This window comes from Nilaparvata lugens, chromosome 5, assembly GCF_014356525.2.
Source record: "Nilaparvata lugens isolate BPH chromosome 5, ASM1435652v1, whole genome shotgun sequence".
NCBI lineage: Eukaryota > Metazoa > Arthropoda > Insecta > Hemiptera > Delphacidae > Nilaparvata > Nilaparvata lugens.
In genome coordinates, this window is record NC_052508.1 from 68,452,448 (window position 1) to 68,574,343 (window position 121,896).

The window sequence follows — 121,896 nt, forward strand, 5'->3', positions numbered from 1 at the left end:
AGTATTATTATACAAATTTAATCTTATTCCTGAACAAAAATAATCACCTTTTTACTCCTCGAACTGTTCCTTACAATATACGTTCCCCTGTAGTTAACACTTTCAATATAGATTTTACATCATTAACAACGTGCAAACGCCGGTTTGAGTACCAAAGAAGTAAGTTGATAAATAAAATCCTGGAAGACTTTATCACTACAAAAATAACAACAACTAAACTTAATTCAATAAAGGAATGGGTGAAAATAAATTATTACTTTAAAATTCCCAATTGATAAACAATAGTTATTTGTGCAACTAGTGCGCAAAGTGACAGTTTGCTGCACCGAAAGAAACGTTTACGCCCGAGCCGTAGGCGAGGGCGGAATGGTTTCTTGAGTGCAGCAGAGGAACTTTGCGCACGTATTTCACATTAAGTTTTTCCTACAGTTACCATTGAATATGAAAAGTGGGTAATTATGGGTAAAATTGCCTGAAATCCATCAAATGTTTTTCTGTGTAATTTTATTATTGATAAAACCTTAATTTATTGTCAAATTGAATAAAAATGTTGTCCTTGGTTATAATATATAATACTAATAATTAGCGCGTTGTGCTTCGTTGCACCTCTGCTCACTATAGCAGCCACAGCAGTCACTGTTACCAACTTCATTTTGATTTTGCTGCACTGTTGCTCCATATAACCTAGTAAGTATTTTGCGTTGCCATGTTGCAAATCTGGAGTGCAGAAAAATTTTTCCCGCACTAGAGCGGAAAAGTGATTCTTTGCGTTCTGTAATCAGTGCAGCAATGGCCACTTTTCAACGTAACTGTAGGAAAAATATATTTTTCAATTTTTCTTAAATATGTTTGATGTTATTAATATGTTTATCGAAGTATACAAAGGTCCACTAATCTGTTTTGAAATTCTAGTGCTATTTTAAATATTTGAAGTATCTTGGCTATATTATATGATTAACTATATTACATTGAGTATATGATTTTTTATTTTTATTTGTCTATCTGTATTGCACTGGTCTGGGATTCTATTATGAAGAGCTGTATTAATTCTAAAATCATGTTAAAATATAGGTAAGGAATGTTTTGAACTCGTGGCTAGAGCACAACATTTCTTTTTCTAGCCACGCCAATTATTTAACAACAAATTATTCATTTATTTTCAAATGTTGTTAATTGGTGAATAAATTTGATTTGAGTATATTTATAATACTGTAATAGTATTACAGTTTACTAAATGGTTACTTCAAGTCTATGGTAGAACATTGTATGCATCTATGGCATTTATTAATATAATTATTATATTTAATAGTATTACAGTAGTCTATTATATTTGATAGCATTATTTCAGTCATTTGTCAAGAACTCACAAGTTTCAGTATCAATATCAGTAAAAAGTGATTTTATTCTATATTTTGTGAATATTTGAAGTTTGGTTTTTGTTTTTTTTTTTTATCAATTTATCTAAATTTGAAATTCTTTGTTTTAATCTGATTCATAGTTTCAGATTGAAGATTTGGTGTTGAAATTGAAGTCAACATAACCTACATAATATTTGGACGATTTGTGACAAAATCAGGAAATTGAAGAAGTTTTGGGCAATAGCCTGTTTTTTTCTTTTCCGACTATTGTATCCTTCGCTCTATCTAATAAATAAATAAATAAATAAATATACTCCTTGTCTGCTGAAGGGTGGTGCTCGGAGCCCTGAGACACGTTCACTCAACAAGTAAATTGAGTTCAATTTTAAAAGTGCTTTCTTGTGAAAATAAAAGTAATAAATAAAAAAGGTCACCACAAAGTTCAGTTATCTTTATCACTTAATAATTGTTCATTCATCCTGAAATCTAAATTACTATAGTTTTTAGGTTTTATTTCGGTTTTCATGTTCCCTTTTTGGTTTAATTTGCAGTTGTCCCGGATCAGTGATGCTATTATTCCAGCTGCGGACTGGCCAGAACTATTTACATGTGGGAGATTTCAGAGCCAACACTGAAATGGAATCGTATCCCGAGTTGAAGCAACTGCGAATACATAAGCTGTTTCTTGATACCACGTAAGATTCATTCATTCATTCATTCATTCATTTATCAATATAATTACAAATCATTCAGGGCGTTTCAAAATGTTCTTCGGGGTTACAAAAATTCATTACAAAAAACTATTCCACTTACAATAATGAAAGAGCATTTCAAACATTTTTTTCCACGGGTACTGGACAGTTAAGGTGCATTTTCGTTTGTGCGTAAATTTCCGCAGTCGACGACCTCAAGCATTGTTGACATTCATATTGTCCAAATTTCATATGTGCTCAAACAACTTTTCATTATTTGTGTTTATTATTCAAGAATCAAACATTTCTAATAATTTCAACATTTTGCCTTTTAAAGGTATAAAAAAGTATGAAATTAAGATCCCCTATTAAAACATAATTGAACATAATCTTTTAGGTTATTTAGACAAATTGAAATCTACCCAATCTGAGACTGCATTTACGCACAAACGAAAACGCAGCTTTAGCTTACTGTTTGCCTGTTAGGTGTAGACAGTAGAGAAAATGGCTACAGGTGACAAGTCACCAATCAAATGAGTGTAACTCAGAATATGATGTATTATGACAATGAGTAAATAAATAAAATAATTGACAATAGATTCAAATATATAAATAAAAATAAAAATCCAAGTACCCTTTTTTAAAATTGTTTAGTCCCAACATGTTTCGGCTATATGATGCCATTATCAAATGATTGCAAAATAAATAATAAAAGTCAAAACCTGTTGTGAGTAAACAATTTTAAAAAGGGTTCTTAGATTTTTATTCATATTCAAGAGTAGCCCTAAAGAAAAAATACAATTCAAATATATAGCATTGTATATATATATATATATTATATATATATATATATATATATATATATATATACATTTTTTATATATATATATTCAATAGCATTGTTCTATAAATAGTTGATTCCCTCCCTTTTATACCCTCTATCAGTCTATCACATGGAAAACCATAGTTTGCTTGGTATTTTCATCCTTTAAATCTATTTAGCCCAAACCACCATAAATACTGTTTTTTTGTCTGAAACTTGTATTTTGTATTTAGATTTCCATTGTGAGTTTTGTATTGAATAAATTTGAATTTTGATTTGAAAATAACTATTTGTATAGTGTTAGATAATTGAAAAATGTTGTTCAAAATAGTCGTTTTCATAGTAACAACATTGATTTTTCATTTTGCTCAATTTTCAAAATGTCTAATAAGATCGTATTTTTCAATCTTGTTGCAGGTACTGTAAACCGGCATACACATTTCCATCTCAACAAAGTGTGATTGATGACGTATTAAAAATTGTGAAAACCGAATTCATGATGAATCCGAGGACGCTGATAGTTGTAGGCTCATACCTAATAGGTTAGTACTTACTCTCATCACAATCTTATCTAAATTTGGGAGAGGAATAGATAGCATAAGGTTCCCTTATTTTTTCTCTCCCTATCATTTTGATGATGTATTTATTGTATGAATCAATGAAGAATAAAGATTACTACACTCTTCTCTTATATTGGTGAGGTACCAGGTTCGATTCCCGGTACATTTATTTTGGACAGATTCAATCAACGAATTTTCTCCTGCTATTTAGTTCTTCGGCCAATGTCTGCAGGGTTTTAAATATATATCAATATGGGTTTTCATATTCGGTGTGTGGCTACCGCAAGGTGACATCACTATTTATGTATGAAAAAACATGCTGTCATTTAATGTGTATCGGTTTCAATAGATCTGCAGTATTGTTCTGTGTACGATAATGTTAGCATGTCGTTTTGATTATAGTGTGAGGTTCACGTTATAATGGCAGTGTTTTATTAGCAATGGCATTGCTATCCTTGTCTATCATTCAAAAAAGCGGATAGCGCTATCTCTTTCTCGCTTTGCTCTGTTGCCAGATCGTCTTTTAACAATGTAAAATTAATAATTAATTAACAAAATATTTCATCTCAATTATGAAAAATTTGTTGAAAAATATAATTCCTTGCTTAATAAAATATAATTGATTATTTTAAACGAGTGAACAGTTAATATTCTTTAAAAGGTCATCTATAAACCTTTTTCCTTTATGAAAAAGTTGTTGAAAATAGTTATTTGTGCAACTAGTGCGCAAAGTGACAGTTTGCTGCACCGAAAGAAACGTTTACGCCCGAGCCGTAGGCGAGGGCGGAATGGTTTCTTGAGTGCAGCAGAGGAACTTTGCGCACGTATTTCACATTAAGTTTTTCCTACAGTTACCATTGAATATGAAAAGTGGGTAATTATGGGTAAAATTGCCTGAAATGCATCAAATGTTTTTCTGTGTAATTTTATTATTGATAAAAACCTTAATTTATTATAAATTGAATAAACATGTTGTCCTTGGTTATAATATATAGGTACTTAATAATTTGCTCGTTGTGCTTCGTTGCACCTCTGCTCACTATAGCAGTCCAGTCACTGTTACCAACTTCATTTGGATTTTGCTGCACTGTTGCTCCATATAACCTACTAAGTATTTTGTGTTGCCATGTTGCAAATCTGGAGTGCAGAAAAATTTTTCCCGCACTAGAGCGGAAAAGTGATTCTTTGCGTTCTGTAATCAGTGCAGCAATGGCCACTTTTCAACGTAACTGTAGGAAAATATAATTCCTTGCTTAATAAAATATGATTGATTATTTTAAACGAGAATGAACAGTTAATATTACATAGATAAACCTGTATCAGCTACCGTGTATAGAAGGCATTGAAAAGACAGAGGTTCCGCAACGTTGCTATCCTATCTTTCTCCACTGCCATTCTAACGTGGACCCCACTATAGAACAACGAGTGTTCTTGAGAAAGTATTTCAAACGCCTCCAGGTTTTTTCCTGTAGTGTTATCTCAAAGGGTTCAATAAATAGCCATTATACTCTGAATAAACTGAAATCGAACATTACAACGAAGATAAGAAATATTTTTTTAGGGATATTTAATAAAAAAAGTTTTAACAAGTATGGTAGAACAACTTTTTTTGTAAAAAGTGTCCCTTTATAGGACTCTGGTATAATAATTTACCACTTTGTTTTTCATGGTATTCTCAAAGATAATAAAGATTTATAAAATATCTTATCATTTTGTTACATCATTATTACTGTACATTTCTATGTTTCGATGATAAGAAACAGATTTTCCTGTTATTGTACTAGTTTATGGATGAATAAATTTTTTCATTTCATTTCATTTCAATATATAAACAAGGCAGACTGGTTAAATACTGTACAAGAAGGAACACTCTTTGCTCTTAGCGAAACGCTCATGCTTACATTATCGTACAGAAAACAATGCTGCCGACCTGTTGTAACCGGTACACATTAAATGACTACGGCCCGGTTGCACAAAAGCCGGTTAAATTTTAACCGTGATTAATCCACAAGAACCAAGCAGAGAAGGAGTTTTTGAAAAGACGGATTCTCTTATTGGTTGTCGTGGAATTAATCACAGTTAAAAATTAACCGGCTTTTGTGCAACATGTTTTTTTATAAATAGGCCTACATAGTGATGCAAACTTGCGTTTAACCGGATTTTGTGCAACATTTTTTTCATAAACACATAGTGATGCAAACTTGCGGTAGCCACATACCGAATATAGAAAATCCCACTTTTAACAGACATACTTATTTTGATGTGCGCAACGTGATGATCGCACTGTATTTTATGGTATACTTAATGTATGTATGGGAATGAAATACTGTATGTAAAACACTTCTTACCAAGGGAAGAAATTCCATGGCTGCTGATTTTAAACTGAATTTCAAACCAGAAATATGTTTAGTATCCAGGAGTTGACAAATAATTCACTAATTAAAAGTTCAGGAGTTAAAAGTAGTTCAACTTATCTTGGGAGTTAAGTTCAGGAGTTTAATGAATTTCAAGCAAGAAATATTCTTATAATAAGGTGTACGTTATAATGACAGTGGAGAAAGTTAGGAGAACAACGTTGCCGATCCTCTGTCTTGTCAATGCTTTCTACAGACCGTACAGGTTCATTGATGTAATATTAACTGTTCATTCTCGTTTAAAATAATTATATTTTATTAAGCAAGAAATTATATTTTTCAATAATTTAATAATGCATTTTCATAACTAAGATGAAATACTTTGTCAATTAATTCTTAATTCTGCATTGTTGAAAGACGATCTGGCAACACAGCAAAGCGAAAAAGAGAAAGCACTATTAGCTTTGTTGAATGATAGACAAGGATAGCTATACCATTGCTAATCAAACAACATCATAATCAACATCATCAAACACTGATCTGGCAACACAGCAAAGCGAAAAAGAGAAAGCACTATTAGCTTTGTTGAATGATAGACAAGGATAGCTATACCATTGCTAATCAAATACTGCTATTATAACGTGGACCTCACTTTATACCATGGCGTTGTCATGCATGTATGCAGTAGTGTTCCTCCCTCAATATGAAGGGAAGCAATTTAGGTGTGAATATAAAACAATTTTTCTTTTCAATTCCAGTACTTACATTTTGAATTTGCACTTTCAGGCAAGGAGAAAGTATTCATGGCAATCGCAGAAGAATTCGATTGCCGCATATGGGCCGAGCCGAGTAAACTGAAGATATTCGATTGCATCGAAAGCAAGGAGCTGAAAAAACGCGTGACGTCAGAAGCCAGTCTGGCTCAGGTGCACGTGGTCTCCATGGCTCATTTGGAGATTCACAAGCTGAAGGATTATCTTCGACCGTTCATGAAGGTGTTCTCTAGAGTTGTCGCTTTCAGGCCGACTGGTTGGTGTCATAATAGTGGCAGTTCGTCGTCTGGCAGTTCGTCGTTTAAGCGACTAGAGTACGAGAACGTCGTGCTTTACGAGGTGCCTTACAGCGAACATTCGAGCTACACGGAGTTGCAGAGGTTTGTACAGTTTACGAAACCGGATAGCATTGTTCCCACGGTCAACGTTAATGAGAGCAGTTTGAAGGAAATGAACAAGCATTTCAAGAGTTGGCTGAATGAGACGAGTCAGTCTAGTATATTGGATTTCGTGAAGGGAGCTCGATGATAAGATGCAAATCCTTAAAGAATGCAGGCATCCAAGCTGCAAACTTATCTGCCTCTTTTTACCATAGAGAAATTATAGCATAAAAAGATATCACATGGTATAGGTTGTTTATGTTTCAAGTCTCATGCCGATTTTTGTTGACTGAAGCCGATTACTGTCGACTACTGTCTAATCTATTGGGCTTTTTGTGTAGTTAAGAAGTTGATATTGTGGTAATTATTCATATTGAATGAAAAATTGTCAAAAAACCACAGATTTATTGATACTTAGAAAGACCTGTTTCGGTTGTTACACCATTGTCAATCTCTGATAAACTAAATACAAGAGCAGCAGAATTTATACTAGTGGGCGAGTACTGCTATTGGTCAAAGGCATGAACGCCTGCCATTGGCCCAGCTAGACAGTCTCCTCCCACTCAACGGTGTGACAAAATGGCGGCTTAAGCAACAGAATTGCCATGATAACAAAATTTACTTTCAGTACAAAATAAGAACCAAGAAAACAAGTGTGAAAGATAATAAAACAAATATGTAAATGGAAAACTTACAAATTAAATAGAAAAACTTATAAAACGTTTATTTTGTTATCATGGCGATTATGTTGCCTAAGCCGCCATTTTGTCACACCGTTGAGTGGGAGGAGACTGTCTGGCTGGGCCAATGGCAGGCGTTCATGCCCTTTACCAATAGCAGTACTCGCCCACTAGTATAAATTCTGCTGCCCCACAGTCGAAGCCTGGTAAATTGTAACAGTACCAATTTGAAGGGCTCTCATTGGTAGATTGAATTGTGATCTGCTTGCTTCTCTGCGCATGCGCTGATAGCTTGTTTGTTTACCATAGCATAACTATAGAATACATAATCATTAAAATGATGTTTGATAACCATTTGTTAAATGATTTTTCTCTATAGAATATTTGAGAGTAATGGAGTGAAAGAAATGCACACTTTTCTAGACGGTAAGTTTGTAAAGCAGCCTTTGTTCATTTACGCAGCTAGTAAACGACACATTTTGGTGTAAATCAACTTCATAAGTGCGCGCCAAAAACTTGAACCAAAGATTTTTAAATGACATTCCATGGGAACATTGTGCACCAGTCATGTGATTGAACAATTCACCACTTTTTCGTGTTTCCAGACCATTTTGGTGTAAATCAACTTCATAAGTGCGCGCCAAAAACTTGAACCAAAGATTTTTAAATGGCGATCCATGGGAACATTTTGCACCATTCGTGATGAACATTTCACCACTTTTTCGTGTTCCCAGACCGTGCCCAGAATTACTGTTTTGGGCGGGTGAGAGTGTAAGAACGGCACATTATGAGAGACTACCATCGTCACATAGCTTCACGAAAAACAACTACTAGGACTATCGGCTTGAGTTAACATTGGAAATTTGAACATAAACGCCCTATGCCATGGGGTATTTTGTCTTATTCTACCTCTTCTCTATGGCTTACTCATACAGTTGAAAACCATCATATAACTGCATTTGTTTCCATTCCCCTGTTGCATACAGATGTATCTACCTCAATATCTCTAAGTTATAAGTGTCTTTTTAAAACGTACTTAAGACGTGTGATAATAAAAATTTTGCTCGTTCCGCTTGAACGAGGGCTGTCAACTTAATAATTAAACTTGATCAATTCTCATGGGAAGTGTGAGGAAGAATGTGTAGCTGTGGTATCTTTATTATTTAGCAAAACTGTTGTATTCTATTGTTTTATGTTTTTATATACATTAAAAATAGTAGTTTTTATGATAATAGAGTATATTAGGCCCTATATTATATCATATGATACAGTACAGTATTAGCATTAATGATACCAAAAGAAAATTGTTGATAGTATTTTATCTTGTATTGTGAGCTCATAATAATTAATGATAAAATCATTTTTTATAGTACCTAAATAGTTTCTTCTTACTAAAATTTCAACCTATTCCAACATTTTTACTGCTCATCTAATTCACTATCCATGACGATTTGCTAGTTGATAATTGTTTTTTAACTTTAGGACGGGTTTCCGAGCTCGTGATTCAGCCAAGTTCTAGACTTTAAACAGCTGTAGTCAGAAAATTGGCTTTCCGAAACGGGGAGTAGTCATAGTTTCTATGATAATCTTTATTTTCTCATTTCTATAATTGGAAACATTTTTCCTTGACGACATCGAACATTCCTAAATAATTCAAAATAGCTGAAACCATACACTATTTTCTCTTGATTTTATTTTGTGTTCAATTTTCTAGTTTTTCGAAATTTAATTTGAACGTGGACTGCGACTATGCCCCGTTTCGGATAGCCAATTTTCTGACTAGTTTTTAAAGTCTAAAACTTGGCTAAACCCCGAGCTCGGAAACTGGCCCATAATGTCGTCAAAAACAAATTTTTACTGCGCATACGATCCAAACAGAATAGGGAAATGAACTAAGAGATATTTCAGTTCCTCAATACTCGAATTGAATAAATGTTGAACATATTCTTGTTTATCATTCTCCAACATTGATTATCCACAGTTATTTATATTTAAAAAAATAACTATTCAAATCCATTCCAAGTAACATCATTTTATTCCAGTTTCTCAATACTCGAATTGAATAAATGTTGAACATATTCTTGTTTATCATTCTCCAACATTGATTATCCACAGTTATTTATATTTAAAAAGAACTATTCAAATCCATTCCAAGTAACATCATTTTTTCATCACAATAAACAAAGTGGCTCATTTCGAATGAATCGATTTATGTGGTAAGCAATTCTCTCAGGATAATCCAAATGCACATTATGAGTGCCCTCTACACTTAACCTTCTCATCCTGGTCCCCAACACATTCTCCAGCAGCCTGGTAGTTTCAAAGTTGCTCGGCTCTTTCTCAAGCAACCTTTCAGTTTCTTTGAAAGTTATCGCTAGAATTTCGGCTCGAATATGATTGATAACAGCTAGGTGAAGATCTAGTGATAAGATGGGTAACGGCAGTAGATCTCTTCTGCGATCGTTGCGGATTTTGATTGTTCCTTGGTTGGTTTTGGTGATCATTCTAGAGAGAAGTTTGGTGGCGGAGAGTTTGTTGATGGGTGAGAAGTGGTTGGTGAGGAATTTTTTTAGAGCTTCTGTTTCATCGGCGTAGCTACACTCGGACGATTCGAGTTGAAACGATTGTTCGAACAAATACCGTAGTCTGGTACAGATCTCTTCGTGATTCAATATCACAAAATACAGAAACATGTCTAGCAGTATCACTTTTTCAACTATTTCTGGATAGATGGCTGCAATGAAGAGGCAAATATGGCCGCCGGCGCTGTGCGACATCAGAGTACATCTGGTCCACTTTAAGTTGGTGATTAGTACTTGGCAAACGTCCCTGAGACATGAGAAGAAGTCGAGTGACACCCCGGCGGGGTAAGGGGAGGAGCGACCGTGGCCGGGCAAATCCAAGCAGACGAAGAAGGAGGAGGTGGAAAGAGAGGGGATGAGATGATCGAAAGTAGCTGCGTTGTCGTGGAAACCATGAATCGCTAGAACTGGCGTGTTTGACGGGTTTCCCCATGCTTTTCCTGTTTACAAAATTACAGAGGAATTTAAAATTAAATTATTATTTAATACAGAGTGGTTGAATGAGTTTCTAATACTTGGGCCTGGTTGCACAAACGTCTGTTAACTCTTAGTGCCGGTTTCCGAGCTCGGGATTTAGGTAAGTTCTAGACTTAAAACAGCTGGAGTTCGAAAATTAGCTTTCCGAAACGGGGCGTAGTCGTGGTCCACGTTTAAATTTTGAAAAACTAGAAAATTGAACACGAAAGGAAAAATAGTGTGAAATTTCAGCTATTTTGAATTATTTAGGAATGTTTAATTTTGTCAAGGAAAAACGTTTCCAATTATAGAAATGAGAAAATAAAGATAAAGATTATCATAAAAACTGCGAACTACACCCCGTTTCGGAAAGCCAATTTTCTGACTCCAGCTGTTTAAAGTCTAGAACTTAGCTAAATCCCGAGCTCGGCAACCAGCCCTAAGTCTTATTGTAGTTTGTTTTTGGCAAATAAATAAATTCGATTCAATCCCGATTGAATGCCACGAAAACCAATGAGAGAAGGCTTTTTTGAAAAGCAGGCTTCTCTGATTGGCTCTGGTGGCATGTAATCGGGATTAAGTTTTTGTGCAACCGGGTTTTATTGTTTTAAAATGAAATTACCATGCTAATTGTGTGTTTCAAAATAATCTTCAATTGTATTTGACGTTGTAAGGCCTATACAAAAATTGCTTTCTACAATGACAATAAATCACTGATTCGTGTTTCCTTGCTTTCTGAGTTCATTCTTCATTGTGTTTCTTTCATTCTTCAATGATTAGTCACCGAGTTATACATACAGAGTAGGATATTTCGTCCAAAATCCAGTACCTACCCAATGAACCTTGAGTAAAAGATTTGTTTGAATCCTGGGAGAAAGAATTGCTGAGAAAGGTTGATTCTCATGGTTATCGAATGTCTGAACTTTTTATTTTTATAAATATTCTTCCTTCTTTTCGGAAGTAGATACTTATTAGAATTTTTCTTGATAGTAACTATATAGCCTTCAATTATAACTGAGGAATGAATCTATAATTTTTTCTTTTCAAGTAAAAAATCTGGTGTGGCGCACTCACACAACTTTCTTTGCCGTTATGAAAATTGATCACGTGACGCTAGTGTTCACGCGCATCTCAATTCTACTATTCAAAGATCTGAGCCAACTGGTGACAGGACAATAACGCTGGAGACACACGAGGTCTGCTATCTCTTCATAATGAATGATTTAATAGAATCAACATTTGCCAACAGTTTTCAATTGAATAATCATATTTTCTCGAATTCCGAGCTTATTTTCAATTTTAGGTGAAAATGCTACTGAACATTAATTGTAGAGATTTTATGCTCAATCTTTTCCACTTAATTTTTGTTGTTTAAATTGTATCTGAAGCCTTATAATTGGGAATCTAAAATTAAACTTTGCATAGATGAGGCGGACCTCCTGAGATTTTTACAGATATGAGGCTTGTGGCAGTTGATAGAGCTCATCAATGACAATTTCAGGTATAAATTTGATCAAAATCGTTGGAGCCGTTTTTGAGAAAATCGCGAAAAACCCTGTTTTTGACAACATTTTAGCCGCCATCTTGAATTGCATTTGATCGAAATTGTTCTTGTCGGATCCTTATTTAGTAAGGACCTTAAGTTCCAAATTTCAAGTCATTCCGTTAATTGGGAGATGAGATATCGTGTACACAGGCATACATAATTACATACACACACACAAACACACACATACAGCAATACCCAAAAACCACTTTTTTGGACTAAGGGGACCTTTAAACGTATAGAAATTTAGAAATTGGGGTACCTTAATTTTTTTTCGGAAAACAATACTTTCCTCACCTATGGTAATAGGGCAAGGAAAGTAAAAATCTGTGTAGAAGTGGTTAGTGATGAAACATCATTTCAGAATTCTTTAATGTATTATTTTAAAATGTTTTACCTTGAATTTGCTTTGTGGATTGATGTAATAGTGCTGTAGCAGGAACATTGAAGATTGTGTAACTTTATTTGGGGTATGGTAGGGGAAAATTATTACTGCTAAATAAAAAGCATAACAGATCTATAATTTTTCACAAAAACTGAAATTTCAATACTCAGTAATGAGTACTGATTTTCATGTTTTTAAGTTCTTGAAACTTATTGCCGGTATGTGAATTTGAAAAACATGGAAAAAGGGAAAGTGGAGACACAACGCTATTTTGTTAGTAGAGTCCTACATAAATTAATATTTCCGAATTTATGACATTATTCTAGAGGCACCCTTCAGATTCATCTCATTACTCGAAAAAGTTTTTTCACTTTCCTTGCCCTATTACCATAGGTAAAGAAAGTATTGATTTCCAAAAAAAAATTAAAGTACCCCAATTTCTATACATTTCAAGGTCTCCTGAGTCCATAAAAGTGGTTTTTGGGTATTGGTCTGTATGAGTGTATGTGCGTCTGTGTACTCGATATCTGATCTCCCAATTAACGGAATGACTTGAAATTTGAAATTTAAGTTCCTTACACTATAAGGATCTGACCGAACAATTTCGATCAAATGCAATTCAAGATGGCGACTGAAATGATGCCAAAAACAGGGGTTTTCGCGATTTTTTCAAAACGGCTTCAACGATTTTGATCAAATCCAACCCTAAAATAATCACTGATAAGCTCTATCATCTGCCACAAGTCCCATATCTGTAAAAATTTCAGAAGCCCCGCCCCATCTATTCCAAGTTTGATTTTAGATTGTCAATTATCAGGCTTCAGCCGAAATTTTCATAATGGCAAGGAAAGTTGTACCGTATGATTGCGCCATACCGAATTGTAGAATTGTTGAATTTGTAGACATTATAGATCAGAACAACATTAATAAAATTAATAAAAACTATGACCTAAGTTAGGGTCGAAACTATAGTGAGGTCCACGTTATAATGGCAGTGGATAAAGATAAAAGAATAGCGATGCCGATTCTCTGTAATAATTAATTATATTTCTACACTGTCAAAAACATAATTGGCATCGTTGTGGACCTAGAAAATGATATTACCACCGGCTTTGTCAAATGATAGACAAGGATAGCAAAACCAAAGTTGATCAAATACTGTCATTATAACGTGGACCTCACTATAGTTGTTGAACTATTTTAAAGTTTTTAAAAAATAAAGGGTACTTCAAGATTTTTATATTGTTTTTATTAATTTGTTAAAAAGTAGCCCAAGTGAGTAAAGTGTTTCCAGAACAACATTTTATAGTTCATATTATAAACCTATATTATATTCACTATGAAATGAAATTATAACTGTAGCCTACCTGCTATTATACCCCAAGATGTTTTGAACTGTAGTTCAACGCTTTCCATTGATGCGATGGCTGCAAGTTGACTGGAAAGCTGAACGCTTCAAATGTTGCCGCTTGAGAAATATGCTTTTCTTCCTTTCTTCCTCCACCTCGGTCTTCCGTGACTGCGCAGGAAGTCAATGATGATTTCATCGTAATTCGATAATGCCGGCCTTTCAGGTTGCATGTTTTCACATATTTTCATTCTTTGTGATCTTTTCTCAGTGGGTCACTATATTACAATGACAATGCAAATATACTAAAATGATGGGACTTCAAAAAGTAATACTAGTTAAATTAATCTACTAATTGACTTTTGTACAATGCTACAAGAGCTCAATCTTGTTCAAGTTTATAAAGATTTCTTAGATTACTGGTTTTCCAGCTTGCAGGTGTATAACAGCACAGAAACCAGCTATAGAATACTATATTATAGAAGTTTTCTCTGATAACAGTTAATACAATAACAATGTAGAATTTAATATGATGTTATGATATGAATTTATATGATGAATTTAATATGATATTATAACAATAGAATTTAATATGATGTTTTAATATAATTTATTAAATATTTGTGTTTGGGAATTGGATCGAATTAAGCAGTTTACTATTTACTAGCCACAACCCTGATTTAAAGATCAACAATGATGAGCTGTAAATACAGAGTGTTTCAGAGAAACGGGAAATTTTAAAAGTTAAATAATTTCAAGAAAAACAAATCTTTAAATAAAGTTTTTAATATCATTCAATAGTATAAAAAATGCCATTTTAGAATAAATTATACCATAACATCTATTTTTTGAAGATGACATCTTGCAAGCATCTTCCTTTTCTACGCAAACATTCCTGTAGTCTCTTCATCTCATTGTCCATGCATGGTTTGATGTAACTGACAGAATCCAAGGGCAGGGCAGTGGACTGTGGATGATAGTTGGTATAAATACCTACAAACAAATCTTTGAATTCTGTGCATAAAAATACTGATAGCTTGAATTGGGGTAAGTACGCCAATAAAAGACTAAATGAATCAACAAGATAAGATTTAATAATAATAAGATAATAATAGGCAGATGGCCACATACAAAAACAATTGTGTCAAATATTTTGGGATCAATAAAATAATAATAGGCAGGTGGCCACATACAAACATTGAATCAAATATTTTGAGATCAATAAAATAATAATAGGCAGATGGCCACATACAAAGGCAATTGTCAAATCTTGGAAAAATTATAACATGTGAAATAATGTAGAGAACTACAAAATTTAAATGAAATTAGGTCAATGACATTAATGACCATTGAGGTCTGACAATAACTGCAAAGGTATTAATGATATTAAATTATTAATGATATTGGTATTAATGATATTGCAATAAATGCAAAGGTATTAATAATGATACCTGAAATGAATATAAATTGAGTGCAATAATGAAAGTTATTACTAAGGTACAATAATAATGATTAAAAAATGACAATAAGCTGTAAAAAATGCTCAGCAAATAACATACATAAAAAATATATGCGGCATAGGCCTTCAGTGATTTGAATGTCAAAATAGATTTCGACCTAACAATTAATAGGCGTTACTGGCCTTAAAAATATCACTTAAGAGCTAAGGGTAGCTAATAAATACAAATGAGGACAGTCCGGGTTGAATATAGGCGACATGGGCCTTCATTGAATTGAATGTCAAGACAGACATCAATTAGAACGAGTAATAGGCGACAGTGGCCTTCAATGAATCACTTGTAAAGCCAAGGGTAGCTGTCAAATCCAATAAATAGATAGGCGTCGATGGCCTCAGTGAAATGAATGTCAAGCTAGACATTAACTAAACAATAGGTAGGCGTCGGTAGCCTCAGTGAAAGAATGTCAAGATAGACATTAATAATAGGCGACAGTGGCCTTCAATGAATCACTTGTAAAGCCAAGGGTAGCTGTCAAATCCAATAAATAAATAGGCGTCGATGGCCTCAGTGAAATGAATGTCAAGCTAGACATTAACTAAACAATAGGTAGGCGTCGGTAGCCTCAGTGAAAGAATGTCAAGATAGACATTAATAATAGGCGACAGTGGCTTTCAATGAATCACTTGTAAAGCCAAGGGTAGCTGTCAAATCCAATAAATAAATAGGCGTCGATGGCCTCAGTGAAAGAATGTCAAGATAGACATTAATAAAATAATAAGTAGGCGTCAGTGGCCTCAGTGAGTTGAATGTCAAGATAGACATTAATAAAATAATAATTAGGCGTCAGTGGCCTCAGTGAGTTGAATGTCAAGATAGACATTAATAAAACAATAATGATGCATACGTAAATGAAAATTGAAAAGAACGATTTACATAACCTGAATAAAATTTTGAAGAGGAGATGCGGCCAGGCAGACAGGCAACGACTCCGCAATACCAACAGGAACAGGACATCAGCAAGCGATGAAGTGATTAGGCCATGCGATGACAAGCAAGGAAACGTCCATTACAGCAGGCGAATCCCCCAATGGAAAAGTAGGCTGGAGCGAGTAGAATTCCAAACGAATAATCCGATCTTCAAATTGTGGAATTTTTGGATTGATTTCCAAACAGTAGAGATGATGCACTTGAAAGTTTGAGGTTCACGAGGTGAAGCCAATTGTAGAAAAATGGCAACTGAAGCTTACACGAGGTTGCAATTTTAGACAAAGTTTATCCAATTTTAACAGAGTAATTGAGTGAAGAACTCGATGAATAATTGAATCACACTGAAGAATAGAACAAACGAATTAATTTGAAGAATAATTCACACTTTAAAAGGGTTTTGTAAGTCCGATGAATTCAGATGAAAGGTGTAGACCGAGCGCAGGAAAGACACTCGCCGACCTCCATGAATAGATAGACAGGAAAAGCTAAAAACGCTAGCAACAAAAACGAGAAGGCGGAAATGTAGCCACGTACGTGAAACGTCCACAAACGTTTGGTGAAAAGGTGGCAAATAACTAAAAGGTAAGATGCCAAAAGACAAGATTAAATTCTAAAAAATCGAATAGCACAAATATTAAAATTGCAACGGCAAACAATCCGACGAAAAAATATGAATAAAAGTATAGAAAACCAGCTGATAGAGCAGTGGCAAAAAACCGCGACTGAGACGTCACTGATCAGCGCAGACGCACAAAAGACACAGCGCGCAGACAGACAGACATGATGACGACATGAAGTCTACGTAGTAGCGGAACGAATAACAAGTGAAACCGTTCCAATAAATGCTTTGTCAGATTTTACATAAACTGGGCCCCTTGTGTCATACGGGCGTATGGCACAATAAGAAAAAGTAAGAAATATGTAAAATCTGGCAAGGCAATTGGAAATTGAAAACTGGGCCCCATGTGAGAACCAGGGGAAAAGAACAATGAAACCTGAAAATACAACATGAACCATAAGAGCAAGGGGATTAACTAGAATCCTCATCAATGGGAAGAGGTGCTAAACTCGAAATAGCCCTCTTAAAGGTGCCGGAGGGAGTGAGAACAGTGACAACTCGAACCTTGTCGTCCTTACCGGGATGAACTTCAGTAATGCGCGCCAGCTTCCAAGTGGACTGCGCGGAACCAGGATCCTTCAAGATGACAACCGTACCGACCTTCAAATTTTCATAATTGCTTAAACATTTGCTTTTTTTCTGCAGAGTGGTTAAATAAGAAGTACGAGATTTGGGGCTGCCTACACGAATGGGAATAGGACCGGCATAATCCGAACCACAATTGTAAAAGGGAACATTGGCCTGAACGCGGGCCGCTGGTAAACTACCCATGATTTGCTCAGAACGAAGAGCCGAAAAGCGAAAACACAATATGCAATGCCGCAATACACTTTTGATGGTGCGACGGGTGGAGGGAAACCAAAATCGTTGTCTTACACTGGCCATGGTGGCCTGCACCCCAGCATGACTTATACGACGATGGTGAGCAACAATCAATGCACGAGTGAATTTGTGATTGCTGGGCAACAATATTTGATGTTTATAATCAAATGAAGCATTTGCATTTTGCAAACGTCCACCAACTCTGAGCAGAGAATCTGAGTGAATGAATGGTGACAAGGCTTTAATAGAACTATTAGGCAATAGCTCCTGATTTTGACACAATGCTTTAAGTTCGGCAGAGAAAGCTTCTTCTTGAATAGATTTGAAGATACAATTTTCAGCTTCTGAAATTTCAGAGATAGCTAATTGACCAAAGCGCGGAGCGACTGAATTTTGTTTCCTACAATTATGAATGAACCGTAAAACATACGCCGTAGTACGAACAATTTTGTGATAAGTTGAGCAACTATTGATTATACCTGAGATAACATCATTATGAGAAGAAGTAGTAGCTGATACCTTGACTGATTGAGAACTGATTTCCTGAACTGATTTCTCTAACTGATGAGAGACATCATTTGAAGTTAGGACATTCGATGTGACCCTACGGGGAGCGGCCACAGGTGAAGCGGGGAGGCACGAACGAGGTGCTGCAATAGGACGAATAGCTTTACAAGAACCAAATATGATCCAACCTAGACTGGTTTTCTGAAGAATAGGAGCATTTTGAGCTAAATACAATTTACCAGGCTGAAGTATCGATGCAAATATGCCAGCACCAAGTAACAAATCTACAGGTTTAGATTGATCAAACAATGGATCCGCTAATTTGAGTTCAACGGGAATTGAAATTTGAGAAAGATCGATGTTCACCCTAGGAACATTAGATGATATGCTATCAACTACAATACAATTTTCTTCAACCGACCACGAACGATCAGATGAAGACAAGCAAACTGAATGAGAAATAGATGATTTGGTCTTATTCTCACCTACACTATGAATCAAAGTGTCAGAATACAAAGTAACAAGTGACAATTTTTCAGCCAACCTAGTTGACATCAAATTACAATCAGAGCAAGAGTCTAAAAGCGCGGTTGCTTTAATAAATTCCCCACTAGAAGTTTGAACCAAAACTTCAGCAGTAGGTAACAAGGCGACGGTTGATTGCTGTTGCAAACACAGTGACGAAGTAGAGCTCATCGTGACATGAGAGTTCTTCTGAGGCTGTTCAGCATGAGAAACAGCTTGCTTAGTTGTTTCCGCATTCTGAACCATGACGGAATTCAAAACAGCATTCTTACCCTTGGAGGAGCAAAAGATTGAGAATGAATAAGATTTGAAGTTACCTTATCCTTAGAAGTAGGCTGAGTGTCCCGTGATTGAGGATACGACCTGTGAAGAACAGTGTGGTGACTCTTGCCACAAAGTGTACACGATTTGTCCGAACAAACATGATTGGGTGCGAAAGGCTTGAGGCAATTATAACATAACCTTTTGTCACGGACAGCATTCCAACGATCAGTAACCTGTAACTTCAATAATTCATTACAACGATTTGGAAAATGACCAACAGAATTACAAAAACTACAAGGTGACATAGAAGAGGTAGTAACCTGCATCCTAGCTTGAACATTGATTGACTTTGATTGAACTTCGGCTTGCTATGAGCACCAACCGAGTTGGATGTACTTTGCTGTACATTTCCTTGATGATGGTTAGCTGAGCTTGAAGCAACAGCTTCCATGATTTTGCATTGTGATTCCAAAAAATTCCAGAATTTATCAATGGTGGGAATGTCGTGTATACCAACACTCTTTTCCCATTCTCGAACAGTAGCAGTATCCAACTGCAACAACATTTTGTGCATATACAACAAGTCCTTGATTTGGACTCCAAGTTGAAGCGCTTCAAGCGCGGTGATGTGGGACTTGCAAAAGTCAATGAATGCCCGTAATGATTGCGGACAGTTACGCTTTATGGTAGGCGGAGATTCAATTGCCGTGACGTGCCTGGCAGCAATTAATCTCTTGTTGTCATACCTCTCCCTTAAGAGGTTCCATGCAAGCTGAAAACCATTTTCGTCAGCTTCAATGTGTTCCACTCTAGCAAGAGCTTCACCACTGAGTGATTGACGAAGATAGAAAAATTTCAATGAATCATTAATGTTATCTTGATTACCAATAATATTAGTAAAAGCACTTGAGAATGCTTGCCATTTTGAAAGCTCCCCATTGAAGCGTGGAAGCGGTATCTGAGGCAACTGAAAATTTGCCAAAGGTGCGTTTTGAGATGTTGGCCGCTGGGAAGCACCAGCAGTGGCCTCATTGTTGCGTTGTCTGCTTTCAAAGGCAGTTAATGCAGCGTTTGCCTTAGAGGTAATGGAGATAAACTTATTGAGTATCTCAAAATGAATTGAAGTGTCCTGCACTTGCAACTCTGAATTCCATAGTTGTTGGTGTATCTTATTATACTTAATTCTAAGTGAACCTAGTTCGTTTTTTACAGTCAATAATTGATAATAAGTGGCTTCAGTGTCCACAACATAATCGTTATAGCTGGTTATGAACCAATCTATTTCCTGGTGTAAATTGTCTCTTGCATTGAAAAGAGCAGAAGGCTCAGGAAGTGAATCTTCCTCATGATCGGACATGCTTAAAAATTAACAGAAAAACCTGAGTGAATGACACAATAGTGCACTGCAGCAATGCGATTGCTGCGCCAATAAGCAACCTTGGGCGCTGGTCCAGTACGCAGAGAGGCACGCCTGTGGGTTTGAGGCAAGTTGTATCAAGCTTGCTGTGCGGCGAGTCAAGTAGCGAGCTCGCAAGGCGGTGTGGTATGCCGTGTGTTGTTTTCTCAATGCGCAATAGCCGTCTGTGACCAGTTCAGTGCGGTTCAGTCTCTCAGGGTACAAGATAGTTGATAGCTGGTGCATACACGTCGCAGCGTGCTTTGAGTTGCAGCCAGTACTGAAAATTTGAAACAAGTGTGTGAATGCTTAATATTAAACAATATAAACATACAAAGGTACAATGAAATAAAATATACACTAGAGTGGGACCTAATCATTGGCGTCAAGCTAGACTATTAGGCACACGGTCACTGAAACCCCAAGGTTCAATGGACCAAGAAATGGGTAATAAAAATTAACAATTATCCTAGGTAACACTGGGTCAAAAATGAACGGGCTGGAGGACAATTTTTACAATTGGTCCAATTAACAATCATCCTAGGCAAACTGGGTCAAAGATGACGGGCAGGAGGACCAATTTTTACAATTGGTCCTATTAACAATTATCCCAGGTAAACACTGGATCAAGAAATCTGGCCCGGATGAACCAATTTTTATGACAGAATCCAAGGGCAGGGCAGTGGACTGTGGATGATAGTTGGTATAAATACCTACAAACAAATCTTTGAATTCTGTGCATAAAAATACTGATAGCTTGAATTGGGGTAAGTACGCCAATAAAAGACTAAATGAATCAACAAGATAAGATTTAATAATAATAAGATAATAATAGGCAGATGGCCACATACAAAAACAATTGTGTCAAATATTTTGGGATCAATAAAATAATAATAGGCAGGTGGCCACATACAAACATTGAATCAATATTTTGAGATCAATAAAATAATAATAGGCAGATGGCCACATACAAAGGCAATTGTCAAATCTTGGGAAAATTATAACATGTGAAATAATGTAGAGAACTACAAAATTTAAATGAAATTAGGTCAATGACATTAATGACCATTGAGGTCTGACAATAACTGCAAAGGTATTAATGATATTAAATTATTAATGATATTGGTATTAATGATATTGCAATAAATGCAAAGGTATTAATAATGATACCTGAAATGAATATAAATTGAGTGCAATAATGAAAGTTATTACTAAGGTACAATAATAATGATTAAAAAATGACAATAAGCTGTAAAAAATGCTCAGCAAATAACATACATAAAAATATATGCAGCATAGGCCTTCAGTGATTTGAATGTCAAAATAGATTTCGACCTAACAATTAATAGGCGTTACTGGCCTTAAAAATATCACTTAAGAGCTAAGGGTAGCTAATAAATACAAATGAGGACAGTCCGGGTTGAATATAGGTGACATGGGCCTTCAATGAATTGAATGTCAAGACAGACATCAATTAGAACGAGTAATAGGCGACAGTGGCCTTCAATGAATCACTTGTAAAGCCAAGGGTAGCTGTCAAATCCAATAAATAAATAGGCGTCGATGGCCTCAGTGAAATGAATGTCAAGCTAGACATTAACTAAACAATAGGTAGGCGTCGGTAGCCTCAGTGAAAGAATGTCAAGATAGACATTAATAATAGGCGACAGTGGCCTTCAATGAATCACTTGTAAAGCCAAGGGTAGCTGTCAAATCCAATAAATAAATAGGCGTCGATGGCCTCAGTGAAATGAATGTCAAGCTAGACATTAACTAAACAATAGGTAGGAGTCGGTAGCCTCAGTGAAAGAATGTCAAGATAGACATTAATAATAGGCGACAGTGGCCTTCAATGAATCACTTGTAAAGCCAAGGGTAGCTGTCAAATCCAATAAATAAATAGGCGTCGATGGCCTCAGTGAAAGAATGTCAAGATAGACATTAATAAAATAATAAGTAGGCGTCAGTGGCCTCAGTGAGTTGAATGTCAAGATAGACATTAATAAAATAATAATTAGGCATCAGTGGCCTCAGTGAGTTGAATGTCAAGATAGACATTAATAAAACAATAATGATGCATACGTAAATGAAAATTGAAAAGAACGATTTACATAACCTGAATAAAATTTTGAAGAGGAGATGCGGCCAGGCAGACAGGCAACGACTCTGCAATACCAACAGGAACAGGACATCAGCAAGCGATGAAGTGATTAGGCCATGCGATGACAAGCATGGAAACGTCCATTACAGCAGGCGAATCCCCCAATGGAAAAGTAGGCTGGAGCGAGTAGAATTCCAAACGAATAATCCGATCTTCAAATTTTGGAATTTTTGGATTGATTTCCAAACAGTAGAGATGATGCACTTGAAAGTTTGAGGTTCACGAGGTGAAGCCAATTGTAGAAAAATGGCAACTGAAGCTTACACGAGGTTGCAATTTTAGACAAATTTTATCCAATTTTAACAGAGTAACTGAGTGAAGAACTCGATGAATAATTGAATCACACTGAAGAATGGAACAAACGAATTAATTTGAAGAATAATTCACACTTTAAAAGGGTTTTGTAAGTCCGATGAATTCAGATGAAAGGTGTAGACCGAGCGCAGGTAGCACACTCGCCGACCTCCATGAATAGATAGACAGGAAAAGCTAAAAACGCTAGCAACAAAAACGAGAAGGCGGAAATGTAGCCACGTATGTGAAACGTCCACAAACGTTTGGTGAAAAGGTGGCAAATAACTAAAAGGTAAGATGCCAAAAGACAAGATTAAATTCTAAAAAATCAAATAGCACAAATATTAAAATTGCAACGGCAAACAATCCGACGAAAAAATACGAATAAAAGTATAGAAAACCAGCTGATAGAGCAGTGGCAAAAAACCGCGACTGAGACGTCACTGATCAGCGCAGACGCACAAAAGACACAGCGCGCAGACAGACAGACATGATGATGACATGAAGTCTACGTAGTAGCAGAACGAATAACAAGTGAAACCGTTCCAATAAATGCTTTGTCAGATTTTACATAACATTACAACTAGAATTTGAAATCGCTTCTCGAATCGTGGCTTTCAATTCTGCAACAACGGAAGAATTGAAAGCCAAAATTCGAGAAGCCATTCTGCAACAACGGAAGAATATAATAGAGGTTAATTAAATGTTGTGCCATAATATGAGACGTTTCACTACAATACAGGATGATTTATTCACTGAAATATAAAATCTTACCACCAATCTCAGATCAGAAAAATCACTCATCTTCAAATGCTTACAACTCAAGAATAGGAATGAATTTCGCCAATGTGATGACATATTATTTGTTCCTCTCGTCAAGTAATATCATTCCTGACAGTTTGAGCGATTTAATTTTTTGCAAAAATCCATTATGTTTGAATGATGTTCATGAATTACATGAAAAATGCAAATTACCCAGATTTGGTTGATATTCGGGCTATGAATAGAGGTTTACTTAACAAATCCTATTATATTAAGCGAGCAATTTCTGTATATCGGTTTATATTTTTATTATCTGGTTATTCATGTTCAACGGATCTCGAAAACGGCTCTAACGATTTTTTACGAAATTTGGAACATAGTAGGTTTATGATATAAAAATTCGATTGCACTAGGTCTCATCCTTGGGAAAACTCGCTGAACGATATTAAAAGGATAATTCATCCTTGGCTGAAACAGCTGAGACTCTCGTCATCTGTGGATAGTAAAAAGTGAGCGAGTGATTCTGTGGAAAATCAAAATATCGCATCCCCAAAATTCATAAGCTGACTTATAGCCAGCTGTAGAATATAAACACGATCATTTGAGAGAATTGTATTCTGTTTATCAATAAATAAAAATAACGAGCGAAGCTCGGTATTGTGCTATAATATGAGACGTTTCGCTACAATACAGGGTGAGTTATTCACTGAAACATAAAATCTTACCTCAATTCTCAAATAAAAAAAAACTCATCATAGTCAATCAAGCAAAAAACATCATTGTAACGGACCTAAACGCTCCAACAGTTGTGTTCGAGATTATGAAAATTGTACAGAAAACGATTCAATTCATTGATTTGATTTCAAGCATTGTAATTTTTATGTAATTTGACACAAAGAATAAATGACAATGATAATCAATAATGAGGAGAATTATGTGGGACGGAGGGTGCAGGATTTGGATCTGGATGGCAGGAGGAGGCGGGGAAGGCCAAGGATGAGATGGAGAGACAGAGTGGAGGCTGATCTGCGGGAGAGGGGTTGGTGTCACGAGGAGGAGATGGACAGGATTTTGTGAAGGAGACGGCTGAAGGAGGAAAATTCCGACACCATATGATTGGGATAAGGCGTAGCCAAAGAAGAAGAAGAATAATCAATTCTACCAAAGCCAAATCAATTGATACAAAGCCAAAAATTATACAGAAATTGCAGCAGATGAAAGGGTGATTCAGTGGTGACAAAAACATAATATATCATCCGAATTATTCATTACATTTATTTGATAATATAACAATAGTTCTTTTTATTACATGGATAATTGAACAAGGGAATTTCAATGATTCCACAATACATTCAACAACCAAGCACTATGAAGTTGTATTCAGTTTATTGATTGATAATTTGACCGGACTCGCCCAGATGTTTGATAAGAGAGATGAGATCATAGGAAGCATCACATCACATTGTTCACACATAGCTTCATTTCTTCTTCCTCTTGAACTTTTGTCGATTATTTCTCTTCTTCTTCTTATGATTTAATGCAACTGCGACTGTACCTGAATCAAATTTTTCCCGAGAGATTGCAACTGAAAAAAGAAAGAAGGCGAATAAACTGACAATTCATAATATCTATGGAAAAGTGCTATCAACTTTACTTGCCATACAGCTTCGAGTTGTAAAGCCGTGTCTACACTGAACAAAATATGTTCGACAAACATGTTTGTTGAAACAGTTTGGGCAAATTTTATTATGTTTGACAAACAATGTTTGCCCGTAGCCACCAAACAAAATATTTGTAAGTGGCTAGAACAGGTTTTATGTTTTACAGCTGTCAACTCTGAAAATGTTTCGAAAAGCAGTAATGTTTTGTTTGACAAACAAAGATTGTCCAAACTTTTTAAAATGTTTGTCCCTGAGCTCCTCAACAAAAAAGTTTGCAGAACATGTATGTCGAATATTTGTTCAGAGTGGACACGGCTTAAGATAAAGCTTATATTACTTGGGCCCGGTTCCACAAAAGTCTGTTAAATTTGAACGGTGATTAATTCCACGAGGACCAATCAGAGAAGGCTTTCTTGAAAAGACGGCTTCTCTGATTGGTTCTCGTGGAATTAATCACGATTAAAATTTAACCGGCACTTAGAGTTAACGTCAGCATTGTTCAAGGTTCAAATAATGTCAAAGGTATAGTTGCTGCCATCTTTCATTCCAATCGATGGGGAGGGTCTCAGTTCGTCGAAATATCAGTTCATCAAGTGCCTATTTACCATTTGTTGAGATACTGAGACAATTGAGAAATTGAACCCACTAATTCGTCAAGGCTGACGGCATTAAGTTTTCATTCATTGCAGGATGATATACAGAGTGTTCTGAAAAAAGGTGCCCATAAGTCAGGGCGTGATTCCTCACATCAAAAGAAGAAAAAAGATGTAAAATAAGTCTATAATAGACAAACGCGACCTTTGAAAAAATAATCCTTAATATTAGATTTTTGTAGAGAACTTGACATATTTTGTTTTTTTTTTTCATGCGTTTTGTATGTAAGTAAGGATTATTTTTTCAAAGGTTGCGTTGTCTATTGGGCCTATAGACTTATTTTACATCTTTCTCTTCAAAATTAAATTTTCTACAAGTTCTGTAAAAAATATTTTGTGTTTAATGTACATTTAACCATAGAGAAACAATAGCGTAAGTAGATATCCCATGGTATAGGGAATGTATGTCGCAACTTTACTGTTATCTCAAGCCGATTACTGTCGATTATTGTGAATTTTTACTGTTTTGTTGGGGTGATAGTGTATGAACGGCACAATTTGAGACCAGCGTCACACAGCTGCATAGGAAAGAACTATGTGAACTATCGGCTTGGGATAACAGTAAAAGTTGCGACATAAACGCCCTATACCATGGGATATCTACTTATGCTATCGTTTCTCTATGATTTAACATAGTAACTCTGCTTCAAACCTTAAAGGAACTTGTTTTTCGGAACCAAGTTTCGCGTATTTCGTCCAATATCTTAAAAATTACTGTACCTACAGGCCTGGAAACTGTTTTATTCAATTTTCAGTTCATTTTACATAAAGTACGCTAAACTGTACATCCTAATTAACAGCCAACCTTAGGGTTCGTTTCAGCAGGGGAACTGAAATTCAGACGAAATCTTTAACTCTGTATAACTTGGTAACTAAGCATTTTCGGACCTATGTTAATTGGAACCGTTTTTCTTTTTTTGATGTGGGGAATCACGCCCTGACTTAAGGGCAACTTTTTACAGAACACCCTGTAAAGTCAATAAGAAAGTATGGCAGTACGTCGATAAGAAAGTAAAGTTCAGAACCCACCTCCAAGATCTTCAGTAATGACAGTTGAAGAAGCATTCGATTTTTGAGGTTTATCATTTGCTTTCACATCATCCAATCCTATCTCTCCAGGCCTTGAAAAGAAATAAAATAGCATGAAGTTATTCAGTAGTCTAATATTAATATTATTCAACGGAAATTATTTTTATTTATTTATTTATATTTTTACAAAGAAGCACTGACCGAGAGAGAAAAACTAAGGATACTCCTTGTAGCATAGGCTACTATTTCTCTCCCAAATTTAGATATCATTTTAAAAGTCCAAAATAGGGTTATAATTTCACTTTACTAAAATTTAGTCCATTTTCATTCAAAAACAACGAAAACTAAGATTTTCAAATTTTGACGGTTGAAATCAGAATAAAAAATAAAAATATCACACTTAAATCACCATTAATTGGAAAAATATTTAATTGGAAATAGACAATTAGGACAACTATTCACTTGTGAATAAACATCAACAAGTGAAAAAAATGTATTGCTATGAATAGGCTAGCAGCCGAAATATGCTACAGGATGAATTTTTATAGTATTTTTACCTATAGTAAGGTCCACGTTATAATGGCAGTGGAGAAAGATAGAAGAACAACGTTGCCGATCCTCTGTCTTGAATAGACGGTAGCTGATACAGGTTTTATTGATGTAATATTAACTGTTCATTCTCGTTTATAATAATCAATTATATTCTATTGAGCAAGAAATTATATTTTTCAATTATTTTATAATGAATTTTCATAATTAAAATGAAATATTAATTCTAAATTGTTGAAGGCGATCTGGCAACAGAGCAAAGCAAGAAAGAGATACTTAGCGTTATCTGCTTTGTTGAATGATATACAAGGATAGCAATACCATTGCTAATTAAACACTGTCATTACAACGTAGACCTCACTACAGTTAAACACACGTTGATTTTTGGACTGACGATTTTTTGCCGTCGTGATTAATTTTATTGGATTATGCTAATAACTTTAAGCGTTTCCCTCGCCCCACTCTGTGGCACAAAAGCCGGTTAAATTTTAACCGTGATCAACTTTACAATAACCAATAAGAGTAGAAGTTTTTCGAACTACGGCTTCTCTGATTGGTTCTCGTGGAATTAATCACGGTTGAAATTTTAACCGTGATTAACTTTACGAGAACCAATTAGAGAAGGCATTTTTGAAAAGACGGCTTCTATGATTGGTTCTCGTGAAATTAATCACGGTTAAAATTTTACCGGCTTTTGTGCAACCGGCACTGTATCATCTGAACTTTAATCACTGTGGCTGTTATTGGAAAACAGAAATAAATCAACTTATCATTTTAGTCAAGTACTGTTTGAACAGAATTCTAAAGGAAAGGCTACAGTTGGGAAAAGTATAATACTGTCTTACTTTTCCCTTTGAATGTAGGAAGGTTGACCAAGCCACTTTGCCAAATCATCAGGGAGGATATAGCTGTCTGGTAGCCATGGAGTCATGCTCGGCTGCAGTGTTGGCAGATACTTGACAATCAATCTATACCAGTTGCAGCTTTCTCTAACCAGTGCTTGAGAAATAGCCCTGCAACAAAAATCAGAAGTCGATTAAAGAATCATTTTCATAAGTAGGTACAGATATTGTACAATAATAGGCTATTGAATGCAGTGGCGGCGTGTCCATGAGAGCACAAGAGCACGTGAACCTCCTATGAAATTGCTACAATAAATTAAAGTTCAAATCAATAGAAAATTGATTGAAGTAATAGTAATACTCAAATTTCTTGTAATATTAAAACAATAAGGAGCGCACCAAGCAAGGTACACGCATTGAGATAACCTTTTGAATTACGCGCTACAGCAAGCAGGATCACTGCTCCAAGCGTTAGTATGGGTTCAAATGGTAGCTGGGCGAGTTCAATTCCCTCCCCGTGGGGGGTGGGAGACTATTTACATTAGCTTTACGGTGAGCTGCTTTCCAAGCAGCTCATAGCTGTGATAGTGTGCTTTGAATTGGCGCCATTGCCTTCTAGAGCCGTTTCCACTTATGAACTGTTCTAGCTGGCACTGGCTACTACTTTGTTTACTGTTTGCAGTTTCGCGTTCGCGCTACATGTGTTGTCGATTTTGAGGTTAATTCTTGTTTCTTCTTTCTTGTGTTTTGAAAAGTGAGAATGGAGGGTTCAAGAAAGGTTTCAGTTAGCTATTTAAAAGAGATAGTGTTCTCTAATTTATCAATCGAGGAAAAAATATCGATTAAGGAAAGTGGTAGGCCTACACCGACAATTCATATACATCAGACTTCTACATCGAAATCCAGGACATACAAGAGAGATTTCAAAGACCAACAATATGAAAAGACATCTTGGCTGTGTGGTTGTGAAGAAACTAACAAACTTTATTGTTTTCTGTGCTTGTTGTTTGCTCGCGAAAAAGGCGATCCAGCATGGATTAAGAACGGTGTGTGTGATTTAGCTCATTTGACTCAAAAAATTAAAAAGCATGAAAACTCACATGCGCATATTAGTGCTTCATTGGATTTCAATTTACTTGGTAAAATTGATGTTCGTCAACAGCTTGATAGTGCTTATCGTTTGAGCATCAGAAAACATAATGAGCAAGTCACCAAAAATAGGTATGTGCTTTCCAAACTTATAGACTGCATTAAATTTTGTGGTGCATTTGAGTTAGCTCTTAGGGGTCATCGAGAGGACGACAATGCTTTAAATCCGGGAATTTTCAAAGGCCTTGTGAATTTTACTGCAGAGCTTGATTCGGCTTTGAAAGAACATTTAAATAGTGCTACAGTTTTCAAAGGCACCTCCAAAGACATTCAAAATGAATTGCTGGACTGCATGCTTTCTGTGTGCCAAGAAAATATCAAACAGGAGATTAAAAATGCTCAATATGTTTCTCTAATAGCAGATGAGACAACTGACATTTCGTCTGCATTTCAGTTAGTTTTAGTTTTTCGGTATATTTTATCAAATGGTCAACCAGTAGAGAGATTTTGGAAGTTCGATAATCCTGAGGGTCATGATTCACAATCGATTGCAAAATGTATTTTTTCAAGTTTGGATACTGTCATAACAATTCCAGAAAAACTCATTTCTCAAAGTTATGATGGTGCGAATGTGATGAGTGGACAACATGCTGGTGTGCAGACAATTGTGCAACAAACCTATAAGCATGCTTTTTTGTGCATTGCTATGCACATCAACTCAATTTAATTGTAGCACAAGCAGCGAGTCAAAATCAAGATGTAAGAATTTTTTTCTCAGATTTGAGTGATATTACTAATTTTTTTTAAATTCTCCTCAAAGAATAGATGTTTTAGACAGAGTAGTCGGCAAACGTGTACCTAGGGCGTCAGCAACAAGGTGGAATTTTAAAAGTAGAACTGTGAATACAGTTTTTGAATATAGAGAAGAGCTAATCGAGTGTATGGAGGAGATTCAATCCACATCAAAACAACCTTCTAGTATTATAAAAGCAGGTGCTATTGCTCGTCTTCTCAAAGATAATAGATTCATTTTTTGGCTCTCGGTTTTTCACAGGCTAATGCCTCATGTTGACATTTTATATAATCAGCTGCAAACAGTTAAGACAGATGCTATGAAAATCAAATCAAATATTGAACATTTTATCAAAGCTGTTGAAGAGGAAAGAACTAAAATGAATGATTTGATGGAGATGGTAGCAGACTGTGCAGGAAGTGTGCCCAAACGTTCAAGGCGCGAAGAGGACTCCTACCTCAGTAGAACAGTGGCTGCCAAGGAAACCTGTGACATCATCACCACTCAAATCAAAACCCGGTTCTCATTCACAACATTCTATTCAGCAATCTGTTATTGGACTCACAAAAATTTGAACATTTCAATAAGGATTTCCCAGATACCTTGCTTGAAGATACTGTTAAGGTTTACTCATTTCTTGAGAAAAATCGCCTAAAAACAGAACTTGAAATAATTTTTAGAAGAGTAGACTTCAGAAATTTGCTTGGTGCTGTCAGTTTGCTACAATTTTTCATTGAAAATAACTTAACTTCGTCATTTTCCGAAACCTATAAACTTTTGTTGATAATTTCAACCATCCCAATGACAACAGCTGAAGCTGAGAGGTGTTTTTCTACACTAAAACGAATCAAGACGTTTTTGCGCTCCACAATGAACCAGGACAGGCTATCAGCATTAGCAATGCTGACTATTGAGAAGGAAATGATAGCAAATATCATTAACTTCAATGAGAAGGTGATCGATGTTTTCGCAGCAAGGAAGGAGAGGAGGATGGATTTTATTTTCAAAAAATGCTCTGTAAATGCCAACTAGAAGGAGGGTGAGTGTTAACAAAGTCTCTAAAAGCATGTTAATCCTTATTTCTTTGATTGGAAATTATCTTACATCGAGGAAAAATTATTGCTGTTTTCTGTATAATTTATGATTTGTACATGAATTATTCAATGGGAGTATGGGAGTACATCTTCTAGGTTGAGAATCCTGAGTATATCTAAATACTTATTATTATTAAACGAAAATCCAAATTATTATATAGGTACTTAATATAATACAACCCATTAGAATATTTTGTTACCTACGTAATAATATGATAGGCCTAGTACTCTTCTAGGAATAAAAAATTACATTCTACTACGTGAAATGAACAAAATTCAATTGAAACATGGGGTTTAACAAATTATTAAAGATCTAGATCTTGTTGCTCATGTTAAATGTGAACCCCCCATTAGTATTTGCACGAGCCGCCACTGATTGAATGTCTGGGGACCGCTGAATAGCTTACAGTTCAGACTTCAATTTTAATAGTGCCATTTCCCTCGCACTTTAAATTCAATTGTCAATAATTATTATTTAAGGCAAATGGATATGTCACATATCACACCAATATTGAATGTTCAAGGAAACAGTTGATCTATATAAGCACTAAAATATTGAACCTTATTCCGGACCACTTCCTCATAGACTCCAAGATTAGTAGAAAAACTAAACTAGAAATAAAAACCTGGACCTACAGTAACTTTTTCTTCCATATCGACGTATGAGTCACGATATTTCTGCTCCAACTACTGTTTGCAAGACCATTTATTTTAGATACATTTGTTGAAAGTGGACTCGCTTAAAATTTTTGCTCATATTTTTCTCTCTTTTTTCCTATACCTTCTTCTCTAAGGTGGGCTGTCCACTAGAACCGTTTTCGTCCAAACTAGCATCGGCCGAAAACTACCGAACTCGTCCGAACGATCTCCCAACAAAGAAAGCTATAGATGCTCGTCCATTGCAACAGGTTCGTTCATACGGCCGTGCACGGCCGTCTCCGGCCGATCAATTTTTCGATCCGGATTGAATGGGATTTTCCGGCTCTGTCTGGCCGAACTAACTAGTCAACAAAGTGTTCCTAACCTAAAACTGTTTCACAGTCATGTTTGTTTTTGAAGTTGTTCTGTTTTATAAAGTTGTAAATTTTCAAAGTGAGTTGTAAAGTTGCAAATCTTAAAACAATTCAATAAAGACGTGATAATTCCAACCAATAAACTTATTCCTCTGAAAAACTACTAAGGCCATCAGCCGAGACTGATTTCAATCCATATCGGCTGAATTATAGGGATGATTATGCCATTCACTCTAGGAAAAGTAATATAAATATCTTACATCAAAATGTACAGAGCTTATCAAATAAAATAGGGCTGCTGGAGGAGATTATTGTTAATTTTAAGTTGGACATTTTATGTGTATCGGAGCATTGGATGACTGATGCTGAGCTTGAAGTAAACTCTAATATTAAGCATCTACATTTAGTACCGGCTACTGTCGCTCAATACGAATTCATGGTGGTGTGGCCATATATTCAAATCATGATGCGTCCCAATACAAAGTATTAAACTATTTAAATAACATTTCGGTTGAGTTGGACTGTGAATTAGCAGGAGTTCATTTCTTGAATATTGATATCATGGTCATTACTGTTTATAGAAGTACTCAAGGTAATTTTGAAACGTTTTGCAGGGTTATGGAACTAGCTTTAAGTTATTTAAATAAGAAAAACCGGAAATCAATATTATGTGGTGACTTCAACCTGCATTTTAATAGAAATAGTAAGGATGCAGAACAAGAAATAGAAAAAAGTTATTACAGACTAATGATAAAAAAAGCAAAAAAAGAATCCAACAAAAATTTAATAGAGAATTCTGAAAATAAGTCGAAGACACTGTGGAAAATAGTAAACAAGGATAAATCAGAAAAAAAGAACTACTCAAGAACATTATATCTCCAGACAGTTTCAATAGTTTCTTTGCAAATATTGCTAATGAAATTAAGAAAAAGCTTGATAAAAATGATACAGTTACATCAGATAATCTACTAAAGAATAAGAATGTTCCTGAAAGTATTGAGATGTTTAGATTCAAGCCCATTACAGAGAATTGCGTTCTGGAAGTTGTTAAGCATATGTCACCAAGATAAGCAAAGATCACTATGGACTATCCAATGCCCTAATTAAACGAATCATAGATTGTATTGTTACCCCATTCACGGCACTTATTAATGAAGTGATCGCTAATGGAAAATTCCCCACTTCTCTTAAAATTACCAAAATTATACCAATTTACAAGAAGAGCAAGCATGATGATATTGCCAACTATAGACCTATTGCTTTGGTGAAGCAATATACTGTCTAAAATAAACGAAATTCTGCTCGCAATGCAATTTTGCAAATTTCTTGAAATTAATAACTAGCTCTGCAAAACACAGTTTGGCTTCCGAAAAGGCCTCTCAACCACACATGCTCTTATAAAACTGGTTGAAGAAATTCTTGACTGCTTTGAAGATAAATCCTCTGCCGCTGTCTCTTTCTGTGACCTCAGTCGTGCATTCGATTGTGTGTCACATGATATCCTCCTGGCGAAATTGAAACACCTTCATGTTGAGGGACCTGCTCTTGAGCTATTTTCTTCCTATTGCGAGGCAGAGTGCAGTACGTCTCCGTGAATGGTGACAACTCTTGCGTTTTGCCTGTGGAGTGTGGTGTGCCTCAGGGGTCTGTATTGGGTCCAGTGCTTTTTCTGATCATGATTGATGATCTTAGCATAAATGTCCCAACAAAAATCTTCATGTATGCCGATGATACCACAGTTCTTAATAAGCATAAAAATGATGCTCAAGCTGTTGCACTGTCGGAGAGGAATCTGGAGTCGGTGCAAACTTGGTTGAATGCCAACGAACAGTTCCTCAACAAAGCCAAAACCACAACAGTCACTTTTAGGCTCAAATAGGGATCAGCAACAAATGATACTGGTAAGGAGCAGAAATTCCTAGGAATAATTATTGACCCTACTCTAAGTTGGGCACAACACATTGCTGTTCTGAAAAGTAGGTTGAGCAGCGGTGTGTTTGCCCTTAAACGATTATGTGGGGAGCTGGACCAACATGGACTACGTCAGGCTTATTTTGGTATTTTTCATCCACACATTTCATATGGCCTTATAGTCTGGGGCTGTTCTTCACAAGCACAAGACATTTTCATAATGCAGAAAAGGGCTGTCAGAGTCATCGCCAGGGCGCGGAATCGGGAACATTGTAGAGATATTTATAAAGGTCTTCGAATTCTAACTCTATATTCATTATATATATTGCAATGCTTACTATTCCTGAAAGCAAACCAGAGAAGATGGAGTTGAGAAATTCAATTCATTCTTATAATACAAGATCCAATCAGACGCTCAATGTAACACGAAGCAGACTGCATAAAACTGATCAAAGTCCCTCGAATGTTGCAATTAAATTGATGAATAGGCTTCCTATTGAGGTGAGGCAACTTAATCACAGGAGGTTCAAAAAGATTTTAGAAATATTTCTCTTGAAAAACCCCTTTTACTCAGTTGAAGAGTTTATCGACATGAAAATGAATGTAGAAGATTTCAATATTTGGAATTTATTAATATTACTGTTATATGAATAGGATTAATATACATAGTTACATACATGTTTTTATTGTAATGTGACTTTGTATTGTTTTTTATTGACAGTATTTGTATTGACTGAGTGTTTTACTGTTATATTGACTGGCCTATATGTCAAATTGTGACATCCTGTTTTTTTGCTAATAAATTGAAAAAAAAAATAACTCAGGAACATGAAAAGTTGATAAGTTTGGTTCAAGAGCATGTTCCATTGTGGGATATACGAGACTAAAGATATCATTGTCGTGATGTTCATTATTTATTTTATGTATATTGTGTTGAATTGAATAAAATTATTGATTGAATTTCCTATAGAATATCAAAACAAACACTTTCACTGACCATATTCTACTCAAGATCCCGGTAGCAATTAAAGCATGGATCCAAACGTGGCCCGACTCAAATCTCCATCTCAGGTAAGAGACAGTTTCCTCGCAGCGCAGCTGAATGAAATCAAAGAGCTTAGCAAAGCCTTGCAGTCTGACCAGCAGCCATTCCAGAAGCTGCCGCGTCGGTCCGAACTCATCACAGATTTGTCTTTCCACAGTTTCAAATATTGTAACAATGTCCAGATTCAAGTATTGTAGTAGACCGCGGTTCACCTGTGAATGAACGCAAATAACTTTAAGCATAGTCAGAGAGCATATTAACTGGATTTCAAAAAATATTTATAAAACTGTAATGGTTATAATATTGAAATAGATTTATTGATTGGGTTCATTTGAAAAAGAGTAGAATTAGGACTTAACAATGATGAGACTTTAGTAATCTTGCAGTTAAATTTTCTGTGTGAATTTTTATCGTGAGAAATTTATTTTTTTCTTTCATTATTAATATTTTGCTAATTTGCTTCCGGGAAGACTCAAATTTTTTGCAGGGTTGAAGTATTCTCACGGAACTGTATTTCCAATTCCGATGGAAATACACGAGTAGCCTATTTGGGAATATTTCAAACTTGCATTATTTTCCTTTCCCAAGGAATTATGCTCGTCTGCACGTGGACCGTTGTCTCGTTGGTGGAAGGGGAACATAATTCACGTGGATAAGTTTAGTCTCAATGAAGCCGCGAATCGAAACAGATTAAAAATCCAGAGGTAGCCTCGGGCCTCGAAGGCTCAAAAAAATGCAATTTTGTTGAATATGTTTATTATTTAAATTTGCTTATGTGTATTATTTTCTCCGTATAATATGTTAAAGTAATTTGATGATTCTTTGAAGAGAATGTGTGAGTTTTGAAGATGAATATTAGTGAGAACATACTACTGTAGTGACAAGTTCAAATCAAAATGAGATTGATTATTAATTTCAGATAGTGAGTGCCATTAAATTTTCTAGCTCATGCTAAAAACCCTTGAATGACCAAGTCCATAGTATTTTAAATTCGCAATAGTAGAATGAGTCAAGTTCACGCTACCTTCATGAACAATTAGAATTCCAGATAAGCGGTTAGCAAAATCTTACAGTCAGTTTTATAGAATGTGCAATAAAACGATATAGATTATTTGTTGTCCAAATTTAAATTAGATTAATTAATTCAATAGAATTTATAGGTTTAATAGAACGCAAAAGTTTGTTGTTTGTCCAGTCCCATGACTCGCCCTTTATTGTTTTAGAGATCTCTTAATTCTAGCCCCATCTGGGGGCGGTTACGAAAAGATTAGTCACAGAAAGGCATAATCTGATAAGAACTCTATGAGGATTCAATTTCAGGTTCTCAGTACAGTTCGGTAATTATACACTTATTCTTCACCAATGCCAGCGGAGCCGAATAGGTTGTGTCAAAAAATAATAAGAATTAACTTTTCTTGAAGCTAGTCATGGCTATAAACTTGAGTTATCAAGATGGCATGGTCACTGTGACTTTGAAGAACTCATGTAGCCCATAGAAAGGGTTTTCTTTAAGCCAACACATTAACTTAGCCTTGAATTCCTGGGTACTCAAAGCTGGTAACTGTCTAGGCAGCTTATTAAAGATCTTTTTGTCATACTTACTCAATTGCAGCTGTTTTCCATGCATTAAATCAAGCCGGTAAACAGCTGTTTGCAGAACAAGAGAACATGTGATTTTCATTACAGCATACTATACTGTAAAGAGATCATAATTATGTTCTCTTTACAGTCGAGTATGTTAGGACTCTACTGAGTCCTAATAACATCTGAGTAATCAATATATTAACTCAAATAATTAAAGAACTCATTTAAGGAGTTTCAAGTTATAAGATCTAATCTGAAATATTATAATTTAGACCTTTATATTTTATTTGAGCTCAAAGGGTCTGTCTGTTATGAACTAGGCGCTACGGGCTAGTTCATGTTTATAGAATGCAGTAGCTCGAGCAGCAGCAGGTAATGGTTTCTGTTTCTCAGTAACATTATTCTTTCTCAGATAAGTATGACAAAAAATATTGTACGTAACTTGTACGGTAACGTATTTACCGCATTCGTATGATAATTCTGCACTCAACTACGTTTCGGGCAGAAACAGTCATACTTATGCGGTAAATTATCGTTACCGGACTTGTTACGTAAAGTACTATTAGAGCCACAGTAGGAAACGAGTCTCTTGCCCTACTCAGTCGACAATAAGACATGTCAATCATGCAACCATTTAATTTTTTATTTCAATTTTAATAAATTTCATTACATAACATCACTGTCTGGGAATATTCCAATTTGATTGAAAACTTATCAAATTGTTACCATTAATAATTAACCATTCCGAGTGTTATGACTGTAAATCTCTACTCAAGTTGTACTTGTCAAAATTTACCTTGACATGTAGGGCACTTGAATATAGCTTATATAATAATTAAATAATATTTACTGGATAGCTACTGGATTAATGACTATATTATAGTCATTAATCCAGTAGACTTGAATAATACTGGATTCTTGAATTATGTCACTAATCCGTCAAAAGATGAAATAACTGGTTGGTTTTGGAAAATCCTTCAGATTTTGTTCACGAAGTATGTAAGCGGCTAAGCTCCCATAACGATTTATTGCTTGAACTTAACTAACGAACAGGTTTTTTCAGCATTACATAATATTGAAAGAACAGATAGTTTGAGAAGAGAATACAGTTTTGATAACTTACTTTTTCCATTGATCTGAAACCTTTATCATTTCTCAATTTATTACTGAATTTATAAATCAATCTGGATAATAAGGCGGCTTCATCCTGTAGACAGCTTTGATTTTTGAGGACACTCAATGCTGTAGACAGATTCTTCTTCAGTTTCTTAGCAACATCCTCTGAAAAATAATAAATTTAGTAAAAATATCAATAAAATTAGTTTATTGAATCTAATTAATGACACTAGATACGACCATAGTGAGGTACCTAACAAATATTTACGTTTTAAAGAACTGGCTGTTCCTGGAAGATTTGCCAGTTTTTACTTAAATATTTTTTGCAGATTTCAACACCGCCCGTAATTATTCCATTTGTAATGTTCCGGAGCAGGGGCTGCTGTTGATTACCCATGGTCTTCCGAATGAATTTTTAAACATTGTATAAAGACTTTTTCTTTGATCCATGGTGTAATTGGGGTTTTTTAGAATATGTGGAAAGGAATATTGAGAGGTCGAAAGGAAGAGAAGTTTATTCAAGTTCACCCCAAATAAACAGAGCAGCGTAGAAATGAAAAAAAAATAAATTGTAATCATGAAAACCTAACCTAAAAATTTGGAAATCTCAATATCGCAGGTGAAAAAAATGATTATTGATATTCTTTCCTGTTCACCTGTACACACTAAAGCGGGTTTCTGATGGTATTTGAGTAGAAACTAAAACTTACCTGGGTTTTTACAAATTAACTTGTAAGAGAGAACCGGGGGGAGGATTGATAGTCAATCTATTGAAAAAAAACTCAAAGCTCATATTGAAAAACTACCAATATCATTTGGTAAGGAGATGTATGAAAGTTGAATTCAAAATTTATTTAAAAAATTATAAAATGGTTAAAAGTGAATAAATTATTACACAAGCAAGAAAATACTGATAAAATAAAGATAATATCACATCCTCGTGTGTTTTGTTGTTGTTGACGAATGACGCCATGTTTGTAGCTATGCCACAGAATATACAGAATGGAAACTTGTAATGAATCGCCTATCTAACCAATGCTTTTTACATGACCCCAATACTAAACACGTCACGTGACCTTGGGAAGTTCCAATCCTGGTCTTCTGATTGGCTCGTGGCAGTGAACGAGATCAATTGATCCGGATCATTGAAGTGATCCGAACCTACCATCAATACTATTACAATGCGGCGCTTCCTAACAAGATGGCGGATTTTGGCGTCAGGATATAGCCAAGTTTCCGTACTGTATGTATACTGTGGCTATGCTACCTTGATCACAGATTACTGTACCTTCTGATAATTTTTCTGAGCGCAACCACACTGAACGCATCACTTATTCAAAAGTTGATTCTACGTCGTAGAGGTTAGCCAATTAATAATGTCTCCGGAATTATATATCGTTTCACAGCACAAAGGGATGATTGCATGGTTGAAATCCTAAGAGATCCGTGACAGCAAGGCTCATCAAAGATGTTAGAGAATGAAGAGAGCGCTGATATGGTGAGATGGGCTTCTTCTTATGATCCAGCTCCTCACTGGTCATGGATACCGTTCATAACTAATTAACTACTGTTTATGTGCAAAGTCTCATTGCCTTAATGTGGGTGTTGAACGAGATGCTGCAAATCATAGCAGCATCAATCAGTTTCTCAGATCCAACACTTTTTGGAGGAGTGAGCAGGAATAAAAATACTGTTATGATGAACTATAAAAATAATGTAATAGATAAGATGCTGACTCCAATGAGATATGGTTTCCTCATTCATTGAAAAAGCATCCTGCATCAGAAAAAGCATCAGGGTTGCCTTATGGATCAATAATCAAGGTCGATCAGAATTGATTGTGAGAGAGAAGATTCGTCAATGACGAGTGCTTCTCAGAGTGAAGTAACGCAAAAATGACTCCACACTGGGATATGGCAGTTTGAAGTAGGTTTTTTGTGTGGTTGCAGAAAGCAATCCCACATTATCGATCAGAGATCCCATACTCTGGTATCCCATACCAATTAATTAGTTTCATCATTTTGTATGAATCTCCACTGATATTTTTCACTATGTATTGTATTTAAATTTAGAAGTGTTATTTTTTGTTTGTTTTGTTTAATTTTATAAATGTTTGCCATGGGTCATGTCAGACCTGGCAATGTAAGACAAATTGAATAAATATCAAATCTCTCCCTCTCCCTTTTTTTCTCTCTCTCTCTCTCCCTCTCTCACTCACTCTCTCTATCTCCCTCACGCTCTTTCACTCTCTCTGGCTCTTTATTCAAGGCTCTTTATTCAATTCTGGCTCTTTATTGAATAAAGGGAACAATTGAATTATCTCTCACTCTCGCTCTCTCTCCCCCTCTCTCCACCATTTGGTAGAGAGTTAATGGGGAGGATATTTTTAATATTCTTTCCGAAGAATGGACATTGATATGTCCAAAGCTCCGCCAATTTATGTAGATGCATAACAATATAATTATCTATAGTTATTATATTACAAATTACTTTTTCATATCATATACAGTTCAATAATTATTTTCTTAGTCTATATTATGTAAATTCATCTATAATTTTGCTGTATTGTAAGCTATTTTATATAAGTGTATAAGCCAGTATATATTGTAATCTACATAAATGAAGTACGCAATCAATCAATCTCTCTCAATCTGTGCGCTCTATAAGGCCTGGGCCTGCCGATCCTATTGGCAAATCCAGCACTGACCAAAATAGAGATTTGAATTACCTTTCCCGCTTAGAACAATATAATAAGTAGTGAATTTTATGAGTGTATGGTGACTGCGATGATTAGCAGAGTTTGCTATGGTACCTGTTGTCACAGGACTCTCTGGCCGAGAACTGCCTGACCACATGAAGCTAACTGAGAACTGACAAACAGATTGAATAGATATGATAAGGATATTAGACTATTATTTGTGGTAGTTATAATCAGTTTATGCACTGATAGGCTACTGTAGCTGGAATACTCCATTTCGTCTCTCTTCTATAGTAAGGTTCACGCTATAATGGCAGTGTTTGATTAGGAATGGTATTGCTATCCTTGTCTATCATTAAACAAAGCGGATAGCGCCATCTCTTTCTTGCTTTGCTCTGATGTCAGATCGCCTTTAACAATGTAGAATTGATAATTAATTAACAGAATATATCATTTTAATTATGAAAATTCATTATGGAATTATTGAGAGATATCATTTCTTGCTTAATAAAATAATATCAGGGCACCGAGCTACGCTTGTTATTCATTTATTGACTTTTGATAAACCGAACACAATTCTTTAAAATGATTGGGGAAGTACTAACAGGCACTGCCCAAAACTGTTTCTTTCCCGAATTTTGATTTATACACTATGAATAACTTAGTCTAAAGTAGGTTATGTTCCATACACTTGAATTCAGGTTCAATTTTCTGTTCAAACTTTTGAAAACAAAAAATTATGATTTAGATTATATGCAAACCAAATTGAATAACAAAATAACACTCACTAATCACTTGGAATTGTCAAATGGTGATCAACTTTGAAAATAATATGATATACTCTAGTTTAGGAGGAGTATCATGTCATGTCAAAAAATCAGATTAATATGTTGATCAAATCGATTAAAAATTGTCTAGCTAGATAAAATTTCTCGCTGATTGATTATGATTACACAGCTGGAAATAATTCTGTCCCACACAGGCACACACATCTTCTGTTATCGAGAGACGACGAAATTATCATCTGTTTTTCAAGAACGAATTATCCTTTTAATGTCGTTCAGCGAGTTTTCCAAAGAATGAGACCTCGTGCAATTGAATCTCCATATCATAAACCTACTATGTTCCAAATTTCGTAAAAATCGTTAGAGCCTTTTTCGAGATCCGTAAAACATAAATAACGAGATATAAAAATAACCAGATATATACAGAAATTGCTCGCTTAATATAATAGGATAAATGATTATTTAAAAGAGAATGAACAGTTAATATTACATCAATAAACCTGTATCGGCTACCGTCTATAGGAGGAATTGACAAGACAGAGGAACGGCAACGTTGTTCTCCTATCTTTCTCCACTGCCATTATAACGTGGACCTCACTATAGAACAACGAGTGTTCCTTCTTGAAAAGTATTTTACGTGCATTCAACGCCTCCAGATTTTGTCCTGTAGTGTTATCTCAAAGGGTAGTTTTCACCTTCTCCACCTGAAATTCTCAAGGAAAAATTGAGTTGGATTCCCGCATATTATATCAGTGTCAGTGTGAGAGTGACCGGTTCAGTAAGAATATAATTATCATAAGTTCCAATTGTTCGGCCGTTCTAAGTGGAAATAGTTCAATCAGAACTGATAGAAATTATGAATTTTCACTGATTTCTTAATTTGTATAAAATGTTCACTGTGCTCATTATGTTTTATATCAGAGTACAGTAGGAATATAATTATCATCAGATGGTATTATTCATATACTCGTTCGGCCGTGCTAAGTGGGAATAGTCTAATCAGAACTGATAGAAATTATAAATTTTCACTGATTTCTTAAATTGTATAAAATGTTCACTGTGCTCATTATGTTTTATATCAGAGTAAAGTAAGAATATACTTATCATACGTTCCAATTGAACTTTCATATAGGTACTTGTTCGGCCATTCTAAGTGGAAATAGTCCAATCAGGACTGATAAAAATGATAAATTTTCACTGATTTCTTCATTTGTATAAAATGTTCACCGTGTTCATCATATTTTCACCGGTCATTTCCACTGATACTGATATGTGGCAATCCAGCTTTTATCTCAACCTTCCGAAACAATCTATTGAATGTATCAAAATGAAATGAGATGATATAAAAAATAAAAATATAAATCTGAGCACCCTTTTTAAAATTATTTATTCACGACAAGTTTCGGCTATAATGATAATGCGATAATCAAGTAGACTTGATGTTCCGGCTGTAATGATGTTCATGTTTCGGCTATAATGATAATGCCATTATCAAGTAGACATGATTTATATTTAGCTATGATCTATATATAAAAGCGAAATGGCACTCACTCACTGACTGACTGACTCACTCACTCACTCACTCACTCACTCGCAGTACTAAAAATCTACCGGACCAAAAACGTTCAAATTTGGTAGGTATGTTCAGTTGGCCCTTTAGAGGCGCACTAAGAATCTTTTGGCAATATTTTAACTCTAAGGGTTGTTTTTAAGGGTTTAAAGTTCGTCTTTTAGTATGTATATTCTTCTTCTCCCAATCTCTTAATTATTATAATTGAAATTTCCATATCATATGTTACTATAGAACTATAATCTAGATAGAGTACCTCTTTGAAACAGTTGTTAACTGGCAACTAAATTAATAATTTTGTCAGGTTGGCATTAAATTGAGTTGACTTTGTTAGGTTGGCACCAATTGAAGATTTAAATGCATTTATCGCGGAAAAATTGATTGGGCACTGCTACTTCAATCCTGGGAATATTATATTACTACCCGTCAGGCTTGCTTCGCTCGCCATATCCGTTTAGCCAGACGTTTAGTCTGGCCCCCGACTGGATTGTCCTAACATATGATAAAAATGCTCTTTATGTTTAAATATTTATATGTTTAAATGTTTATATGTTGCGCATTTACGGCGAGACGCGGTAATAGATTTTCATGAAATTTGACAGGTATGTTCCTTTTTAAATTGCGCGTCAACGTATATACAAGGTTTTTGGAAATTTAGCATTTCAAGGATAATATAAAATGAAAAAGGAGCCTCCTTCATACGCCAATATTAGAGTAAAAATCTGGTGTGGCGCACTCATACAACTTTCCTTGCCGTTATGAAATTGATCACCTGACGCTAGTGTTCACGCGCATCTCAAGTCTACTATTCTAAGATCTGAGCCAGCTGGTGACAGTACTATAACGCTCGAGACACACGAGGTCTGCTATCTCTTCATAGTGAATGATTTTATAGAATCAACAGTTGCCAATAGTTTGCAATTGAATAATCACATTTTCTCGAATTTCGAGCTTATTTCCATTTTTAGGTGAAAACATAATTGTAGAGATCTTCATGCTCAATCTTTTACACTTAAATTTTTTTGTTTAAATTGTATCTGAAGGCTGATAATTGGCAATCTAAAATCAAACTTTACCATTGATGGGGCGAAGCTCCTGAAAGTTTTAGAGATATGGGACTTGTGGCAGTTGATAGAGCTTATCAATGACTATTTTAGGTATAAATTTAATCAAAATCGTTGGAGCAGTTTTCGAGAAAATCGCCAAAACCCTGTTTTTGACAACATTTTCGCCATTTTAGCCGCCATCTTGAATTGCATTTGATTGAAATTGTTCGTGTCGGATACTTATAGTATAAGGACCTTAAGTTTCAAATTTCAAGTCATTCCGTTGATTGGGAGACGAGATATCGTGTACAGAGACGCACATACACTCATACACACACACACACACACACACATATATATATATACAGACCAATACCCAATAACCACTTTTTGAACTTAGGGGACCTTGAAAGGTATAGAAATTTAGAAATTGGGCTACCTTAATTTTTTTCGGAAAGCAATACTTTTCTTTCCTATGCTAATAGGGCAAGGAAAGTAAAAATCAGACTATAGAATTATTCATCATAAATCAACTGTCGAGTTGATTATAAATTGCATGCCATGACGCATGCAATTCAATATCTCAATGCAACTTGGTAAAAATCAGCTGCTGTGTAGACTATCAATTGCATGCCTCATTGAATCCAATTTCTATGCACTATTAAATGAACTATTGATTCCGTGCAATAACGCATGCAATATTAATAACTAAAATTACATAGTATTGTCTCTCGAACTTTCTCTGCTTTGAACTCGGGCTGTCCTGTTGCCTGTATGTCTTGAAGTAGATTAGCTTTTGATGTTAGCATTCTTGATACACCAACCCCAACAGCCATTAGCCGTTTTCACACCGATATCTCGCCGACACGACATACAGACAGGATTTACTCTGATGGACAGTATAAGAGGAGGCTGCGGTTTATAACTGCGCGAGGTCTACTGTTCACAGAACTACTAGTTATTTATATTCAAAAGTAGCCCTAAAGAAAAAAGACGATCAAATGAGTTGATACATCGTCATAATTTGAAATTAGATTACGTGATGTAGACCAACAGTGGAAATTTGGAATATTAATTATCGGTACCAAGGCTCCCGGTATCTACGATAAGGCGGCCTTCACTCATTTCAATTAGTAGCTCATCACATACCATGGAACCATACACCAATAATTTTTTTGGAGTATCAAACTGTTGAACAACAATCATTTAGACAAAAAAAATCATTCATAAAAATCACTCAACTATTTTTATTCGACCCAATTTTCCTCACCAGTCAGCGGTTCAAGGTTACGTCTCCAATGAATTAATAGCGCACTAATCAATGCATAATAATCTACAAAATTATTTTCTCAGGGAAACTCTTATTAGGATCTGTATTGATTGAATAATTTTGTAGGCCAACGTGCAATGTCATCACCGGATGCTCCAATTTATATTGGAGAGCAAAACAATGAGTTAGTTATTTATTGTTTAGCCTTGACACGGATTCAAAATCATCACATAGTATGTGAAATATGCTTTTTAGCCTGAAATCGTATAGATCGTGAAGTTTCCTGAAAACTATTTGACGAAAATAATAAACTATAGTGAGGTCCACGTTATAATGGCAGTGGGGAAAGATATAGGAGAACAACGTTGCCGATCCTCTGTCTTGTTAATGTCTTCTATAGACGGTAGCTGATACATGTTTATTGATGTAGTCTATTATTAACTGTTCATTCTCGTTTAAAATAATCAATTATTATATTTTAATAAGCAAGAAATTATATTTTTCAATAATTTTATAATGAATTTTCATAATTAAAATGAAATATTTTGTTAATGATTAATTCTACATTGTTAAAAGACGATCTGGTAAGAGAGCAAAGCAAGAAAGAGATAGCGCTATCCGCTTTGTTGAATGATAGACAAGGATAGCAATACCATTGCTAATCACACTGCCATTATAACGTGGACTTCACTACACTTCACTCAACTGTACTACAGTAACTACATTACTATATTAACTACATTGGGTAATATAGTTACTGTAAACTGTACTAGCCTACTCACTCCGATTTCCCATAATATTTTATGACGACTCTGGTTTTTTGGTAAAACAATAGATTCAAATAGAAAATATTGCCAAAATTGTATTGTTGAAATACCTTTCATAATAAACGTAACACTTTCATTCAAAGCGTTCAATAACATTTGCTGAAAATTACATATTTGTTTTTGCTGAGGATGATGCTCACGTCATGTGCTAGGCTTGTGCGTGAGTAATTTATTTATTCATAGACATGGTTTATTTATTCACAATCCAGGTAAAAAGGTGCTAGGCTTGTGCGTGAGTAATTTATTTATTCATAGACATGGTTTATTTATTCACAATCCAGGTAAAAACAGGCATTCGTCAAAAAACGGGTTTTAACCTCAATTTAAAATAAACAGTCCAGAGGTTATGTAAAGTTCAGGATTTTATTCTCACATAAAAAATGAGACAGGTAATAATGAGTGATGAGTGGACCTAGAACCAACCACTTAAGGTGGGTTACGAGCCACCGGGAAGCGATTTTTATACTCAGTAGAATTTAGAGGAGTTTAAATTGTTACAGTAGAACTCTAATTATCCGAATTAATGGGGACCGGGACTCATTCGGAGTTTTTTAAAACAAATTGCCATTGGAGAGAAAAAAGCTACGTTTTGCTATTGAACTATTTTTTATTGAATTAACTGAATGACATAGATTTAATAAATCAGCCATTAAAAATATAGAGAGATGGATCAGAAGTAACAATGTTTTTCGCCTCATGTACAGTTAGAATCTACTTTATTAAAAAAAAAACTTTTTTCTTTGATATTATTTTCACTAAGTTATATTTTTTCAGATATTATATTACTACAATTATTATTATTTAACTTATTTTTTTATTATTACTACCATTCAAATAAAATGTTTAATCATCTTTTATGTTTATGTTAAATTAAATGAAATCTTTTGGTACTCGTTGCTAGCACACAAACTTAGGTTTTGCTGGCAACGCCAATTAAATTTTAAGTTAAAAATTTTATTTTTATTGTATTATTCATTAGTATTTGTTTTATTCATTATTGTTATCTTTATAATTGGCAAATAAATGATTTTGATTTGATTTGAATTAAATGAAAGAAACATGATATTTTTACATGTTTCAAATATAAATGAAATGTACTTATGTACAAGTTTAGAAATAAAAATCATCGTTTTTAAACATCCCCGTCAATCTAGACTTTTTTTGGACAAATGTTTTTCTGAAAGTAATTCGGATAATCGGCCATTCGGATAGTCGAAGTTCGGATAATTGGAGTTCTACTGTATTTGAAATTAAAGCTGAAGTACGCTTACAAAATATAACGGTACACTAATAAGTTAGTTATCACGTTACGTTGGAGATAAGTAGTATCGTACGTATTTATTTAGTTGGATAAATCGCTTGGAAGCTGAACAGGAAAATAGAAATAGTAGTCTATAAGCCAGAAGGCCAGATCAACATAATACCGGCAAGCGGCAACTTTTACAAGATCAATGCCATGGCATATAGGCATACCAGGTATCTTCAGCATCTCTCAATAATGTGAAAGGTTATTAATATTGATTATTCATGCCTTGTGTTACATGTAGCTATAGAGAAAAGATAGCATAACATCACATACCAATTCTGTTATTCATGTCTATGGTGTAACTGACTTCGCGTAGTATTTTTCATGCAGGAATTTGTCATTTGAGTTGAATACTAGAATATTATAATTATTATAGTGGATTTATACAGAGTGTTCTGAAAAAAGGTGCCCATAAGTCAAGGGGTGATTCCTCACATCAAAACAAGAAAAAAAGTTCTTATTAACATAGGTTAATATAGTTATTAGTGTCTATTATAGTTATTACGTGGTGTAACTGACTTCGCGTAGTATTTTTCATGCAAGAGTTTGTCATTTTAATTGAATATTAGAATATTATAATTATTATAGTGGATTTATACAGAGTGTTCTGAAAAAAGGTGCCCATAAGCCAGGGGGTGATTCCTCACATCAAAACAAGAAAAAAAGTTCTTATTAACATAGGTCCGAAAATGCTTAGTTACCGTTAATAAGAGTGAAAGATTTCGTCTGAATTTGAGTTCCTCTGACCTACGGGTATTTGTTGACTGCTAAAAGATGTTGAACTCAGCGTCCTTTTTGTAAAATGAACTGAGAAATCGAATAAAACCGTTTCTAAACCGTTAGAATACCCGAAACTTGGTCCCAAAAACAAGTTCGAGGTTTGAAGCATATTTACTATGTTAAATGTACAATAAACACAACATATTCTCTTACAGAACTTGTAGAAAATTTAATTTCGAAGAGAAAGTTGTAGAATAAGTCTATAATAGACAAACGCAACCTTGAAAAATGATCCTAAATTACATTTATAAAACGCATGAAAAATAGAGAAAATAGACAAAATCTGTTAAGCTCTCTATTTTTCATGCGTTTTGCATGTAATTAAGGATTATTTTTCCAAGGTTGCATTTGTCTATTATAGACTTATTCTACATCTTTCTCTTCGAAATTATATTCTTTACAAGCTCTGTTGGAAAATATGTTGTGTTTATTGTACATTTAACAAAGTTAATCTGCATCAAACCTTAAAGGAACTTGTTTTTCGGGACCAAGTTTGGCGTATTTCGTCACATATCTTAAAAATTACTGTAGCTAATAAAGGTCTGGAAGCAGTTTTATTCAATTTCTCAGTTCATTTTACATGAAATACGCTGAATTTAACATCTTAGTTAACAGCCAACAAATACCCGTAGGGCAGGGGAACTGAAATTCTGACGAAATCTTTCACCCTTTATTACTTGGTAACTAAGCATTTTCGGACCTATGTTAATAGGAACTTTTTTCTTCTTTTGATATGAGGAAATTATCCTCTGGCTTATGGGCACCTTTTTTCAGAACATCCTGTATAGTGTAGTACAGAGAAATTATATAATATAGTAGGCCTATAATATTATTTATTGAGAATATTAGTTATATATTCTATATTAAATTTCTCTCAGGAAAGTTTACAATGCATTTTACTCATGTAGGCTACATTTACTGTATTTGATCGAAAAACGCATTCAAACACTATTGAAGTGGAGAACCTAAATAATTAAGTAAAGGCTTTGTTCATGTACGTACCTGAGGGCGAGACTATATTAGTCGTTTTTCAGAGTCTTCAGCACCGATTGGCTAATTTGGTTTGCGCCTGAAAAAACGCCTAATATGGCCAGCCCTTATTCTCTTTGTGGAGAAAAACATGTTTTTCATTATTGCTAATTGGTCACAGACGATAAAAGAAAATTTGTCACCCTAGACAAAAAATCATTTTATTCTCTCCACCCGCACACCAACCAGTTTTCGACTGTTATTTATTTCTCGTAACATTTCAAATTGCATTAATTATGGATCTTATCAGTTTTCAATTATATAGATTCTAGAAGCTTGTAACATTATGATGAGCTTCTGATCCTGGTCTCGCTAGGCATCAAATATGCAAAAACCTTATTTTTCAAGTGTCAGGAAGTTTGGAACATTATAATGAACTTCAGATCTTGGTTTCGCAGGGCATAAAATCAATCTGAGAGCATACATAGAATAATTATTGAAAACAAATATTACATTATTATTGGAATTCACCTTGAACCAGAACAATATTGAGGTGCGTACAGATATACACTCCGCGATCATGAGCAATTCACTTTTAATCAGCTGATTATATCTGTATTTTTACAGAAACGGTAAGATACAGATATAAAAAGCTTGGCATCAGCTGATTAAAAGTGAATTGCTCATGTTCGCGGCGCGTAAATCTGTACGCACCTTTACACGTGGTGTGAATTACTTCGCTGATTAATATTGTCAATGTTGCTGTAGCAATGATCATAACGCCTCATTACGTCAAAATAAACAAGTAGCCTGAAGCTGCGTTTACACCAAAGTTATTAACAAAATGTTAATAACTTAATCCTTATGATTCTATTACATTGAACATAACTTATCATACACATGATGATCATATGAGTTTGTCAAGTTCCTTTCAATCTAAAAGAATCTATAAGGATTAAGTTATTAACATTTTGTTAATAACTTTGGTGTAAACGCGGCTTAAATATAACTAGTAGTTCTGTGAACAGTAGACCTCACGCAGTATTCTCATCCACAAGTACCTGATTGAAACTATAGACCTTATGGAAATACAGCAATAGACTGTCTTCTCCACACATCTGTGTAATCACTTGTTAGCTCATTATGATGAATAATTCTATAGGCTGATTCCTACTCTAATATTGGCGTATGAAGGAGGCTCCTTTTTCCTTTTATATTATCCTTGAAATGCAAAATTTCCAAAAAAAACCTTGTATATACGTCGACGCGCAATTTAAAAAGGAGCATACCTGTCAAATTTCATGATAATCTATTACCGCGTTTCGCCGTAAATGCGCAACATAATAAACATATAAACATTTGAACATTAAGAGAAATGCCAAACCGTCGACTTGAATCTTGGATCTCACTTCGCTCGGTTAATTAATTTTTATGAATAATTAAATAAAAGAAATATTGAGGATCTATTCTACTTTTTATCACTTACTGTCATATAGACTAATAGAGGTGATGGTTAATCATTGGGCTTAAGTACTTGCTTCAAACCATTTTGTGTAGTAGGTATGTGTAAACCACATGCAGTTACGTGGAAGAAGCAGGATAGGTAACCATTTACATCACGTTTGCAATACATCTCCTGTTTTCGCAATGTATTGCGATTTGAGTTATTCAATTTATTTAATCTATAATATCACAAAACTATAATATTAATAAGAGAAGATTCATCGTCATAAATAAACGAATCATGATCAAGTCAATTTTACCAAAATGTGAATACTTTCGTATATTATTTTGTACCGAGCGGGCAAAGCGTGGCCAATAGAAAAGGGCGGTTGGAGTGTGCGCAGAATGTATACAACAGTGCTGCTGCTACAGTCGATAGAGGATCAGAATTGGGGTAGTTTGTCCAAGGCCGCAACAATAGAGGGAGTGGCAGTGCTTAGTTGAATGGTGGGAATAATAAATCGAGCAGGCAGCGGAGAACTCGCATAGCTTCTCTGTCAGTTGGGGAGCGAACAGCTGATATTATCACACTGCGATGCTCTCATTGTAAACAAAAGCGTAGTCGTTCAGCTAATAGCTGTAATCGTGTGCAGTGCTTTTCGTTGCGAAGATATTGACAAAGTGCCATGGTGTTCATTCGTAGTGTTGCTCAGAAGTGAATCGATTACAACTAGATTTTGAAATAGTGAATCAGTCTACAATGGAGGGTATCAACTCGAATAAAACTAAACACGACATGGAGCTCTACAATAACAATGACTACGATCAGTTCAGCTTCCCCAAACGACCCACAGTGGATATTAATTTTCAGGACATCACGTATACCGTGAATACAATGACAGGTAAGTGCGTCAAAATAATTATTAAATTTTGTAATCATTTATTGTCATTACCAAATCCAGCCCCAGCTGGTAATTGATATTGTTATCTACAATTGCACTGGAACCGGTGTGATAATTAGATTATAATTTCTCCTCGAGGCATTCCATTTTCTGGAATTGAGTCAAGTCTCAATTTTAAGTTTTAAAACATGAATTTCCTTAAAACCCCTCCCTGAAGACACTTGAAATAGTCAAGACGTTTCATTATCTTCATATTTTGAAATTTAATCTTAATTTTTAGTTTCAAAAATACAATTCTTTAAAACCCCTCCCTGAAGACACTTAGAATAGTCAAGACGTTTCATTATCGTAATTTTCTAGAATTAACTTAATTAGAAATAGAAAGAAAAAGAAAAATCTCAGTACCCTATTTGAAATATTTAATCCTATATTAATTGGATTATATTTCAAAAAGGGTACTGAGATTTTTATTTTTCTTTCCATTTTTATTACAAGTAGCCCTATACAGAAAAGAGATTAACTTAATTAGTATCAATTTATAGTTTTTCAAAAATACTATTCCTTAAAACCCCTCCCTGAATACACTTAGAATAGTCAAGACGAAAAATCACCAGATTTTCAGTTTCATTATCTTCATTTTTTGGAATTAAGTCTAAATATTCATTTTCCAAAATAAATTCCCCTGGTAACCCCTCCCTGAAGACACTTAAAATAGTCAAGACGTTTCATTATTTTCATCTTCTGGAATTAAGTTTCAATTTTTAGTATCAAAAAACAATTCTTTAAAACCCCTCCCTAAAGACACTCAGAATAACCAAGACGTTTCATTTTCTGGAATAAGGTCTCAATATTTATTTTCAAAAATAAATTTCCCTGGAAACCCCTCCTGAAGACACTTGAAATAGTTAAGACGTTTTATTATCTTCATCTTTGGAATTAAGTCCCAATTTTTAAACTTGAATTTTAAAAAACTTTTGAAGTGAAAATGCACTTACTTTTGTATAGTGATGATCGTTTCGACCTGTTGTTGGTCATCATCTCATGATGGTCAGTCTGATGATGACCAAAAACAGGTCGAAACGATCGTCACTATACAAAAGTAAGTGCATTTTCACTTCAAAAGTTTTTCAAAATTCAAGTTTAATTTTAACAGTGAAAAAGTATGGATATACAACAGAGTAATCCCAATTTTTATCTTCAAAAATAAATTTCTCTGGAAACCCTTTCCTCAAGACACTTGAGAGAATAAATTTAAGATAGTCAAGACAATTTACTATCTTCATCTTCTGGAATGAAGTCGCAATTGTTGAACACTTGAAGGAAAGACACTAGAGTATCTCTTTCTGGAATGAAGTATCGATTTTTAGTTTTCAAAAACACGAAATAAAAATAAACGAACCCAGAAAAATTCCCCGCTTGCCTCACACGCTGATAGCTCGTTAGTCACGCGTGGCGCTTCTAAAAAAACAGCTTATCTACGAACGTAAACATTCTAACATTTTCTTCCGTATTTTTTCCATCAATGCTCCACTTAGATAAAATATGAGAGGCAACTTTGGATTTCAACCGTTCTCTAGTGCTCTTCGGATTTCTCGTTTCAAGAATATTATCAATTATTTTATTATTTGCTGTGTGCATTTGTCATAGTTTTTCGGAGAGCGTTTATAATTTTCAGAGAATATTGTTGAACTTGGCCCTTACAAATCAAACGTCAATAAATTGCTCTCAAATTCTGAAGTACGTACATTTCGATAAAAAGTTTATGGAATTTTGATAGTAATAAAGTTTATGAAGAGTTTTGGGTCATACTTTGTACTTAGCTACTTAGGTTTACATGAACTACAGGTAGCTTGAAAACCTATCCAGTTCAATTACATATTAATATATGCAGTTCAATTTTCTTGGATAATTTATCAGTTTCATCGTTAATCGTACCTATAGAATTGTTGAGCATAAGAGAAGAGACTAATCAATATCTCCGATTTACTTATTTCTTCATTTTGTATCACCTGTATTGGCTGCATTTTGTTCTCCAACTGCTAATATAAAACTTTGGTGAAACTCTTTGAGAGCGCGAAGAGTATCCATTTTCGAAATCATGTCGTATGCAGTTGGTCCAGGGGCACCACGTGGAGGAACAGCCTTACCCCCATTTCTGGATTTCTTCATTTAAACTTTCTCATTGATTAGTGTATCTTTGAATCCAATAAATTCATCTATCAATGATTCTAGTTTGAATCTAATTTGAATTGATCATTTTCATCGTTAATCGTACCTATAGAATTGTTGAGCATAAAAGAAGAGACTGATAAACTTCTCCGATTTACTTGTTTCTTCATTTAAACTTTCTCATTGATTAGTATATCTTTGAATCCAATAAATTCATCTATCAATGATTCTAGTCTGCTTAGCTAAAATAGCCTGCATTTGTACAATAGAGTGGGAGAGTGGATCCTAATAATAATGTACTATTAATTTATATCTATTCAATTAGCCAATGATTAAAACTATCAATCTTCAGGTTTCCGTCTTTGAAAAATAACGTAGATACCGAAGTCTATAACGGCGAGGAATATACATATTGAATTGTAATTGAAAATAAATGTACGAATGTGAGGCTTAGGCTACGTTGGTCTACTATTTGAATCTCGAATATTATGGCTCAAATTTAGGATTTTTATTGGGCAAGTTTCAGTGGCTTAATAATCAAAATACAATATATTATTATCATCGTATTATCTCTGATAGAACATAATCAACATTGCAAAGAACAAAAAAAAAAAGATTCGAAATATTCAAATTGATTGCCCACTTTGAACGTAATTTGAAGTCTTCTCTCCAATTTTCAAATTGATTGACAATAGCTTTTATAGTCCTCTGACATTAAAAGCTGTGAAGTAGTTTTTTGTGCTTAAAAGCTACAATTAAAATAAATATGTCCATACTTAATCATTCCTATTCATTGCAGATTAAAGTGGTAACAATTTTTGGTCTATAAAGAGTTTCAACTTGTTACCATATTAGGAGTATTGTAATAACTTGAAAATTTGTAAATAATATTGATGACTGATATTGTAGATTGTCATTTTTGAGCAAGGCCATCTATAAAAGTGAGTTTATGATCTTGAAATATATTGAATTCACGTGGGCTTTCCTGAGAGTAATTTTCATCTGAGAGAGTATGACTTACATATCACTCTTATTATTCATTCGAGAAGAATTATTAATTATTAATTTGATAAGAATTTAAGAAAATGAATCAAGATCAAGGAGGATCTTCCTGAATTGAATATTTATTCACAATCACAATCACAAATCATAATTAAAATATATTATTATAGTAGGCTGTAATTAACTAAGAATCCCTAATATTCCTAAAAGTAGAATTCGAAATAATTGAACAATCTTATTTGTGCTTTTTTTTTAAAATGGAAGTGAATCAGTTTTGGGTTTTTGGATATCCTGTTGCTTTTCACCCGAATTCCCAATAATTCATTTACTTACTTATTCATCATTACACATCAACTTTTAAGGACAAAGAAACAGACTACAGTCCAGAACTTCTTTTTATCCAAACTTTATTAAATAAATTGTCCAAATAAAGGTTATGTGAGACTTTTCAATTCTCCACTTTTTTCCACATTGAAACAAAGCACTACCATAGAGAAACGATAGCATAAGTAGATATCCCATGGTATAGGACGTTTATGTCGCAACTTTTACTGTTATCTCAAGCCAATTACTGTCGACTATTGTCAATTTTTACTGTTTTGTTGGGGTGAGAGTGTATGAACGGCACAATATGAGAGACTACCAGCATCACACAGCTGTATAGGAAAGAACTACGTGAACTATCGGCTTGGGATAACAGTAAAAGTTGCGACATAAACGCCCTATACCATGGGATATCTACTTATGCTATCGTTTCTCTATGGCACTAGATACATTTTAAATTTTGAATTTGAAAGCTTAATATGGAACTCCAAAAACGCACCAGACAGAATATTACACATGAATCATTGGCATGATTTCATTGGATAGAATAGCTAACTAATGCAGCTTCTTTCGATAAGAATATTTTTTTTCTTCTGAAAAATAATCAGGGAGAGGTTTTCTCATAATTCAATATTTGAATATCACAGTGCGCTCTCCAAACTCAATATCTATTTACTTCAAAAAAACACACAAAACAGAATATTACACATGAATCATTGGCATGATTTCATTGGATAGAATAGAATAGCTAACTAATGCAGCTTCTTTCGATAAGAATATTTTTTTTCTTCTGAAAAATAATCAGGGAGAGGTTTTCTCATAATTCAATATTTGAATATCACAGTGCGCTCTCCAAACTCAATATCTATTTACTTCAATATCTCACTGCATTACTCATTTAAATCACTAGAATTCAAGAAGTCTCAAATTCCTACTTATTCTTGAGTCATGAATCTTTTTCCATTGTGATTTAGTTCTATAGAGAGATGCACGTTATAATGGCAGTGTTTGATTAGCAATGGTATTGCATTCCGTGTCTATCATTCAACAATGCGGATAGCGCTATCTCTTTCTCGCTTTGCTGTGTAGCCAGATCGTCTTTTATAAAAGGAAAAATTAATAATTAATTAACAAAATATTTCATCTTCATTATTGACCGAGCGAAGTGAGGTCTAAGATTCAAGTCGACGGTTTGGCATTTCTCTTAATGTTTAAATGTTTGAATGTTTAAATGTTTATATGTTTTTATGTTGCGCATTTATGGCGAAACGTGGTAATAGATTTTCATGAAATTTGACAGGTATGTTCCTTTTTTAATTGCGCGTCGACGTATATAAAAGGTTTTTGGAAATTTTGCATTTCAAGGATAATATAAAAGGAAAAAGAAGCCTCCTTCATATGCCAATATTACCGTAAAAATCAGACTATAGAATTATTCATCATAAATCAGCTGTCTATTGGACTATAATACTACCCGTTCAAAAACATCGAAAATCTTGAAAATGTATCTTTCCATTAACGTTAGTAGACAGTTGACTATAATACTACCCGTTCAAAAAAATCGAACATCTTGAAAATTGTATCTTTCCATCAACGTTGTAGACAGTTGCAGCCAGACCTGATAACAGCGCTCACACTCACATTCCGGGACGACACGTCACGGTACGATATGGGACAGAAAGCTCTATGTTTATTTAGGATTTTCTCTAGACATTTTTTAATTGATAAATTATTTATTAATTTTCGAGAAAACATAACAACAGATCAATGTAACTCACTGAGCGCGAGGTCTAATGTTCACAGAACTACTAGTAGAAATTCATTATGAAAACTATTGAAAAATATAATTTCTTATATTTATACGAAAATGAACAGTTAATATTGCATCAATAGACCTGTATCAGCTACCGTCTATTAATAGAAGACATTGACAAGACCGAACGTTGTTCTCCTATCTTTCTCCACTGTCATTGTAACGTGCACCACACTGTAAAGAAATAATTATTCTCTCAATCTTCAGCTTCATAGACGGAGTTGAGTCGAATGTAGAAGACTCTCATCTGCTTCCGTTTATTTAGTACAGGCATAGACAGAAGTAGTATCATCTGTGCTACGAACCAATTTATAGCAGAGACGTGTAGATAGCATCTGGCGTTTAGAACGGCTTGAGCACAAAAAAGCTCCAATAATAATAGAGTCATAACTTCTCCTTGTCTGAGACTTGAATAAGCTGCTAGCTCTTGGCTAGAGAATACAATAAACATTCACAAAGCTGGTGTAGTGAACGAACTTCAATGGGTATGTCGTGCTATATTACAGACTAGCCGTCAGGCTCGCTTCGCTCGCCATATCCGTCTAGCCAGGGGGCTCCGCCCCCTGGACCCATGACTGGATCGTCGAAGAGTAAGATCAGCAGGCTCGCTTCGCTCGCCTGCATTTTTCATTTGGGCATTTTTATAATATGTTAGGACAATCCAGTCGGGGGTCCAGACTAAACGTCTGGCTAAACAGATATGGCGAGCGAAGCGAGCCTGACGGCTAGTAATATAATATTCCCAGGATTGAAGTAGCAGTGCCCAATCATTTTGCCCAAGTATTTGTTGATATAATTGAAAATGCAATCCAGAGAGAAAAAGAAAGGCTTGAAATATAATCTCAGAATTACTTGAGAGTAAGTAGATAAGTCGAGAGTTACTTGAAGGTGCGTACAGATTTACGCGCCGCGAACATGAGCAATTCACTTTTAATCAGCTGATGCCAAGCTTTTTATATCTTAAATACATATAATATCTGTATTTTTACAGAAACGGTAAGATACAGATATAAAAAGCTTGGCATCAGCTGATTAAAAGATATCTGTATCTTACCGTTTCTGTAAAAATACAGATATAATCAGCTTATGGTTCACTTTTCATATTAAGCTGATTATATCTGTATTTTTACAGAAACGGTAAGATACAGATATAAAAAGCTTGGCATCAGCTGATTAAAAGTGAATTGCTCATGTTCGCGGCGCGTATATCTGTACGCACCTTGAGAGTTAATCAATACTTCATCGATAAAATGAAGTCCGTAAGATGAGAGGTACTTATGCCATTTCAGATATTGATACATCATTTCAAACATGAATGTTCCATCAGTCCACTTTAGTCTCCAATATTGAAACTTATATTGTGTACTCTCTCAATTGAAGTTTGGTTGAATATAACGAATTATTTTTTCTCTTACTTGAGATACGGTAGCTTTTAATTATTCTTGCAGACAAGGACGAACTATACCATTTTGAAAATGTGGTTCTTCAACTAATAATGGGATATTTATTGCGAATTCCAAGTGATAATCAATTTGGCAATTGATATGGAGTCGATAAGTCTAGTGGAGAAAATACGATAGAGGTATTTCATGGCCATACCGTTGATTTATAACAGCTGATAGTTGCAGTGATAGTAGTTTTAATTTTTCTGCTCAAAATTTTCAAGTTTATTTCAATATTATTGAAACTTTCGGATTGTTTAGTGTTATTTCCGGCTCTTATCAACCCTTCGAAATTCAAAATTCATCAGTCATTATCTCGAATACGTATTCTCTGAGTGTTAATCTTTGGTGAAAACAGAAATTTTAAACTTAACCTCACTTTGGACTATTTATGTGCCAAAATCAAGGAATTGAAGAAGTTTTGGGCAATTGCCTGTTTCTCTTTCCAAATATCGTGTTTGTGACTGTTCTAATAAATAAATAAATAAATAAATTTCTAACAAAAATGTAGGTTTCTCGATTTCCAGGAGTTGCTCACTAGATTGACTTGTCATTACTTGTTATTTCCACTTTCAATAATCAGTCAGAATATTGAAAAATATAACTCCATGTTCAGAACATGGAGGAAGAAATTTAATACATCAAATCGAAATATGCGTGATCTAACTCAATAATCATCTCTCACTTTTTCCGTGCAAAAAAGTAATATTCATTGAGTTGAATGTGGAAATTATAAATTCTCACAATACAGTGTTCCATTCTTTATTGAGTTTTTATGCTTTTTCAGTAGTTCAGTCAATGAGGAACAATGTAAATTTTATTCATTCAGGTTTCTTAGTCAGGAATATCCTTCTTAATTAGGGATTTTCTCATCATTGTGATATCAGATGACTCATATATCTAACTCAATAATTTTGATGACGTATTTGGATGAGATGCGCTGCTGCATTGTGTTTTATTTCCTCCAGAGAGAGGTTTGAATGTATGCTTATAGTTAATTTGACTAAGCGTATCATACGGTGATATCTGCAGGAAGTTTATTTTTCCAGTCCAATCAAAATTGTTATTCACGGTAGCTAGACACATGCAGGAAGAATGGTAGTGTTCGTGATGAGTTAATTAATTAGCTTTTATGTTTTGTATCATGGTTCAGTAGTCAAGAGCAAAATTGCTCGAGTGTTAGAGTTTTTCGGGAGGAGTTTGCCGAACTTCACAAGCCCGCTCCTCTCATTAATAAACATGGAAGTTTTCATCAAGTTATATACGTTACGGAAAATCCCATTACTCACTACAGAATTCAAAACACAGAAATTATGTTTATGGCCAGCCATTCAGGTGGTGGATACCAATAGATTTATCTTCGTTGCACAAGTAGATATTTATCTAGATCTACAAATCCAGTAATAATAATTATAATGCCACAGGCTATTTACGACTATAGTGAGGTCCACGTTATAATGGCAGTGTTTGATAAGCAATGGTATTGCTATACTTGTCTATCATTCAACAAAGCGGATAGCGCTATCTCTTTCTCGCTTTGCTCTGTTGCCAGATCGTCGTAGAATTAATAATTAATCATAAAAAAATAATATATGAATAGAATTAATAATTAATCATAATTAACAAAATATCTCATCTCAATATTATGAAAATTCATTATGAAATTATTGAAAAATATAATTTCTTGCCTAATAAAATATAATCGTTCATTTCAAACGAGAATGAACAGTTAATATTACATAAATAACCTGTATCAGCTACCGTCTATAGAAGACATTGACAAGACAGAGGATCGGCAACGTTTTTCTCCTTTCTTTCTCCACTGCCATTATAACGTGGACCTCGCTATAGCGTATTATTATCAATGGAATTTCGGATGCGTAGCTCTGACTAATGGGCTCATTGTCACTCTCAATATAAGAAGAATATTGCAATATGTGCTGCAAGAAGTTTTAAAGGTGATATTCGGCCCGAGAGTAAAATTATTATATTTTGTATATACATTCTATTCCCTCTGTATTTGGTAGCTCTCTCTTATTTTTCCATTTGAATTTAATCTTGAACATGAAAGCAAATCAATGAAAATTTTCTGCAGCTAGTGCTTCAAACGTATGTTTTTTTTTCTTTTTTTTCATGACTGCAGTCTATTATGACCTTTTGACAACTCTTCTAATATAATTTTTCTATACGGAAGTTTAGCTACAGTGCTTGAATCTTATTACTTACTAGCCGTCAGGCTCGCTTCGCTCACCATATCTGTCTAGCCAGGGGGCTCCGCCCCCTGGACCCCCGACTAGATCGTCCAAGAATGAGATCAGCAGGCTTGCTTCGCTCGCCTGCATTTTTCATTTGAGCATTTTTATCATATGTTAGGACGATCCAGTCGGGGGTCCAGGCTAAACGTCTGGCTAAACGGGCCTGCAAAGCGAGCCTGACGACTAGTAATATAATATTCCCAGGAATAGCTCTGATTGAAGTAGCAGTGCCCAATCAATTTTTCCGCGATAAATGCATTTCAATCTTCAACTTGGTGCCAACCTAACAAAGTCAACTCAACTTAATGCCAACCTGACAAAATTATTAATTTAGTTACCAGTTAACAATTGTTTCGAAGAGGTACTCTCTCTAGATTATAGTTCTACATTAACATATGGTATGGACATTTTTCAATTATAATTAAGAGAATAAGATGAATATACATACTAAAAGACGAACTTTAAACACTTAAAAACCACCCTTACATTTAAAATATTGCCCAGGGATTTCTTAGTGCGCCTGTAAAGGGCCAACTGAACATACCTACCAAATTTGAACGTTTTTGGTCCGGTAGATTTTTAGTTCTGTGAGTGAGTGAGTGAGTCAGTCAGTCAGTGAGTGAGTGCCACTTCGCTTTTATATATATAGACTCCAGACACTAATTTATCTGGTTTCATTAGTAGAGATAGTGGTAGAGTTACCTGGGCAAGTACTAACTCTCTCGTGAACTCTCTCAATGAAAACGTTCATGGTAGAGTAGAGTCATGGTAGAGTACTAGTTTTCAGAAGAGTAGAATGGGATAGCACTGTGGGATAGTACTCTACCACTTGCCTTCCCCCACCACCGCTTCTCACTCTACTCTATGCTAATGAAAACAGTCTCGAGCTAGTAGTAGTAGAGTAAAATTACTGAGCTAGTAGTTAATTTTATTTTATTTTCCTTCAATAGCCGTAGTTATTTCTGCAAGCAATCTTTTGGTTATCTCTCAGTAGTTATCTCTTGGTAGAGAGTTAGTGGGAAGGATATTTTGAATATTCTTTCCGAAGAATGGACATTGATGTGTCCAAAGCTCCGCCATTTTATGTAGATGCATAACAGTATCATCTATAGCTATTCCAAATTGCTTTTTCATATCATATAGAGTTCAATAATTGTTTTCTTAGTCTATATTATGTAAATTAATCTATAATTTTGCTGTATTGTAAGCTATTGTATATAAGTGTATAAGCCAGTATATATTGTAATCTACATACTCAATCAATCAATCAAGCAAAAGATCAGCCGCATAAATCACTGCTTTTTGTAAAACTTATGTTGCTGATTGACGATAATGAATGTTCCGTATTGTCATTTTAAGGTTAGTTCTGTTCACTAGACAACACACTTTATCAACTATTCTCAATTGTAGTGAAAACAGTTACTCGACCAAGTAAGTAGAGTAGAGTTAGCTCGGTAGAGCTAGTATGCCAGTTACTCGACCACTAACTCTACTAGTGAAAACCAGGCTTTAGGCCTAGACTCTCCAAAATTTATTGTGTGAATGTTTCCAACATTTGAGCATAAAAATGCCAATAAAATGACAAGACACATCTCTATCATGTTATTTATTGAGTCCGGGTCCCGACCAAAATACACCGGCTACATACTTGGACAAGAATAATCTATTGAGATTTCTAAATTGAGTAAGCATCAATAAATATGTCTAATTGATTGCAATGAATAATTGATTTTCTGCAATGATTGTTATGTAACATAAGTAGCTCATTGAAATGCTTTTTTTGATATCAGTTATACGAGGCCAAAGGTCTTTCAATAATAGGTCACTCCGGCATTTTCTCTATAAATTAAAAGTATATTTCGTCAACTTACATTCAATTTCTATCATTAATAAATTTTCTACCGATGTAATTGACCGAGCGAAGTGAGGTCTAAGAGGAAGTCGACGGTTTTGCATTTCTCTTTGTGTTTATATGTTGCGCATTTACGGCGAAACGCGGTAATACATTTTCTTGAAATTTGACAGGTATATTCCTTTTTGAATTACGCGCTATATACAAGGTTTTTGGGAATTTTGCATTTCAAGGATAATATAAAAGGAAAAGGAGCCTCCTTCATACGCCAATATTAGAGTAAAAATCAGACTATAGAATTATTCATGATAAATCAGCTACTGTATTTGTTATTGTATTTGTATAAGGTCTATAGTTTCAATGAAAGACATTAAAAAGGTATGCATCTTTAAGCTGGGTTTACACCAAAGTTATTAACAAAATGGTTATAACTTAATCCTTAAAGATTCTATTAGATTGAACGGAAGTTGACAAACACATATGTTCATCATGTGTATGATAAGTTATGTTCAATCTAATATAATCTAAAAGGATTGAGTTATTAACATTTTTTTAATAAATTTGGTCTAATCGCAACTTTGAGGCCTTTGGTTTCAATATTTTGTTTTGCAGTCATGGTATTATTATGCGTGCCCATCAGTATCAATATTATCACATTCGAAAAAAGTAATTTAATAGGTGAATAAAAATAAACTAAATAATGCTGGAGAAATTATAATATTTTTGATTCTAAAAAAATAATTTTCATCAGATAGGAAGATGATCATCATCTCGGAACTGGATGAATTATATCATCACTGCATGCAATTAATAGTCCACACAACAGCTGTTTTTCCATTAAGTTACATTGAGATATTGAATTGCATACGTCAATGCATTCAATTTATAATCGAGTGGATTATAAATTCAATATCTCAATGTAACTTAATGGAAAAACAGCTGTTGTGTGGACTATTAATTGCATGCAGTGAGGCATGCAATTGCTAACTTGAACTAGCATTTCTCCCGACTTTTCTTTGCTTTCAACTGAGTAAGCTTTTGATGATATATAATATAGCTGTTTACATCAAATTATTAGTATTGTCGATACAACAACCCAAAGAGCCATTAGTCGTTTATACACCGATATCTCACCGACACGACAGGACAGGACAGATTATACTCTGATGGACAGTATTAGAGGAGACTCTGGTTTACAACTGCGCGAGGTCTACTGTTCACAGAACTACTAGTAAATAAATAAATTCATAATTCTATATTATGCCGAACTGAAAAATCAAGTAGGCCACATAAGATAATGCATATCTGTTACTTGATGAATATTTTTTTGATGTGACGATTTAAGATGAGAGATGAGTGCACCTACGACTTTAGGTGGGCTCCGAACCACCGAGAATCGATTTCTATACTCATAAATGGAATCTCGATGAGTTCGGCTCATCTAATGAGATTGGTCACTCATACCAAGGAAATTGAAGGCGCTTAATTAATTATCCAGAGAAACCTTAAATAAACTATAAGATTATTTATTCTATTTCTTATGCTTCGGATGGACACGTTAACCGTCGGTCCCGGCTGCCTAGAAAGCAGTCGTTAGGTCATGTCAGAGGCCCTGAAATTGATCAGTTGCGACCTGAAAACTCTGACACCAGACCTGAGCCAGCCAGGTCACTCGATATTGTTATTGTTGTACTTATGTTATCGATAGCTCATCAGCGTGACTACGAAGCCAATCACTTCCCCGCGATTATATTTAAATAATTCATATCGGAAGAGGTTGATTAATGGAAATTTTTTTCTCATACGTCGGATTGATACTCGCCCTATAATATTGATAAGTTATTTTCTTGCGTTTATATTGGTTTAAAAAATATTAGTGAAGTTTTACGACTCTATTTTGTAGACTTCTCCTGTGAGGTCTAAGAAACTTAACTAGTAGTTCTGTGAACAGTAGACCTCACGCAGTATTCTCATCCACAAGTACCTGATGTCAAGTGTTTTAAATCTTAACATAATCAGTTCACGTTTGAACTTGTATTCCATAATTTATTAATATTTATGTTAATTTAAACAATGAATAGAATACATTTCTATTCCAGAATTTATATAATATTCATCCAGCTCCGTGATAATCTTTCCATCTAATAAAAAATTAATTTTTTTCAATCAAAAATATTATAATTTCTTCAGCATTATTTAGTTCATTGAATTATTTTTAATCACCTATTAAATTAGTTTTTTCGAATGTGAGGATATTGATACTGATGGGCACGCATAATAATACCATGATTGCAAAACAAAATATTGAAACCAAAGGCCTTAAAGTTGCGATTGGACCAAATTTATTAAAAAAATGTTAATAACTCAATCCTTTTAGATTATATTAGATTGAACATAACTTATCATACACATGAAGAACATATGTGTTTGTCAACTTCCGTTCAATCTAATAGAATCTATAAGGATTAAGTTATAACCATTTTGTTAATAACTTTGGTGTAAACCCAGCTTAAAGATGCATACCTCTTTAATGTCTTTGATTGAAACTATAGACCTTATACAAATACAGTAATAGACTGGCTTCTCCACACATCTGTGTAATCACTTGTCAGCTGATTTATGATGAATAATTCTATAGTCTGATTTTTTACTCTAATATTGGCGTATGGAGGAGGCTCCTTTTTCCTTTTATATTATCCTTGAAATGCAAAATTTCCAAAAACCTTGTATATACGTCGACGCGTAATTTAAAAAGGAACATACCTGTCAACTTTCATGAAAATCTATTACCGCGTTTCGCCCTACATATAAATATATAAACATTTAAACATTAAGAGAAATGCCAAACCGTCGACTTGAATCTTAGACCTCACTTCGTTCGGTCAATTAGTGAAGTTTCACGACTCTATTTTGTAGAGTTCGCCTGTGAGGTCTATGAAAGTTAATTATTTATGTAGGCTCGTATAATCAATATCGTATCAGGAAAAATATTACAGTGCAAGTACCACCGACTATATTTCAACTTTTTAAGTGCAGTGTAGTTGTTGGAAAATACAGTAATATATACTTAATAAATAACTTTCAACGCAAATAAATAAAGAATCATATTCATTCAATTTTAATTATAAGTTACGATAGTTGATTGATTTTTTAATTGAATTATCTTTCGATGGGCATTTCAGGAAAAATCAGCAGAGTATCGTCAAAATGCTTCGTATGTCGTTTCGTATTTTTTTGGTATTCTGTTGAGTTAAACCGAGCCTAAATTCTACTTGAATTAAACTTCAGCCTAAATTCTCAAATGCTCATTACATCGAATTATTATGGAACAGGAAAGAACTAACATATCATAAATCATCCATACAAATACACCTTTTGCATGTATGTGAGATATAAATTAAAATATAGGGAGTTAATAGACTCAAATAAGTCTAGAGCTTCCAGCATGTGCCAATTAATAGTATTAAAAGTGCACCAAGGTCTTTGTTACCTGGTAATCTCATCAAAAACACTCTAATTGGTCTCTTTCGACATATACATCACTACATGCCAAATTGTAATTAAATCCAGAAGTTATTTATTATTGGACCTCTTTCATTAAATATCATGAGACAATTTTAATTACGATAAATGCTGGTCGAAAAATAAACGAATGCAACACTGATTGTTGGGTTTCTGGTTACAGTGTATTACGATCTAATTGACTTGAAAATTAGCATTGTTATTGAGACAAAGCGACTTTTAGCTTCCGTTCATTACATGAATTTCACGCTAGTTGAGTTTAGAGACGGAGAAGGAAAACTGATAGTTCAATATTTCATCATTCAGAAGTCATAATCAGAGTCATATTTCAATATTTTATATTATTGTCATATTTAGAGTCATATTGTCAATATAGAGTCATATTTCAATATTTCATCATTCAGAAGTCATAATCAGAGTTATATTTTGTTCCCCGCCTGGACCCCCGACTGGATCGTCCAAAAATTAGATCAGCGGGCTCGCTTCGCTCGCCTGCATTTTTCATTTGAGCATGCTTCACTCCCATTATAACGTGTACCTCACTATAGTATAGAGAAGGGTAACCAAAACAGAAAAAACTTTGCCTCTTTCTATATATTATTATTTCAGTCAACCCTCTTGTTAGTTCTTTGTAAACGTTCTATTTCCCGTTTCCTACTGTATTATGATTGAATCCTCTGCAAAACTGAGAGAGAAAAATTAGTAATAAAAATATAACTTTGTTCAATTTATAATGATTACTGTTGGATTAGAGGATTAGACCTTGTACATGGTTCAATTGGAAACAAATTTTACAAGAAGACTACCTATGGGCCGGTTCCGACCTCGGGATTCCGGCTAGTTCCAGCTAGACTTCAAACAGCTGGAGTCAGAAAATAGACTTTCCGAAACGGGGCGTAGTCGCAGTTTTTATGATAATCTTTATTTTCTTATTTCTATAATAATTATTGGAAACGTTTTTCTTGACGAAAGAAACATTCCTAAATAGCTGAAACTTTACACTATTTTCTCTTCTCAATTTATTAGTTTTTCGAAATTATTTTAAAAATCGTTAGTCGTTTTACTGTTACTACGCCCCGTTTTGGAAAGCCAATTTTCTGACTCCAGCTGTTTAAAGTCTAGAAGTTGGCTAAATCCCGAGCTCGGAAACCGGCCCTTATATAGTGTTAGTACGCCCATATATCACATGTTTTTCCGACTTTCCAGCTGGCGATCGTGTGATCAAGCCGTAAATGTGTGTTTGATTATTTTGTATTCATAGTTTAATGGAGAATAAAAGCATTTTTCTATTTCAAGAATACTCAACTAGGCAAACATTCACATTTTCCAATGTTTCAAAACGTCTGGTTAAAAGAATGTAGTCGACTCTATGAAGAAGATCATCTATTCTGTTTCTGCTTGGATGCATCGTCGATTATTATTTTAATTTTCTACTAATGAGATAGATGATTGTCGGGAAAACTGAATGTGGAACACAGATCTGTGTCCAATACAGTGAGACTGCTATTTGTGCAACAGGTCAATGACCGATAACGCGCATTATAGTTTATAATCGCAACACTTACTTATAAAAATACAAGACGTGATGGTCAATTAATAAAATATCGTCATAAAGACGAAATTTGTTCATTGATATCGCAATAAAAAGTGAAAGTCAATGATGTGCTCATTGATATTATTGCTTGATTGGTGTCTTACGGAAATTCAATTCAAGTACAATTGCCCTCATAGGTTGGTTTAAACAATCAAATATTGATGGTTTTCAAAAGACCCCGAAATTTATAGTGTTAGAAAAAATGGAGGAATATGCAATAATCAACTTTTTCTCTCAATACCATGTATGCACCGTCTTCGCTAAATCTAAGATTGTTTGAAGGCATGGTCGTAATATTAATATGATGTGTTTCATTCCTGGTTCAAACCAACAACTGATCTATCTTAGTTTAAGGCTGTGCAAAGGCTAAAAATAAACTTTCTACTGGTGATATTTTTCAAAGTTTTTCGATGTGTATACTATTAAGCTATCAAAATTAAAGTTTTCTCAGAAAAACATTTTTATTCGATCATTACTTTTTGAGATATGAGCGCCTAAAGTTTAAATTTTTGTGCCAGAACATTTCAAGTTCGATGAAAGATAAAACCATGAGATTTTAAGGATAGATTCTTCATGGTATTGTTTGATATTTTTCAAAGTTTTTCGATGTGTATACTATTAAGCTATCAAAATTAAAGTTTTCTCAGAAAAACATTTATTTTCGATCATTACTTTTTGAGATATGAGCGCCTAAAGTTTAAATTTTTGTGCCAGAACATTTCAAGTTCGATGAAAGATAAAACCATGAGATTTTAAGGATAGATTCTTCATGGTATTGTTGATCTAATAAAACAAAAATTCTCTGAAAATATTATTTTCTGAGAATGTTATTCAATTTACTAAAAATAACAAAACATAATTTTTAGTTGAGTCATTTTTGGTAAATTGATTAACTTTCTCAAAAATTTATATTTTCAGAAAATCTTTGTTTTATTAGATCAACAATGCTATAAAGAATCTATCCTCAAAATCTCATGGTTTTATCTTTCTCACCGAACTTGAAATGTTCTGGCACAAAAATTTAAACTTCAGGTGCCAATATCTCAAAAAGTAATGATCGAAAAAAAATGTTTTCCTGAGAAAACTTACTAATTTTGATAGCTTAATAGTATACAAATCGAAAAACTTTGAAAAATATCACCAGTAGAAAGTTTAATTTCAGCCTTTGCACAGCCCTAAACCGAGTTGTATCGTACAAGTATTTTGTAGCAAAATATAATCGATACCAATTCGATTATTACTATCATTACCAATCTACTCTATATCAAACCGTTCCAATTTGATGCACAGGATCAGCTAAAGCTTGTCAGTGGAGAAGCTGTTGAAAATTCCACTTCTTCTACGGTTTCCTTATCAAGTTAAAATCAAAGTTTTCCCTCTGTTTCCCTTCAAATTTTTATTCTCCTCCCCAACTTTTCGAGTAAGATTTTTGTTAGAGAAAGTTTCAATTTACAATATTTATAGAGATTTACAATCTACTATGTACATTCTGTTCAACAATAGCTAAGGCCTTGAAAAATGATTTGAGAGAATTTCGAAGTACCTTAAAAGGTTTCCCAAGATCAAAGTTTCCCAAGAAATTTTCCAGCTTTCTCGAGAACAGCTTGGGTGAAAACGTTTCAATTAGAGCTCAGTACACAGCTCTGATTTGAGGACTCAAGAGGATGTGAGCAATGAAAATTACTCGTAAAAATGTTTTAATTGAGTAGACTCACACAGGCAGATGATGTTCATTTGTCTGGATTTAATCACTTTTTCCATGGGCACAAAGAGTGGTGTCCCTGACTATAATCCATGCATGTAGACTATGGTCTCATGTATTCATACTGTTCGTATAACTACTAATTCTCAAATTCATACTTTCTTATTCTATAAAAAAGTGTGCTTATGTTATCATTGTTGCTGTATGTATCTGCCTATATATATTATGTATCTGTATATATTGTAATCTACATTAGCAAAGTAATTCAACAATCATTTACCCAATCAATCTCTCTCTCTCTCTTCTCTCTCTCTCTCTCTCCTCTCTCTCTCTCTCTCTCTCTCTCTTTCTCTTAGGGTTGTGTGGTAGAGAGGACCAGGAGTCCTAACTCCGCCCTAATAAAGGCATATAATCAATCAATCTCTCTCTCTCTCTCTCTCTCTCTCTCTCTCTCTTGTGGAAGCTAGTTTATTTGGGATAAAAAATTTATTTCGGAATCATAGATTGTTACGATTCATCTAAAAATTTCAATTCCAGTGGTTACTGATTGATATCCCCTCTAGCCGCAACCATCATCATCATCATCATCATCATCATCATCATCATTATCATTATCATTTTCACCTTTTTCACACATTTTAGAGTTCCTTATTCTTCATATATTCCTTTCGATATCACTTGAATTTCAATTGAATTTTTAATTGAATTTGATTTGAAATATATAAAATCATAGAGAAAAAAAATACTCAAGTAATCCATGATGAAATCCAATTTATCGTGGTTAGCTCTGTCCGACAATTCTGAAAATATTGATAGGCCGATTCCTATTAGGTCCTGACCAACAAAAAGGCCTGGAGTGGAACTCACGTAGATCACGAGTTTGTGGGTGGAGAGGCCAAAACTCACCACTGCTCAAAGAAGGGCGGCCATTTAGGAAAAACTTCTTGGGAGAGGTGAGGCTTTTGACCCTGCGAAGTTTCGGAGAGGCAAAAAGAAAAGCTCAAGAGACCAGTGATGGGTCAAAAACCAGGCACAAATCTGGGTCAAGAGGCTGAGTCAAGGGTGGCTGAGCGCCCTAGAGGCAACTTAGCCGCCCCTTCCTTAGCGGAAGGACCTACAAAGAAGGCCAGGAGTGGAACTCACGTAGGTCACGAGGACTAATCAGTCTGGAGAGACTGCCAAGCATATCACACTGGATTGCGACAAGGATTGCAACCAGGTGATGAATGGAATGTTAGCATAGGGGAAAACTCCTGGTTCTTGTGAAGGACACAGGCATTGGTTTGCCTAACTAACATACTACTTGGGAACACAATAAGCTTCGGTTGACGTGTGGGGTTCTTTGAACCTTTGGATCCTTGAACCCGTCCCTTCAAAAACAATAAACAGCCTATTAGGTACTACTGTATTTCTATCTTCTGGAAAGGATCCAATGGAATACTCTTTTTTGAAATAGATTTATGCTAGAATTTCATAATAAATCCACAATTCCACGTCACATCTCATCCCACAGATGAAAACTGGATCAAGCATGAATTAACGAAATGTGAGTAATGCAAAAAGAAAACAATTGGCTTACCGGTAATTACCGTTTGCTAGGTGCCAGGGTGTGTCGAAGCTTTGAACAATAGCTCTGCGTGATGATTACTGGGTGGATACTGTAATTTTATTCAGTTCTCATTCCATTCAACAAGTCTAATGTGGGTTATTTGGGCTGGAATTCGATTTGATACTCACTTGGATTGGTTGAAGAAAATCTCGAAGTGACTGAGTTTTTGAAGTTAACTCTCTATTTTGCGTGTTATAATGACAATGGATCGATATATTATGATAATACATTGCTCATCTATGAATTAGATCGAACAAAAACTTGTAATTACAATATTAATGAATGAGGAAACAGGCGAGGAATCGAACTAAGAGAACGGTCATGTCGATAAGTAGCTTTCAGTGTGTCATGCGATCGACCTTCTATACCCACGGTATAAATCTAGTTATCTACTGTATGACATAGGCCCGGTTGCACAAAAGCCGGTTAAGTTTTAATCGTGGTTAATTTCACGAGAGCCAATCAGAAAAGGCTTTTTTTTTGGAAATACGGCTTCTTTGATTGGTTCTCGTGGAATTAATCACGATTAAAACTTAACCGGCTTTTGTGCAACCGGTAAAATAACCTCAATTGTTTTTATCATTGCCAGCTGTCTAGTGGTATCGAAAGAAGTAGAAATCTACTTATCCACGACTTACTCGTTCTGTTTTAACTCATTCTCATTGAATTCTGTACTACATACGTATGGCAAATATAGCGTTCACTACTCCTTCTATTTCAAGATTATTCTAATGAATATTTTGAGCACAGGTTGTCACAAGAATGTTGATGAAAACAGAATATTTTATTTGTGTACTATACCTATAGTGAAGTCCACGTTGTAATGGCAGTGAAGTAAGATAGGAGAACAACGTTGCCGATCCTCAGTCTTGTCAATGCCTTCTATAGAAGGTAGCTTACACAGGTTTATTGATGTAATATTAACTGTTCGTTCTCGTTTAAAATAATCATTTATATTTTATTAAGCAAGAAATTATATTTTTCAATAATTTCATAATGAATTTTCATAATTAAGAAATAATATTTTGTGTATTAATTATTAATTCTGTATTTTTGAAAGACGATCTGGCAACAGAGCCAAGCGAGAAAGAGATAGCGCTCTCCGCTTTGTTGAATGATAGACAAGGATAGCAATACCATTGCCAATCAAACACTGTTATTATAACCTCACTATATACTACCTAGTTGAAAATAATTAGATTCCAACTAAGAAGAGACTCTACAATTACATACCTTAATAATATCATTAGTAACTGTTTTTTAATCTTCTTTTTCCCAGCTGAAGAAGAATCCAAATATGGGGAAGAAGAATATTGAAAAAGCAAGTAGATTCTCATAATATGAAATTGTTATTATTTCACATGCCACTGCTCGTGTGTAGACCTATATCATATTCTGAAGGTAATAAATGCAATCCGAAAGAAAAATATTAGCATTTTTCTCAGTTTACTCGAGGATTTGCATTTATTTTATATGATCTAAGAAATACGTGAGTTAGCAGGTTGGACTAAATCAAGTTTAATAAGAAAGCATGATCTTAGAATAATCATTCCTTTATATAAATGACCAATGATGATTGAATAATTATTCTTTTATATGAATGCATCATTGGTCTATGACTAGTTTTTGTTTACCGTACATGTTTTTTCATTGGGAAATACTAGTTTGATGCTTATTTTTTGCATCCACATGACTGAGAGTCGATATTACTTCAGTTTAAGTGCATAAATTAATTCTTTGTCTATTGGAACTCGACGCATAATCAAACGTTTTTTGAATACTACTAGGCCGATTTAATCTCAATGAGAATTCCAGTTTCCACTGTTTCAATGCGAGTTGAAGTGGTTTGGCAAGATCAAGGTCGACTAAAACAGTTCTATGATTCAAAGTTGATAACTTGCTGCTTATTCTTTCCCGCTGAAACTTTGTTACTACATAAATATCTCACAATCAAATTGAAGTAGCGGTTGTTTTGTAATAATATTGCAAGAGGAATATTTCATTTTCATCTTTTTTTCAGAGCTGAGCATAAAGAGCAATACAAGTTAATCAATGAGAATATTTCGCATTGCATTTACAGCAGACTCGTAGGTCATTCAGATTTTAGATAAAGGAAAAACAACCATTCAAGTCGATCGATTATCTTATTTTATCACGTTCTGCTTAGTGTTCATTCGAGAAGTGTTCTTACTTTTTTAAATTTAATGATGTCTTAATTGTCTGTGCAACTTATTTCTCTCTACTCTTTTTTTTATCAAGTATTACTGAATTTTCTAATTCATTATAACGACTACGGTTTTTAATTTGATGAATTTCTTGGGAGTGGAACTCACGTAGGTCACGAGTTTGTTGGTGGAGAGGCCAAAACTCACCACTGCTCAAAGAAGGGCGGCCATTTAGGCAAAACTTCTTGGGAAAGGTGAGGCTTTCGACCCTGCGAAGTTTTGGAGGGGCAAAAAGAAAAACTCAAGAGACCAGTGATGGGTGAAAAACCAGGCACAAATCTGGGTCAAGAGGTTGAGTCAAGGGTGGCCGAACGCCCTAGAGGCAATTTGGACACCCCTTCCTTAGCGGAAGGACCTACAAAGAAGGCCAGGAGTGGCACTCACGCAGGTCACGAGGACTAATCAGTCTGGAGAGACTGCCAAGAATATCACACTGGATTGCGACAAGGATTGCAACCAGGTGATGAATGGAATGTTAGTATAGGGGAAAACTCCTGGTTCTTGTAAAGGACACAGGTATTGGTTTGTCTAACTAACATACTACTTGGGAACACAATAAGCTTGGAAGCTTCGGTTGACGTGTGAGGTTCTTTGAACCTTTGGATCCTTGAATCCGTCCCTTCAAAAACAATAAACAGCCTATTAGGTACTACTGTATTTCTATCTTCTGGAAAGGGTCCAATGGAATACTCTTTTTTGAAATAGATTTATGCTAGAATTTCATAATAAATCCACAATTCCACGTCACATCTCATCCCACAGATGAAAACTGGATCAAGCATGAATTAACGAAATGTGAGTAATGCAAAAAGAAAACAATTGGCTTACCGATAATTGCCGTTTGCTAGGTGCCAGGGTGTGTCGAAGTTTTGAACAATAGTTCTTCGTGATGATTACTGGGTGGATACTGTAATTCTATTCAGTTCTAATTCCATTCAACAAGCTAATGTGGGTTATTTGGGCTGAAATTGGATTTGTTACTCACTTGGATTGGTTTAAGAAACTGTCGCAGTGACTAAGTGTTTGAAGTTAGCTCTCTATTTTGCGTGTTATAATGACAATGGATCGATATATTATGATAATACATTGCTCGTCTGTGAATTAGATCGAACTAAAACTTGTAATTATAATATTAATGAATGAGGAAACAGGCGAGGAATCGAACGGTAATGTCGATAAGTAGCTTTCAGTGTGAGTAGTGTTCGCGATCGACCTTCCATATCTATATCTATTTATCTATATAAATGACTCCAAATGCAACGTCTCGAGTGAAAACTAGGGCTACCTACCGAGCTGCAGTCCTTGTCTGATATGAAAACTTTCAAGAGTAAAGTGTATAAATTCCTGGTTTCACAAGCCTACTACAGTGTGAAGGATTTTAGTGATAGAAGGTAGCATAGTTTGTAGGTAGGCCTACTCTAGTCTTCCATGTGTGCTTTTTATTGTGTACTTATTATTGTTACTTATTTAGACCTGACGTTATGCATCTGTATATCATAAAGTGTACTGTGTTGAATAAAAAGATTATCAATACATCAATACATCGATGTTTCCACATCAAACATCGATGTATTATATTAAACAAATATTAAAATCCATAAAACAATATTTTAGAATATTCTATTTTCTTTTTTGGATTCGATTAAATATCAATCTCCGTTGCTAAACGTCAGTCTGATTACCTACAAACAATTTATAAACTTTCAATTTGGCTGCTGCCAATCAATAATATTTCTTTATTGTTAACTCATTTCAAAAGCTCTGTCCCTTTTTTTTATAAATACATAAAAAAGGAAATTGATTTTCAGTATCTGAGTTACTCTAAGGTGAAAAATAAATAGTCTAATAGTCTTCATAGTATCATCCGTAAAAACGTAGGACGATACAACGATGTTTAAAACATCGATATTTACTGTTCGATGTTTTTCACTTATCGATGTTAAGGTGAAAAAACATCGTTGTTCAAAACATCAGTGTTTTGTCTTTCGATACCCATCCCTAGTGAAAACGGCCAGGATGATTAGCTTTCGATCGACCTTCTATATTTATATCCATGACTCCAAAAATATTTCTATCATTGCCAGCTGTTTAGTGGTATCGATCAGAATCGATATCTACACCACGACTTACTTGTTCAGTTCGCTCCTAACTCCTTCTCATTAAATTCTATATTAGATAAGTATAGTAAGTATAGCCAGGTAGCATAGCTTTTCTTATGATAAAGTGCTATCTTTTCTCTAAAGTATGGAGTTCACTGCTCCTTCTATTTCAAGATTATTGACCGAGCGAAGTGAGGTCTAGGATTCAAGTCGACGGTTTTGCATTTCTCTTTATTATGTTTGTATGTTTATATTTATTTATGTTCCGCATTTAAGGCGGAACGCGGCAATAGATATCCATGAAATTTGACAGTTAGTTTCTTTTTGAATTACGCGTCGAAGTATATATAAGATTATTTGAAAATTTGTATTTTGAGGATAATACAAAAGGGAAAGGAATCTCCTTCGAACGCCAATATTACCTTAGAAATCAGACTATAGAATACTATTCATCATAAATCAGCTGTCTAGTGGATTATTATTAATATTGCATGCAATTAATAACTGAAATAACATACTATTGTCTCTCGACCTTTCTCTGCTTTCAACTCGGGCTGATCTGTTGCCAGTATGTCTTGAAGGAGATAAGCTTTTGATGTTAGCATTTTTGATACACCAATCCCAACAGCCGTCTTTACACCGATATCTCGCCGACACGACATACAGACAGGATTTACTCTGATGGACAGTAGGCCTATAAGAGGAGGCTGTGGTTTATAATTGCGCGAGGTCTACTGTTCACAGAACTACAAATTCTAATGAATATTTCAAATAAATGTTGTCATAAGAATGTTGATGAAAACTGATTATTCTGTATGTGTACTATATCTATACTACCAAGTTGAAAATAAGTAGATTCTCTACTATTACATACCTTAATAATATCATTATTTGTTTTTTCAACCTTCTTCTCCCCAGCTGAAGAAGAATCCGAATCTTGGAAAGAAGAATATTGAAAAAGCAAGTAGATTATCATTAGAAATTGTTATTATTTCACATGCCACTGCTCGTGTGTAGGCTTATAGCATATTCTGAAGGTAATAAATGCAATCCGAAAGAAAAATATTAGCATTTTTCTCAGTTTACTCGAGGATTTGCATTTACTTTATATGATCTATACTAAGAAATACGTGAGTTAGCAAGTTGGACTAAATTAAGTTTAATAAGAAAGCATGATCTTAGAATAATCATTCCTTTATATAAATGACCAATGATGATTGAATAATTATTCTTTTATATGAATGCATCATTGGTCTATGACTAGTTTTTGTTTACCGTACATGTTTTTTCATTGGGAAATACTAGTTTGATGCTTATTTTTTGCATCCACATGACTGAGAGTCGATATCGTACTTCAGTTTAAGTGCATAAATTAATTCTTTGTCTATTGGAACTCGACGCATAATCAAACGTTTTTTTGAATACTACTAGGCCGATTTAATCTCAATGAGAATTCCAGTTTCCACTGTTTCAATGCGAGTTGAAGTGGTTTGGCAAGATCAAGGTCGACTAAAACAGTTCTATGATTCAAAGTTGATAACTTGCTGCTTAATCTTTCCCGCTGAAACTTTGTTACTACATAAATATCTCACAATCAAATTGAAGTAGCGGTTGTTTTGTAATAATATTGCAAGAGGAATATTTCATTTTCATCTTTTTTTCAGAGCTGAGCATAAAGAGCAATACAAGTTAATCAATGAGAATATTTCGCATTGCATTTACAGCAGATTCGTAGGTCATTCAGATTTTAGATAAAGGAAAAATAACCATTCAAGTCGATCGATTATCTTATTTTATCACGTTCTGCTTAGTGTTCATTCGAGAAGTGTTCTTACTTTTTTAAATTTAATGATGTCTTAATTGTCTGTGCAACTTATTTCTCTCTACTCTTTTTTTTATCAAGTATTACTGAATTTTCTAATTCATTATAACAACTACGGTATTTGATTTGATGAATTTCTTGGATTCATTCTTATTCATAGTAAATCGGTGTTAGAAATCTATTTCCTCTAACTCTAAAAATAGACTCCTGATAAACGGTTCTATAGTGAGATCCACGTTATAATGGCAGTTGGATAAAGATAGGAGAACAACGTTGCCGATCCTCAGTCTTGTCAATGCCTTCTATAGACGGTAGCTGATACAGGTTTATATTGATGTAATATAAACTGTTCATTCTCGTTTAAAATAATCAAATCTATTTTTTTAAGCAAGAAATTATGTTTTCAATAATTTAATAATGAATTTTCATAATGAAGTTGAAATATTTTGTTAATTAATTATCAATTCTGCATTGTTAGAAGACGATCTGGCAACAGAGCAAAGCGAGAAAGAGACAGCGCTATCCGCTTTGTTGAATGATAGACAAGGATAGCAAACCGATGTTAATCAGGTGCTGTTTTATAGCGTGAATATAGTAATACCATTGCTAATCAAACACTGCCATTATAATAACGTGTACCTCACTTCCCAACTCAAAACAATTCCTTACAAATACAATTTACGCTGTAATTAACAATGCATATCATAATGATTATAACCATCGTCTAATATTGTTTATATTCAAATACCATTTTCCGATCAATATTACAGCCCCCTACCTACCTCCAGACCCGACCTCAGACCAAGACCGTTTGGCAAACGGCAAACCGTTTATAGTGTTTTGAGATTCTTGATTTTATGTAGACTGACCAAGAAGCCACAGCCCTATTTTATTCTGCTTAATCATACATTCATACATTCAATATTCCATTAATTCTGTCGAATGGGAAAAAGTCGTTTTCGCCACACTGCTGTTTTCCAGTCCCTACGTAGATCTGAAAGACCTTGTTTGCCGACGACGTCAGAAAAGGGTTTCTTTTCCGGTTTAGGCCAGAAAGATGTCTCTTTCCAGCCGCTCATGGAAGTAGTTAATAAGTCATCCGCTAGATCGGGCGAGTGTCCACTTTCATCATCAGCTGAAGTCACCATGATTTTAGTTCCAGTTTCGAATCAAACTAATTCGCTTCGCAACCAGTTTTATTCAATTATTTATTGTTGATTAGTGCATTCCGAATTTTCAAAAATGGTTGAAGATGACTGTGGTATTCCATGTGAAATTTTAAAAGAATCTGAAATCCTGACTGCAAATTTTCTACCACTAAAATCAAGAGATAGGTATGATAGCTTAACGAGTATTCTTTATTTTGTATTCTTTATTTATTTTGTCAGCAATACCTGTAGTGTGGCGAAAAATATCGTTCGCACCACGGGCAAAAATGTTTTTCTGCTCAAGGTGCGAAATATACTATTTCACTGTTTGGGAAAATATAGCTTTTCGGTCGTTTGGGATTCGGTCAATTGGCGTGCCACGATGCCACCAAGTGAGTGTACGACAATCCATATTATCCTATTATTTGAGCGATTCAAGAATATAGTGCCGCATTAATGAACAAAGATTTGAACAAAACTTGGTTAGCACTAATTTTTCGCCTGTTAATTCATTCACGTGAATCAGAGGAAATGATACAGTGTTGCCGATTTTCTGTTATCACCGCCTTCCATATTAGATAGCTGTGATTCAAGTTATTCCGGTATCTCTGATGTCATATTAATAGCTGATTCTTGTTAATTGACCGAGCGAAGTGAGGTCTAAGATTCAAGTCGACGGTTTGGCATTTCTCTTTATATGTTTATATGTTGCGCATTTACGGCGAAACGCTGTAATAGATTTTCATGAAATTTGACAGGTATGTTCTTTTTTTAATTGCACGTCGACGTATATACAAGGATTTTGGAAATTTTGTTTTTTAAGGATAATAAAAAAGGAAAAAGGAGCCTCCTTCATATGCCAATATTGGAGTAAAAATCAAAATATAGAATTATTCATCATAAATCAGCTGACAAGTGATTACACAGATGTGTGGAGAAGCCAATCTATTGCTGTATTTCCATAAGGTCTATAGTTTCAATCAGGTACTTGTGGATGAGAATACTGCGTGAGGTCTACTGTTCACAGAACTACTAGTAATGATCAAATCCATCTCATTTATTTGTCATGAAAATATATTTTCCCATGATTTTATAATACATTTTGATAATCGAGATAGAAAATGTTGGTAGCTCATCATGTTTTTTCATAGTCAACATTCCATTCGACAACAGCGCGGATGTAGAAAAGGATAGAGCAATCTGCTTTGTCTAATTTATTTATTTATTACAACAATATGGGAGCACAAGGAGTCTGTCCCGAGAAAGAGATCGCGCTATCCGCTTTGTTGAATGACAAACAAGGATAGCAAACCAATGTTAATCAGGTGCTTTTTTATAGCATGAATATAGTAGCCTATCCAACTACAGTATCCTTAAGTATCTAACTTCAACAACATTTTTGGATTCGCCTGTATAGAGTTTTCCCATGATTTTATGATAATTGAGATAGAAAATTTGGTAGTTCATCATGTTTTTTCATAGTCAACATTCGATTTGGCAACAGCGCGGATGTAGAAAAGGATAGAGTAATCTGCTTTGTCTAATGAGAGACAAGGATAGCAAACCAATATTAATCAGGTGCTGTTTTATAGCGTTAATTCAATACTGTTTTAGATTCACGTGAATATAAAACATATTTAAAATATATATAGTGCGAATATATAGCGTGTTTTATAGCGTGATAGCCTAACTACAGTATCCTATGATATCGATTTAGTATTCTTTATTCTTTATTGATTGATACAATAAGTAGATCATCAAAATGATAGGGAGAGAAAAATTAAGTAACATTGTGCTATTCCTCTCCCAAATTTATGAATCATAAATTGAATCTTCATTTTAAAACTATTATTTATAATATAAAGGATATCATTTCGTTATTATATCTAATTAAATAAATGTATGTATCTTGGTTTAAGTGCAGTAGCATATACTTATATTTATTTTTTGTAAAGCTTTTATGTATTTGCTTTTATTTGTTTTTGGCAAATAAAATTCATTCAATTCAAAATTCAAAAAAAATTTAGATAAGGTACCGTAACCGTTTAGGATGTACAGCCATAATAAGCCACACATTGAATTGAATTGAAAAAATCTTTATTCATAAACATGTAAAAATACTTATGAATAGTGTCACATAATTAAATGGAAATTGCATTACTGTTTACAACAACATATCAGTGAAGCTTCCACACCAAAGAAGAAGATAATCAGCTGATAGAAGAATAATAATCAGATAATCAAATTCTTTGTTTAGTTTCAGGACCTCCTAAATACCTCCTATTTAGGAGGTCCTGTTAGTTTTTAAAGTGGTTAATCATTGAAAAATAGTTATTTGTGCAACTAGTGCGCAAAGTGACAGTTTGCTGCACCGAAAAAAACGTTTACACACGAGCTGTAGGCGAGTGCGGAATGATGGTTTCTTGAGTGCAGCAAACGAACTTTGCGCACATATTTCACATTAAATTTTTCCTACAGTTACCATTGAATATGAAAAGTGGGTAATTATGGGTAAAATTCCCTGAAATCCATCAAATGTTTTTCTGTGTAATTTTATTATAAATAAAAGCCTTAATTTATTTAAAATTGAATAATAATAATTGAATTATAATGATTAGTAATTCAATTGAAAATTTATCTGACTGCTTGAAGGGGGTTTATATTATGTAAGCATTGAAATGACAATAATCATGGCACATAATGGCAAGGCAACGCTGTTCTCCACTGCCATAATAACGTGGGCCTCACTATGAGTATTACCAACTTTATTTTGATTTTCCTGCACTGGTGCTCCATATAACCTACTAACTATTTTGCGTTGTCATGCTGCAAATCTGGAGTACGCAAAGTACTCACTTTGCGCACTAGTGCGGAAAAGTGATTCTTTGCGGCCTGCAATCAGTGCAGAAATGGTCACTTTTCAAGGTATCTGTAGGAAATAGTATATTTCGCACCTAGAGCAGAAAATGAGATTTTTCCAGCTCGAAATCGGTTTTCAAGTCCAAGGCCGTAGGCCGAGGACTAGAAAAGATTGAGAGCTGGAAAAACATTTTTGCCTGTGGTGCAAACGATATTTTTCGCCACACTATACAGGTATTGCTGACAAAATAAATAAAGAATACAAAATAAAGAATACTCGTTAAGCTATCGTACCTATCTCTTGATTTTAGTGGTAGAAGATTTGCAGTCAGGATTTCAAATTCTTTTAAAATTTCACTTGGAATACCACAGTCATCTTCAAGCATTTTTGAAAATTCGGAATGCACTAATCAACAATAAATAATTGAATAAAACTGGTTGCGAAGCGAATTAGTTTGATTCAAAACTGGAACTGAAATCATGGCTACTTCAGCTGATGATGAAAGTGGCCACTCGCCCGATCTAGCGGATGACTTATTAACTACTTCCATGAGCGGCTGGAAAGAGACAACTTTCTGGCCTAGCCCGGAAAAGAAACCCTTTTCTGACGTCGTCTGCAAACAAGGTCTTTCAGATCTACGTAGGGACTGGAAAACAGCTGCTTTCTGTGCAGTGTGGCGAAAACACTATTTTATTGGCTTATTCATGATAAGAATACAAAAATACCATCCAGCTCGTGAACGGTTGGGTTTATCAAAAAAATGACAGGAGTGAAAATGTCTTAAAAATTTTACGTAGAATCCAAAAATATCATAAAAAATGGGGGTTGCCATTAAAAAAATAAAGTTGTCCTCCATTTTTGGAAGATGGCGGCCAAATTTCCTATTTAAAATGGTATGTCGTAAAATGTCGAAAAAAGAAGGGAAGTTGCCCGTTTAAAGTTCTCTGTAAAATGAACGGTTTACAAGTTATCTATTGTTACACCTCATGTGAATCATTCTGTAGTATCATAGAGAAACAATAGCGTAAGTAGATATCCCATGGTATAGAGCGTTTATGTCGCAACTTTTACTATCTCAAGCCGATTACTGTCGATTATTGTCGAATTTTACTGTTTTGTTGGGATGAGAGTGTATGAACGGCACAATATGAGAGACTACCAGTCCCACACAGCTTCACGGGAAAGAATTACATGAACTAGCGGCTTGAGATAACAGTAAAAGTTGCGACATAAACGCCCTATAACATGGGATATCTACTTACGCTATTGTTTCTCTATGATACTACAGAATGATTCACATAAGGTGTAACAATAGATAACTTGTAAACCGTTCATTTTATGCTATTGTTTTTCTATGGTAGTATCTAACTTCAACAAAATTTCTGGGTTCGCCGGTGGAGAGGTATAGACAATATCCCGTAATCTCTCTATACAGTCTCTATATCCATATCTTTTTGCTTACTATAGTCGTAGACTCAAAGCCTCATGCCTTTTAGTGCCAAGTATTCTCTGAGATTAGGATGACTATCTGGCAACACTTGAAGGTCCGCTTTGTAGATCGATAGATGGTGGCTATCTACCTCCTCCACCTTGGGTGAGGTGATCTACTCATTTAAATGCTATTCAGGAATCATCACTATGATTGGCATTCAAAAGGCAAATGAACACACATTGAGCAATGAGTGGTGTCAGTCATTTATTATCTACTAGCCGTTAACCCGTGCTCCGCAAGGGTCTAATTAATAACTAGCCAAACTGAAAACTTGACGTACTGAAATCTAGAACAATTTAAAATAGGCCTACAACCATCCTCTGTAGATTCTTTATTCATTTAAACAATAAGTATATTATCAAAATGATAGGGAGAGGAAAAATAAGGCAACCTTGTGCTATTCCTCTCCAAAATTTAGATAACACATAGTCCGAAATAGGTATTGTAGTTCTTCAATTCACAAAATTTTCATTCCTCAAGTTTTTTCACAAAGTAGATTTTTAAATTTAGACGCTTCAAAACTGAACATAGAATAAATATTTCATTTATCTCTTTCCTGTATAGGGCTACTTGTAATATAAATATAAAGAAAAATAAAAATCTCAGTACCCTTTTTGAATTATTTTATCACAACATAGTGATATATCACTTGAAAATGGCATCAATGTTGAAACATTTTGTGATAAAATAATTCAAAAAGGGTACTGAGATTTTTATTTTTCTTTATATTTATAATAAATATTTCACATTATTATAACTAAAATAGGAAATATTCACATATAGATTGATAATCTATACGCGAAATTTCAAGTTAATCAGTTGAGTAGTTCAGACGTGATGATGCGTCATTCGTGCATTTCCTATTCCTTACGTATTATTAAGCAACGTATAAGCCAACTTTCCATTATTAAACTGTAGATATAGAATACCAAATGGAAGGAGGAAATTGAAATACTGCGCCTTAAATCTAGACATTTTCATTCGAAAAATGATGTTTCACTGGACACAATCATTAATAATCTAATTTTTTTGAGAAGTTGAAAGATTTTCAAGGAAGTTGATATATACTTCAAACTTAGGCTCGGTTGCACAAAAGCCGGTTAAATTTTAACCGTGATTAACTTTACGAGAACCAATCAGAGAAGGCGTTTTTGAAAAGACGGCTTTTGTGCAACCGGCAATTAAACTACTAAATCTATTCAATATCATTTCCAATAGACGGGATTCCCTCTCTTTCATCCAATTTCCTACAATTTCATGAATAATTTTTCTAAGATCTATTGCTTTTTTTTAATTTTTTGAAAACTATTATCATTCAACTGCTATGAATTATCAGGATGCCTATCAACATTGGAAAATATGTCAATGAAATTTTTCTCGGAATTAAATACATTATAATAAATCAACCATGCCATCATGATGTACCTAGATATCATATTACGTTCGGAGGACACTTTGCTAGGAACAAGAGAGAGTCTTGATGTAGTCTCAATTTTTCTATCGCCCTTTTGGGAAAGTTAATAAATTATTAATATTTTCTGTAGTTTGTTAGTTTGCTTTTTATTTATGTTTTAAAGTTTAATAACGTATATTTGTATTCATAGCATCTTTGAACTTATACATTCATATAAGTTATTACTTGAAGGAAAACATCCTTCAAATTTATAACACAGTCGTTTTATTCCTGGTAATGTCGTAATCCAATCAAAAATTCAAGTTTCGTTCAAATCGTTAGATTAAAATATAATCTCAAAATATACAGGGTGATTCACATAAGGTTTAACAATAGATAACTTGTAAACCGTTCATTTTACAGAGATCTTTTGACGGACAACTTTCCTTCTTTTTTCGTGACATTTTACGACATGCCATTTCAAATAGAAAATTTGGCCGCCATAATGGAGGACAACTTTATTTTTTATGGCAATACGCATTTTTATGATTTTTGGATTCTGAGTAAAATTTTAAGACATTTTCATTCTTGTCATTTTTTTGATAAACCCAACCGTTTACGAGCTGGATGGTATTTTTGTATTCTTATCATGAATAAGCCAATAAAATAGTGTTTTTTCAATGATTAACCACTTTAAAAACTAACAGGACCTCCTAAATAGGAGGTATTTAGGAGGTCCTGAAACTAAACAAAGATAGATAAAGAATTTGATTATCTGATTATTATTCTTCTATCAGCTGATTATCTTCTTCTTTTATGTGGAAGCTTTACTGATATGTTGTTGTAAACAGTAATGAAATTTCCATTTAATTATGTGTGGCTTATTGTGGCTGTACATCCTAAACGGTTACGGATTTTATCTAAATTTGGGAGAGGAAAAAATAAGGTACCGGTTTCCTCTCCCAAATTCAGATAAAATCCGTAACCGTTTAGGATGTACAGCCACAATAAGCCACACATAATTAAATGGATATTGCATTACTGTTTACAACAACATATCAGTAAAGCATATCAAAACAACATATCATTTTGATAATGTACTTATTGTATGAATCAATAAAGAATAGAGAATATTTCTAATTTCAATGCTAAGCAGTTTTTTCTTCAGGTTTTTCGTTAATGCTTTCAACATTGTTCTACTATGATTAATTTTCGCATGTAGCTAAAAATCGATGAGAGTATAGATAAACGTTAGAAAGAATTGGAGCAAGTCAAGATAAGTGGATAATTTCTAATTGCTTTTCAAATTAGATCATTCAATGATTGGTCTGTGACCCACTTTTTTGTTAATTGGAGCAGTCAGGTTCCATTCCAGCAGTTACTGCGGATAGAAAATGCATTAATTTAATTTATGCAATGTTCACTTTCAGTTGTAAACTTGAAAAAATCTCTCTAGATTTTGAGAGACCAAACATTGATTTTAAAGGACCATTACCATAGAGAAACGATAGCATAGATATCCCATGGTATAGGGCGTTTATGTCGCAAGTTTAACTGTTATCCCAAGCCGATAGTTCACGTAGTTCTTTCCTATGCTGCTGTGTGACGCTGGTAGTCTCTCAAATTGTGCCGTTCATACACTATCACCCCAACAAAACAGTAAAAATTGACAATAATCCACAGTAATCGGCTTGAGATAACAGTAAAAGTTGCGACATAAACTCCCTATACCATGGGATATCTACTTACGCTATTGTTTCTCTTTGCCATTACCCACTTGTACTCGTAATTGTTATAATCTCACTTCATACGATTAGTAGTAAAGTACTGTTTTCAATTTTTTGTGATGAACTGTGAAAAATACAATTCAATCTGAACAAAGTCAAGCAATTATTGCAGTCAATGGAATAGGAACAGAATTCTATTACTTCATAACTTCAGAGATTCATGACAAATAGTTTCAATCGGCTCTTTCTAGCCCTAACATCAATTGTAATCAGCATTGTTGTCCCTTGAAGTGATTTTTCCATGATTTTGAGATTTTCCACTTTTTGAGATTTTGAGCTCGGTAAGCAATCAAATCGATTGATTATGAACATTTTCACAGGCTAATATTGCAACGGCTCTCACACACTGTGATAACGCAGTTCAAGTACAATTTCTTAGAAACACGTTATTCAATATTTGTACAATTGCATTATTTATAAACAATACAAATTTAATATTTACTAGAGATAAGTCGTTCACGTGAAAAAATGAAACACATTTATTTATTAAGTATTGGTAGGCTATATTTGTTTAACAAGAGAAATTTAATAGTAGGCTTATCCGCTTATTCATTTTCCATGTACAAAAACAATCTACTATATCTCGAAAAATAACATAATCAATTTATATCAACTTTCCAGCAAAATTATGATGTAATAACTTACATTTGAAATATCAACAATTTTGAAGCTTCGTTTTGTGCTTCTTCATTTAATACTTTGGGATTGGGCTTGACGTGTTCCATGAATGTTCACTAGCAGCTAATTAAATATTTAACAATGATTATTTTAACCTGTAAAAGTGTCTCTTAGTGCCGGTTTCACAAAAGCCGGTTAGATTTCAACCGTGATTAATTCCACGAGAACCAATCAGAGAAGCCGTCTTATCAAACAGGCCTTTTCTGATTGGTTCTCGTGAAATTAATCACGGTTACTAAATGGCTTTTGTGCAACCGGGCCTTAGTGTCTTTTATTTAGTATGTATAGTCCCGAGCTCGAGAATGAACTCTAATTCTCTCAACTTCTTAATGGCTAGAATTGAGAACTATAATAACGTACTACAATAGCTTCAAGAACTATGAGAATATATCGAACTATAAGAACTATACTCTCCCTATTTTTCTCTTGCTATCATGATGTTCATTATGATACTTATGATGTACATTATGATGTACTTATTGTATGAATCAATAAAGAATTCTTATCTTATAATATAACTTACTAACTGTAATAGAAGAACTTTAGAGAACTATAAAGCACTAAAGACAGTGATGATAGAATGTAATACAATAGAGAAACAATAGTATAAGTAGATATCCCATGGTATAGGACGTTTATGTCTCAACTTTTACTGTTATCTCAAGCTGATAGTCCATATAGTTCTTTCCCATGAAGCTTTATGACGCTGGTAGTCTCTCGTATTGTGCCGTTCATACACTCTTACTCGGTCAAAACAGTAAAAATCGACAGTAATCGGCTTGAGATAACAGTAAAAGTTGCGACATAAACGCCCTATACCATGGAATGTCTACTTACGCTATTGTTTCTCTATGGTAATACATTCTATACTAGTGAGGATAGAATGTAATACATTCTATACTCTCTATGACTTGTAAATACTTACATTCTATACTTTCTAAAGATCGCTTGTAAATAATGATGTCGAAGTACGGTAGCAATCCATGTGTTGCCGGTTGCCCATAAGCAAAATTGAACTGCACATAAATAAATGATACCTTTGATGCCTTTCATCATACCGCAAGCTTCCTGAGAAATCCTAGTTATCGTAAAAGCTTAATAGATTTTTTAATGACGCTTTTCAAAACAGGGAAGCTACAGTAAATAGAATTATTGTACAATCATCGATAAATACCAGTTCATTGACTTCCTAGTAAGAGCGAGTTGAGAAAAACGTCTGTCAACCGTAGTGAATGGGCAGTAACTAGCAACTAGAAATAGTAATAGCGTGTCAATTATAATTGAAACTAGTTGTGATAACAGGTGGTATTGTACTACAATATTTTAGTATTCTACAATAGTCATCAGCTTTGACATTGACCTTGTGTCATGAATGACTACTAAAAACGTCTTCAGTAGAAATCCGGTTCCTTAACTTGGAAAGGAATTGACAAAAAAGTTTTGCGCTACAAATTCTTGTTGTGAGATCGTCAGATAAACTTTTTTCGTTGAGTTTAGTTTCGTTTTAGTTTAAATTATAATGTGTGTTGTGGGCTAAATTTTTTTCCATCGATTTTTGTTTTTAATTCTTCATCCAATCTTCTATTATGTCACCGAATCGCTCCAATCAGATGGAATTCTCCCAACTTTTTATATTTTTGGCGATAATGATTAGAGTAGACTATTGGAGAACCAGTCTTTCATCAACACCTATTTAGCATTCGCATTGTATCTTTGAATGAATTTTCTAAGATTTAGGACCATATAAGATAATAATGAACATAACACGCAATTTCATTAGGACATTTTTCATTCATTCATAGTAATTTTCATTGCCAGTCATTGATACACAAATCACCATTCTTTAAATAATTCTACGTAAAGCATTGTAATTATTGGGTTGTTGATATCATATATAGCTGATCTTAAGATGAAAAGATTCTATTCTTTGGATATTTTAATGAATAAAAATTCGGGGGAGGAACAGTTTTGGGCTGTGCCTGTTGATCCTTTACCAAATTATATAAAAAATAATTGTGTATCATTGAATCAATGAAATAATAAAATTGATCTTTGTTAACTTACGACAAACAAGCATCAGAGAAGAACATAATAAAATCAATATCAATCAATTAAAGAATCATTAAATCATTGAATCAATAAAAGAATGAAGAATAAAATTGATCTCTGTCAACTTACAACGGCAAACAAGCATTGAAAACAACAATTCCTCAATTATAGAATCATAAATTGTGTAATTCTGAATGATTAAATAAATAAAACAGTTAACACAATGTGGAATGTCACTAGGACTACCAATATCTACTCGTATTTATAATGGATTAGTTAGACTTCTGTTTAAAGTAGATGCTCTTTATCACATGCAAAACTCTAATCAGCCTATACAATTTTATAACAAATAATTAAAGGTGATGATTTCTTGATCCATTCCGAGTTGCTTTGTATAAACACACTTTTTTTATGTATTTGAACACGACATGCAGTCGATTATTAAGTAAATATTAAGAACTTTTACTTACTGATTTAAGTACTTTCAATCGTCTGGCGATCATTTTCAACAGTGTAGACCGGAAATGTTTTGATGGTTAGGAAGATTTGTGGTGTTTATTATGTGATCAAAAAGTATGTTGGATTTGAAATTCAGCTGTTCATTTAGTATGTTGTTACTGTCTAGGATGGTGGCTTTATAAATTTCAAATTGTTCTGTTGTATTTAATTCATGTCCAAGCTCTGAGTCATCTATGTTTGAGCTGCACTTATTTTTGTTTTGTTTTCTCAGTTGCTTTCACATTACATTGCTATTTTTCTAATGTCTAGTTTAATTAAAGTGTAGTTACCACCTCTTCCTAGATCTGAGTTTTACCAAAAGGTACCTAGAATACATTGTATTCTAGGTAGACTACATTGAGTTGTACTATCCAGTTATAGGCAAGACAACAAATCTACAATGTCCTACAAGTAAGAACGTTGAAACGTTTGAGCAGTTTCATTCAAAAAGATCAATTTTTTCACATTTCAAGTTCTATTTTAAACTATCTATTCTAAGTAAAATATCGGAGAACACGTGTCATTGAATTTTTATTCAGTCTACGTGACGAATAACATTTTTTCTATCATTACATCACATTCCCTGTCGCACATGGGATGACATACCAAAGAGTTCATCATCTCGTTTGAAAAGAAAATATGAATAATTAGCCTTATACTGTAGTTCAGAAGTTAGAAGTCCATTTGGCTTTCGATGGAATGGTGCTGAGGCTAAAATTTTCCATAAGGAATCTGTAATATTTTCGTTTCTGTTGATGGTACACGGTGCAGTGAAAATTTTAATAAAGTCTGATTTACGTGATACATGATTTCGATATAGAGTTCTAAATGAATTTCGTAAACCGCACTTTGATATCTCAACTCAAATCAGTTTTTGTAAAATATCGGGGCACCGAGCTTCGCTCGTTATTTTTATTTATTGATAAACAGAACACAATTCTCTCAAATGATCGTGCTTATATTTTACAGCTGACTATACGTCAGCTTATGAATATCAGGAATGTGATATTTTGATTTTCCACAGAATCACTCGCTTACTTTTTACTATCCACAGACGACGAGAGTGTCAGCTGTTTCAGCCAAGGATGAATTATCCTTTTCATGTCGTTCAGCGAGTTTTCCCAAGGATGAGACCTAGTGAAATCGAATTTCTATAGCATAAACCTACTATGTTCCAAATTTCGTGAAAATCGTTGGAGCCGTTTTCGAGATCCGTTGAACATAAATTACCAGATATAAAAATATAAACAGATATACAGAAATTGCTCGTTTGATATAATTAGGATATGTTATAACCGAAATAACCAGATATAAAAATATAAACAGATATACAGAAATAGCTCGCTTGATATAATTATGATATGTTGTATATTAACCAACTGAAATCATGTGTCAGCGCATGAAGGTCTGTCTGCGTGATAGCTCCCAAATAGCCTCAGCTGATGCTATGAATGAACAAAAATAAAAACTTTAGTAATTGCATGCAATGAATTCTTCGCTGACCAAATGATAAATCACAACACATTTTTGTTCTTATTACACTTTCAATGTTATTTTTATATCCTGAAAAAGGACGGAGTCGGTAAATTTTGTTGTGCAACGAACTTGATCTGTAAAAAGGGTCGAAGAATATGTGCTCAAAATTTGAATCTGATTGATCGAATCTTTCAAAAGTTACTGTCGAACATACACACAGATGAACAACGATTCTGGCCTTGAGTTAAAAGTAGGAACTCGCTAACGATTATTTCACTATGATTTGTATTTTGTACTTTTATAATTTTGTATCTTATCATTTCTTGATTTCTTTTATTTATCCTATTATATTAATCGAGCAATTTCTGTATTTTTATATCTGGTTATTTATGTTCAACGGATCTCGAAAACGGCTCGAACGATTTTCACGAAATTTGGAACATAGTAGGTTTATGATATAAACAACATTCGATTGCACTAGGTCTCATCCTTGGGAAAACTCGCTGAACGACATTAAAAGGATAATTCATCCTTGGCTGAAACAGTTGAGACTTTCGTCGTCTTTGGATAGTAAAAAGGTTCTATGGAAAATCAAAATATCGCATCCCCGAAATTCAAGAGCTGACGCATCGCCAGCTGTGAAATATAAACACGATCATTTTAGAGAATTGTGTTCTGTTTATCAATAACGAGCGAAGATCGGTGCCCCAATATTACTGTGTTAATCAAACGAGCTGTGAATTATTTTCTTTTGCAAAAAATAAATTTCAGATTGAAATTTCAAATGGGTATTTGAATTTCAAACGAGCTGTGAATTTTTTTCTTTTGCAAAAAATAAATTTCAGATTGAAATTTCAAATGGGAATTTTTGTCTGGGAGTTTCGTTTAATAATAATTAAATAGATTTGAATTATAATTTAATGTAATTATGTTTTTGTTTGCAGCAAAAAAGGAGATTCTGCACGGTGTGAGCGGAGAATTCAGGTCTGGAGAGTTGACCGCCATCATGGGGCCTTCGGGTGCGGGAAAGAGCACCCTACTCAACATTCTGGCTGGATTTACGTGAGTGAAAATGTACTGATCCAATCGAAACTCACATGATTATTTCAACTAAATAAATAAATTATACCAAATTCAATAATAATAACTGAAATACTAATTTTCCCAAAAGATAGGCCTATTTTCCAAAAAAATAAATGAATTCCTATAAAAAACAATTAAGTTACGGTATTCAATTTGATGATTTTTTTGTGTTCATCCGTATTCATAGTAAATCGTTGTTAGAAATCTATTTCTTCTGACTCTAAAAATAAACTCCTGATAAACAGTCCTATATTGAGATCCACGTTATAATGGCAGTGGAGAAAGATAGGAGATAAACGTTGCCGATCCTCTGTCTTGTCAATGCCTTCTATGGAGGGTAACTGATACCTGTTTATTGATGTAATATTAACTGTTCATTCTCGTTTAAAATAATCAATTATATTTTATTAAGCAAGAAATGATATTTTTCAATAATTTCATAATGAACTTTAATGATTAAGATGAAATATTTTGTTGATCAATTATCAAATCTACATTGTTAAAAACGATCTGGAAACAGAGCAAAGCGAGAAAGAGATAGCGCTATCTGCTTTGTTGAATGATAGACAAGGATAGCAGTGCCGTTGCTAATCAAACACTGCTATTATAAACCTCACTGTAGACCTACTTTTCAAAAATATATAAATCAATTATATTAAATTCTCCAATATAATTTATTAAAAAATACTAATTCTAATACTTTCAAATACTAATTTTCCCAAAAGCTAGGCTTACTTTCCAAAAAATATATGAATTCCCATAAGAAACAACAACTAGTCCAAAAATATATATATGAATTCGTATAAAAAACAACAACTAGTCCTACTTTTCAAAAAATATATGAATTCCTATATAAAAGGTGAATAGACCTATAATTATTCTTACAATAATTTAGCTCTGTATTCTTTCAATTTCTTCATATTCTCATTACCAGAGAGAAAATGATACACGTACCTACATGGAGAAAAAAGAGAAGACTACAATAATATAAGTGTTGTATTTTCCCTCTGTTATTACTCTACAGTGAGGTTCACGTTATAATAGCAGTGTTTGATTAGCAACGGTACTGCTATCCTTGTCTATCATTCAACAAAGCAGATAGCGCTATCTCTTTCTCGCTTTGCTCTGTTTCCAAATCGTTTTTAACAATGTAGAATTGATAATTGATCAACAAAATATTTCATCTTAATCATTAAAGTTCATTATGAAATTATTGAAAAATATAATCTCTTGCTTAATAAAATATAATTGATCATTTTAAACGAGAATGAACAGTTAATATTACATCAATAAACCTGAATCAGCTACCGTCTATTGGGAAGTCAGAGGATCGGCAACGTTGTTCTGCTATCTTTCTCCACTGCCATTATAACGTGGACCTCACTCTAGAGTTTGGAGTGAGTTGCAATGTTGTACAATCTAACAAATAAAACCAACGGCCTGTTAATCTTTTACTTGAAAATCCAAGTGGTGGCAGTATAACAAACAAACAGAATAATTGCATGCAAGGATTCACATATATTATTACATATCATTCTTGATTTTCAACATGATCAAACAATCTTTATTGGCAGAATAAAGGCAAACGCACACATTAACAGTCGGGTGTTTGTAGACAGATAGAGGAAAACCCACTCTCTAGGTGATCTGCAATGTAGACAGACAAGACAGACAACAGTTTCACATATTATAATGAGAACGGTTTTGCTCTCTGTTAACTTATTATAGTTCTCAAAGGTAGAAGAAGTAGTTAAAATATAGTAGTTAATTATACACACATCAGTTCCTCTAATATTAATCACTTCATATTAAAAAAAAATTACCACCTATTTCTTAAATTTGTTAAGTCATAGTGCAGCTCATATTATCGAAATTTCAATTTCAATTTCAATATAAAAGCGAAATGGCACTCACTGACTGACTGACTGACTGACTGACTGATTCACTCACTCACTCACTCACTCACTCACTCACTCACTCACTCACTCGTAGAACTAAAAAGCTACCGAACCACAAACGTTCAGATTTGGTGGGTATGTTCAGTTGGCCCTTTAGAGGCGCACTGAGAACAGATTTGGAAAAATTTCCAAAGATACGCCCAAAATCTGCGTTTTTCCAGCGTTTTTTAGCGTTATCTCAGATTGATCGAGAACAAATGAACAGAAATTGTTCAAATTTAGTACATAAGCTCAGCTAGTGTGTAATAATGTTGTTTTAGAAGGAATTTGCAATAACGCCAAACATACGCCCAAAATTAGCGTTTTTCAGTTCTTTCATCAAGTAATAGACAGAAAATGTTCAAATTTGGTACAGAGGTTTAGCTAGGGTCTAAAAATTTTGTGATTTGGTGACTTTAATATTTCATCAAAGATACGCCCAAAATCAGCGTTTTTCTCAGCTTTTCTGCGTTTTCTCAGTACTTTGACTTTCTGATGGAATGAAGCATGCTCAAATGAAAAATACAGGCGAGCGAAGCGAGCCCGCTGATGTCATTTTTGGACGATCCAATCGGGGGTCCAGGGGGCGGAACCCCCTGGCTGGACGGGAATGGCGAGCGAAGCGAGCCTGACGGCTAGTACGTGATATGTTCAACTTCTAGGTTAAGACATGACCATTATTTTGTACAATGTATTATTGACACGTCATTTGATTTGATTTTCTCAATTCAATATTTGATCTGTCTATCCGTCTGTTACGTCTGTCTGCTCATGTCTGCATGAAAACGTTTGAATGTTTTCCGTCTGTCTTTTGTTGTGTGTGTTAGCCTTCAACTGGAAATAAACTAATACCCACTATGATGAAAAATAAATCAATTAAAAAATCGAAAATAGTAGAATGTGAGCGTCAAGTTGAATAACCCATGCTCTGCCAATCACAAAGCAATTCACGATTTGTTTGAGCTTTATAAGTGGACAGATGACTTGACTGACCCACCGAAAATATCTAGAGCGGCACGGGCATTTTATCACAAAACACTGGACAGCTCAGCAGTCAAGCGACTCGTTCATAAATTATTTTTCTCTCTATTTTATCTCTTTCGCTAGCTAGAAATAAAGCTATCACTTTAATGATTGCAAGAGCAAAACATTACTAATAAATTGAATTAATATACCTAATTTACAATAATACATACTTGAACAATACAAATATATTGTGCCTACATATGTGTTCTGCCAGATTCTACTGTCTTCAAATAGTCAATATTGGAAACACTTTTAATATTGGCAAGAGCAAAACATTACTAATAAGTTGAATTTATTTATAATTTACGAAACCTAATTTATACTTGAACAATACAAATATTTTGAGCCTGAATATGTATTCTGCCAGATTCTACTGTCTTCAAATAGTCAACATTGAAAATTTAATTTGTTCAAATGCTGATTAATCACAGATGGAAATAAATTAGAAGTTGCATTGGTTCAAATGCTAATTAATGAATAATTATTATTAAACGAACTTCCAATTAAATGCTGTAAATCACCCCAAAGACTTCTGCTACTGCAAATATTGACAACAGGGTAAACAGCTAGATGGAAATCCGATGAGCGCTACTATACAAAAATTATTTGTCAACCCGGGAACTTAGGAGGTACACTGGGTTCGATTCCCGGGCTGACAAATAATTTTTGTATAGTAGCGCTCATCGAATCTCCATCTAGCTGTTTACCCTATTGTCAATATTTGCAGTAGCAGAAGTCTTCGGGGTGATATACAGCATTTAATTGGAATTTCGTTTAATAATTGCTAATTAATCAATAATTATTATTAAACGAAAAACCCAATTAAATGCAGAAGTCGTCGGGGTGATTCACAGCATTTAATTGGGATTTTCGTTCAATAATAATACTAATTATTATTAGTCAATATTGTTTCAATGCTCTTTACACTAGCAGGCACTAGCCCATACATGTTTTTGGGGAGTATTGCTTCCAAAAAAATATCTCTAAGGCTAGGTACTGTAGATGATATTAAATCCTCTACTGAAATATTTAGATTATTGCAGATTGAAGAGTTAAAAGCAAGCTATGCAATAGGTATATTGACTGTTGATTTGTAAAATATAGGTAATTGTAGAGTGAAAGTTTTGTGCTGGAGATGGAAAATTGTACATTTTTTAACTTTATATGGAGGAAGAAGTTTTTTCGTTTTCTCGTAGAAATAGAACTTAAATAGACAAATATAAGTTCATGGTATGAGAGTGTTCTGAAGAACTATTATTGGAAAACGTGTTATAAGTTGATCACAAAAATGTTCAGGCTACTGAAGAATCAATTTGAAAAGAACCTGGTACCTAACTGGAATTACCCTATCGTAAAATCTCAATAGCTTTTGATCAAATGATGGTTTGGTGTCATCAATATATTCTAAAATGGTGTAAATATATTCTCAAAAATTATGTAAAATTTGATCTGGGGAGACCATCAATGCAATCAGTTTCAAGTTGATATTTTCAATGGTTATTGAGGTATTCCAAAAACTGTGCATAATTCAGCACATTTCTATCGAACATACCAGAAATTAACTAGACTTATTGCGTTCTTTATATGATATTGATGTCTATTTATAAAATAGCATTATAGTACCGTACCCTTTTTTGAAATTAGTATGAAATAATAATAATAATAATAATAATAATAATAATAAGCGCCTGTTATTTCTTTCCTAATCATTCATAGTTGAGAATGATATTGTATGCATCAATGTATACATAAATAAATAATAGATTAAAACTACTAGATTGATGCTCCACATCATCTTCAGGTTTCAAAAATAAATTTCAAATCCAAAATTAAAAAAAAATTTAAATTTATTTCTAAAACCTGATGATGATGTGGATCATCGAAACTATAGTAGTTTTAATTTGTGTTCTTAATCTATTATTTTATATCAATTTAAAAAAGGGTACTAAAAAGCTATTTTATAATAATAAAAATAAGTAGCCCTGAATACATAAATTTTAAGAATATTTTGATGTCATAAAGATTCACTGTTAACCAAGAACCTTGTCTTAGCTTTTTAATCACAGTACCCACAATAAAAACTTTCAGAATCCACTAATATTTGTAATAAATACGCTAAATTCAAGTTTATATATTACTCTGATTAAGCTGATTTTGCGACTCACATTGGCGCACAAGGAATCTTCCTTCTGCCGGTGTTTTTGCCTCACCTCTACTGTACTCATAGGAGCATAAATTAAGTCTTCATTTAATAATTATTATCTATATTATTATGAATAAGGATATCTTCTATAATTGAATAAATTAACATTCCCTTAATTTTTATGTATGTATTTAAGTTAACTGCAGTATCTTATATTTATTTTTTGTAAAGCTTTATTTGTATTCTGTTTTTGGAAAATAATAATAAATTCAAAAAAATGTATAATTTTTTGACTCTTTTCTGTTTAGGGCTACTTGTAATATGAATAGAAATACACATCTCAGTACCCTTTTTTGAATTATTTTATCACAACATGTTTCAACATTCATGCCACTTTAAAGTGATTTCATTTACATTTTCAAGAAATCACTTGAAAATAACATGAATGCTGAAACATGCTGTGATAAAATAATTTAAAAAAGAGTACCTTGTATTTCTATTTATAATATTTTGATAATGGACTCAATCTGATGCAAGGCAACAACACTCTTCTCAGTTATCATGGAGTAAAAAGTCATGGAATATTTGTTTATCCCTTAGACTACCAAATAGGGTCTATGAAGCTTGTCCCCTCAAAATACCAAATAACGAATTTTACCATTGGGATAATATGTCCCAATACAAAAAACACGATAAAATGAATAGAATTTAGTAAATAGCTTCGCAATTTCAATTTCACATGTTATCATTGACATTATATGAATTTATTTACTCACTTTCAACTCAAAATGACACTGCAAATCACATTAGAACAGCTTCATTCAGCACAAAACCAGCCTCTGACACATGCATGCATGAGAGCATATAACCACAATATAACCTCAATTCACAATAATATGGCGATCAGATAGTTCTCAACAGCTGATGTATTTTACAGAATAGACCCTAGACTACCGCTGGGATTCATTACTGTGTAGTTTAGATGATCTATTCACCCACTGGGATTCGATGAACTTCTATTGGGACATATTGTCCCAGTTGTAGTCTGAGGTTGGTCATTTCTGCTGGGACATATTGTCCCGTTGGTAGTCTAAGGGACTACCAGGTAGTAGCAGGGCTACTATCATATACTATTATTGAAATGGAAAATAAATAGAGGATGCAGGATGATTTTAATTCTATTCTAGTAAAAAAAAGTTAAAAATATTGTCTTTTTTCTTTAGGGCTACAGTATTTTTAATGATAAATCTCAGTAGGTATATTTTATAATTATACCATTATTTTGATTTACAGGTTGAAAGGCTGCCAAGGAAGTATATGCATCAATGGTATTAACAGGAAAAGTCGAATTGAACAATTCCTGAAGATGTCCTGCTACATTACACAAGATGACGAACTGAGGCCTCTATTGACTGTCAGAGAAGCTATGATGCTAGCAGCGCATTTGAAACTCGGTTTCACTCGATCCAACCCTGACAAGTCCAACTTGGTTAGCTCAACTTTCCAATATTTATTATACTGTTTAGCTATTGATAAGCTGCTTGGCTGTGGGTTTGCAATTTTCATTTCTGTTAAGTTATTGATAAGCTGTGAGTTTGTGTGTGAAATACCCTACTTACAACTCAAGGTTAATCAATATTTATATGTTTTGAAAATCGATAAACCCATGGTTACTATTTTTTGATTTGGTTTGACATATTGTTTTGGTTTGGTGTAAATGAAATAAAATACACTGACTGTTACTCACCGGTAGAGTAGTGGATTGATATTATACTGTTTCAATAGGCTTTAAGGCTTCACGTCGAACTGATGTAGAGCTTTTAAAATCAGCTAATAATATTATTGCTGGTTTTTGAGGAATTGGGCTTAGATTAGTAAAGTTTTGATTTGTTTGAAATTGAATTAGATATTCATTATAGATTTTACATTATCAAACACTTTGAGCTTAATGGAGTTGAATTTATTCTCCTGAAATAAATTTTTTCTCATCAACTCAGCTACCTGAAACATCTTTTAGAGAGCAGTATAGGCTATTAAAAATATATAAAAAATTAATTTTACACTCGGAATGGCCAGCTATTCTGATAGATAACTATTCTGAGTAAAGTGTTGTTTTATTTACTTTTATCAATTGTAGGTATGTGGATTGATCTTTGAAATCTATCTGGTATTTCCAAAAATTAAGGCTTATTCTGAATTGCTCCAACATAAGTCACTCCTGTTATTTTTCTGATGGACCAAAATTATCTTTTCTTCCATTCTCAAAGCTTCTTTTTTGAAAGGCCTTCTATCTTTAACGACTGGTTTGAGAGCTCCTTTATCCAGCAACTACATTCTTTAAGTAGTGAAGCTTTAAAATTTATTTTCCACCAGTTTTTTCTATTCTAGATGCCACCACATAAACTCTATTTTGTTTTTTGGATCTCTGTGTTACCAAATAAAATGAATTCTATCTTCATAAGAGTTTTTCCAATTTCTGTTTATATGATCAATTGACCATACTACCTCAATAATTGTTGTAGTAATAATACTCCATAGATATAATACGTCGTGCTATATATTATAGTAATTTATTCATTTATTTATAGACAATAGATACAATGCAGGTAAAAACAACAGGCATTCGCCCAAAACTGCTTTAAACCTCAATTTGGAATACACAGTCTAGAGGTTATGTAAATTATAAAAAACTTAATTCACACACTATTTTGAGTAATATATTTAACGTATATAATACTACTTAATAGATCAAACTAATTTAGTATCAAGTAGCCTACTTTAAGAACAAGTCAACCGTACACTGAATCTCAATTTTTTTGTTTTTAATTTCGTTGAAGCTCAATAAAACTTAACACATGCATATAGAATTGAACATTATTGTTTAATACAAGAGATATATTCATATTTTTTTCATGAATGAACTTCATTCCTTCATCATCAAATTTATTTCACTATTTCCCACGTTGTTCTCTTAGGTAAAAAAATAGTTTAAATGTGCATTGGAATTGGAATTTTTGTTGAAATTGACGAAGCACGTTTGAGTTTTCACCTGTTGCTTCCATTCAAATTTTAACTTAATGAATAGATAATATTCAAATTTCATTCAATGAAAAATGTATTCTTCTATAGTGTGGTCCACGTTATGATGGCAGTGTTTAATTAGCAATGGTATTGCAATCCTTGTCTATCATTCAACAAAGCGGGTAGGGCTATCTCTCTCACGCTTTGCTTTGCTGCCAGATCGTCTTTTAAAAATTTAGATATACAATGTTTCTATACGAATTCATATATTTTTTGGGAAGTAGGCCTAGATTTTGGGTAAATTAGTATTTTAGTAATTATCGTAGAATGTAGTCTAATATAATTGATTTATATATTTTTTCAATGAAGGAATTTATTTTTTTTTGGAAAGTAGGTCTATAGTGAGGTACACGCTATAATGGCAGTGTTGTTGCTATCCTTGTCTATCAATCAACAAAGCGGATAGCGCTATCTCTTTCTCGCTTTGCTTTGCTGCCAGATCGTATTTTAACAATGTAGAATTAATAATTAATTAACAAAATATTTCATCTTAATTATGAAAATTCATTGTAAAGTCATTGAGAAATATAATTTCTTGCTTAATAACAAATTTGAATGTTTTTGGTCCGGTAGATTTTTAGTTCTGCGAGTGAGTGCCATTCCGCTTTTATGTATAAATATAGATTATGAAATTATTGAAAAGTATAATTTCTTGCTCAATGAAATATAATTGATTATCTTGAACGAGAATGAAGAGTTAATATTACATCAATAAACCTGTGTCAGCTACCGCCTATTGAAGGCATTGACAAGACAGAGGATCGGCAACGTTTTTCTCCTATCTTTCTCTACTGCCATCATAACATGCACCCCACTATAGTTGTTGGTCTCATAATTAATCATATGAAATCTACTTAGATAAGACTTAATCAAGATAAAGTAGTAGAGGAGTCAGTTTCACGTTTTTCACATGATTTCAGAAAGTCCTGCTACTACTTAACTTCTAATTCAAGCTACAACTGTACTACTAAAAAATAAATCTATAAATCAAGATTTGACAGTTTTTCGGTTGCTCCTCTGCATGGAAAAATTGCCATTATAACTTCACTGCCATTATAACGTGGACCTCACTATACATAAGTATAGAATAATTTATATAGTATAACATGAGAGTAAGTTATTCATATATAAGTCAACTGGACCTGTTAATTTTTTTCAGTAGAAAAACCTACTCTAACTGGGAGTAGCCTACTTTATTGATGGTCCACTGTACTTTGCAAAATAAACGTGTTTTTCATTTTTACGATATTTTTTTTGCAGGTATCATATATATTGGGTCTTTTGGGACTAAAAAAACATGAGAATACTAGGACATCTCGATTATCTGGCGGACAACGTAAAAGGTTATCAATTGCTCTCGAGCTGCTCACCAACCCTCCAATCCTGTTCCTTGATGAGCCAACAACGTGAGTATAGGCTACTTATTGCCTATTTAAGTCTATTTTATCTTTCTCATATTGAATCAGAAACAGGCTGGCCTTCAAACGCCTCAAAATGATTGTTTTCATCTGCTGGGAGAGAATCTTTAAAGTTGAAGATATCTTTATAATTTAGCCAGCCTATATCTTTATGTAGAATATGTGTATCTTCATATATATATATATATATATATATATCAATGTAGCCTACAGATAGTGACTGAGAGCTTCAGATTAATCCAGCTAGAAACAGATTTCTATATATATAAAAGCGAAATGGCACTCACTCACTGACTGACTGACTGACTCACTCACTCACTCGCATAACTAAAAATCTACCGGACCAAAAACGTTCAAATTTGGTAGGTATGTTCAGTTGGCCCTTTAGAGGCGCACTAAGAAATCTTTTGGCAATATTTTAACTCTAAGGGTTGTTTTTAAGGGTTTAAAGTTCGTCTTTTAGCATGTATATTCTTCTTCTCCCAATCTCTTAATTATAATTGAAATTTCCATATCATATGTTACTATAGAACTGTAATCTAGATAGAGTACCTCTTCGAAACAGTTGTTAACTGGCAACTAAATTAATATTTTTGTCAGGTTGGCATTAAGTTGAGTTGACTCTGTTAGGTTGGCACCAAGTTGAAGATTTAAATGCATTTATCGCGGAAAAATTGATTGGGCACTGCTACTTCAATCCTGGTAATATTATATTACTAGCCGTCAGGCTCGCTTCGCTCGCCATATCCGTTTAGCCAAACGTTTAGTCTGGACCCCCGACTGGATTGTCCTAACATATGATGAAAATGCTCAAATGAAAAATGCAGGCGATCTTATTCTTGGACGATCCAGTCGGGGGTCCAGGGGGCGGAGCCCCCTGGCTAGACGGATATGGCGAGCGAAGCGAGCCTGACGGCTAGTATAGTTATAAACTCGTCTGTCAAAAATAGAATCATGAGTTTTGAAGTTGTATAATAGTAACGCTGTAACGGTATCATTATTCATTGAAATGTGTGATTTATACTTGATCCATTTTATAAAATCACTCCACTTATATGCGGGCTACTTTATTCAAACTAATAAAAACAATATAAAACTTGTAGTACCCTTTTTATTTAAAACATTTTAAAACTTCAACTTTAATCAATTTGATCCATTTTCCATTACCATAATACTTCTCATCACTATTCATGTTGGATGGGCACGTTAAACTGTCGGTCCCGGCTGAAGTATGACAGTCGTAAGGCCCATTGACGGCTTAAATTATATATTCAGGTGGTGGGACCTTCCCGAAAGGGACTCCCCACCAACAAAAGCCATACGAATTTACTTTTTCTCATCACCAAATAGCTCCAATATGAACGTTTGAAGAAATTGCTCTGATATTAAGCGAATTAATGGGGTCTGTACCATTAAACGTGTTATTAGATAATCACGTCTTTTAGAAAACTGACATTGAAGATAATTGCGTTCCAATCGTTTAGCAATGGTGTTTTGCATCATTACACTGGTTTGCATGAATTCACACTGTTTACTGTTTAGTAAATACCGGTACCGTAATGAATTGGATATGTACTTGGAAAATAGGGATTCGTTCGTGAAAATGTTGCTGCACTTGTTTACTGCAGAGAGCAAAATACAATTTTTTGCATCAGAGTAGGAAATAAGTAGCTTAATGAATGAAAAACCAAAACGAATAAATGTTAGATAACTTGAAATGGTAGGTCATTTCCACAGTCCTCTAAACGTATCTGTATGGAATGGCTGCAATATTATTTATCAACAATTCAATTTAATTCAATTCAATTTAATTTATTTTTACATACACATTTTTTTCAAATTCAAATTTATCCACACTCATAAATACATATACAGAAACCAGATAGAGTCTAGCTTGACAAATACAACAATAATCCATCTAAAATTTAATAATAGATTGTAAGTAATAGTTTATAATATAATATTAATGTGAACAATAACTGCTCACAAAGTGCTTCATGAAGCACTTTTCCGTGAGCAGGAGTTGAGGTTTAATCGGATATAGGAGGAGAAAAAAGCCTACACACACACACAAACACACACATATTCAATCACCATCATCAAGTAATTTTATTGATTGATTGTAGCATTTCCTCTCTTTAAATATACTTATATTATGAAATGTAGTTCAAACTGCCAAAAAATGGGAGGAAGAATCACCAGTATAATTTTTTCCAACATAATGCATGACAAGAGAGGGAAAAAAATGAAAAATAAAAGATGAGACATAACAGTGATAAATAAAACAATGTTTGCAGATCAAAGCTCAAAGCAAAGGTTAAACTTTAAAGGATACAGAAGTAACAACAACAACAACAACAAGTAGACTATAATAGAGTAGAATGGAAAACTTTATTTGTCACAAAAATACAAACAATACAGTTTCAAACACAAAAAAAAAATCAAAGTAAAAATAAAAAAACATTCTATTGAAAGAAAAAATGGAAGTACAAATAAGTAAAAATAAAAAAAAACATTCTATTGAAAGAAAAATGGAAGTACAAAAAGCTTTACTTTTTGAGAAATTGGAGACAATTATTCGACATTACTAATTAGGTACTTACTTCACAGATCCAATGGAAAATATAGAAAACATTCAATCTGTAATAAGATAACATGTCAGTATAGGATGTGTGTATACTAAAGTGCGAGATAAATTACTTTTAACATGAAGAGGAGAAACCCATTTCTCCCTCCACAGTTTGTAGCATAGACACAGGCGGACATCCTGCGCACAATTGGATGCGCCGTGTCATTTTGCTTCATGTTCTTGTGATGGAAACATCTCTGTAACATACACAAACCAATATACCTGACCAGTAAACGATTTTGGAACAATGCCAGGCACTAGCTGGAGGGGAGTGTTGGCGCGACGCGTTAGAATGTTGCTAGGTAGTGGGAGTGATTAGTGGAGGATAGAGCATCGGACCTCTCCGTCTTCGAGAAAGAGCCGTGTTAAAAGTAATTTATCTCGCACTTTAACCACCGTACATCTCTGTGGATACATTATTACTTGTAGGCTATTTTTGTGATGAATTTGAATTTAAAACATGTTTGATGGATTTTTGACAGGGGACTAGACAGTGTGTCAACCACATCGTGTGTTTCACTGCTGAAGAATCTAGCGGCTGAGGGACACACGATCGTCTGCACAATCCACCAGCCGACTGCCTCGATATTCGAGATGTTCGACCACCTGTATGCAATTGCAGACGGCGACTGCATCTATCAAGGCTCCTGCAGCAATCTGCTGCCGTTCCTGTCCTCATTAAGTCTGCATTGTCCCAAATACCACAATCCTGCAGACTTTTGTAAGTAAACTTAACTTTTGTATTTATCAATTATTTAGCTCCTCTGCCCAGCATCCACATATTGTGGAATAAAGGACTGAAAATTTTGCGAAGTGAAAAACTACAAGACTCAACCTATTTTGGACTATGTCTAATCTTATCTAAATTTGGGAGAGGAATAGCACAAGGTTACCTTTTTTCTCTCCCTATCATTCTGATGATGATGAACTTATTGTATCAATCAATAAAGGAATAAAGAATAATATTCGTATGGCTTTTATTGGTGGAGAGTTCCTGACGGAAGTTCCACCTCGCCTGAATATATGATTTAAGCTATCAATGGGCTTTACGACTGTCATATTCAGCTGGGACCAACAATTTAACGTGCCCATCCGATAACACGGAAGTTGATGTACAATATTGTGGAATTGATGTAGGCCTACTTATTCAAGATATATGTGATTATTATGCTGCGTTACTATACAGTAGTTTCGCAAAGCTTTATGACGCTGGTTGTCTTTCATACTGTGCAGTTCTTACACTCTCATCCGGACATAACAGTAATAATAGACAGTAGACGACAGTAATCGGCTTTGAAATTTGGAACATGATCGACATATACCATGGCATATCTTCTTGAGCTGCGCGTTTAAACCAAAGTTGATAACAAAATGTTAATAATCCAATCCTTATAGATTCTATAAAGGTGCGTACAGATATACGCGCCGCGAACATGAGCAATTCACTTTTAATCAGCTGACTATATCTGTATTTTCACGGAAACGGTGAGATACAGATATAAAAAGCTTGGCATGAGCTGATTAAAAGTGAATATTGCTCATGTTCGCGGCGCGTAAATCTGTACGCACCTTTATAGATGCTATTGAATTGATCATAACTCATCATACACATGATGTACACAATATGTGTTTGTCAAGTTCCGTTCAATCTAATGGAATCTATAAGGATTAAGTTATTCAAAGTTAGTAGACAGAAGGTTGGTCACTCATCTATAGTATTTTAGTTGAAATACAATTGGAGTGGGGGAACTGCAGCCGTGACGTAGGCTGTAGTACAGAGTAGGCAGAATATCGCATTCTTGAAAATCATACGGTGACCTATATTCAAATTATATAACACAAACATTTTCTGACATGCAAGGTTTCTGTTTCTGCTTTACAATAATTATCAAAACATTTGAATAATACAAGCATTTTGCAATATAAAAGCAAAAACCCACCTCCTAACCTTCCCTTTCAAACCCTTAAGGTTTCTTTATCTTTTAGGTCATGTTTATATTTTGTAGTTTGGCTATATATCAGCTTGTGAATTTCGGGGATGAGATATTTTGATTCTCGTAGGTAGAAAATGTGCTCGATACCAGCATGTGTTCAGTGCATTTATATGAATGGAATTCATTGGATTTATCGGGATCGGTCTATTGTTTTATTGCAATGCATTGGTTTATCAAGATTTTTTATGGATTAATCTGAAATTAAAATAGTATAACGTTGTCTACTAACGCTTCTCCAGCTTATTAACTTTTTCGTGTCACGTGTTTAGATTCTTGAAAAACTTTGAAGGAACTTTATTTTTTCATACAACTTGAATGAACTTGAAATATTAAACAACATCATTAGAATCGGTGATTAAATCGTTATAAGTATGGAGAATTTTTAAGTTCTAGGTCAATCTTGAGGGGATTAAACGACGATGTATTTGAAGATACAGTGAATAAACTGTATGCTCAGTATGGTTACTCTATCACTTTTTTACTACACGTGACGTCACGCTGGCATTCCCCCCCACCACTTCGAATCTTACACCTGTGAGTGATCAACCTTCTGTCTACTAACGTTGTAAGTTATTAACATTTTGTTAATAACTTTGGTGTAAACCCTGCTTTACAATAAAGTATATGAAAACTGTTCAATATGAACCAGAGCCAAATAACCAATGTATGTTTACTCTATAATGGTATGGTAAATACTGTTCTGTGATACTGTTAAATCTGAAATACTTCAATCAGTGAACTGTTCATTTATTCAATAGGATTTTCTACATTTGATTAAATCAGTTCAAACATGTAAAACTTTTCAATAAGTAAACAATGCTCTATCTATTCAATTTAATTTGATTGTATGTATTTAATTTGATTGTATCTATTAATTGATAATTTGATTGTAAGGTATATATGATGTTGTGGTATTCCTCCATAATTGAAAGAATAAGAGGTTGATGTTGTCAATACCACTATATTTGTTCAAACTATAATTCACATTACAGAACCAAGTTTCATGGTGACACCTACCACATCTTCAGCTGTTATTGACAACATCAACGTCTTGTTCTTTCAAATATTAAATTGATGTTTTCCATTGAATAATTACAGTGTGTTTCTGATCCTCTCTTTTGTTGAATATTGATTGTCAAGTGAATTTATTTTTGATTCACTATAGTTCTCTACTTCATTCTTTAGTTTATGGTATCTGGAGTTTGAAATGTAATATCTTCCACCAAGTTTCCATTCTTTTTTTACTTAAGGTAATGTCAGTACCTACTTATAAATTGTTATAAACTAATTTTAAACTAATAATAATAAAATGATAAGCGATTTTTGAACTTATGAATTATTTTTAAAGGAGTCTGCTCTCTGGTCACCCTTTCAATTAATCTACTGTATCGGAACAATTATCCAATCGGTTTTTTTTTGGTAAATTATCAACACATTTATTCTACACATTCAACTCATTCAACTCACTCATCTCAATCTACTCACTCATCTAATTCAACTCAATTATCTCATTCAACTCACTCATCTCATTCAACTCAATCATCTCATTCAACTCACTCAGCTCATTCGACTCAATCATCTCATTCAACTCACTCATCTCATTCAACTCACTCAACTCACTCATCTCATTCAACTCACTCATCTCATTCAACTCACTCATCTCATTCAACTCATTTTGCCATCTACTGACCAGTCCTAATCTATTCATTGCTATTAGCCAAGACTTGAAACTTTAGCCATGACATTCTATATGAAAAAACTGAAACTAATTTCTCTTTTCCCAGTAATCGAAGTGGCAATTGGTGAATACGACACAAATGTGAAGACGATAGCTGCAGCGGCAGCAAAGCATGGTCGCCAAGAGTCCACACCTTATTCCGAAGAAATAATCAAAGATGAAAATGGTAAATACAAGAATTGTATTATTAACAGAAACTCTTTCTGTTCTTATTTTATTGATAAAATTATTCACTTGAATCATATTACAAATAGCACATTTTTGTCTATTGTTCAGTTTAAACAAAATAATTGTTTTCTATCAAACTCGAATTATAAATCAATTTATTATTGAAGAAGAATTAATTTATTATTAGCCGCTCCGCTTGGCAACGGAGAGGTACCGGGTTCGATTCCCGGTCTGAGCACAATTTTTTGGACAGTTTCATTCAAGATAATTATATCCTTCTGCTGTTTAGTTCTTCAGTTAATACTGTATTTGCATTAGCAGAGGTCCTCAGTTCTATTTATAAAGCATTTATTTTTAAAGCAGTTCTATTTTATTAAGCATTTTCTGGATATTTGAATTAATTACTATTTTACAGTTTACAGTTTACTATTTGCAGTTTTTTAGACAGTTTCATTCAAATATATCCTTTTGCTATTTAGTTCTTCAGTTAATATTTGCAATATCAGAGGTTCTCAGTTCTATTTATAAAACATTCACTGGATATTTGAATTAGTTAGTATTTTATTTATCATCACCATCATTATCATCCAGCTCATTCTAGGCTTGAATACTTATGTTGAATGAGTTGTCTAGATTAAATAAATAAACATATTTTATTGTTTGTTTTTTCTCAGGTCTGCCAGTGAGAGTATTGCAAACCAAAAAGTCGCCAGCTTTTGACATAATTGAGTACACTTCATGTTTAGCAGAGCCGGCTCCGTTATGGTATCAAGTATTTCATCTCCTTCATAGAAACATAATTATCACACGTAGGTCAAAGGTGAGTTGGAAAAGATCTTTTTAATCTCCATTAAATTACCTATTATAAAAGGTGTAATGAATTTAATCTCTATTAAATTATATAATTATAAAAGGTGTAATAAATAAAATATGATAAAGGTAGATATTAAATTAAATAATTAAATTAAATTATAAAAATAATAAAAGGTCTCTATTAAATTATATAATTATAAAAGGTGTAATTAAATAAAATATGACAAAGGTAGATAGAAAATATTCCCATAGTATAATTATTATAGAAAAACTTTTTTTAAAAAAAGGGCATTTGGCATATGAGATTATTTTTCAACTAACAGATCGAGTAGGTAGCCCTAATGAAATACATTACTTGCGTTTAATTTTCATTCCATTTCAACAATATTGTAGTAGCTATAGAGAAAAAGTGAATATCTATAAAAATGGGAATATAATACACGTATACTCGCCAAATAATGTCAATAAAATGAGTGAGATTAAATATAAAAGTTGGTGAATTTCTATGACGAATGGCTTTCTATGATAACGAAGAAACATGTTTTAAATACAACGCGAACAATTTTCGGAATAAAAAGGGAAATTGATCCATTAGCTGCTTGATAGGACCGGATTGATAGGACCGCACGTTTTGGTGAACCAATTTATTTATTACACAATTTTCACATGAAATCACTTGATAGAGCAAAGCTGTAGAGATGTATGAAACTTCAACTTAATATAAATGGAAACAATGACGAATGAATGAATGGATGATACATTTTAGTATATGTACCCTATAGCATCAAGTTTCAGTGGAGATCTTTTCAAAAAAATTCCTCAATTTAATATGGGGCAAGGAACTAAATTTAAGGCTTTCTTTGAAACAATCATGGGTGGCACTGTCTTAAATTCTATGCGGCAAAGCATTGAAAATTTTTATCCCTATGTAATATGAGCCTTTCTCAAGTGATGTGAGTCTATGATTTCACAATCAAAACGATTCTGAAGTTAGTTAATAATAATAATAAAAATAATACTAATAATAAAAATAATAATAATAATAATAATATATATAACGATTATTTGGTTCGAACATGAACCAAATGTTGTAAGTTGAGCAACATAGACGAGCTCAGAGGAGACAGTTTTTGAAATAGTTTATGAATACGGCCCTTGAAAATTTAGCTGATACCACAATAACTGTGGCATCTTAATTTAAAAATCTACTCTGTAATAATAATTAAGAACTGAAAATTTTTTGAAGTGAACAACTACAAGACTTATTTAACGTATTTCGGACCATGTGTAACTTATCTAAATTTGGGAGAGGAATAGCACAAGGTGTTATATTTTCTCTACTTATCATTTTTGATAATGTACTTATTGTATGAATCAATAAAGAATAAAAAGTATTAAAAAACTGGCGCATTAATTGACTAGTGTACTGAATGCTTATTATATTAAATATCGGGGCACCGAGCTTTGCTCATTATTTTTATTTATTGATAAACAGAACAAAATTCTCTAAAATGATCGTGTCTATATTTCACAGCTGGCTATACGTCATCTTATGAATTTCGGGGATGCTATATTCTAATTTTTCACATACTCAATTTTTCACTATCCACAGCTGTTTCAGCCAAGTATGAATTATCCTTTTAATGTCGTTCAGCGAGTTTTCTCAAAGATGAGACCTAGTGCAATCGAATCTTTATATCATAAATCTACTATGTTCCAAATCTCGTGTAAATTGTTAGAGCCGTTTTCGAGATCCGAAAATAAAATAACCAGATATAAAAATAGCCAGATATAAAAATAACAACATATATAAATACAGAAATTGTTCGCTTAATATAATAGAATAAAAGTGAATGAAAAAGCTCGATTATGCACAGTAACAGTTGGCATCCTTATAATTTCACCAAATCTAGATTCTAATAGAATTTATAACACTCTTACAATTATATTAATATTGTTTTCTATCAGCCACCATCATTAATAAAGTGTCGTATGATTTTCTTTTGCAGTTGCCGCTTGCCTTACGAATTTTTATGCACTTTGTGATCTCAGTAATGTTTGGAATCATTTACAATAATGTTGGCAACAACGCAAACTCTGTATTTGGAAATTACATTTACGTTTATGGAACGAACTTGTTTTTGCATTATACCGGACAAATGGCTGTTACATTGTCGTGTAAGTTTGTTATTCTTGTTCAATTTTAACTGAGATAAGATTGTTGAGCTTTCTATTTGTTGTTGAACTTTCTGAAGTGTACTGAAATCGAGCATCAGTGCAATTTATCAAATTATTACTATTAGATTACAGATTATCAAGTGATTTTCATTGATCAATTTAAGAAGTGAATCATGCTGTATTTTTCATGGAAACTATTTTTTTAAGAAATATTGTTAGATTCTAGTTTATATAAGTTTACGTCATCCATAATTCACCACTATAAAAAATAAAAATGTCCTATATGACTTAATAGTGGCTGATACTAATAATAATTACGAACATTCTTCTTCTTCCTTGCCTGTCCCCAGTGTGCCTTTAGAGCGTTGGGGTTGGGGTAGCCTCAGTCCATTTCTTCCACGATTCCCTATCCATCGCCATTCTCTTCATCTCTGGAACAGTCTTCCTTCATCTCCACAATCCGATCCTCATATGAATACCTTGGACGTTCTACTGCTCTCCTTCCTTGCACTCTCACATTAACATACTGTTTAGCTTTGCAAAATTGCAAACAACGAATGAAAAACCGAAGACCTAGCCTCTGGGGGATGGAGTATCAGTTTCATTTATTTATCTTCATTAATTTTAGGCCTTCTTATTATGAAATGTAGAGTATTCAGAACACGAATTCCAACTAACAACATATTTATACTGAACTTAAAATTGATATTAATATTATTACCTCTTCAAAAAAAAAATTGAGACAATTGTAAGCATTTTTTTCTCTATTCAATCTTCTTTCAACTTAAGTGAAGATACCAAACATTTCAAGGCTGTGCAAAGGCTAAAAATAAACTTCCTACTGTTGATATTTTTCAAAGTTTCTCGATTTGTATATCATCAAGCTGATGATTACATGATTCGTGGAAATGTGATAGAGAAATCTACAAAAATAAAGTAATATTGTTCATGTATATCAAGCTATCAAAATGAAAATGTCTTCTCAGGGAAACATTTTTTCCCCGATCATTACTTTTTGAGAAATGAGCGCCTAAAGTTTGAATCTGTGGGAAAAAACATTTAAAATTCGGTAAGAGAAAAAACCATGAGATTTAGAGGATGGATTCTTCATGGTAGCCTATTGTTGATCTAGTAAAACAAAAATTTTCTAAAAATATCAATTTTTAAGATAGTTATTCAATTTAATAAAAATAACCAAAAATAACTTTCTATTAAAACAATCGTGCAATGATTCTAGAGTTTTGGATAGCTTAAATACGAAACGTTGTCCTTCTAGCCCTGGGGATTAGAAAGTGCTTCAAAACACTTGAATTTATTTATTAGAACAGTCACAAACACGATATTTGGAAAGAGAAACAGGCAATTGCTCAAAACTTCTTAATTCCTTGATTTTGGCACATAAATAGTCCAAATTGAGGTTAAGTTTAAAATTTCTGTTTTCACCAAAGATTAACACTCAGAGAATACGTATTCGAGATAATGACTGATGAATTTTGAATTTCGAAACTACTATCACTGCAACTATCAGCTGTTATTCTGTTGTTTCTATTCATTTTTTCTGCGATTCCCGCCAAATCCAGGCGTAAGTGAGAGATGCACTGTGTACTTCTCATACTTCTTATCCTTGTTCTAAAATAAATGTACCATCAACATTAAGAAATTTAATTTGATTACAGTTCCATTGGAGTTCAAAGTGCTGAGGAGAGAGCATTTCAATAGATGGTATTCTCTGATTCCTTACTGCATAGCCACGCTACTAATCGAGATACCGTTTCAGGTGGGTTCATTTTCCCTGCATTACCAATGAGATATTTCCAAACTTTATTTTTGTAATAATAATTGGAATAGAATGAAATAAATGTTTTTCCATCAAAATATGTATAAATACATTTGATTAGTATCATTGTTTAATAATACATAAAGCTAGGCTAGCCCTCAATTACACGCGGCATAGCGTACCGCACTTCGTTCTTTAAAATTGCATATTCGTTCTTTTAAGGTGACTTCCATTAGCTACCATTTTCCAGTGCTTCCACGTTTTCTTTCATCATACCTTTCCGTAGTAGATGACAGTGTTGGTGGGAGTCTGGGGACGTTTCTTCGGTGTGCAGCTGACTGTTGAAGTGGGAAGACCTCATTTTTAACATAAATAAACTTCACAATTGCACTCAATAATCTTTTCTTTTTATTATATTATACTTTTTAAATGTTATTTTCCTTTAATTCTGAAGTTGAAAGCCACTTTTCCTTAAATGTTAATATTATTATTTTGTATTTTCATAGAAGCTTGTTTGCTCTGCTAAACCAACAATTATATTTTACCAATATACAATTTTCTCAATTTCTATTTGAATAATTATTGTGAATAAATAAAATCGTATCAAAAAAGTTTTTCTCATTTTCATCATCCATGTACAGCTCAAATTCTATGGAATAAGTTTGTGAAAGGTTTGAAAACACACAATTTACATATAGCGGCACTCAGTGCCGCGCGCGTGTAATATCATTAGAAGGCGCCTAGCGTGTAGTTGAGGGCTAGCCTATTTCTATGTTAAGATTAGAAAATAAGAAATTGCTACCTAGTTTAGTTGAAAATTACCGGTAGATTAAACTCTTGTGAGGAATGACCACCAACGTTAATTAATGTTCACCAGATATTTCTTCGAATTATCTGCAACGATTCAAGGTTATTCTAATCTAATGCTTGCAATCTGGTTGGTAGTTTCACAAAATATATCTTACCTCTGTAGACAGTTTTTTCTCAAAAAATCAAAGCTGTGTTTTTCTGTGATATGACCAAATCGTGTACCTATTATAATTGAGTGAATTATTTCACAAGTATTTGAGCCAGCATATTTTCTGAGGAAGACAATAACAGGATATATGTATTACGTATACGTATATGTATTGCTCATTTATTGTCAAGATTATAAGGTCTGAAAAATTATCATTTTGACAATGACAATGAGTCATTACAAAATAAGAAAATTCATCATTATCATATTAATTATGTACGAGTACAAAATTCTTCCACCTCAGCTAAACCTGTGTACTGAATTTTTTTAAAAATATCTTTCCATCAATTATTGAAAAAGGTGAGGAAACGCAGAAAAGCTGAGAAAACGCTAATTTTGGCTAATTGGATAAATTGGTATTTAGGAGGTCCTGGATAAATGCATTTCAATCTTCAACTTCTGTTAAATTAGGAGTGGCCGTAGTCGAGTGGATCAGATGCTGGCTTTATGATTCAGAGGCCCGGGTTCAAATCCCAGCCCGGGCAAGATATTTATCTCGGGCCACTCCCGTGTTTCGGATGGACACATTAAGTCGTCGGTCCCGGCTGCCTAAAAAGCAGTCGTTAGGTCATGTCAGAGGCCCTGAAATTGATCAGTTGCGACCTGAAAACTCTGACACCAGACCTGAGCCAGCCAGGTCACACGACATTATTATTTTATTATTTATCTTCAACTTGGTGCCAACCTAACAAAGTCAACTCAACTTAATGCCAACCTGAAAAATGTTTAATTTAGTTACCAGAACAACTGTCTCGAAGAGGTACTCTCTCTAGATTATAGTTCTATATTAACATAATGGTATGGACATTTCAATTATAATTTAAAGATATTGGAATAAGAAGAATATACATGCTAAAAGAACTTTAAACCCTTAAAAACCACCCTTAGAGTAAAATATCGCCAAAAGATTTCTTAGTGCGCCTCTAAAGGGCCAACTGAACATACCTACCAAATTTGAACGATTTTGGTCCGGTAGATTTTTAGTTCTGTGAGTGATTGAGTCAGTCAGTCAGTGAGTGCCATTTAGCTTTTATATATATAGATTATAATTGAATAAAAATATCAAAAAACATTTAGAATTTCGTTTGATGATTATGTTAATGTTTTTCAGATTGTTTGTGTTGTCGTTTACCTGGTGCCTAGCTACCTGTTGACTGGACAGCCCCTGGAGTGGGTCAGGTTCTTGATGTTTCTAATGTTCACGGTTGCAGTTTGTCTGACTGCGCAAGCGTGTGGATTTTTGGTTGGAGCCACAACACCAGTAACGGTAACTATAATATAATGAATAGTTACTAAAACTATTATTTATTTACTTGATAACTAAGTTATATAGTTACACAATCTTAACTATAGTTCCCGGGCTGACAAATAATTTTTGAATAGTAGCGCTCATCGAATTTCCATTTATAGTGAGGTCCACGTTATAATGACAGTGGATAAAGATAGAAGAACAGCGATGCCGATTCTCCTAATTAATTAATTAATTATATTTCTACACTGTCAAAAACATAATTGGCATCGTTGTGAACCTAGAAAAGGATAGTACCACAGGCTTTGTCGAATGATAGACAAGGATAGCAGAACCAAAGTTGATCAAATACTGTCATTATAACGTGGACCTCACTATATATGTTTACCCTGTTGTCAATATTTTTGCAGTAGCAGAAGTCTTCGGGGTGAATTACAGCATTTAATTTGGATTTTCGTTTAATAATAATAACTATATAGTCACATGAACATTTAACATTCTCACTTGATACCTACTTTTTCATCATCCTCTTCAGCTCCTCACAATGGGCCCTGTTGCATGGAAAATACAAGCAGATATTTTTGCAATTTCCTATTCTAATAATCGGCTGACTATTTATATTATTACCTTGTATTTTTTCATGCAATAGGCCCATGATTGACTGTTTGATAGTCGGTATTCCTGTTCCAATATAGGCTACCACCCCTCTTAAACAAATAATATCTTCATCGTCATCAATATCCCTTACCAATATACCCTTACCAAAAAATACATAGTCCACATCTATTCTATTCAAAGCCATAGTATTGGGTATTGGATGATTTTGGTTGACTACTAATATTATTAGCTTGTATTTTTTCATACAATAGGCCCATGATTATCTGTTTGATAGTCGGTCGTCCTGTTACAATATACCACCCCTCTCAATAGAATGATCATCAATATCCCACACCAATACAGGCCTACCTCGACCAAAAAATATGTAGTGCACATCTATACTATTCATATACCCATAGGAAATATAGTAATTAGCTACATCACTACCGCAATACTATGAGTAGGCCTATTTCTATCAATCTCAATAATGTATTCAAGGCCCAGTTTCACAAAAGCCTGTTAAATTTGAATCACGATTAAATTCCAATGAGAACCAAAGAGAAAAGGCTCTTCTCTGAGTGGTTTACGTGTCATTCTATCACCGTGAAAACTTAACAGGCTTTTGTGCAACCAAGCCATATTGGGTATTGGTTGAAAATGGTGATGAAGCTACGGATGGAGAATACAGGTACTAAAATTATTTAATAATTAGGTAATATATTGGGATAAATAGGTGACAAATGATTATTTTTCTATAATAATGCTGACTTGGTAAATGAGAAAGACAAGTTGAGAAATAAAACTTCAAGTATAGCATGGAATATTAGAAGCTGAATTATTATCGTACACTGACTGTGAACTGTTCAAAGAGAAAGAATCGTGCAATGGGGGGAAAGATTCTCAACGAATTTTTCTCAATTAACGAAGCTCTTGGGAGAATAATTTCAAAATATTCACCAATTTTGATAGATGGTTTTTATGAACGGAACGGTAACGGTCATTAGTTATTCTAAGAATGGATTATACACATCAGTCTATAGTGAGGTCCACGTTATAATGGCAGTGGAGAAAGATGGGAGAAAAACTTTGCCGATCCTCTGTCTCAATGCCTTCTATAGACGGTAGCTGATTAAGCTGATACAGCTTTATTGATGTAATATTAACTGTTATTTCTCGTTTAAAATGATCAATTATATTCTATTAAGCAAGAAATTATATTTTTTCAATCATTTAATAATGAATTTTCATAATATTAAGATGAAATATTTTGTTAATTATCAATTCTATATTAAAATACTATCTGGCAACAGAGCAAAGCGAGAAAGAGATAGCGCTATTGAATGATAGACAAGGTTTGCAATACCATTGTCAATCAAACACTGCCATTATAACGTGGACCTCACTATAGCCTACGGTACGGTACTAAAAAAGTTAGACTAGGCACACACCGATTAGTCAAGACAAGACTAGTCACGTTTAGTCACAATACTTCATATAGTTGCTTATGGAGTCATGTCTAATTGCAATGATTAATCAGTGTTACTTGCGTCATAAGCAACAATGTGAAGTATTGTGACTAAGCGTGACTAGTCTTGTCTTAACTAATCGGTGTGTGCCCAGACTTATACTTCCATTGATAAGATATTAAGATGAAATATTTTGTTAATTAATTCTATCAATTCTACATTGTTAGAAGACGATCTGGCAACAGATCAAAGCGAGAAAGAGATAGCGCTATCTGCTTTGTTGAATGATAGACAAGGATAGCAATACCATTGCTAATCAAACACTGCCATTATAACGTGGGCCTCACTATAGGAGTGCTGGTTATATACATCTCAAAGGATGCTGTTTTTTCTACATTTTACCTCGATAAATCTGAATATATATCATCCTCTCCGTACAATGAATCAAACATTCTAGAATAATGAAGCTACTCCAATTCACTCAAGAAAGTTTTCAATTAATCTTGTTTATGGTCAGTAAAACTGAACAGTGAACTCTATAGTAAGGTCCACGTTATAATGGCAGTATATAAAGATAGGAGAATAGCGATGCCAATTCTCTGCATCAATTAATTACATTTCTACACTGTCAAAAACATAATTGGCATCGGTGTGGACCTAGAAAAGGATAGTACCACCGGCTTTGTCGAATGATAGAAAAGGATAGCAAAACCAAAGTTGATCAAATACTGTCATTATAACGTGGACCTCACTATAGTGAAAAGTAAACAGTATAACTCTGAGTATAGAGTTCAATGAAAATAAATGAATAAGATGAACTATACTGTATTTTTGATTTATAAAATGAATTTAATAGTACCCTTTTTTATAATTAATAAAATAATAGATCAAAGATACAAATTATAACAGTTAGTTTCAGAGTGATCCACATCATCTTCAGGTTTTTTAATCGATTATTTTATTAATTTCAAAAAAGGTACTATGATCCTATTTTATAAATTAAAAATAAGTAGCACTGAATTACACATGGAAATTACTGAGATATATTGCGATTATTCAATTACTAATGAATTGATAATTATTACTAAACGAAAAACCAATTTAAATGCTGTAATCCACCCCGAAGACCTCTGCTACTGCAAATATTGACAACAGGGTAAACAGCTAGATGGAAATTCGATGAGCGCTACTATTCAAAAATTATTACCCGGGAATCGAACTCAGTACCTCCTTTGCCGGTCAGTAATGCTTACCCTTACACCAAACTGACAATCTCTGGATAGCAGCGCTTATTTTATACCAAGCCGGGCTGACAAATAATAATTTTTAGATGGAAATTCGATGAGCGCTACTATTCAAAAATTATTTGTCAGCCCGGAGATTAAACCCAGTACCTCGATCCTAATTGCTGGTCGCTTTCCCTTACACCAAACTGACAATCTCTGGTTAGCAGCGCTCATTTTATACGAAGCCGGGCTGACAAATAATTATTGAATAGTAGCGCTCATCGAATTTCCATCTAGCTGTTTACCCCCCGGTTGTCAATATTTGCAGTAGCAGAAGTCTTCGGGGTGAATTACAGCATTTAATTTGGATTTTCGTTTAATAATAATTAGCCCTGAATTCATACATTCTAAGAATTTATTTTTAATATTTGTATGTAATTAAAAGACTGGATATAAAAAACTGGACATACAGTAATTTCTTCTTCCATTTAGATATATGACTCGAGATTTCTGCTCCAGCATTTGTTTTTTCATTAGTTTTTTCATTTCTCAGTGGCCTCGCTTACCTTTATTTTGAGTACCTATTCCTCTGTTTTCTTCCTTCCCCCCATTTCTCCCTTCCTTTTTTCCTCTTACTTCTCTTCTCTTCTTTGCCTGCCTATTACATGGGAAACCATAGTTGGCTAGGTATCTTCCTCTCTTTTTCTTTCTCTTCTCCAACACACCCAAACACTAAGCCCATGGTTTTTTATATTTGTAACATTTTATTGTGTTTTATTTGTTTCGTAAATCTTTGTAATTTTGTTTTGTGTGTTTTTAATAAATTGAATTGAAATTGAAATTGCAGTTGGCTGTCTTCATTGGACCAGTGATCACTGTATTCCTATCAGTGTTCGGATTCGCAATGAAGTACAGCGACATTCCGTCCTACCTGCGGGTCTTCTATCACATATCATACTTCCGATCGTCCTTCCAAGGATCACTGATGAGCTTGTACGGTAACAACCGGTCCTACCTGCCGTGTCTGAAGAACGGGTTTCACGGCCGTAACGGCTACTGCCACTACACGCATCCGACAAAGTTTCTCAGGGAAATGGAGTTCGAAGAACCAAACCCTGTGTTCGATGTCAGTTACATTGTTTCAGTTTGTTTACTGGTGTACACATGTACAGCGACTGCTATCTGGTATAGATTGAACAAAAGGTGATAGATTTCTAGCTCTTTGGTAAATACATGTTCAGCGACTGCCTCTGGTATAGAGTGAACTAAACGTGATAGGATGTCTAGCTCTTTCAAAAGGTAATAGATTTCCAACGTTAGTAGACAAAAGGTTGATCACTCACAAGTGAAAGATTCGAAGTGGTGGGGGGAACGCCAGCGTGACGTCACGTATAGTAAAAAAGTGATAGAGTAGCCACACTGAGCATACAGTTTATTCACTGTATCTTCAAATACATCGTCGTTTGACCCCCTCAAGATTGACCTGGAACTTAAAAATAAATTTTTCATACTAATAGCGATTGAATCAGTGATTCTAATGATGTTATTAAATATTCCAAGTTCATTCAACTTGTATGAATAAAGTTGAGTTGAAAGTTTTTCAAGAATCTAAAAACGTGACATGGAAAAGTTAATAAGCTGGGAAAGCGTTAGTAGACAACGTTATATTATTATAATTTCAGATTAACCCATAAAAAATCTTGATAAACCAATGCATTGCAATAATCCGATAAACCGATCCCAATAAATCCGAAGAATTTCAATTATATATTATATAAAGGCACTGAACATATGCTGGTATCGAGCACATGTTCTACGAGAATCAAAATATCTCATCCCCGAAATTCACAAGCTGATGTATAGCCAAACTACAAAATATAAACACGACCTAGAAGATGAAGAAACCTTAAGGGTTTGAAAGGGAAGGTTAGGAGGTGGGGTTTTTGCTTTTATATGGCAAAATACTTGTATTATTCAAATGTTTTGATAATTATTGTAAAGCAGAAACAGAAATCTTGCATGTCAGAAAATGTTTGTGTTATATAATTTGACTATACGTCACCGTATGATTTTCTAGAATGCGATATTCTGCATACTCTGTACTACAGCCTACGTCACGACTGCAGTTCCCCCACTCCAATTGCATTTCAACTAAAATACTATAGATGAGTGACCAACCTTCTGTCTACTAACTTTGATAGATTTCCAACTCTTTGGTGAATATTAGACCCTACATGTTCAGCGACTGCTATTTGGTATAGATTGAACAAAAAGTGGTAGATTTCTAGCTCTTTGGTGTGAGCGACTCCTATTTTGATATAGAGTGAACTAAACGTGATAGGATGTCTAGCTCTTTCAAAAGGTGATAGATTTCCAACTCTTTGGTGAATATTAGACCCTACATGTTCAGCGACTGCTATTTGGTATAGATTAAACAAAAGGTGATAGATTTCTAGCTCTTTGGTAAATACATGTTCAGCGACTGCCTCTGGTATAGAGTGAACTAGACGTGATAAGATTTCTAGCTTTTTCAAAAGCTGATAGATTTCCAACTCTTTGGTGAATATTAGACCCTACATGTTCAGCGACTGCAATTTGTTGGTATAGATTGAACAAAAAGTGATAGATTTCTAGCTCTTTGGTGTCAGCGACTCCTATTTTGGTATAGAGTGAACTAAACGTGATAGGATGTCTAGCTCTTTCAAAAGCTGATAGATTTCCAACTCTTTGGTGAATGTTACATGTTCAGCAACTGCTATATTTGGTATAGAGTAAACAAAAGGTGAAAAGATTTTAGAGATCTAGCTCTTTAGATTAAAGATCTAGCTCTTTTCTAGCATCTTTAAGGTCTTTGTCTAGCTCTTTCAAAAGGTGATAGATTTCCAACTCATTGGTGAATATTTCATGTTCAGCGACTGCTATTTGGTATAGAGTAAACAAAAGGTGAAATGATTTCTAGCTCTTTTAATAAGAGATAGATTTCCAACTATTTAGTGAATATTACATGTTCAGCGACTACTATTTGGTATAGAGTAAACAAAAGGTGAAAAGATTTCTAGCTCTTTAAGACTGTGCAAAGGCTAAAAAAAACTTTCCACTGGTGATATTTTTCAAAGTTTTCCAATTTGTACAATTTTGCTTCGTGATGTTATGAACAGCTTCGCAAATCACCTGCGCGAATGCCGTACTCGGGAAGGCCGCCATCTTGCTGATGTTATTTTCAATGTTTCTTAAATGCTTTTTAATGTAGAAAAATATTTTATGAATATAATTTTGATATCTACGTCCGTTTATTTTTTACACCTATTTCAAAAATGCGGGATTGACTGCCGCACCCTGATCATCAAGCTATCAAAATGAAGAAGTTTTCTTAGGAAAACATTTTTTTTCGATTATTACTTGTTGAGATATGAGTGCCTTAAGTTTAAATTTTTTGGGACCGAATAACATTTTAAATTCTGTAAGAGATAAATCCATGAGATTTAGAGTATAAATCCCTCATGGTACTGTTGATTGAGTAATTTTTTTTCGAAAATGTCAATTTTTGAGAAAGTTATTCAATTTACCAAAAATGAACAAAAAATAACAAACTAGACTAAAAGCTATTTTTGGTAATTTTTAGAAAATTGATTAATTTTCTCAGAAATTTATATTTCAGCAAAAATTATGTTTTATTCAATCAACAATACCATGAAGAATTTATACTCAAGGATTTATCTCTTACAGAATTTAAAATTTTCTGTCCCAAAAAATTTAAACTTAAGGCACTCATATCTCAAAAAGTAATAATCGGAAAAAATTTTCTTGAAAAAACTTTTTCATTTTGATATCTTGA

The 121,896-nt window shown here is 33.9% G+C and overlaps 4 protein-coding genes across 15 annotated transcripts in view; 2 read left to right on the top strand and 2 right to left on the bottom strand.

The window, feature by feature from the left end:
• LOC120351495 (DNA cross-link repair protein SNM1-like) overlaps positions 1 to 7,375 on the top strand; it is a 20,476-nt gene extending 13,101 nt beyond the window's left edge. The window contains exons 8-10 of one of the 2 annotated variants that reach the window (XM_039429142.1): positions 1,910 to 2,053; positions 3,291 to 3,415; positions 6,574 to 7,375. In XM_039429142.1, coding sequence (XP_039285076.1) covers positions 1,910 to 2,053; positions 3,291 to 3,415; positions 6,574 to 7,088 — 784 coding nt within the window. In that variant the 3' untranslated portion in view covers positions 7,089 to 7,375. The remainder of the gene's footprint in view (positions 1 to 1,909; positions 2,054 to 3,290; positions 3,416 to 6,573) is intronic. The other variant, XM_039429143.1, reaches the window with a different exon arrangement.
• The window catches only part of LOC111062959, a 94,373-nt gene extending 55,263 nt beyond the window's left edge, over positions 1 to 39,110 (bottom strand). Inside the window, exons 1-6 of one of the 5 annotated variants that reach the window (XM_039429146.1) lie at positions 38,824 to 39,110; positions 38,121 to 38,278; positions 35,366 to 35,625; positions 28,472 to 28,639; positions 27,078 to 27,169; positions 24,989 to 25,319 (exon numbers count right to left, since the gene is read on the bottom strand). In XM_039429146.1, coding sequence (XP_039285080.1) covers positions 25,213 to 25,319; positions 27,078 to 27,169; positions 28,472 to 28,639; positions 35,366 to 35,625; positions 38,121 to 38,129 — 636 coding nt within the window. In that variant the 5' untranslated portion in view covers positions 38,130 to 38,278; positions 38,824 to 39,110 and the 3' untranslated portion in view covers positions 24,989 to 25,212. Of the gene's footprint in view, positions 1 to 24,988; positions 25,320 to 27,077; positions 27,170 to 28,471; positions 28,640 to 35,365; positions 35,626 to 38,120; positions 38,279 to 38,823 lie in introns of those variants that run through there. The other 4 variants (XM_039429147.1, XM_039429150.1, XM_039429149.1 and 1 more) reach the window with 4 other exon arrangements.
• On the bottom strand, positions 9,468 to 14,067 carry LOC120351496 (serine hydrolase-like protein). Its single transcript, XM_039429145.1, has 2 exons — positions 13,957 to 14,067; positions 9,468 to 10,642 (listed from the first exon to the last, which is right to left on the bottom strand). The coding sequence occupies exons 1-2, from the start codon at positions 14,003 to 14,005 to the stop codon at positions 9,792 to 9,794; spliced, it is 900 nt and encodes a 299-aa protein (XP_039285079.1). The 5' UTR covers positions 14,006 to 14,067; the 3' UTR covers positions 9,468 to 9,791.
• Positions 39,111 to 51,293: 12,183 nt separating the features above from the next.
• LOC111048314 (ATP-binding cassette sub-family G member 4) lies at positions 51,294 to 121,611 on the top strand. 7 transcript variants are annotated; one of them, XR_005571431.1, is made up of 13 exons: positions 51,294 to 51,709; positions 91,465 to 91,582; positions 98,003 to 98,198; positions 101,051 to 101,196; positions 104,320 to 104,558; positions 107,616 to 107,735; positions 108,412 to 108,557; positions 110,560 to 110,728; positions 112,405 to 112,505; positions 114,635 to 114,790; positions 118,909 to 119,361; positions 120,257 to 120,334; positions 120,503 to 121,611. XR_005571431.1 is itself a non-coding variant. In XM_039429151.1 (12 exons), exons 1-11 carry the CDS (start codon positions 51,568 to 51,570, stop codon positions 119,266 to 119,268), a joined length of 1,893 nt encoding a protein of 630 aa, XP_039285085.1. In that variant the 5' UTR covers positions 51,294 to 51,567; the 3' UTR covers positions 119,269 to 119,273; positions 120,690 to 121,419. The 7 variants fall into 7 exon arrangements, 2 of the variants coding, with proteins under 2 accessions (XP_039285085.1, XP_039285086.1); XR_005571432.1 differs by lacking the exon at positions 120,257 to 120,334 and having other exon boundaries at positions 118,909 to 119,360; positions 120,503 to 121,610; XR_005571433.1 differs by lacking the exon at positions 120,257 to 120,334 and having other exon boundaries at positions 118,909 to 119,360; positions 120,933 to 121,415.
• Positions 121,612 to 121,896: the final 285 nt, after the last annotated feature.

What these genes read in the sequence shown, in the direction of transcription:
- LOC111048314 (XM_039429151.1), top strand. Translation starts at nt 51,568, where the DNA reads ATGGAGGGTATCAACTCGAATAAAACTAAACACGACATGGAGCTCTAC. An exon ending in TACCGTGAATACAATGACAG is followed by an intron (nt 51,710 to 91,464) that starts GTAAGTGCGTCA and finishes TTTTGTTTGCAG; the next exon opens with CAAAAAAGGAGATTCTGCAC. An exon ending in TTCCTTGATGAGCCAACAAC is followed by an intron (nt 101,197 to 104,319) that starts GTGAGTATAGGC and finishes GATTTTTGACAG; the next exon opens with GGGACTAGACAGTGTGTCAA.
- LOC120351496 (XM_039429145.1), bottom strand. Translation starts at nt 14,005, where the DNA reads ATGGAAAGCGTTGAACTACAGTTCAAAACATCTTGGGGTATAATAGCA. An exon ending in ATCTTGGGGTATAATAGCAG is followed by an intron (nt 10,643 to 13,956) that starts GTAGGCTACAGT and finishes TTTTGTAAACAG; the next exon opens with GAAAAGCATGGGGAAACCCG.